A 144,179-nucleotide genomic window follows, 5' to 3' on the forward strand; every position below is an offset into this window, starting at 1 on the left:
CAAGCAGGTTTTAGAAGAGGCAGAGGCACCAGATATCAAATTACCAACATCTGCTGGATCATGGAGAAAGCAAGAGAGTTCCAGAAAAATATCTATTTCTGCTTCATTGACTATGCCAAAGCCTTTGACTGTGGGGATCACAATAAACTGTGGAACATTCTGAAAGAGTTGGGAATACCAGACCACCTGACCTGCCTCTTGAGAAACCTGTATGCAGGTCAGGAAGCAACAGTCAGAATTGGACATGGAACAACAGACTGGTTCCAAATAGGAAAAGGAGTACGTCAAGGCTGTATATTGTCACCTTGCCTATTTAACTTATATGCAGAGTACATCATGAGGAATGCTGGGCTGGAAGAAGCACAAGCTGGAATCAAGATTGCCGGGAGAAATATCAATAACCTCAGATATGCAGATGACACTACCCTCATGGCAGAAAGTGAAGAGGAACTCAAAAGCCTTTTGATGAAAGTGAAAGAGGAGAGTGAAAATGTTGGCTTGAAGCTCAACATTCAGAAAACAAAGATCATGGCATCTGGTCCCATCACTTCATGGGAAATAGATGGAAAGACAGTGGAAACAGTGTCAGACTTTATTTTTTTGGGCTCCAAAATCACTGCAGATGCTGATTGCAGCCAGGAAATTAAAAGACGCTTACTCCTTGGAAGGAAAGTTATGACCAACCTTGATAGTATATTAAAAAGCAGAGACATTACTTTGCCAACAAAGGTCTGTCTAGTCAAGGCTATGGTTTTTCCCGTGGTCATGTATGGATGTGAGAGCTGGACTGTGAAGAAAGCTGATAGCCGAAGAATTGATGCTTTGAACTGTGGTGTTGGCGAAGACTCTTGAGAGTCCCTTGGACTGCAAGGAGATCCAACCAGTCCATTCTAAACGAGATCAATCCTCGGTGTTCATTTGAAGGACTGATGCTAAAGCTGAAACTGCAATACTTTGGCCACCTCATGTGACAAGTTGACTCACTGGAAAAGACTCTGATGCTGTGAAAGGTTGGGGGCGGGAGTAGAAAGGGACGACAGAGAATGAGATGGCTGGATGGCAACACCGACTCTGTGGACATGAGTTTGAGTGAACTCTGTGAGTTGGTGATGGACAAGGAGTCCTGGCGTGCTGTGACTCATGGGGTTGCGGAGAGTTGAACACGACTGAGCGACTGAACTGAACTGAAGGATTTTCCACAGTTTGTTGTGGAAGAAATTTACACAATTATGGTCTTATTTGAAATTTTAGACATTCGATTGATTTTGACGAAGAAACACATAACATCTGACTGAGGTTGAATAGTTTGATGATTTTGTAACAATGTGACATTTCACCAAATGAGTATAACAGCGTCTAGCTTTCATAAGTGCACTTGAGAAAACCAAGGGAAACTCAGTTGAAACAAAGGGTCATTAATAAAATAAGAGTTTGTCATTTTCATGGAGTCAAAAATCTCTTCTTTAGAAAAATTTATTGGAATATAGGTGCCTTTGGAGAAGGAAATGGCAACCCACTTTTGTATTCCTGCCTGGGAAGTCCCATGGAAAGAGGAGCCTGTTGGGCTATAGTCCATAGGGTTGCAAAGAGTGAGACATAACTTAGCTACTAAAACAACAATAACATAGTTGCTTTATAATGTTTTGCTAATCTATGCTGTACAGCAAAGTGAATCAGTCATATGTTTACATCTATGTCCTCTTTTTTGGATTTCCTTCCTGCTCAGATCACCACAGAGCCCTGAGTAGAGTTCCCTGTGCTATACAGTAGGTTCTCATCAACTCTGAATATTCATTAAAAGGACTGATGCTGAAGTTGAAGCTCCAATACTGTGGCCACCTGATGAGAACAGCCGACTCATTGGAAAAGACTCTGATGATGGGAAAGACTGACAGCAAGAATAGAAGGGAGAGACGGAGGGTGAGATGGCTGGATGGCATCACTGACTCAATGGACATGAGTTTGAGCAAGCTTCAGGAGGTAGTCAAGGACAGGGAAACCTGGCATGCTGCAGTCCAAGGGATCACAGTCAGTCAGGACTTAGTGACTCAACAATGAATGAATATATATCAACCCCAACCCTAACCCAAACCCTAACCTCTTATCCAGGAAACACACTATGATTTTGATAAAAAGAACATTTTCAGTTCTAGTGCCTGAGCACCATCAGAAGAAAATTTGTTTTTGTTTACAGGTGGAGAGGACAGACGTTTGGAAGAATAGAAATAAAGAGAAAGAAAAAGGCCATTTCTGAACTGTATAGGTCGGAGCCAAGTTGGAAATACCGACTGGTTTTGCTGCAGCTACTGTACAGAACTCCACCCTGGTCTCACATGGTGACTTTCTTCCTACTCACACACATCGTGTGGGGAGCCTGCAGCCAGGGATCGAGGCCTGGTCTGGGAAACACCATGTTTCCTGGCAAGAAATTGAAGAGGTGGTCAAGTTTGTCAGCTCTGCAAGGCTTTTGTGTTTAAGGCAGAAGTGCTGATATTATCCGGAAATGACTTGTTTCCGTGAGTACATGTGTACACACACATTTATATATACATTTTCTTTTTCTGACACAAAAAAATACATTAGAAAAAAGTCGATTCTGGCTTGTTGATGCTATTAATTTTGGACCGTTTTTCATCCTTTATATCTCACAGCACTGTTGAAACCATTTACCACAGATTGGGACTCAAACCCACATGGCTGGGACTAGAACCCACCCAAAACCCTGCTTGGGACTTGAACCCATGTGGCTGGGACTCAAACCTAGCCAAAACCCCGCGTGGGACTTGAACTCATGTGGCTGGGACTCAAACCCAGCCAAAATTCACAATACCTGATTTTAGGACCTAATGAAGCTCAGGCTCTTGATGTCTCATGGCAGAAAGAACTCCGTGAGAGACAAAATGATAGGGAAGAAGTGAATTTATTCAGAGAGAAGCACACTCCACAGACAGAGTGGGGGCCATCGCAGAGGGTGAAGGCAGCCACAAAATGTGGCCAGGTTAGTTTTTATCGGCTGGGTAATTTCGTATGCTAATGAGTGGGAGGACTATTCCAACTATTCTTGGGAAGGGGTGGAGATTTCCAGGATTTGGGCCACTGCCCACTCCTTGGTCTTTTGACAGTGCCTTGGAACTGTCCGGGCACTTCCGGGTGTGTCATTTCACTTGCTGATTCAGGATCAAGGTCTAGTCTTGTCTGCCCTCTTGGTCCCATTTGATTCTAATCAATTTATGTTGTGTCCTTGGGCTATGCCATTCTTTCAAAATTTGTGCCCTGCCCCCTTCCCTCCTGTTACACTGTGATTAACACAAAAATGTATGTTATTAGTTGCTGAACATTGATGCTGTTGCTGCATTAAATTCACAGGTATTCTAATAAAGAAGTATTAGAAGCCACAAATCACATACATAGAAACTAAAGTGCAAGATCTCCTGGATATGTCCAAGTCATTTACCCATTAGAAGAAAGCAGCTTCAGCTTCTTTAGCGTAACTGGTCGGGGCATAGACTTGGATTACTGTGTACTGAATGGTTTACCTTGGAAACGAACAGAGATCATTTTGTCACTTTTGAGATTGCACTCAAGTACTACATTTAGGACTCTTTTCGGACAATGATGGCTACTCCATTCCTTCTAATGGATTCTTGCCCACAATAGTAGACATAATGGTCATCTGAGTTAAATTCACCCATTCCAGTCCATTTTAGTTAGATGATTTCCTAAAATGTCGATGTTCACTCTTGTGAAGAAGCTGAAGTTGAACGGTTCTATGAAGACCTGCTGCTGCTGCTGCTGCTAAGTCACTTCAGTCGTGTCCGACTCTGTGTGACCCCATAGACGGCAGCCCACCAGTCTCCCCCATCCCTGGGATTCTCCAGGCAAGAACAGTGGAGTGGGTTGCCATTTTCTTCTCCAATGTGTGAAAGTGAAAAGTGAAAGTGAAGTCGCTCAGTCGCGTCCGACTCTTCGCAACCCCATGGACTGCAGCCTACCAGGCTCCTCCGTCCATGGGATTTTCTAGGCAAGAGTACTGTAGTGGCTTTCCATTGCCTTCTCTGTCTATGAAGACCTACAAGACCTTATAGAACTAACACCCAAAAATATATCATTTTCATTATAGGGGACTAGATTGCAAAAGTAGGAAGTCAAGAAATACCTGGAGTAACAGGCAACTTTGGCCTTGGAGTACGGAATGAATCGATGAAGAGGCTAATAGAGTTTTGCCAAGAGAACGCACTGGTCATAGCAAACACCCTCTTCCAACAACACAAGGGAAGACTCTACACATGGACATCACCAGATGGTCAACACCAAAATCAGATTGATTATATTCTTTACAGCCAAAGATGGAGAAACTCTGTACAGTCAGCAAAAACAAGACTGGGCACTGACTGTGGCTCAGATCATGAACTCCTTATTGCCAAATTCAGACTTAAATTGAAGAAAGTAGGAAAAACCACTAGACCATTCAGGTATGACCTTAATTAAATCCCTTACGATTATACAGTGGAAGTGACAAATAGATTCAAGAGATTACATCTGATAGGCAGAGTGCCTGAAGAACTATGGACAGAGGTTCATGACACATTGTATAGGAAGAAGTGATCAAGAACATTCCCAAGAGAAAGAAATGCAAAAAGGCAAAATGGTTGTCTGAGGAGGCCTTAAAAATAGCTGTGAAAAGAAGAGAAGTAAAAGGCAAAGGAGAAAAGGAAAAATACAATCATTTGAATGCAGAGTTCCAAAGAACAGCAAGTAGAGTTAAGAAAGCCTTCCTCAGTGATCAATGCAAAGAAATAGAGGGAAAAAAATAGAATGGGAAAGACTAGAGATCTATTCAAGAAAATTAGAGATACGAAGAGAATATTTTATGCAAAGATGGGAATAATAAAGGACAAAAATCGTACGGACCTAAGAGAAGCAGAAGATATTAAGAAGAGGTGGCAAAAATACACTGAAGAACTATACAAAAAAGATCCTCTTGACCCAGATAAACACAGTGGTGTGATCACTCACCTAGAGCCACACATCCTGGGAATGCAAAGTCAAGTAGGCCTTAGGAAGCATCACTACCATCAAAGCTAGCTGCTGCTGCTGCTGCTGCTGCTGCTGCTCAGTCATTTCAGTCGTGTCCGACTCTGTGTGACCCCATAGACGACAGCCCACCAGGCTTCCCCGCCCCTGGGATTCTCCAGGCAAGAACACTGGAATGGGTTGCCATTTCCTTCTCCAATGTGTGAAAGTAAAAAGTGAAAGTGAAGCCTCTTAGTCATGTCTGACTTGAAGCGGCCCCATGAACTGCAGCCTACCAGGCTCGTCCATCCATGGGACTTTCCAGGCAAGAGTACTGGAGTGGATTGCCATTGCCTTCTCCAAACAAAACTAGCGGAGGTGATGGAATTCCAGTTGAGCTATTTCAAATCCTAAAAGATGATGCTATGAAAGTGCTGCACTCAATATGCCAGCAAATTTGGAAAACTCAGCAGTGATCACATGATTGGAAAAGGTCAGTTTTCATTTCAATCCCAAAGAAAGACAACGCCAAAGAATGCTCAAATGACCGCACAATTGCACACACCTCACATACTAGCAAAGTAATGCTCAAAATTCTCCAGTCAAGGCTGCAACAGTACATGAAACTTGAACTTATAAGTTCAAGCTGAATTTATAAAAGGCAGAGAAAGCAGAAATCAAATTGCCAACATCCATTGGATCATTGAAAAAGCAAGAGAGTTCCAGAAATACATCTACTTCTGCTTTATTGACTACTCCAAAGCCTTTGCCTGTGGGGATTACAACAAACTGTGGAAAGTTCTTCAAGAGATGGGAATACCAGACAACCTGACGACCTTCTGAGAAATCTGTATGCAGGTCAAGGAGCAACAGTTAGAACCGGACATGGTACGACAGACTGGTTTCAGATTGGGAGTACCTCAAGGTCGTATATTCTCACCCTGATTATTTAACTTGCATCCCTGCAGAGTACATCATGAGAAATGCTGGACTGGATGAAGCATAAGCTGGAATCAAGATTGCCAGGAGAAATATAAATAACTTCAGATATGCAGATGACACTGCCCTTAAAGAGTCTCTTGATGAAAGTGAAAGAGAAAAGTGAAAATGTTGGCTTAAAACTCAGCATTCAAAAACTAAGATCCTGGCATCTGGTCCAATCACTTCATGGCACATAAATGGGGAAACAATGGAAACAGTTACAGTCTTTATTTTTGTGGGCTCCAAAATCACTGCAGATGGTGACTGCAGCCATGAAATTAAAAGATGCTTGCTACTTGGGAGAAAAGTTATGACCAATCTAGACAGCATATTAAAAAGCAGAGACATTACTTTGTCAACAAAGGTCTGTCTAGTGAAAGCCATGGTTTTTCCAGTAGTCATGTGTGGACGTGAGAGTTGGACTATAAAGAAATCTGAGTGCCAAAGATTTGGTTCTTTTGGACTGTGGTGTTGGAGAAGACTCTTGAGAATCCCTTGGATTGCAAGGAGATCCAACCAGTCCATCCTAAAGGAAATCAGTCCTGAACATTCATTGGAAGGACTGATGCTGAAGCTGAAACTCCAGTACTTTGGAGTTTTAGCTTCAGCTGAAACTTCACATCACCTGACTTGAAGAACTGACTCACTGGAAAAGACCCTGATGCTGGGAAATACTGAAGGCAGGAGGAGAAGGGGACGACAGAGGATGAGGTGGTTGAGTGGCATCACTGACACAAGGGCATGAGTTTGAGCAAACTCCAGGAGTTGGTGATGGACAGGGAGGTCTTGTGCACTACAGTCCATGGGGTCGCAAAGAGTTGGATGGGACTGAGGGGCTGAACTGAACTTAGAAGAAAACAATTCCCACCCTGACCGCACACTCCCTACCATGAGCTCGGGGAAGATTGTGACTTTTGAGAAAGTCAATCCCTAGGCAGATTGATAAGAAGTCCAGGAGTCCAGGAGGAGAGAGGGGTCTGGAATTCCCAAGGAGGAAGAAAGGATAAACTGTTTTTTTCCTCTACTTTCCTTAGTCTTAGTCACATAAAATGTCTTTTTTTTCTTTAAGCCCAGAACTGATGATTACACAACAAACAACTCAGTTTAAACTCTGTACTAAGGATTATATATCAACAATGTACCCTGCTTGAGGAAAGTTTCTCCTTCCTGAAAACCTTCTGACTAATCCTGATATTTTAGAATATATATTAAGGGAGTGAGTCTAGTAGGATCTTTCTATTGTTAAGTTCTAATCCTGTTATCCTAAAATGTAAAATGTGGAAGTGGATCAAGTAAAATTTTTACAACCTTGAGACATCTTTTGATTTATTGTAATAACTAATTTAAAAAGTATATAATATGTCCGACTCTTTGCGACCCCATGGACTGCAGTCCACCAGGCTCCTCTGTTCATGGGATTCTCTAGGCAACAGTACTGGAGTGGAGTGCCATTGCCTTCTCCAATTAAAAAAGTATATAATTCCTTTACTAAAAGCTAGCAAGGGGGGCACTCTCCGCCCTCCTTCTGATGTTTATGTCAAAAACTTTCCTTGTCCCTTTCACTGTAATAAAACTTCTGCCACACAAGAGCCCTGAGTAGTCAAGCCTGGTCTCTGGCTCCGAAGCTAAATCTTCGGAGATCACGAATCTGACTTCATTCACCATAAACTATCACTATGATTTAGGGACATTGCCCATCTCAGCTCAGCTTACATAGGTCATCCTGACTGGCTCACATAATGAGCCCAATTAACAGAAGTCACGAATACTGGAGATTGCCTTAAAAAATTTAATTTATTTTTATTGAAGTAGTTTCGGGTGGACAGCAAAGTGGTTCAGTTACACATATATATATATATATATATATATATATATATATATATTTCAGATTATTTTCTTTTTTATTTATTTATTTATTTTTGTAGTTAATTTATTTTTTATTGGAGGCAAATTATTTTACAATATTATATTGGTTGGTTTTGCCATACATTGATATGAATTTGCCCCGGGTTTACATAAGTTCCCCCTCCTGAACCCCCCTCCCACCTCCCTCCTCCCTTTATCCTCCCTCTGGGTCATCCCCGCATGCCAGCCCCGAGCATCCTATAACATGCATTGACCCTGAACTAGTGATTCGTTTCACATATGACAACATACGTGTTTCGATGCCATTCTCCCAAATCATCCCACCCTCACCCTCTTCCATAGAGTCCCAAAGACTGTTCTATACATCTGTGTCTCTATTGCTGTCTCGTATACAGGGTTATCATTTGCATCTTTCTAAATTCCATATATATGTGTTAGTATACTGTATTGGTGTTTTTCTTTCTGGCTTACTTCACTCTGTATAATAGGCTCCAGTTTCATCCACCTCATTAGAACTGATTCAAATGTATTCTTTTTAATGGCTGAATAATACTCCATTGTGTATATGTACCAAAGCTTTCTTATCCATTCGTCTGCAGATGGACATCTAGGTTGCTTCCATGTCCTGGCTATTATAAACAGTGCTGCAATGAACATTGGAGTACACGTGTCTCTTTCAATTCTGGTTTCCTCGGTGTGTATGCCCAGGAGTGCGATTGCTGGATCATATGGCAGTTCTATTTCCAATTTTTTGAGGAATCTCCACACTGTTCTCCATAGTGGCTGTACTAGTTTGCATTCCCACCAACAGTGTAAGAGGGTTCCTTTCTCTCCACACCCTCTCCAGCATTTATTGCATGTAGACTTTTGGATAGCAGCCATTCTGACTGGTGTGAAATGGTATCTCATTGTGGTTTTGATTTGCATCTCTCTGATTATGAGGGATGTTGAGCATTTTTTCATGTGTTTGTTAGCCATCTTTATGTCTTCTTTGGAGAAATGTCTGTTTAGTTCTTTGGCCCATTTTTTGATTGGGTCATTTATTTTTCTGGATTTGAGCTGCAGGATAAAGACAGAAATATAGATCAATGGAACAAAATAGAAAGCCCAGAGATAAATCCACGGATCTATGGACACCTCTTCTTTGACAAAGGAGGCAAGAATATAAAATGGAGAAAAGACAGTCTCTTTAACAAGTGGTGCTGGGAAAACTGGTCAGCCACTTGTAAAAGAATGAAACTAGAACACTTCCTAACACCATACACCAGAATAAACTCAAAATGGATTAGAGAGCTAAATGTAAGACCAGAAACTATAAAACTCCTAGAGGAGAACGTAGGCAAAACACTCTCTAACATAAATCACAGCAGGATCCTCCATGACCCACCTCCCAGAATATTGGAAATAAAAGCAAAAATAAACAAATGGGATCTAATTAAAATTAAAAGCTTCTGCACAGCAAAGGAAACTATAAGTAAGGTGAAAAGACAGCCTTCAGAATGGGAGAAAATAATAGCAAATGAAGCAACAGATTATTTTCTTTTATAGATTATTTTGAAACACTGAGTAGAATGCCCTGAATAGGTCTTAATTGGGAGCATGGGATTGGCTGAGTGTACCAGGTAAGAGGCCACGACCTTTACTAATACAGGACTTGCAAAGGCAATGGTCAAAAAGTTTTGCAACACGTAAATCAACACCTGCAGGATCCAAATTTTGGAGAGTTGAAGTGATCAGAAGAGAAGATTTCTTGGAAGAAGGTTTCCAGTGTGTTGGGAACCCTTTGTCCCCATCACCTGCAACTGGAAAGTAGGAAGCACATTGCCAGTGTTTTAAGGCAAGGTTCCACAGCCCCTGGGCAGTGGACTGGGACCAGTTCTACCAGTTCGCAACCTGTTAGGATCTGGGCTGCACAGCAAGCAGTGAGCTGTCTGTGAGCCAAGCTTCTTTTGCTGCTCCCTGTCCTTTTCATTACCGCCTGAACCATCCCCCATCCCTCTCTAGCCCATGGAAAATTGTCTTCCACAAAACCTGTCCCTGGTGCTAAAAAGGATGAGGACTGCTATTTTAGGGGACACCATAACAGGTGTCAGGTTCATGTCTGACAAATATCCTCAGACACAAGGCTGATTGAATGGGCTATGGGAGTTATGTTCTTATCATTAGAGAGGTGCAGGAAAAATCTGAGGACCTATGATTATTTTGCCCACATGACAAGGCTGGCCTGGCCTCAGATTGTGTCTGACTAGTCAGTGGAGAGAAGAGGAAGGTTAACCTGTGATCGTATCTATCAAGTTATTGCTATACTGCCCTAAAGACCAGACACCCTTTTATCTCTCTGGCACTTCATCTTACTTTTCACCAGGTAAGATACAAAATTAAGGATTTAGGATTAAATCTTTTAAATTAAAGGATATCCAGAGAATCTTATCAACGATCTAAGTTCACAGTTCAGTTCAGATCTAAGTTCAGCTCAGTTCAGTTCAGTTCAGTCGCTGAGTCATGTCCGACTCTTTGCAACCCCATGGACTAAAAAGCAGAGACATTACTTTGCCAACAAAGGTCCATCTGGTCAAGGCTATGTTTTTTCCTGTAGTCATGTATGGATGTGAGAGTTGGACTATAAAGAAAGCTGAGTGCTGAAGAATTTTTGGTTTTGAACTGTGGTGTTGGAGAAGACTCTTGAGAGTCTCTTGGACTGCAAGGAGATCCAACCAGTCCATCCTAAAGGAGATCAGTCCTGAATATGCATTGGAAGGAAATTCACAGGTAGATCACAAATAAACCTACACTGGAGCTATTACCCAATTAGTTTCGTTTTGCCCCACATGCAACATGCTGAGACACTGAGTCTCAAAGGGGGTTTATTCACAATGTGGCCAAGGAGGTGAGGGGAAAAGAAATCTCAAATCTGCCTCCCCAAAGGGGTCAGAGTCTTTACAGGATAACGAATAAAGAAGCAGCATGGTCCAAGACAGGGTGCGTGGGGAAAGGTGATTTTAAGAAGATATGGGAAGAGAGTCTGAGTAAGAATGTATGTATGTATGTACCAGTGAATTACTTTGCTGTACACTTGAAAAACTAACAGAACCTTATAAATCAACTATATTTTAATAAAAAATAAATTTTATAAAAAGGTGGGATCTTTCATCCTGAAGGAGGTAGAAGGGGGACAGGATTAGAACTTCGGGGTTTTGGGTTGTTAGCTAGCTATATCTGGATATTCATGTTTCATAGGATCTATCAACTGTGTATCCATTTATTATCTAATTACATTTTCACCTGGTAGTTCAGACGGTAAAGAATCTGCCTGCAATGCGGGAGACCTGGGTCCTAACCCTGGGTCAAGAAGATCCCCTGGAGAAGGAAATGGCAACCTACTTCAGTACTCTCGCCTGGAGAATTCCACGGACAGATGGGCCTGGCATGCTACAGTCCATGGGGTCGCAAAGAATCGGACATGACTGAGTGATTAACATTACCTCTTTACCGTCTTTTACAATGATATATATATATATATATATATATGTATGTATATATATGACCTTGGAAGAAAGAGGTTTGGAAAATTTAGTTCATTTTCAATATTCTATTTCAAAATTCAAAACCTATTATTTCGATTACAGTATCATTTGGTACATATTACATAATTGTGTGTTGTAAAGTGAGTCAAATTCGTGATGGAAAATAAAACTGGGACTACTTGTTACCCAAATAACAGTGCCGCCTTCAGTCAAATATTTCAGAAATAATGGAATACATAGATATAATTGGGGAGTTTAGGGAATAGGCTCAGTAAGACATAAAGGAAGCAGGGGTGAAGATGAGCACCCACATGGTACCCAGGTGGAGAGGTGAAACAAGCTAATGATTGAGAAAGAGGCATCAAGAAAGGGTGATAGTTATGCCAGGTATTTAAGAAAGGAAAAAAGAGACCAATATGCTGTGAAACACCAGGGAAGGAAAGAGGAGACGTGACAGAGAGGTGCCAGGCCTAGACTGTGCACGTCCTTGGAGACCTCTGTACAGCTTGGAAAGAAGAGCTGATGCAAGATGTGAAGGATAGAAATGACTTGATCCAGCTCCTCTGGAGGCGTCACACTGGCTGTGCTGAGGATGGATGGGAGGGGCGGGGGTTGAAACAGGAACTACACACTATTAAGGTCACCTGACTTTAGGATTTGCTGGATCAGGGTGCAAGCTCTGGAGGAGGGCAGAGGTGCTGGGAGTCAGGATGTATTTTGAATATGGAGCCAACACTGTTCCTTAAACCAATGGAGGCAGGAGCAAATGAGAAAGAGAAGAATGAGCGATGACTCCAAGGTTTTTGTCATGATCAGTGGAAGGATGGGGCTGCCACCAAGTCAAATGGGGAAGTCTGAAGGAGAAGCATGTTTGGGAAGAAAAACTGGGATTTCACTTCTGAACAGGCTGTTTTTGGTTTGTCTATTAAATAACAGCTGAAAATAGAAAATATTGGTCTATGAATCCAAGGTAAGAAAAGACACATAGTGGATGCAGTGAATTATCAACATGAGAAGTATTAACCTAATTATAGAAGCAAAGCAAAATTTACAGAAAGGTGGTTAATCATACAGGTATATTCAAATGAGTTTTTGAAACTGACGACATATGCAACTGTCAGAACCCAGATGATCACCTCATGACCTTCTGGGTCTTACCACCCTCAACAGAGGTAACATCCACACTCAGCTTTTAACAACAGAGACAGATTAGCCTGTGTTTGTATACATTCTGTACAGAATAGACTTGTATGTGTCTGGTTGCCTATGCTTAAATTTGTGCTTGTTGTAATTTCCACATTGGAGTTGTAGCTTTTTCATCCTCAATAGTATTCTATTGAAAGAATATAACACAATTTATTTTTTCATTATATGTTTGATGAACATTTTGGTGATTTCTGAATTTAGATTATTATGACGTCTATAAAAGTTGTGTTTATGCTTATTGATGAATCCTCTATGAAGTTGCTCAGTCTTGTCTGACTCTTTGCAATGCCATGAACTGTAGCCCACCAGGCTCCTCCATCCATGGGGTTTTCTAGGCAAGAATACTGCAGTGGGTTGCCATTTGTGAATAGACACTCACAAATATATCTTTTATTAAAAATATAGCTAAGAGTAGAATGATTGGGATCATAGAGTAGGGACATTACTAATTTGAGGAGATACTGACAAAATCTGCATTTATTTTTTTTTTCCTGCCTTTTTTTTTTTTTTTAATTGGAGGCAAATTACTTTACATTAATATATTGGTTGGTTTTGCCATACATTGACGCGAATCTGCCCCGGGTGTACATGTGTTCCCCCTCTTGAACCCCCCCTCCCACCTCCCTCTTCCCCATATCCTCTCTCCAGGTCATCTCCCTGCACCAGCCCCAAGCATCCTGTATCATGCGTGGAACCTGGAAAATTTGCATTTAAATGGACATATTTTCCTTTTCTCCTTTTTCTTTCACTTCTCTTCTTTTCTCAGCTATTTGTAAGGCCTCCTCAGACAACCATTTTGCCTTTTTTGCATTTCTTTCTCTTGGGAATTGTCTTGATCACTGCCTCCTATACAATGTCAGAAACCTCCATCCAAAGTTCTTCAGGCACTCTGTCTATCAGATCTAATCCCTTGAATCTATTTGTCACTTCCACTGCATAATCATAAGGGATTTGATTAAGGTCATACCTGAATGGTCTAGTGGTTTTTCCTACTTTCTTCAACTTAAATCTGAATTTGGCAATAAGGAGTTCATGATCTGAGCCACAGTCAGCTCCCAGTCTTGTTTTTTCTGACTGTACAGAACTTTTCCATCTTTGGCTGCAAAGAACGTAGTCATTCTGATTTCAGTGTTGACCATCTGCTGATGTCCATGTGTTGAGTCTTCTCCTGTGCTGTTGGGAGAGGGTGTTTGCTGTGACCAGTGAAAAGCTCTCTTAGTCATTGCCCCGCTTCATTTTGTACTCCAACCAAATTAGCCTGTTACTCCAGGTATCTCTTGAATTCCTACTTTTGGTTTCCAGTCTCCTATGATGAAAAGGACATCTTTTTTGGGTGTTAGTTCTAGAAAGTCTTGTGGAACCATTAAACTTCAACTTCTTAAGCATTAATGGTTGGGGCATAGACTTGGATTACTGTGATATTGAATGGTTTGCCTTGGAAACAAAGAGAGATCATTCTGTTGTTTTTGAGCTTGCACCCAAGTACTGCATTTTGGACTCTTTTGTTGACTATGATGACTTCTCCATTTCTTCTAAGGGATTCTTGCCCACAGTAGTAGATATAATGGTCATCTGAGTTGAATTCCCCCATTCCAGTCCATTTTAGTTCACTGATTCCTAGAATGTCCATGTTTACTCTTGCCATCACCTGTTTTACCACTTCCAATTTACCTTGATTCATGGACATTTGAATGCAGAGTTCCAAAGATTAGCACATAGAGACAAGAAAGCCTTCTTCAGTGATCATTGTAAAGAAATAGAAGAAAACAAAAGAAAGGGAAAGACTAGAGATCACTTCAAGTAAATTAGAGATACCAATGGAATATTTCATGCAAAGATGGGCACAATAAAGGACAGAAATAGTATGGACCTAACAGAAGCAGAAGATACTAAGAAGGGGAGGAAAGAATACACAGAAGAACTATACAACAAAGATCTTCATGACCCAGATAATCACGATGATGTGATCACTCACCTAGAGCCATAGGCCTTAGAAAGCATCACTATGAACAAAGCTAGCGGAGATGGTGGAATTACAGTTGAGCTATTTCAAATCCTAAAAGATGATACTACTAAAGTGCCACACTCAATATGCCAGCAAATTTGAAATACTCAGCCGTGCCCACAGGACTAGAAATGGTTAGTTTTCATTCCAATCCCTAAGAAAGGCAATGCCAAAGAATGTTCAGACTACTTGCACAATTGCAGTCATCTCACAAGCTAGCAAAGTAATGCTCAACATTCTCCAAGCAAGGCTTTAACACTGTGGGAACCATGAACTTCCAAATGTTCAAGCTGAATTTAGAAAAGGCAGAGGAACCAGAGATCAAATTTCCAACATCCACTGGATCATCAAAAAAGCAAGAGAGTTTCAGAAAAATATCTACTTCTGCTTTTTTGACTATGCCAAAGCCTTAGATTATGTGGATCACAACAAACAGTGGAAAGCTCTTCAAGAGATGAGAATACCAGACCATCTGACCTGCCTCCTGAGAAATCTGTATGTGGGTCAAGAAGGAACAGTTAGAATGGGACATGGAACAACAGACTGGTTCCAAACTGGGGAAGGAGTACATCAAGGCTGTATGTTGTCACCTTGCTTATTTAACTTCATGCAGAGTATATCATGCAAAATGCCAGGCTGGATGAAGCATAAGCTGGAATCAAGATTGATGGAGGAAATATCAATATCATCAGATACACAGATGACAATTGCCAACATCCGCTGGATCATGGAAAAAGCAAGAGAGTTCCAGAAAAACATCTATTTCTGCTTCATTGATTATGCCAAAGCCTTTGACTGTGTTGATCACAATAAAATGTGGAAAATTCTGAAAGAGATGGGAATACCAGACCACCTGACCTGCCTCTTCAGAAACCTGTATGCAGGCAGGTCAGGAAGCAACAGTTAGAACTGGACACAGAACAATGGACTGGTTCCACATAGGAAAAGGAGCACGTCAAGGTTGTATATTGTCACCCTGCTTATTTACTTATATGCAGAGTACATCATGAGGAACGCTGGGCTGGAAGAAGCACAAGCTGGAATCAAGATTTCCGGGAGAAATATCAATAACCTCAGATAAACAGATGACACCACCCTTATGGCAGAAAGTGAAGAGGAACTAAACAGCCTCTTGATGAAAGTGAAAGAGGAGAGTGAAAAAGTTGGCTTAAGCTCAACCTTCAGAAAACTAAGATCATGGAATCTGGTCCCAACATTTCATGGGAAATAGATGGAGAAACAGTGGAAACAGTGTCAGACTTTATTTTTGGGGGCTCCAAAATCACTGCCAGTTGTGACTGCAGCCATTAAATTAAAAGACACTTTTTCCTTGGAAGAAAAGCTATGGCCAACCTAGACAGCATATTAAAAAGCAGAGATGTTACTTTGTCTACAAAGTTCCATATGAGTACTAGCTATAGTTTTTCCAGTAGTCATGTATGGATGTATGAGTTGGACCATAAAGAAAGCTGAGCACTGAAGAATTGATGGTTTTGAACTGTGGTGTTGGAGAAGACTCTTGAGAGTCCCTTGGACTGCAAGGATTTCAAACCAGTCCATCCTAAAGGAGATCAGTCTGAGTATTCAATGCAATAACTGATGCTGAAGCTCTGGTACTTTGGCCACCTGATGTGAAAAGCTGACTCATTAGAAAAGATCTTGATGCTGGGAAAGACTGAGAGAAAAGGAGAAGGGGATTATAGAGGATGAGATGGTTGTATGGCATCACTGACTCGATGGACATGAGTTTGAGTAAGCTTCAGAAGTTGGTGTTGGACAGGGAAGCCTGACGTGGTGTCACAGTCGGGCGTGACTGAGTGACTGAACTGAGCTGACAGTTTTCCAAAGTGTTTTTTTTTTTTTTTTTTACCAATTTATGATTGTTTGCCTTTTGAAACTAGGTTTTCTAGCCATAGCACATATAATAGCATATAATAGTTTACCTTTCTCTGACAACTAGTGACAATGAGCATTCTGTCACCTGTCATGTCCACATAGATATCGTCTGTTTTGAAGTGGATATCCTTATTTTTAAATATGATATTTTCCCCATTTTATCCCACTGTCTGTCACCTTCTGGTTGATTTCTAAGTATTCTCTATATATTTTATGTAAATGCATTTTCAGAGTATTACAGTTATTTTTTCTGTACCATGGTAACATTTTGCTTAATGGTTTTTCAATGAACACAAATCCTGGATTTGAATGTATTCCTGTTTATTTTCTTTTATGTTATGTCTGGTGCTTTATATTTCCTGTATAAGACATTTCCGCCACCTCCTCTTAAATTCATGAAGATTGTCTTCTATCTTTTCCAAAATTATTATCTTTTTACTTTTTATTTTTAGATTCATAAGCCACCTGGTATGCTATTCTGTAAGGAGTCAGGTACAATATCAAAAAGGATTTTCTTTCTTTTTTTTTTGTTAAAAAGCAAAACTCTACACCATTGAGATATATTTTCCTTTCTAAGGACCAGACTGTCACTTTTGTCATAATCAGATATATTCATGGATCTTTCTGTCTATTCTGGCCTCGGTTCATTTTTCCAGCTTTGCACAGGACAGGAGAAGGCAATGGCACCCAACTCCAGTACTCTTGCCTGGAAAAATCCCATGGACAGAGAAGCCTGGTAGGCTGCAGTCCATGGGGTCGCTAAGAGTCGGACACGACTGAGTGACTTCACTTTCACTTTTCACTTTCATGCATTGGAGAAGGAAATGGCAACCCACTCCAGTGTTCTTGCCTGGAGAATCCCAGGGACGGGGGAGCCTGGTGGGCTGCCATCTATGGCATCGCACAGAGTCAGACACGACTGACGTGACTTAGCAGCAGCAGCACCAGGACAAGAGTGTCTCAGTCCTAGCCTTAAAACATGCATTGTATCTGTATCTCAATCCTCAAGTTCAGTTTTGATTCCATGGGATCATTTCTAGTATTCTTGGCTCTTTGCATTTTCATATGGTTATAGGATGATTTTGTGAATACTGATTTTAAAAAACATCTGTCACCTTGATAAAATGTACAGCTCAAGTTGAACTTGGTGATGTCTTTATAATTTTGCTTTTTCCAATCCATCGACATTTCACATTTTAAAATTTACTTAGTAAAACCTAATTAGCCTTTTAATGTTTTAATCTATTTATAAATGTGTGTAATGCTATTAATTACTCTTTTAATCAACTACAGATTACAGTTCAAGTACAGATCAGTTACAGAATTTAGTTACTTTACTAAATTCACTTATTAACCTAATAATTCAGTGGTGCTTTATTTTGGATTTTCTATATATAGTAAGGTCTCCTGCAAATAATTATAGCTTTGTTTTGTATCTTTATACTTTCACCAGTATTTCCTACCTTGATATTGCACCTGATAACATCCAGTAAAATTAATAGTAGAACTAGTTTTCTTTTTCTTCAGTCCAAAAATAAAGCTTTCAAAATTTTGTCTTGAACAAGATGTTGTCCATATTTTTTATTTCTTTGTAACTACTTCTTAACAGATCAGATATGCTTCCATCTATTTCTAATTTTCTGAATTTTATTTCTAGCTCTTTCATTTTACCAAATGTATTATTCTGCAGCAATTAAGATGATCATACTTTTGGATTATTACATTGATTTATTCTTTTAATATTGAACCAACCTTGGAATATAACTGATTAATCATGATCTATTTATAGTTTTACACATGACTGAACTAGACTTGTTAATATTTTTTAACATCATATCTATGATAATGAGAGGCATTTTCCTGATTTTTTTCCCTTTCTTATAATGACTTTATCCAGATTTGATATCAAATTTACACTAGGTATTCCAAACAAATTGGGCTTTTTATAGATTTACATTCTCTTAGAAGAACTCATAGAAATTAAAACACAAAACTGCCTGAGCATGAGATTTTCTTTGTGGAAAGGATTTAAATTAGAGACAACAAATCTTTGGTTGACATAGAACTTTTGAAATTTTCCATCTATCCTGCATCTGATGATTATGTGATTTAAGATGTAAGTATTATTCTAGTAATGCAGTGAGATTTGAGGTTTATTTGTGGTTCTGCCAGAACTTGTAAAACCTGACCTTAACAGGATAGAGAATCACTTGGTGACATTCAATGTTTACTTATAATTAAAAAAAACTAAACAAAAACAAGCAATACCCTGTAGAAACATGGGAATAAGAGACATTTTTGATCCTGATTTAACAATATAAATCTGGAAGAAAATCCCTGCAGTAAATAGCATAATTAATGCTGAATTTTTGAAACATTAAGCTAAATACAAGGTGGCTACTCTCATTCAGTTCAGTTCAGTTCAGTTCAGTCGCTCAGTCGTGTCTGACTCTCTGCGACCCCGTGAATCACAGCACGCCAGGCCTCCCTGTCCATCACCAACTCCCGGAGTTCACTCAAACTCATGTCCACAGAGTCGGCGATGCCATCCAGCCATCTCATTCTCTGTCATCCCCTTCTCCTCCCGCCCCCAACCTTTCCTAGCATCAGAGTCTTTTCCAGTGAGTCAACCCTTCGCATGAGGTGGCCAAAGTATTGGAGTTTCAGCTTTAGCATCAGTCCCTCCAATGAACACCCAGGATCGATCTCCTTTAGAATGGACTGGTTGGATCTCCTTGCAGTCCAAGGGACTCTCAAGAGTCTTCTACTCTTAAGTTTGCTCAATATTCTACTGAAAATCTTGGTGCATTTAGGAAGAAAAAATACATTTATAAGTTTTGAAAAGGTAAAAAAGTCACTGTGTCTATATTATTTAAATTCTGCTTATGACAATAAACATCCCCCAAAGCCTACAGATCATTATTAAGTATAAGAAGTGAGTTTAGGGAAATTAGTGGACAAAGAATTGTTAGATAAAACGGATTTTTATCAATATAGCATAAACTTAAAACACATATAAAATATATATGCTTATAACATTTATAAAGTTTATAAAAGAGAAAAAAATAATTATCTAGCAATAAATTTACCGAAATAACACAACTATTTGGAGAAATTGTAAAATATTATTGAAAGTCATCAGATATTTTAATAAAAGCAGAGATAAACCATGGTCACTCATAAGGAAATCTGGCATTGTAAACATATCTTGCACAAAAATTAATTTATATAGATTGTTTTCAACCTTTTTGATCTGTTCAGTCCTTTCAGTTCAGTTCAGTTCAGTTCAGTCGCTCAGTCGTGTCCAACTCTCCGCAACCCCATGAATCACAGCATGCCAGGCCTCCCTGTCCATCACCAACTCCCGGAGTTCACTCAAACTCATGTCCACAGAGTCGGTGATGCCCTCCAGCCATCTCATTCTCTGTCGTCCCCTTCTCCTCCTGCCCCCAACCTTTCCTAGCATCAGAGTCTTTTCCAGTGAGTCAACCCTTCGCATGAGGTGGCCAAAGTATTGCAGTTTCAGCTTTAGCATCAGTCCTTCCAATAGTCCTTTAGCTTCCCCCAAATTATTAAAGACTACAGAGAGCTTTTGCTTATGTGGACTGCATCTCTCAACATTGATCTTATAAATGAAAGTTCAGAAAAATTTTAAATATGTATTTTTAGTTTATTTAAAATGACAAAATCATTAGACATAAACATAAATAGCACATATTAATATTTTATAAAAGATAACTAGTTTCCGAAACAGATATTATAATGAAGAGGGTGACCTCATTTCTCTATTTGTCAGATATATATAATATCTGACAACAGTTAGCTGGATTATGGTCTTCATTCTGTCACCTGTTGTATTGTGTACATGAGTACGAGGGAGGAAAATCTTGAGGATCTTCTAAAAAGGTCTTGGGATGTCTAGTGTTCTTGGACTCTACGTTAAGAGCTGGTCTATATAATCAGTGCAATCTAAAATCCCAAGAAGTTTTGTTTATCTGTGTGTGTGTTTGTCAGGGGCAGTCGTGGTTATGTATAAGACAAATGATATTTACTATAAATCTGTAATACTAGGGAAGACCTTCCTGAGTAGTATTTTAGTTCCTTCTTGATGCTATAACAAATTACCTTGAACTCAGTGCCTTAAAAGAGTACAGATTAATGATCTTATAACTCAGGGATAGAACACTGAAATGTCCTTGCCTGGCTAACATCCAGGTGTCCACAGGGCTGAGTTCCTTCCTGGAGGTGCTGAGGCAGATGTGTTTCCTTGAATTTCCAACTTCCATAAGCCTTTGGTATTCTTGGCAGGTGCCTCCTTCCAGCCCTCAAAGCCAAGGATGACTAATCAAGTCTCTCTGAATTCCATCACTCCAACTGGTGTCACATTTCCTTTTCTGGCTCTGACTTACCTAGGCAAGCCTTTTGCTGAGCAAAACCCTTGTATTGAGCCCTAGGTTATCCTGGAATCATCCAGGTTAATCTCCCCAAGTCAACTCCTTAATTTAATCATTCCTATAAAGTTCACTTTGTAATATAAAATAGATGATCACATGTTCTGCAGATTAAGATGCAGACATCTTTGGGTACCATTATTCTATCTATCAAAAACGGGCACATAAGTAAAAAAAAGTCACAGTGAAAAATAAACAAGGATCCAGAAACAGATCTGTGCATATAAATGTATTTCATTTCTGATTGATTACATATAACAGGGGGTGTTATGCATAGTTCAGTGAATATTTATATGAAGTTGGTTATTCATATAAAAATTAATTGGATTTGCATCATATCATACAAAACAAATCCTAGTAAGTTTAAAAAATTAAATATAAAAATAAAAATTTGATAAATTCTACTGCATTAAATTAAAAACTACTCTTAAGCAAGTAGAATTACAAAGACAGTAAAAATATAAGTCAAAAGCAGGAGAAGATATTTGTGACGAGTAAATGATTAGTATTGAAAATGCATGAAGAATTCATGATTCGGAAAGAAAAGATAAAACCCAAGGGAGCTGTATGTAAACTATTCCCTCTTACTAGGTTCATGAGTTATAGCACACTGTAACACACAGCATCACTTGTTATAGCATCACCTCTTCACTCCATTTTATGGCAAAAATAGCATTCTATTGTATGGATATTCTGAAATCGGTTTATTCATTCATGCTTTGGGTTTAGGCTGTCTCTACATTGTGCTATTCTGAATAACGCTGCTATGAATATATTCACACATAGATTTGTTTGCATACCCATCTTCAGTTCTTTGGAGTACAGATGCAGGAGTTTAATTTCAGGGCACTATTGTACTTCCCAGGTGGTGCTAGTAAAGATCCCGCCTGCAATGCAGGTCAGACCTAAGAGATGCTGGTTCGATCCCTGCGTGGGGAAGATCCCCTAGAGAAGAAAATGGTAAGGCACTCCAGCATTCTTGCTTGGACAATCCCACAGACAGAGAAGCCTGGTAGACTGCAGTCCATAGGGTCGCAGAGAGTCGGACACAACTGAAGTGACTTAGCAAGCACATGGTCCTCCTAGAGGCTTCCCAGATGGCACTAGTGTTAAAGAATCATGACTCCCAAAGCAGGAGCCTCCAATTGGATCCCTGGGTTGAAAGATCCCTTGAAGAAGGAAATGGCAACCCACTATAGTATACTTACCTGGGAAATTCCATGGACAGAGGGGCCTGGCAGGCTATAGACCATGGGGTTGCAAAGAGTCAGATACTACTGAAGTGACTCAGCACACAGCACGCACACCTTTTTGATAATATAGTTTTCTAATGTGTGAACATGACGTATTTTTGCATTTAATTAGATCTTGTTTAAGTTCTTTGAACAATCTTTGAAAGTTTCAGTGTAGAAGTTGGTGATTAAGAGGTGGTAAGCAGGTAAATTTTGATACTGCAATTCTCTTTTATCAAAATTCATCAGTTTTGTTTTCATTAAGTATTCTTCTGGTTGTTGTACTTTTTGTTATTAGAGTCCAAAGTGCTGAAAAAATTGATTCTAGCATTTTATTTTCTGCTATCTTATCCATTGGTTTTCTGGAGGAACAGTGTTTTGCAGTTTCCTATTCTGCAACTTTTGAATATGTCTTTCTAAAAAAAAATTCTTGTAATTATTACAATTATTTTTAAAGCATACACACTGAGAAAAACCAGAATTGAAAGAGACACATGTACTCCAATGTTCATCGCAGCACTGTTTATAATAGCCAGGACATGGAAGCAACCTAGATGTCTATCTGCAGATGAATGGATAAGAAAGCTTTGGTACATATACACAATGGAGTATTACTCAGCCATTAAAAAGAATACATTTGAACCAGTTCTAATGAGGTGGATGAAACTGGAGCCTATTATACAGAGTGAAGAAAGCCAGAAAGAAAAATACCAATACAGTATACTAAATGCATATATATGGAATTTAGAAAGATGGCAACCTTAACCCTGTATACAAGACAGCAAAAGAGACACAGTGTATAAAACAGTCTTTGGGACTCTATGGGAGAGGGTGAGGGTGGGATGATTTGGGAGAATGGCATTGAAACATGTATATTATCATATGTGAAATGAATCACCAGTCCAGTTTTGATGCATGAGACAGGGTGCTCGGGGCTGGTGCACTGGGATGACCCAGAGGGATGATTATGAGGAGGGAGGTGGGAGGGGGGTTCAAAAAGAGGAACACATGTACACCTGGGGCGGATTCATGTCAATGTATGGCAAAACCAACCAATATAATATTGTAAAGTAATTCAGTTCAGTTCAGTTCAGTTCAGTTGCTCAGTCATGTCCGACTCTTCGCGACCCCATGAATCACAGCTCGCCAGGGCTCCCTGTCCATCACCAACTCCCGGAGTTCACTTAAACTCATGTCCATCAAGTCGGTGATGCCATTCAGCCATCTCATTCTCTGTCGTCCCCATCTCCTCCCACCCCAATCCTTCCTAGCATCAGACTCTTTTCCAGTGAGTCAACTCGATGCATGAGGTGGCCAAAGTATTGCAGTTTCAGCTTTAGCATCAGTCCTTCCAATGAACACCCTGGATTGATCTCCTTTAGAATGGACTGGTTGGATCCCCTTGCAGTCCAAGGGACTCTCAAGAGTCTTCTCCAGCACCACAGTTCAAAAGCATCAATTCTTCAGCGATCAGCTTTCTTCACAGTCCAACTCTCACATCCATACATGACCACGGGAAAAAGCATAGCCTTGACTAGATGGACCTTTGTTGGCAAAGTAATATCTCTGCTTTTTAATATACTATCTAGGTTGGTCATTACTTTCCTTCCAAGGAGTAGTTCAGTTCACTCGCTCAGTCGTGTCCAACTCTCTGCGACCCCATGAATCACAGCACACCAGGCCTCCCTGTCCATCACCAACTCCCGGAGTTCACTCAAACTCATGTCCACAGAGTCGGTGATGCCATCCAGCCATCTCATTCTCTGTCATCCCCTTCTCCTCCCGTCCCCAACATTTCCCAGCATCAGAGTCTTTTCCAGTGAGTCAACTCGTCTCATGAGGTGGCCAAAGTATTGCAGTTTCAGCTTTAGCATCAGTCCTTCCAATGAACACCCAGGATCGATCTCCCTTAGAATGGACTGGTTGGATCTCCTTGCAGTACAAGGGACTCTCAAGAGTCTTCTCCAACACCACAGTTCAAAAGTATCAATTCTTCAGCGATCAGCTTTCTTCACAGTCCAACTCTCACATCCATACATGACCACGGGAAAAACCATAGCCTTGACTAGATGGACCTTTGTAAGCGTCTTTTAATTTCCTGGCTGCAATCAGCATCTGCAGTGATTTTGGAGCCCAAAAAAATAAAGTCTGACACTGTTTCCATTAGCCTCCAATAAAAATAATTTTAAAATTAAGGAAAAAAAAAATTCTTTTTTTCTTTATTTTTTGTTCAGCTTGTAGGATTTTAGTTCCCTGACTAGGAACTGAACCTGGGCCAAAGCAATGAAAACCAAGAATCCTAACACTAGGCCACCAGGGGATTCTCTGCTTTTCTTTCCTATTCCTTCCTTCTTGAATTACCTATTCATGTCCTGTGCTCATTTTCTTTTTTATTTTTTTAAGGTCTTCATTGAATTTATTACAGTGTTGCTTCTGTTTTATGGTTTTCTTTTCTTTTGTTTTTTTTGGCCACATGGCATATGGGATCTTAACTCTGACTGGGGGTCAAACTCGCACCCCCTGTATTGGAAAGCAAAGTCTTAATCACTGGACTGCCAGGGAAGTCATCTGTGCTAATTTTCTATTGAGCTTTTTATAGTTAGCATATAAAGAATTCTTATCACTTAACTATTTTGGAAATGTATTTCAGACTTTTTTGTACATCTTAAAAAGTTTTGCTTATGGTGAACATTTAAAATATAAAATTGCAACTTCAGTTCAGTTCAGTTCAGTTCAGTCGCTCAGTCGTGTCCGACTCTTTGCAACCCCATGAATCACAGCACGCCAGGCCTCCCTGTCTATCACCAACTCCCGGAGTTCACTTAAACTCACCTCCATCGAGTCGGTGATGCCATCCAGCCATCTCATTCTTGGTCGTCCCCTTCTCCTCCCGCCCCCAATCCCTCCCAGCATCAGAGTCTTTTCCAGTGAGTCAACTCGTCGCATGAGGTGGCCAAAGTATTGGAGTTTCAGCTTTAGCATCAGTCCTTCTAATGAACACCCAGGATCGATCTCCCTTAGAATGGACTGGTTGGATCTCCTTGCAGTCCAAGGGACTCTCAAGAGTCTTCTCCAACACCACAGTTCAAAAGCATCAATTATTCGGCAATCAGCTTTCTTCATAGCCCAACATTTAAAATATAAGATTGCAACTTAATACTACTCATTTTTCTTCTGTGGTATTTGTCTCAAGTGTTATGATTCTTAGAAAGTCCTTCTCTCTCCCACCAATTGCATATATTATTCTTCTACTTCCCTATTTTCAGTTATATGAAAAGTGTGAAAGTGAAAGTGTTAGTAGCTAAGTCATATTCAACTCTTTGCGACCCCACGGACTGTAGCTTGAAAGGCTTCTTTGTCCAAGGAATTCTCCAGGCAAGAATATATTGAGGTGGGTAGCCATTCCCTTCTCCAGAATTATATGAAAACTTCAATCCAATTGCAAATTAATTTTCTATATAACATATGATATTAATATAAGTGAATAGTTTTCTTTTAATTAGCTTCTACAAGTCTAATTCCTATGTTCTAAAAGAAAAGAAAAAACAAAAAACAGGGTTGATATGCCATGCAGAATATTAACTTTATTATGTACTAACATTTTAGTTGCATCTTTTCTGAACAATGGATTCCATGATAATAATGTTTAAATTTCACACCATTTATATCTTTATAATGTGTTTAAATATCTCTAATATCTGTTTTACTCCAAACCTTAGTATTCTTTATAAAAATTGTCTTCACCTTAAGATTGGGTTTATTCTCCCATATCCATTTTTTTACACAGCATATATATCTCTCCACTTAGAGACTTTTCATAGTGACTGAAATGGAAATAATTTACAGAGAATTATATATTCATAATTTGTTGTTGTTCAGTCACTCAGTCGTGTTTGATTCTTTGAGGCCCCACGAACTACAGCATACCAGGCTTCCTGTCCTTCACTGTCTCCTGGGGTTGGCTCAAATTCATGTCCGTTGAGTCAGTGATGCTATCTAACAGTCTTATTCTCTGCTGCTCCCTTCTCTTTTTGCCTTCAGTTTTTCCAGCATTAGAATCTTTTCCAATGAGTTGGCTCTTTGCATCAGGTGGCCAAAGTACTGGAGCTTCAACTTCAGCATCAGTCCTTCTAATGAATGTTCAGAGCTGATTTTCTTTAGGTTTGACTGTTTTGATCTCCTTGCTGTCCTTGGGACTCTCGAGTCTTCTCCAGTACCACAATTTGAAAGCATCAATTCTTCAAAGTTTAGCCTTTTTTATGGTCCATTTCTAATATTCATACGTGACTACAGGAAAAATCATATCTTTGACTGTATGGACCTTTGTTGGCAAAGCAGTGTCTTTGTCATAGTTTTCCTTCCAAGGAGCAAGCGTCTTTTAATCTTATGACTGCAGACAACATTCACAGTGATTTTGGAGCCCAAGAAAATAAAACCTGTCACTGTTTCCACTTTTTCTCCTTCTATTTGCCATGAAGTGATGGACTAGATGCCATGATTTTATATTCATAATAGAAAAAACACAATTTGTTTTTGTTTAGAAGTTACGTGCCATTTTAAATTACTTTAACAAGCAAAATCAAGAAAACATGGGAACTTCATATGCCTCACACATTCTTAAAAAATGTGGACGTGAGCACAGGAAGCAGGGAGTCCTGATTTGTAGATGTGAGTTTATGCTCTGCTACTCAGTGCAATCTAATTGTCTAAGTTATGTGGGGCTCAGGATTCTCAAATGCAAATACAATGACTTAACTGGCAAATGTAGGCAGCCATAATTTTTCTTCTCTAATATAGTATATTGCTGCTGCTGCTGCTAAGTCGCTTCAGTCATGTCCGACTCTGCGACCCCATAGACAGAAGCCCACCAGGCTCCCCCGTCCCTGGGATTCTCCAGGCAAGAGTACTGGAGTGGGTTGCCATTTCCTTCTCCAATGCATGAAAGTGAAAAGTGAAAGTGAAGTCGCTCAGTCGTGTCCGACTCTTCGCGACCCCATGGACTGCAGCCCACCAGGCTCCTCCATCCATGGGATTTTCCAGGCAAGAGTACTGGAGTGGGATGCCATCGCCTTCTCCAAATATAGTTTATTACAAGGTGATAAATATAATTCCCTGTTCCATATAATAGGTCCTTGTTTGTCGGGAAGATCCCCTGGAGAAGGACATGGTAACCCACTCCAGTATTCTTGCCTGGAGAATCCCATGGATGGAGAAGCCTGGTAGACTACAGTCCACGGGGTCGCAAAGAGTCCGACACGACTGAGCGACTGAATGGAACGGAACGGAACGGAATGTGTATATGTTAATCCCAAACTCCTAACTTATCTCTTCCCTCACCTCTTTGGTAAACGTAAGTTTGTTTTCTATGTCTGTGAGTCTATTTCTGTTTTATGAATAAGCTCATTTGTGGCATATTTTATTCCACATATTAGTGGTATCATATGGTATATGCTTTTCTCTGCCTGGCTAACTTCACATAGTATGATAATCTCTAGGTTCATCCAGAATATAGCAAATATTTTGGATTTTTATGGCTGAGTAGTATTTCATTGTATATATGAACCACGTCTTCTTTCATTCATCTGTCAGTGGGCATTTAGATTGTTTTCATGTCTTGGCTATTGTGGACGGTGCTGCAACAACAACGGATTGAATGTATCCTTTCAAATAGCGGGGTTTTTTGATATAAACCTAGGAACGAAATTGCTGAGTCATATGGCAGATCTATTTTTAGTTTTTTGAGGAACCTGCATGCTGTTCCCCGTAGTTGGTTGCACCAACTTACATTCCCACAAACAGTGAAGGAGGGCTTCTTTTCCTCCACACCCTCTCTAGCACTTAACCAGACTGATTTAAGAAAATATTGATTCAATTTATGTCAGAGAATGTTTTAGGCAAACATAATTTTAACAAGGAATTTTCATATGGAATGTTGTGTAAAGTTGTTTGGTAAAACAAAATATGCTATGCAAATGTAAGGCAATTCCAAACCTCTGCAAATTAATTTAAGATCCTGACCTGTCACATTTACTTCAGTTAAGCTCAGTCACTCAGTCGTGTCTGACTCTTTGTGACTCCATGGACTGCAGCACGCCAGGCCTCCCTGTCCATCACCAACTCCCAGAGCTTGCTCATACTCATGTCCATCACATTGGTGATGTCATCCAACCATCTCATCCTGTCGTCCCCTTCTCCTCCTGCCTTCAATCTTTCCCAGCATCAGGGTCTCTTCAAATGAGTCAGTTCTTCACATCAGGTGGCCAAAGTATTGGAGTTTCAGCTTCAGCATCAGTCCTTCCAATGAACACCCAGGACTGATTTCCTTTAGGGTGGACTGGTTGGATCTCCTTGCAGTCCGAGGGACTCTCAAGAGTCTTCTTGAGCACCACAATTCAAAAGCATCAATTCTTCGGCACTGAGCTTTCTTTATAGTCCAACTCTCACATCCATACATGACTATTGGAAAAACCATAGCTTTGAATAGACAGACCTTTGTTGGCAAAGTAACATCTCTGCTTTTTAATATGCTGTTGTATTTACTTGGTACAGGCTACATGTGTAAAGATTTACTGCTTTTGAGGGTAAAGGGTATGAGAAATGCCTTCCTTCCCTTCCACAGCCTCCAATGAGGGGATAAATTCTCAGGGCACAGTTAGGAGTTAGCAGATTTTTGCAGGAAAAAAGGCCAAGGAAGGTTTTCTCCTTTTGGTCCTTCAAATACACTGCTGCTACTGCCCGTTGTGCTTTTCGCTTCTGCTCTTCTCTGGAACTGCTCTGTGTGGCCAGATGTATACTTTAACTGAAACTTTTACAATAGGCAAAGACTTAATAGACAAACATTGAAAATGAACATAAACAATTAAAAATTCACTGTGATAGTGTGTAGGTTTGAGTGTGTTTGTTGCTCAGTTGTGTCCCACTCTTTGCGACCCCATGGATTGAGGCCTGCCAGTCTCCTTCATCTATGGGATTTTCCAGGCAAGAATAATGGAGTGGGTTGCCATTCCCTTCTTGAGGGGGGCGTCTTCCCGACCCAGGAATTGAAACTAGATCTCCCACATTGCAGGCAGACTCTTTACCAATAGTGAATAATTATTAAAAATAAATTGATGGTATATTATTCAGGCAAGAAATTCTATTAGAAATACAGTAATCTGTTAGATTTTTTTTACATTAAAATAAAAAATCAGTTTTATTTCTCAACAGAACCACTTGTAGAGGAAGCACTGCTGGTCTTTGACCTGCTTCTCAAATATTCCTTTTCATAGTTATATTTTCATTTTCTTGCTTTGGAAATATAAGTCACAACACTAATCAAGGAACATAGGCAGATTTGTGGTTGCATGAGGATTCAAACATATGTATTTACCAGAAGTAAGAGTTTTTAATAAAGTTGGGCCTTGAAGCTTCAGTTTCTATGGAATCAAAATTTAATGATAGCAAACCAAATACTGAAACATTTACTTGAAAATGTAAAAGTATAGAAGATATACAGTGCTCATTTTACTATGAATTTTATTATTTTGAAATAGATCTAGAAATTGTCATTTATCCTATTGCTTTTACTTATTTCCTAATAACTATAAATGAATAAGAATCAAATGAAAATAGATCTGCATTTTTGATTCAAAAGAAAAGACTGTAATTTTTTCTTGATCTTTCCCTGGAGTAGACTCACACAATTTGAATCAAGATTTACATGAAAATAAAAAAGAGACTGAGAAATAACCCCATGTAGTGAATTCCCTGCCTTCCACAGATTAGGGAACCACAGAGACAGCACCTACTACCTGCCAACTAGCTAAAAGGTCAAAATCCCCATTGTGAGCAGGCAGGTACTGTGCAGATTTTCTCAGGCCAGCATGACTTGCAAATAAGGCTTCCTAGCAGATCAGGCTGAGTTAGTCAACAGCTCTGCTAAGCAGAACTCAGTAAGAACAGGATTGCTCTTAAAGCTGAATCTGGCGTCTGGACCCCTGCACTGAATTCCTTCTTGAAGCCGGAGTTTTGCATGAAATAGAAAAGAACATAAATGTTTTGCCAAGCAAAGGGAGCCACAGTGGATTAATGCCCTCAAAACTGTGTGTCCAGACCTGGAGGGGGTAATGAGGAGTTTTACAGTCTTAATTTAAAGAGGGCCTAATCAGCTAGTGGACACTCTTTTGATTGGTTGGTGGTGAGGTAAGAAGGAATCAGTATCATTAACCCTTTGGTTCCCATAGGTCTTGGGCCTACTTCCCTGTGGGCAACAGTTAACTTCTCCCACTGGTGGGAGCTTCAGCCTCTGCTAAAGAGCTCAGAGACATTGTTAGTGAACCCCTCGAGGGAGGACCGGGACCCTGCCCTAAGGCTGCACTACTGTCTCTTGGCTGTCCCTCCCTTGTCTCAGTATCCCTTCCTTTCCCTGATTAACAACTGTTTAAACCTGCTCACTGAAACTCAAGGAAGTCCCTGGAGCCTGAATAAAGCCTATTCTCTATAATCAAGAAATGGGGACACAGAAAGTCTTGTGCCCGGGAGCCCCACAGGGTTCTGCTCAGTTTCACTTTCCTCTCAAATATCGTCTGTGCTCATTTGAGACTAAAGTGGAAAACAGGTTGAAATGGTCTCCCTAATATCTAACAGTATTACTCTTCTATCACTATTTTTTAAAATACTGGGTCTTTACATTTATATAAAAGCTGTACCACCTTGTAACCCACTCCCCTTGGTCATTTTGGCTTTGTTTTTCTTTCCAAACAGCAAGAGAAGACAGGTGTAAGGGTGATGAGGCCCTGGTGGGACATGCCACACACACTCATATCCACATTTAAGAAAACACTTAACATGGAAATATTCTGAATTTCACTTATTACTATATCTATACTGATCTCTAACAGTATAGACTGTACAGAATTTAAAACTTTCATCTGAAGAAAAATGAAGGTATTTGTAACTGTAGATTACGTGTGTTGAACCTGTGAGGTGCCAGGGTCCTGGGCAGAGGAAATGGTGGCCCTGCCACTTTGGCCCCATGGCCACTTTGCAAGATGATGGGCCGTATGTGACTACCTGGGGCACAGACAGGGCAACGGCCTGTGCCTGACCACATTAACCTGTGCCTGACCAGAGTCCAGTGGGGAACTGAGTTGCATATTGTCTCATTTCAACGTTTAATCTCTATTCATTGTATCACATCCTTCCCTTAAGATTTTCACTACTTTGCTTATTTCTTTAATCTTTAGAAGAGCTAGCATCCTGATTTTTCATATTAGCAAACTGAGTCTCAGAGCATTACGTACAATGTCAAAGACATGTTCTTTTTTTCTATTTTTTTGTTTTTTTTTTTTTTTAATGTGGTCCAGTTTTTAAAATGTTTTATTCATTTTGATACAATATTGCTTCTGCTTTGGCTTTTGGCTACAAGGCATGTGTGATCTTAACTCCCCGACTAGGGATTGAACCCACAACCCCTGAATTAGAAGGTCATGTGTTAACCACTGGACCATCAGCGAAGTCACCAAGACTGGTACTTTTTTAAGTTTGTTGAGTCTAGATCTTTAGGTCTTTATATTACATATATCATACATGTGTATATATATATATATATATATATATATATTTTTTTTTTTTTAATCTGTACTCTTGAAAGATATACTGGGGCACATTAAAAATTTTAAGTGTTTTTGAGCAAAATTCTATTCAAGTTGGGCAGCATCCAAGCTAGCAGAATGGAATACCAAGTTGCTAAACAAAATGAAATGAGACAATTTAGGCAGAAGGGGGCAGAAACAAGGAATCTATACTCAGTAAGAACAGTGTGTTAGTTATGGCAGGGTCACCCTCCTTTAGGGGATAGCAGTGACCTGTGAAGCAGCTGACCTCATTTGTGCTCTTGGGGTGATTGTTGATTGGCTGATCTAAGGTTCCATTTCTGGGAGAGCCAAACTTCAATTCAGTTACGTCTCAGCTTGGTGACTCAGGGCCTAGCATAAACGATTCTACTGCGGGCCCTTTGTCTTGCTTGTTAACAGTCCAGAGATACTGATTAAGATCAAAAGGAAAATAACTAACAGTCTCTCACACAGAAAAGTCACACAAAAATCAGGTTAATAGGAATCCAAAACAGTTGCAAAATTAAAAATCATTGCATCCTTGAATAGTGTTTGTACATAGGAGTTGCTCAAAAAAGTTGATTAAAAAGTGGGAGGATGAAGTTTTGATGTGAATTTTATTAAAAAAACAAATTCTCTAAATATAGCGATACAAGTTACTTTCCATCAATAAGTTAAACTTTTCCAGGTCAAGATCCTATAGGTTATACATAAAGCTACAAAAATGTGGTTAACTCATATGGCATGCCTTTGAACTCTAGTAGAAAAAGCTGTCTGCTATGTTCAAAGTTTGGAAGAGAAGCAGTTTGCCCAGTTAATTTAGGAACATTTCACAAAACATCTCCTTGCTAACATTTTCCAGGGAGTCAGGCTTTGTTTTTCAATATTTGATCTACATAAAATGCACATATTTTACAGTACATCATGATTCAGAAAGTATATTTTGAAAAAAAATATAGTTACTTCTTTATAACTCAACCTGCTTTTATCAAAGCTATGGGGAGGGAAAAATCATCTCACATGCCTTTCCAAATACAGGAATTAATTCATCACAGTCAAGGGTAATGTTCTGAAATTTGTTAACAATGTATATGTCTCCTGAGTGAGCAGCACTGTGACCTGGTGAATCTGAAGAGAAGATTCTTAAGCCTTTTACCTTTTAAACATTATGTTCACATTTATATTCATTTTAACATGATAGCTTGTTTATACAGTACTTTTACTTTTTGTTAGAATACAGGTTGAGGATCATGCAAAACATTAATCTTTTTATAATTAATCAAAAGTGAGCATACAGTTATTGTTTTGTGCTGAATGGCTGATGTTAACAGGAAATGCCTGTATAATGAAAGCAGCTTGAGAAGCTAAAATTAGAAAGGTTGACATGATAAAAACATTGAAAAATTATTCTGCTGGTTTTTCTTTCTGAAGAGCAAGCTCAATTATTGGAAGATGACTGCGACTGCATTCACCACAGTTAAGTAGATGACTTTAAGTCTTTCATTTGTAACTCTGATAATAAAATTGAATGAAATATCAACTACCATATTTAGGATTTAATACGTGAGATAAAATGTGAAAAATAATGCCTCAGCAAGATTCAGAACGATGAGATGCCAGGAATAGTCAAATTCATAGAATAAAAAAGTACATTGGCAGATGCCAGGGGCCAGGGTGTTGGGAGGTGGGGAGTGGGGATGGGAAATCAGTGTTTAATGGGGACAGAGTTTCAGTTTAGGAAGGTGAACAGTTCAGGAGGTGGATGATGTTGACAGTTGCATACAATGTAAGTGTACTTAATGCCACTATGATGCAAATGTAGTTACAATAGTATGTTTCATATTACGTGACTTTTACCACAATAAAAAAAATTAAAATTTAAGGATGATGATAGAAAGAATGAAGAAGTAAACATTTTCAAGTAAGTAAACATTTTCATGCATATAATTGGGTCATAAGAATTATTTTATCATTCACAAATTTAAAAATGAGCTAGAACCAAAAGATGGGCTAAAATTTAGAATGAAGATGCAGCAATTCCCCTGCATATGAACAAGCTCCATTCTGAGAGCGTGTTTTTAAGTCTAGTTTATTTGGAAGTCCAACAAAGTTAGCCCAGGTACCCAACTAACACAACTGGCTATATAGTACTGTAATAAGTTTATAATACTTTCACACAAATAATATGTACATAAAAACGAACACAAAAATAAAAGATTTTTAATCTTACAGTATAGTATCTTGAAAAGTACAGTAGTACGGTACAACAGCTGGTGTACAGGGGCTGGCACCAAGTGAACAGGTAGGAAGCGTTGCTGACTGGAGGAGGGAGAGGAGGTGGGAGGTGGCAGAGCTGAAGGGCTGTCAGTGACAGGAGGTGGAGGGCAAGCTGCTGTCACTCACATCTGATGCTGATGGCACAGGTTCCGGTTCCTTGCTGGATTCAATTTTGTCTACCCTCTTGAAAAAAACATCCAGTGATGTCTGGGTAGTAGCTCTTTTTTTTTTTCTTATTGTATCAATAGATGACACAGTAGCACTGGATTCATCCTGAATGGCTGCAGCCATCATGTATTATTCTATGTTCAGGTCCTGTGCATCAGAAACAAACAGTGCCTCCTCAAATAAGGAAAATCTCCTTGCCATTTCCTGAGTTGTGAATCTCTCTTAGCAGCCTCTTATAGAGGGTGCTTGCATGTGACAACGCATGCCACACACGCGAACTAATAAAAAAAATCCAAAAGAATTGAGTTTGGTTCTCTTTCCTAAAGGATATTCATAGCAAGAAATATGAGAGAAGAAGTTTTGTTTATTGAATTCTTATTAAAACGACTTGAGCCAACACGTTTTCCTTCTCTTTCTCAAGACCTCACTAAATCATAATTAGAAAGTGTCTTGAGGCAGAGAGACTGGGGGGCTGGAGAGGGAGTTACTCAGAAAATAAAAACTGTCAATGTTGATGGGGCAGAAGAAGAGAAAAAGGGAGCAGAAGGAGAACCTTAAAAAAAGTTTCTAGCTCAAAGGAGGCCAGAAAGATCTGACAACCAAGAGCAACATGTGATCTTTGGATTCTGCATTTGGGAGGAAAAAAGCTATACAGCTGCTATTATGACAATGGACAACACCTGAGTATGGCTTATATAGTAAATTAAAATATTGTATGAATCTTGGCAACTATGAGTTAAAAGTGAGATAATTTAATTGAAGTTATATGGGAACACTTCATTTGTCCTAGGAGTTATGTGCTTAAGTAATTAGGGGCAAAGTGATTTCTCAATACACTGTGTCTGTGTGTATGTGTAAAAGGAAGATAGTCAAGGAGACAGAGAGAAAACAAGCTTGATAAAATAAACATTTCTGATTGAGGTGAGAGAATACAAGTTCTCACTGTGTAATGCTTGTATTTTATGAAAGCGTAGTAATTTCCCCAAAAAAATCTTAATAAAAACACAGTGATTAAGCAGCATAAAGAAAAAATGCTCAAAAAAGGAACTCAAAGAAAATAAAATAACCATGCCAGAAAAAAATTACATGAGTGATAAACTATTTGACTCTTTAGTAAATACATTTAAATGGCTGTCATATAAGCACTGTTCACTGATTAAATTTTACTGGAAAGGTGAGTGTGGAATAAGCACTGTAATAAAGTTAAACGTCTTTTAAATCAGGACATCGATAGATAACATTGAAAGCAGAAAAATCAAGTCATCGCATAGACGTGTACTATTTTGATGCTTGGATGCAACAATCTGGGGCTTCCCCAATGGCACAGAGGTTAAAGAATCCACCTGAAATGCAGGAGATTCAGAAGATGCAAATTTGTTCCCCAAGTTGGGAAGATTACCTGGAGGAGGGAATGGCAACCACTCTAGTATTCTTGCCTGGTTAAGCCCATGCATGGACAGAGGAGCCTGGCGGGCTACAGTCCATGGGGTGGAAAAGAGTCAGGCATAACTGAGCACGCGCACACACACACGCACCAATTTAGAAGAAATAGGAGCAGTGATCAGCACTGCCCTTGTGAATGACCCCCCGGTGCAGGGATGTGCAGCACTGCCTGTTTCACCACAAGCCTTTGAGGACAATGATCTTTCCTCTTAATTATGTGCGTGGAGGCCAGAGTTTTAAATAATTGCTGCTAAGTCACTTCAGTCGTGTCCGACTCTGTGTGACCCCATAGACGGAAGCCCACCAGGCTCCCCCGTCCCTGGGATTCTCCAGGCAAGAACACTGGAGTGGGTTGCCATTTCCTTCTCCAATGTGTGAAAGTGGAAAGTGAAAAGTGAAAGTGAAGTCGCTCAGTCGTGTCCGACCCTTAGCGACCCCATGGACTGCAGCCTACCAGGCTCCTCCATCCATGGGATTTTCTAGGCAATAGTACTGGAAACTAAAATAACATAGGTTCTCTAGTACTTGGATTAAGCACGTGTTCATCATTACTGGAAGGATGGGGGACACTCCATGGAACAACCAAGCCACAAGGAGGGCAGGAACCCTGTCTGAATGTGATGTAAATTCACCATCTTCCTTCTCGTTATGAAGGAATTTACTCCACATGCCAGGAAACACAGCCTCTGAAGTTCCTAAATTTACATCTTACAGCTTTAACTCAGGCACAAGTTCAAGAGTGCACAGAAACTATCATCTGACTCAGACCAGGCTTCTACCCCTCCATCAGTTCCCTGGGAGACAGTAGGTGTGTGGAGACAAAGTTGGCTGTTTCTGAGGGAAATATGGTCCAGAAGGGTTAGGGCTCTGAGACTTCACTGCACCGGTTAGGCTGCCATGGCCACCATCTCGCAGGTGCCAGAGAAAGAGAGGAAGGGCCTGAGGGAATTATTACAGCACAACAGCGAGCCCAACTTTCTGTTTTTTGTTTTCTTTTTCTTTTTAATAGCTATATTGAGATGGAGTTAAAAAAATAAAATGCCATATAATTCATTCATTTAACATGTACAGTTCGAGGGTTTTTCATGCATTCACAGACACTTGCAACCAGCATAGTCAATTTTGGAATATTTTCATCCCTTCCAAGTTAAACCCTGAGCCCTCTGCTGTTGTTAGGGACCATGTCTGGGGATAGTCACAAGTGTGGGGTGATGCGGGGAGGAACACGGAACTGGATCCATCAGGCCCAATGTATTGAAGTCGGCTCTCTGAACAGAGATTCTACATCAGTGTTGCAGCTTTGGGAGTTTGATTGATTGGTTGATTTGAACATGGACCCAAAAGTGGTCCATAGTGAGCGAGTTATAACTGCTAGAGTGGCCTTTTCTTAATGTAGAGGAAGGGATTCCAAGTCTCAGAGAGAGCAGGATGTTAGCGAGGATTTGTCATTTAAGACCTGCTCTTCAACCCCGGGAGGGTCCAGGGGACAGTCTTCCACTGACTTTGTGACTTCCCCCACTCTCCATCCTACATTCTCAAAGAGCTCTGTGATAGGTCTTTTCTATAGGAAACAGTTCCAGATCTCGCAGTTGAGAACTGCAAATGCAGTGGAGCAATTGGAACCCAGGTGGCTGGGGCCATGAGGGGGTGGACATACTCAACCACCAAAGGCAGGCATGGTCTCCGTGTGGACACTGGAGTCAAAGCAACAGTCACAGTGATTGATCAGACAGTCTGCCTCCCGCAGTCCGAGGGCACTGCTCTGCTTTGGAGAAACTGGTCCTAGAAGTGAAATAGAAAGCCTACTGAATTGTTATTTGAGTTGTATAAGCAGAAAAGTTCTAGGTCAAGGGACCAAAAGTATAACTTGAATCCTAAGCACAGAGGGTTAAAGTTCTGCAGACCCAGAACTCTTTGAATGAAGGGAGGTCAGGTCTCTCCAAGGAAGGACCCTCATGCACTGCCAAAAATGTTTATTGTTAAGCTTCTGTTCAGCCTTCCCCAAAGGACCCTCCAGCCATTTATGAGGTAACTGTACTTTGGTAAGAAGTGAATAATCACAATTTTCAGTGTCTCCTGAACACTGGCTGGACTGATACGAAATCCAAGAGAGCCAAAATATCTCTGTGGCCCACCAGTTGGAGGAGGGACTTATTGGTGTCAGGTTTAACTCCCAGGGAACCCAGGGAGCCCTACAACCAATCCTGTGGTTATTTTCTCAGTTTCAGGATGCATTATTGGAACAGAAATGCTTAGCTGGTGGCAGCATCTTCACATTTGTTCTTTGACTTTTCAAGTGACAGATATTATGGTACAAAATGCCAAGTGGGAGCCCCGAGAACAGGCTCCACCTAAGAAAATACTGAACCAAAAGCAATATCACATTCCTGGAGGGGTTGCAGAGATAAGTGTCCCCATCAGGAACTTGAAAGATGGAGGGGTGGCGAGTCCCACCACATCCCCTTTGACTCACCTATTTCACCCTTGTGGAAGACAGATGGGTCTTGAGAGTGAATGTTGATTGCTGTTAGTTAATCAGGTGGTGACTTCCATTACAGCTGGTGTAAGGGTTGTGCTTATGTGACGAGTTGACTCGCTGGAAAAGAGTCTGATGCTGGGAGGAATTGGGGGTGGGGGGAGACGGGGACGACAGAGAATGAGATGGCTGGATGGCATCACTGACTCAATGGACATGAGATTGAGGGAATTCCGGGAGTTGGTGATGGACAGGGAGACCTGCCATGCTGTGATTCATGGGGTCGCAAAGAGTCGGACACGACTGAGCGACTGAACTGAACTGAACTGAAGGGTTGTACTTGAACAAATTAACACACCTCCTGGCACCTGGGGTCCAGATATTGACCTGCAAGTGCTTTTTTTCCTCCATACCTGTCAATAGGAAATATCTGAAGTAGTTTGCTTTCTGCTGGCAAGGCCAGCAATATAACCCCCTGTGCTGATCGGACTTAGCTGGTAAGAAGTAGCAAAAAGTGGACCAGAAGGGTAGGAATTAAATCTGACAATAGCTCAAGGCATGCAATAGTGTGGAACATGTAGAGATACTCTTTTTAATGCAGAGGATCAGGGGCTGTCTCCAGCCTTTCCTACAACCAAAACAGAGGCAAAACACGTGGTGGGCCTGTTTGGATGCTGAAGGCAATCTATTCCTCTTTTGGGTGTGCTATTCTGGCCAATTATCATATAACATATAATGTTTTCCTTTGATGAGATAACATAAGATGGCTGAACTTTATATCATAGTATTTCAGGTCAGTTCAGTTCAGTTGCTCAGTCATGTCCGACTCTTAGCGACCCCATGAACCACAGCACGCCAGGCCTCCCTGTCCATCACCAACTCCCGGAGTTCACTCAAACTCATGTCCATCGAGTCAGTGATGCCATCCAGCCACCTAATTCTCTGTCATCCCCGTCTTTTCCTACCCCCAATCGCTCCCAGCATCAGAGTCTTTTCCAGTGAGTCAACTCGTTGCATGAGGTGGCCAAAGTATTGGAGTTTCAGCTTTAGCATAAGTCCTTCCAATGAACACCCAGGATTGATCTCCTCTAGAATGGACTGGTTGGATCTCCTTGCAGTCCAAGGGACTCTCAAGAGTCTTCTCCAGCACCACACTTCAAAAGCATCAATTCTTCGGCGATCAGCTTTCTTCACAGTCCAACTCTCACATCCATACATGACCACAGGAAAAACCATAGCCTTGACTAGATGGACCTTGGTTGGCAAAGTAATGTCTCTGCTTTTGATTATGCCATCTAGGTTGGTCATAACTTTCCTTCCAAGGAGTAAGCGTCTTTTAATTTCATGGCTGCAATCAGCATCCGCAATGATTTTGGAGCCCCAAAAAATAAAGTCTGACATGGTTTCCACTGTTTCCCCATCTATTTCCCAAGAAGTGATGGGACCAGATGCCATGATCTTCGTTTTCTGAATGTTAAGCTTCAAGCCAACATTTTCACTCTCCTCTTTCACTTTCATTAATAGGCCTTTGAGTTCCTCTTCACTTTCTGCCATAAGGGTGGTGTCATCTGCATATCTGAGGTCATTGATATTTCTCCCAGCAATCTTGATTCCAGCTTGTGCTTCTTCCAGCCCAGCGTTCCTCATGATGTACTCTGCATATAAGTTAAATAAGCAGGGTTACAATATACAACCTTAACGTACTCCTTTTCCTATTTGGAACCAGTCTGTTTTTCCATGTCCAGTTCTAACTGTTGCTTCCTGACCTGCATACAGGTTTCTCAAGAGGCAGGTCAGGTGGTCTGGGATTCCCATCTCTTTCAGAATTTTCCACAGTTTATTGTATCCACACAGTCAAAGGCCTTGGCATAGTCAATGAAGCAGAAATAGATGTTTTTCTGGAACTATCACTAAGTGCACATGATTATTTTTTGGGGCTCTAAAATCACTTCAGATGCTGATTTCAGCCATGAAATTAAAAGACGCTTACTCCTTGGAAGGAAAGTTGTGACCAACCTAGATAGCATATTCAAAAGCAGAGACATTACTTTGCCAACCAAGGTCCATCTAGTCAAGGCTATGGTTTTTCCTGTGGTCATGTATGGATGTGAGAGTTAGACTGTGAAGAAAGCTGAGCGCTGAAGAATTGATGCTTTTGAACTGTGGTGCTGGAGAAGACTCTTGAGAGTCCCTTGGACTGCAAGGAGATCCAACCAGTCCATCCTAGAGGAGATCAGTCCTGGGTGTTCATTGGAAGGACTGATGCTACAGCTGAAACTCCAATACTTTGGCCACCTCACGCAAAGAGTTGACTCATTGGTAAAGACCCTGATGCTGGAAGGGATTGGAGGCAGGAGGAGAAGGGGACAACAGAAGATGAGATGTCTAGAGGGCATCACCAATGGATGGACATGGGTTTGGGTAGACTCTGGGAGTTAGTGATGGACAGGGAGGCCTGGAGTGCTGCAATTCATGGGGTCGCAAAGAGTCAGACACAACTGAGCAACTGAACTCAACTGAACTGATATGTCAGTTAGGCATGTCAAAGAGAAAACATCACTCAAAACTGTTGCCTCCTTTGAGGAAGGAATTCGTGTTTTTGAATGTATACAGGATTGTTTTATCAAGTTTGGAAGGACTGTAATCTTGTTATTGTCTCTACTCGAACGTTAAGTTTCGTTTAAGGAGATGTGCATGGATGCCAAGTTGACAGAGTATTCCTGTGATGGTTAGCTTGATGGGTCAGTTTGCCTGAGTCACAAGGCATTTGGTCAAATACTCTAAGTGTGTCTGGGGTGGTGTTTCTGATGATAGTAATATTTGAATCAGTAGTCTGAGTAAAGCAGAATGCACTTCCTAATGTGGATAGGCCTTGTCCAATTAGTTGAAGGGCTGAATAAAACAAAAAGGCTGACCATCCTATAAGTAAGAGGGAACTCCTTCAGCCTGACTGCCTTCAAGCTGAAAGATGAGGTTTTTTGTTTTTTCTTTTTCCTACTTTTGGATTCAAATTGAAATATTGGCTCTTCCTTGGGTCCCTAGCCTGCTGGAATTTGGACTGGCACTTATACTGCTATTTATCCTGAGTCTCCAGTTGTCCCACTGCAGACCTTGGATCGCATGGGCCAGCTCCTTATGATACATTTCACGTTGTCTCTGTCTCTGTATATCAGCATGTATACATATAATAATATACATTCTGCTCGTGCTCAGTCACTAAGTCATGTCCAGCTCTTTGCGACCCCATGTACTGTAGCCCACAAGGCTTCTCTGCCCATGGGGTTTTCCAGGCAAGAATACTGGTTTGGGTTGCCATGACCTCTTCCAGGGGATCTTCCCAACTCAGAAATTGAACCATTATCTCCTGCACTGGCAGGCAGATTACCACTGAGTCACCTGGTAAACCACAATAACCTGCAGGCCGCTGTGCTGTACTTGGTCACTCAATTGTGTCCAATTCTTTGCTATCCCGTGGACTGTACCCCACTACACTTCTCTGTCCATGGGGATTCTTCAGGCAAGAATACTGGAATGGGTTCCCATGCCCGCCTCCAGGGGATTTTCCCAACCCAGGGATCAAATACCGGTCTCCCACATTGCAAGTGGATTCTTTACCATCTGAGCCACCAGGAAGCCTAAGAATACTGGAGTGGGTAGCCTCTCCCTTCTCCAGAGGATCTTCCTGACTCAGGAATCAAAACAGGATCTCCTGCATTGCAGGTGGAATTTTACCAGCTGAGCTACCAGGGAAGCCCAATAACATGCATATATATCCATATATATTCCTCCATTTATTTATTTATTTATGTCTTCTATGTAGAGGCCATGCAAATTTTTATTCGGAATTATTCTTAGGGACTTGATGTTGATTGATGAATTTGTAAATGATTTTCTTCTTCTAATTTCAGATCTAATGCTTTACAAAGCTGGTATAATGTATATATCATTGTACTTGTAATATATATATATATGCATACATTTATACACATAATAAAGAATTGGAATATCAGACCACCTTACCTGTCTCCTGAAAAACCTATATGCACATCAAGAAGCAACAGTTGGAACCTGACATGGAACAATGGAGAAAGGAGATTGGAGAAAGGAGAAATGGAGAAAATTGGGAAAGGAGCAAGTCAAGGCTGTATATTGTAACACTGTTTATTTAACTTCTATGCGGAGTACATCATGTGAAATCCTGGGCTGGATGAATCACAAGCTAGAATCAAGATTGCCAGGAGAAATAACAACCTCAGATATGCAGATGATTCCACCCTAATGATAGAAAGTGAAGAGGAACTAAAGAGCCTCTTGATGAGGTGAAAGAGGAGAGTTAAAAAGTTGGCTTAAAACTCAACATTCAAAAAACTAAGATCATGGCATCTTCTTCCATCACTTCATGGGAAATAGAAGGAGAAAAAGTAGAAACAGTGACAGATTTTCTTGGGTTCCAGTATCACTGTTCACAGTGATTGTAGCCTTGAAACTAAAAGATGCTTGCTCCTTGGAAGAAAATCTATGGTAAACCTAGTTAATAAGTTAATTTATACCATTAAACATTTTCCAAAGAACTTATAGCTTTGTTGACTTTTCAACATTCTCATTTTTCTACTAGTTTTTACTCTTACTTTTATGTTTCCTTTCTTCTACTTTAATTGAATTTAATTTGTTATTTATAAATTAGCTTATTTGATCTATCAGTTTTTTAGAAAATTGTTGTTTAATTTTCATGCTTTTAGAAACATTCTTATTTTCCTTTGATTATGGATTTCTACCTACCTTACTTCCACTGTAGCCAGAAAAAAACTCACTTTATTTCAATCACTTGAAACCTGTTGTAACTTGTTGTAAGGCAAAAAATATGACTAGTTAGTAAATATTTTATTTTTACTTGAAAAGAATGTGCTTTCTGCAGTTATTGGTTGAAGTGTTCTACATATATTGAGTCAATAAAGTTTGCTAAACCTATTCTTTATTGTTTCAAGAATCAATTTGCTTCTTCAGTTCAGTTCAGTTCAGTTCAGTCGCTCAGTCGTGTCCGACTCTCCGCGACCCCATGAATCACAGCACGCCAGGCCTCCCTGTCCATCACCAACTCCCGGAGTACACTCAAACTCATGTCCACAGAGTCAGTGATGCCATCCAGCCATCTCATTCTCCGTCGTCCCCTTCTCCTCCCGCCCCCAACCTTTCCCAGCATCAGAGTCTTTTCCAGTGAGTCAACTCGTCTCATGAGGTGGCCAAAGTATTGGAGTTTCAGCTTTAGCATCAGTCCCTCCAATGAACATCCAGGATTGATCTCCTTTAGAATGGACTGGTTGGATCTCCTTGCAGTATAAGGGACTCTCAAATCAATTTGCTTCTTAGCTTATTGTATTTCTGAGATAGGTGTGTTACATTTTTGAGTGATGATTATGGATTTTCTCATTGTTCAAATTCTGCTTTACATATTTTCAAGCCATGTTAATAATGGTGGGGATTTTAAGATTGCCATATTTTCCTGTTTAATTGATAGGCTTAGTACTATGTCTTAAAATTATTGATATTGACCTAATTATACCAACTCCTTTTGGTAGTTCAGCTGGTAAAAGAATCCTCCTGCAATGCAGGAGACCCCAGTTCCATTACTGGGTTGGGAAGATACCCTGGAAAAGGGAATGGCTACCCATTCCAGTATTCTGGCTTGGGGAATTCCATGGACAGAGGAGCCTGGCAGTCTACAGTCCATGGGGTCACAAAGAGTCAGACATGACTGATTGACTTACACTTTTACCCTTTGACTAATGTTAGTGCAAAGTAACCTTTTTCAAACTTTATTTAAATGTATTTTTTTTGAATATCATATTATCAGGTTTTATTTTTTAATGTAAGTTATTGTCTTTTAACTGGAGTTTTTTTAATATTTATTTATTTATTTGAATTGGAGGCTAATTACTTTACATTATTGTATTGATTTTGCCATACATTGACATGAATCTGCCCCAGGTTCCCCATCTTGAATCCTCCTCGCACCTCCCTCCCCACCCCATCCCTCTGGTTCATCCCAGTACACCACCCCCGAGCATCTTGTATCATGCATCGAACTTGGACTGGCGAATAGTTTCATATATGATAATATACATGTTTCAATGCCATTCTCCCAAATCATCCCACCCTCGTCCTCTCCCACAGAGTCCAAAAGACTTCTATACATCTGTGTCTCTTTTGCTGTCTCGTAAACAGGCTGCAGTCCATGGGGTCACTATGAGTCAGACATGACTGAGCGACTTCACTTTCACTTTCACACATTGGAGGCGGAAATGGCAACCCACTCCAGTGTTCTTGCCTGGAGAATCCCAGGGACGGGAGAGCCTGGTGGGCTGCCGTCTATGGGGTCACACAGAGTCAGACACAACTGAAGTGACTTAGCAGCAGCAGCAGCATACAGGGTTATCGTTATCATCTTTCTGAATTCCATATATGTGCGTTAATATACTGTATTGGTGTTTTCATTTCTGGCTTACTTCACTCTGTATAATAGGCTCCAGTTTCATCCACCTCATTAGAACTGATTCAAATGTATTCTTTTTAATTGTTTTTTATGTTTGAGTTTAATGTAACCACTATTATAATTGAATTTAAGTCTACCATCTCGCTATTTTTATGGTCATATAAGCCATTGTTGCAGAAAGTCTAGATAGCATTCATTTTTAAATAATTTTAAGAGAATATCACCCTGTCCAGTTCAGTTCAGTTCAGTCACTCAGTCGTGTCCGACTCCCTGCGACCCCATGAATCACAGCACGCCAGGCCTCCCTGTCCATCACCAACTCCTGGAGTTCACTCAAACTCACCTCCATTGAGTCGGTGATGCCATCCAGCCATCTCATTCTCTGTCATCTCCTTTTCCTCCCGTCCCCAATCCCTCCCAGCATCAGAGTCTATCGCATGAGGTGGCCGAAGTATTGAGTTTCAGCTTTAGCATCAGTCTTTCCAATGAACACCCAGGATTGATCTCCTTTAGAATGGACTGGTTGGATCTCCTTGCAGTCCAAGGGACTCTCAAGAGTCTTCCCCAGCACCACAGTTCAAAAGCATCAATTCTTCGGTGATCAGCTTTCTTCACAGTCCAACTCTCACATCCATACATGACCACGGGAAAAACCATAGCCTTGACTAGACGGACCTTTGTTGGCAAAGTAATGTCTGCTTTTTAATATATTATCTAGGTTGGTCATAACTTTCCTTCCAAGGAGTAAGCGTCTTTTAATTTCATGGCTGCAATCAGCATCCGCAGTGATTTTGGAGCCCAAAAAAATAAAGTCTGACACTGTCTCCACTGTTTTTCCATCTATTTCCCATGAAGTGATGGGACCAGATGCCATGATCTTTGTTTTCTGAATATTGAGCTTCAAGCCAACCTTTTCACTCTAACTTTCATCAAGAGGCTTATTAGTTCCTCTTCACTTTCTGCCATAAAGGTGGTGTCATCTGCACATCTGAGGTTATTGATATTTCTCCCAGCAATCTTGATTCCAGCTTGTGTGTCTTCCAGCCCAGCGTTCCTCATGATGTACTCTGCATATAAATAAGCAGGTTAAATAAGCAGGGTGACAACATACAACCTTGACGTACTCCTTTTCCTATTTGGAACCAGTCTGTTTTTCCATGTCCAGTTCTAACTGTTGCTTCCTGACCTGTATACAGGTTTCTCAAGAGGCAGGTCAGGTGGTCTGGTATTCCCAGGCATACATAATTCCTTTGCAGTTGACAGAAAGACACAGGTTCTCCTTCATTCCCATCAGGAACCCACTTGTGCTTCGACTGCCATCTTTTTCTACTTTGGTCTGCTCTGGGTTCTGAAAGTAAAAGTGAGAGGCACTCAGTGTGTCTGACTCTTTCCAACTACATGGACTACAGAGTCCATGGACTACAGTTCAGTCAGTTCAGTTCAGTCGCTCAGTCGTGTCCGACTCGTTACGACCCCTTCTCTGAGTTACTCCCATTCTAAAATCTGGTGCTCTCCCAGTATCAACTCAGGGTCTCTGATGTCTTCTCTAGTCCCTCCCCTGGATGGTTCCTAAGTTCTAACTGTTGCTCACCAGAATTGTGAAGACGCAAAGCTTTCTGCTCTGCTGGTTACTCCTTGTCCGGGCATTATTTGTTTCATGACCTGGGTAGACTCAAGGGCAAACACTTCAAGGAGAAAACTGGGGGTCAGTGTTGCTATCACTTCTTTTCCTCCTTCTCCCTGGGTTCCTAGCCCCTCATCAACTATCTGCCTTAAGAGTTCAGTCCTAGCATGTTTTCTTTTCTGCTTTTATGAGATTCCCAAAAGCTTTCAAAGATACTGTGACTTACCTGCCACTTCTGGACTCTCTCCTTACACCAAGAATTGCACATGATCAAAGGAACAAACAGTAGACAAAGTGCTTCCTTTCTGTCCACATCCTTGCTCCTCAGGTCCTGGGGGGTCTGGAAGTACTCCAGTATTTCAAAAAGATGTTTAAAAATCTTATCATGCCCATGTATCATGCTCAACAGGACTACTGGTCACAAAATCAAGTTAGCAGAGAAATCTTCTTATGGTTCAGTGTTCATTTTTCTTAGCGGTCATGAGTTTGAGCACCCTTCACATGTTCATTTGTCATCCATATACCTTCCTTTTTGGTGCACTAGTTCAATATTTCTTCTCTACTTTTCTCTTGGGTTATTGGTTTTTGATGACTAGTTTTATAGAAGTGATACATATGTTCTGGACATAGTCGTTGATGGTTGTGTGACTGGTAAATATAATCTCCCAGTCTTTGGCCTGTCATTTCTCTCTCTAAATGATGTATTTGGAGAAACTAAATTTCTTAATTTTAGTGAAGTCAGTTTATATTTTTCCTCATGATTTCCTCAAAGAAAGGCAACACCAAAGAATGCTCAAACGACCACACAATTGAACTCATCACACACTGTAGTAGTGTAACACTCAAAATTCTCCAAGCCAGGCTTCAACAGTATGTGAACTTCCAGATGTTCAAGCTGGTTTTAGGAAAGGCAGAGGAACCAGAGATCAAATTGCCAAAATCCGCTGGATCATCCAAAAAGCAAAAGAGTTCCAGAAAAATATATATTTCTGCTTTATTGACTGTGTCAAAGCCTGTGACTATGTGGACCACAACAAACTCTGGAAAATTCTTAAAGAGATAGGAATACCAGACCGCCTGACCTGCCTCTTGAGAAATCTGTATGCAGGTCAGGAAGCAACAGTTAGAACTGGACAGGGAACAACAGAATGTTTCCAAATAGGGAAAGGAGTACATCAAGGCTGTATATTGTCACCCTGCTTATTTAACTTATATGCAGAGTACATCATGAGAAATGCTGGACTGGAGGAAGCACAATCTGGAATCGAGATTGCTGGGAGAAATATCAATAACCTCAGATACGCAGATGACACACCCTTATGATAGAAAGTGAAGAACTAAAGAGCCTCTTGATGAAAGTGTAAGAGGAAAGTGAAAAAGTTGGCTTGAAGCTCAACATTCAGAAAACAAAGATCATGGCATCTGGTCCCATCACTTCATGGCAAATAGATGGGGAAACCACAGTTCAAAAGCATCAGTTCTTAGATAGCATATTAAAAAGCAGAAACATTTCTTTGCCCACAAAGCTCTGTCTAGTCAAGGCTATGTTTTTTCCCATGGTCATGTATGGATGTGAGAGTTGGACTATAAAGAAAGCTGAGCACCAAAGAATTGATGCTTTTGAACTGTGGTGTAAGAGAAGACTCTTGAGAGTCCCTGGGACTGCAAGGAGATCCAACCAGTCCATCCTAAAGGAAATCAGTCCTGAATATTCATTGGAAGGACTGATGTTGAAGCTGAAGCTCCAGTACTTTGGCCACCTGATGCGAAGAGCTGACTCCTTGGGAAAGACCCTGATGCTGGGAAAGATTGAAGGTGGGAGAAGGGGATGACAGAAGATGAGATGGTTGGTTGGCATCACTGACTCAATGGACATGAGTTTGGGTAAACTCCTGGAGTTGGTGATGGACAGGGAGACCTGGCATGCTGTGATTCATGGGGTCACAAAGAGTCAGACATGGCTGAGCAACTGAACTGAAGTGAGCATTTCCTCTCCTGGCACCCAGGGAATATTTCCCTATGCCAAGAATTTAGAGATTTAAAAAAAAAATTTCACAGAATTTTAAGTGTTTTGGAATTCACATTTAGATTTAAAATCCACTCATATCCATCTTCTTATAATGTGAACTGTATATCAATTTTCATTAATTTCTATGTCCAATTGACTGTACGACATTAACAAAGAAAATCTTTCCTCAACTTCTCTATTATCTTATTTTGTTTTCTATATCTGCCTTACAATTGCCTTAGAAATTAAAATCATCCTCCTGGTTTATCACCCCGTGCTTCATACACATCCTAGTTGGAATTTTTTGAGATTACACTGAATGTTAGTTTAATTTATAAAATACTGTCACCCTTGTCGGAGAAGGCAATGGCAAGCCACTCCAGTACTGTTGTCTAGAAAATCCCATGGATGGAGGAGCCTGGTAGGCTGCAGTCCGTGGGGTCGCTAAGGGTCGGACACGACTGAGCGACTTCCCTTTCACTTTTCACTTTCACACATTGGAGAAGGAAATGGCAACCCACTCCGGTGTTCTTGCCTGGAGAATCCCAGGGACGGGGGAGCCTGGTGGGCTTTCATCTGTGGGGTCACACAGAGTCGGACACAACTGAAGTGACTTAGCAGTAGCAGCAGTAGCAGCCACCCTTATAACACTGATCTTTCTAATCTGTGAACAGAGTATATGCCTCCATTTCTTAGATCATCGTAAATTTTGCTCAACTCCTTTTATAGGGCATCGTGCAAACAACAGCAAGATTTGGTTAGATTTATTGATGTTTATTTGAGCTTTTCATGCTATTTAAATGTATAATTCTAAAAGGTCTATGCTTGTAATGACAGTTTACCCTTTTCAATATTCATATTAATTTTTCTTGACATTGGGCAAGGGCTTTCAGCATGTATTAAATAGAGTAGTGATGTCAATATTTTTGCCTTATTCCTCCTAATCTCTTAGGAAAAGTTTCAATCATTATTTTACATTTTCAAAGTGGATAAAAATCTGCTAATGTATCAGGTTTAAACTGTATGCTCCCTGTGTCAATAACATGAATCCAACAGAGAAATGTCTGATACAAGGTGACATTACTTCCTTCTCATTTTTATACCTCATCAAATGCCTTTATTGGATTTTTAAGTTATTCTCTAGTCCCAATGTATATTTTGATTCTTTTCCCACAAATCCTATAATTTTACCTTGTTTAGCTTTGGACTGGTTTTCTTCTCCAGTTATAATTCTTTATTTTAGCTTTGCCCTCATGGTTCTACTGTCCGGAATTTCCTTAACCTATGAGTGATTTTTTTGTCGCTTTATTTTCTGCATCATAGCTTCAAGTATCTACCTAAGTAAAGGTGTGAAAAATAGACTTTATCTGTTCTGGCATGTGTAAAAATATCTTTATATTGGCTTCAAAATGTGTTGGTAGTTTGGGTGAAGAATCCTGTTATAAATTATGTTTCCTGAGAATTTACAAAGTCCTCCTATGTGTTCTAACATACAAAGCTGCTGGAAAATAACTGAAGTTAGGCAGCCATTTAGTCCTCTGAGGTGACCCATTTTGTTTCCAGGAAATTTGCAGGATTTTCTCTTTATCTTTTACGGTTTATAATTTCATAATTTTGAGTGTAATTACTGTACTCATTAGGAAATTTCCATCAAAAACTTCTATGTTTCAGCTCTGAAAAATTATCTTCCATAACAACTTTAATAATTTATTCCACCCCATCTGCCATGTTCTCTCCTTTTGGGAATCCTATTTATCAGATGGGAATACCAGATTGATTCTATTTGGGTTATTTTACTTTTAAAAGAAAAATTTTGTCTGATGTTTATATTTACAGCAGTTGTAAAGATAGCACAGAGAGTTCCTGAATATCTTTCACATGGATCCCCCTGTGGTTAACACCATGAGATATTTTTATGGTATATTTATCAGAAGTCATGAGCCAAAATTGATATATTAACTAAATCTATCATTTACATTAGGGTTCACTCTATGTTGTCCCATTCTATGGGTTCTCAAATATGTAATATGTTTTTGTTAATTAAAAAAAAAATATTTTCTTATTTTCTGCTTCTACAAGATCCTCTACGTAATCATCACTGAAAATGGCAGAGTAAGGGGCTGCAAGTCAATCCCTCTACAAAACAGTGAATCAACTGGCAAAATCTATTAGTATAAACTCTCAGATCTTTAGAATTCAATTAAAGTGTTATAGCAATCAGGAGAACACAGTGAAGGAAGAACAGCAGCAAACCAGCTGTGTATAAAGCAGGGAGTTTGCAGTGTTTCAGCTGAGGTGGGGCAGGCCCTCTCTCCAAGGCTCAGCAGTGGCTTTGAAAATAGGCACCCATGTTTTAGTGCATGAAACTGGTATTTAATAGAGCAGAGCAGACCTTCTTCTCAAAATACTGTCATTGTTTATCTTGACCTTAGGGGTCCTTGTAGAACTGTTTCAAGAGACCTGCCTTTATATAGCATAACTCAGAAATTTCCCAGGCTGATTAATCTATCCAGGGATATTTGTTTGAAACTTTTAAAGGAAAATGTATTAGCTGCTGCCACCTGGGGACAGCAATAATTAATTTATAGGGAAAAGGAGCCTACCTGTAAAATCTTGGCAGAAATGCTGGGGATGAGAAGCTTTGGGAAATAAAAGCTTTGAACAGCTCCCACCCTTGCTTTGGAACATAGAGGATGTTCAAGTCTAGGGCTGTGTGTGCACTTGGAGATCTGAGAAGGCCCCGTGTGCTCAGCTTTGGCTCTTTGTGTGCAGAAGGGAGAGCTAAGGCAGGGACACAAACTGCTGACTTGAGTGTTGAAGGCTTCCAGACACACAGAGACATGAAGTTGCTCAGTCGTGTGCTACTTTTTGCGATACCATGGACTGTAGCTTATCAGGCTCCTCTGTCCATGGAATTTTCCAGGTGAGAGTACGGGGGTGGGTTGCCATTTCCTTCTCCAGGGGATCTTCCTGAACCCGGGAACACAGAACCAACCTGTGAAGACTTGGATATTTTTTTTCTGTTAGATTTTTTCATGTGTTTAAGGAAATTCTGTAAAACACCAAGCTGACCTGTAAGCTAATAGAGACCTCAGTGGCCACATGTGACAAAGAATACAGGTTTTACAAAACTAGGTCATAAAAGTTACTAAACAAACAGATAATAAGTCTTGCAACCAACAACATCCTCTGGTGAGAAGGTAGTATTTTATTTCTCAAACTGGCACATTAAGAATATCCAAAATGTCTAGTTTTCAGCAATTCTTTCTCATATAGTGATTTAATTTTCTTTTTAACAAATTTTATTGAAGTATAGTTGATTTGCAATATTGTGTAATTTCTGCTGTGCAGCAAAGTGATTCAGGTCTATATAAATTGTATAATACTTCATACTCTTTTCCACTATGGTTTATCTCAGAATATTTAATACAGTTCTCTGTGCTACACAGTAGGACTAATTGTTTATCCTGTCTATATATAATGGTTAGCATCGGCTAACCCCAAACCAGTCCTTTCCTCTCGCACCCTGCTTCTTGGCAATCACAAATCTGTTTTCTATGTTTGTGAGTCTGTTTCTAATTTTTAACAAAATTTTTGAAACATTCAAAGAAACAAGAAAAACATGGCCCATGCAAAGAAAAAAATTAATAGAAACTGTCCTTGATGAAGCTCAGACATGGATTTACTAGACATGAAATTTGTGAACTGTCTTAAATATTCACAAAAAACTAAAGCAATTATGGATAAAGAGTTTTAAAAAGTTAGGAAAATGCTGTTTTCCCCAAAGAATAATATCAATAAAGAGATAGAAATTACATAAAAGAAACCCAATAACAGTTTTGGAGTTGGAAAGTAGTATAACTTAAATGAAAAATTCACTAGAAGGATTCATAATAGATTGAAGCAAGCAGAAGGAAGAATCAGTGAATCTGAAGAAAGGTCAATAGAGATTAGTAGGCCTGAGAAGCAGAAAGAAAAAGTAATCAGCAAAAGCAAACAGGGCCCATCCCTATGGGATGGTATTAAATACACCAATGTACATAAAATTATAATCTCAAAAGGAGAAGAGAGCAAGAGGCTGAAAGACTATTTAAAAAAAAAAATAGTCAAAACTTCCCAAATTTGCAAGGCTATTGCCCAAGTTAAATCCTGTAGTTATTAACGGAGTCCTTCAGGCCTGCATGATGAAAGCTCAGTACAGTAAGTCCCCTACATACACCCCTTCAAGTTGTGAACTGTCAAAGATGTGAATGTACATCTGGTTCCTGTAAGGAACCAGAGCCTGTGCCATCCATGTCAGGGGTGAGTGAAATTGCAGCTTGTACTCTGTCTCCTCTTAGGAACCATGCTTCAGCTCTACCACCTCCCATGTCCGCTCCATCCTCCAGTCAGCAACACTTCTTGCCTGAAATTCGCTCAATGCCAGCCACTGCATGTCAGCTGTTTATGTACTACACTACTGGACTTTTCAAAATAATTACTATATGATTAAAAATGTTTCCTTTATTGTTGTGTTTGTCTGTTATGTATTATTTATGTGAAAAGTATTATAACCCTATTCTAGTACGGTACTATATAGCCGATTGTGTTAGTTGGGTATCTAGGCTAACTTTGCTGGACTTACAAACGAATTGGACTTACTAATGGGCTCTTGAAATGGAACTCATTCATATGCAGAGGACTTCCTGAACAAGCTCTGGACCCTGAGCCCAGTGGGGCTTCCTGACTGGTGATCACATGGCCATAGCAGGGGGGAAAACACCCCAACCTCACAGGGAGAAAGAGCAGAGATTCTGGGTTCAGTTTGCCCAGAATTCTGGGTTCAGACTCACACTGTGAGTCTCTCATTTGACTGGTCCTGTGTGTGTGTGTGTGAGCTAAGTCGCTTTAGTTGTGTCTGATTCTTCGTGACCCCATGGACTGTAGCCCTCCAGGCTCCTCTGTCCATGGGATTTTCCAGGCAAGAATACTGGATTGGGTTGCCATGCCCTCCTCCAGGGGATCTTCCCAACCCAGGGACTGAACCCATCTCTCTGATGTCTCCTGCATTGGCAGGCAAGTTCTTTAGCACTAGTGCCACCTAGGAAGCCCTGACTTGTATCCTTTATGGCAAAGCTGCAGTCATACATACAGTACTTTCCTGGATTCTGTGAATTGTTCCAGCTGATTGTCAAACCTGAGGGGGTCGTAGAAACTCCGTAGAATTGGTTTCATTGGTCAGAAGTGTGAGTGGCTTCACGATCCCTAAATTTCTGGCCACAGACTGAAGTGAGGTCAATCTTGTGAGGGAGCTGTGGGAAACCCTTGGATCTAGAGCCCCTGGTCAGACTGGGCTGGAGATCACGGAACTTATAGCATGTGAAGTGAAGGCAGTCCTATTGATTAGGTCCATTAAACTGGACTACAAAGAAAGCTGAGTGCAGAAGAATTGATGCTTTTGAACTGTGGTGTTGGAGAACACTCTTGAGAGTCCCTTGAACTGCAAGGAGATCCAACCAGTCCATCCTAAAGGAAATCAGTCCTGGGTGTTCATTGGAAGGACTGATGTTGAAACTGAAATGCCAATATTTTGGCCACCTGATATGAAGAGCTGACTCATTTGAAAAGACTCTGATGTTGGGAAGGATTGAAGGCAGGAGGAGAAGGGGACGACAGAGGATGAGATGGTTAGATGGCATCACCGACTCAATGGACATGAGTTTGGATAAACTCCAGGAGTTGGTAATAGACAGGGAGGCCTGGTGTGCTGAAGTTCATGGGGTCGCAAAGAGTTGTACAGGACTGAGCGACTGAACTGAACTGAACGGAACTGAAACTCTAAGATCTGACACTAATTATAGGGGGGTTAGAATTGAAATTTTATCAAAATAATGCATCATACTAACCACTAGGAGAAAAAATAGTGCAGAAGAGAAATAGAAAAGAATAGAAATAGAATAGAGATACAACTAAAATATAATAGAAATAAATAAAATAGAATAGAATAAATAGAAATAAAAATAAATAGAATAGAAATAGAAAAGAAATAAGGATAGCATCAAAATGGAACACTAGAAAATATCTATTAAGACACAACACACACACAAATCAATTAAAACATACATAATGTAATGGACGGAGAAGGCAATGGCAAGCCACTCCAGTACTCTTGCCTAGAAAATCCCATGGAGGGAGGAGCCTGGTAGGCTGCCGTCTGTGGGGTCGCTAAGGGTCGGACACGACTGAGAGACTTCACTTTCAATTTTCACTTTCACACATTGGAGAAGGAAATGGCAACCCACTCCAGTGTTCTTGCCTGGAGAATCCCAGGGATGGGGAGCCTGGTGGGCTTCCGTCTATGGGGTCGCACAGAGTCGGACACGACTGAAGTGACTTAGCAGCAGCAGCAGCAATGTAATGGAGGAATTAAGGATCTAAGCCTGAGAAAAGAAACAGCTAATTGATAAAAGTAAGCACTTCCTTTTCAGTAATTACATTAAATGAAAAAAATGGATTAGGTATTTCAATTGAAAATGTAGAATGTGTCAGAAGTGATTTTTAAAAAAACATAATACAAATATATGTTATCTAAAAGAGACTCATGTTAGGTCCAAAGACACAAATAGCTTGACAGGACAAAATAGCACTATTTATGTCTGTAAGTAAAATCCTAGATTGTCTGTTTCTCTTTTGAAGTCTACTTTTTCCTTCAGATATCTCAAAGCTCTGATGATAGGCATAGATGCATTTACAGTTGGTCTGTTTTGGGGGGGACTATTTAATTACTACAACAGCCTTCTTTGTCTGTAATAATTTTCTGTTGGTTCCTTCTGGCTTTTTGTCCCAGTCTTTTTCTCTCTGTTCACTGCTAAATTATTTGTATAAATCTGGATTGTCATTTATTTCTTTTCAGCAATTAAAGAATATCCTTTCTCCCCTCTGGTTGCCATCTTTTCTGATGAGAAATATGCAATCATTTGAACTGTTGTTCTCTGCAGGAAATGTACCTTATTTTATTCTGGCTGCTCTCAAAATCTTCCTTTATCTTTAATTTCCAACTAGTTGATTGGTGGGTTCCTTTGTGTGCCTTCGCTTTGAGGCTCTTTGGCTTTGGAAATATAGATATGGCTTATATTGATAGCTACATGTCTCCCATCTCCACCTCCATCTGCTGGATCCTTGTGTCTAAATTTCCTTTTTTTTTTTTTAATGATGTCACTTATCACTGGACATTTTTAGATAAGCTTCAGGTTTACAATGAACTAAGAAGGAGATAGAGACAGTTCCTACATACCCCTGGACCCCCACATGAATAGATTCCTTCATTATCAACATCACTAATTAATCACCATCCTCATGGGTGATTTTTTTTTTTTTTTTACAAAGGATGAATCTACATTAACATCTTAAGCACACAGAGTACATAGTTTACTTTAAGGTTCAGTGTTGGGGGTGTGTATTCTAAAGGTTTGGATGTATAATGACATATATCCATCAGTAAAATATAATAGAGAGTAGTTTCATTGTTCCAAAGATCCTCTGTGCTCTGCCAATTCATCTCTCCTCCACCCCACTGCTGACGACTACTAACCTTTTTTCAATCATCTCCACTGCTTCACCTTTTCCAGAACGTTAGGTAGGGGTAACTGTACATTATGCAGCCTTTTAGTATTGGCTTCCTTCACTTAGTGATATGCATTTAAGTTTCTTCCATGTTTTTCCACGGCTTGATAGATCATTTATTTTGAGCGGTGAATAATATTCCATTGTCTCAATGGGCTGCAATTTATTTATCCATTCACACACCAAAGGAAATGTTGGTTGTTTCCAAGTTTGGACAATTGTGACTAATATGAACATCCATATGCAAATTTTTGTGTGGACATAAGTTTTCAACTCCTTTGAGTAAATATCAATGGGTGAAATTGCTGGATTGTATGATAAGCATATGATAGTTTTATAAGAAATAACTAACTGTCTTTCAAAATAACTTTACCATTTTGTACTCTCCTGAGCAATTTTAAAGATGGCAGAGTAGAAGGATGTGCACTCATCTTCTGTGAGAACTCCAAAATTGCAACTCACTGCTGAACAATCATCGACAGGAGAATTATGAAATCCTCGCACTGTTAAGAAAGTTCTAGGACCCACAACAGATTTCCAAACCTGGGGATCCAGCAAAGAAACTGAGAAAACCCAAGGAATTTGACTTTGGAGGCCAGCAGGATTTGATTACAGAACTTCCACAGGACCGGGGAAACAGACTCTTGGAGGGCACAAAAAGAACCTTGTGTGTATCGGGAGCCAGGAGAAAGAAGCAGTATCCCCACAAAAGAGTGAGCAAGACTTGCCTGTGAGTGTCCAGGAATCTCCAGTGGAGGCGTGGGTTGACAGCGGCCTGCTGCAGGCTCAGTGGCACTGAATACAACAGTGAGTGCACAAGTCCTTTGGAAGAAGGTCTGTTACCTTCATTAACCTTACCATAGTTTGGCCTCAGGCCAAACAACTAGGAGAAAACAGCCCCGCCCATCAAAAGAAATATGGATTAAAGGTTTTCTGAGCATCAGAACAAGACACAGTTTCCCCCACAGTCAGTCTCTCCCATCAGGAGGATCCCATATGCCTTTAATCTTATGCATCAGAGGGCAGACAGAATGAAAACCACAATCACAGAAAACTAACCAAACTGATCACATGGACCACAATCTGGTCTAACTCAGTGAAACTATGAGCCATGCTGTGTAGGGCCACTGAAGATGGACAGGTCATGGTGGAGAGGTCTGACAGAATGTGGTCCACTGGAGAAGGGACTGGCACCACTTCAATCTTCTTGCCTTGAGAACTCCATGAACAGTTTGAAAAGGCAAAAAGATAGGACACTGAAAGATGAAATCCCCAGGTCAATAGGTGCCCAATATACTACTGGAGAAGAGTGGAGAAATAACTCCAGAAAGAATGAAGAGGCAGAGTCAAGCCAAAACTGTCCAGTTGCGGATGTGACTGGTGATGGAAGTAAAGTCCAATGCTGTGCTGAATAATATTGCATAGGAACCAGGAACGTTAGGTTCATGAATCAAGGTAAATTGGAAGTGGTCAAACAGGAGATGGCAAGAGTGAACACTGACATTTTAGTAATCAGTGAACTAAAGTGGCCTGGTCGGAGAAGGCAATGGCACCCTACTCCAGTATTCTTGCCTGGAAAATCCCATGGACGGAGGAGCCTGGTAGGCTGCAGTCCATGGGGTCGCTATGAGTCGTACATGACTGAGTTACTTCACTTTCACTTTTCACTTTCATGCATTGGAGAAGGAAATGGCAGCCCACTCCACTGTTCTTGCCTGGAGAATCCCAGGGATGGGGGAGCCTGGTGGGCTGCCGTCTATGGGGTCGCACAGAGTCAGACATGACTGAAGCGACTTAGCAGCAGCAGTAGCAAAGTGGCCTGGAATGGGTGAATTTAATTCAGATGACCATTATATCTACTACTGTGGGCAAGAATCCCTTAGAAGAAATGGAGTAGCCCTCATAGTCAACAAAAGAATCTGAAATACAGTACTTGGGTTCAATCTCAAAAACAAGAGAATGATCTCTGTTTGCTTCCAAGGCAAGCCATCATATCAGTAATCCAAGTCTATTCCAAAACAGGCAATGCTGAAGAAGCTGGAGTTGAACAGTTCTATGAAGACCTACAAGACCTTCTCAAACTAAGACCAAAAAAAGATGTCCTTAACATCATAGGGGACTGGAATGAAAAGTAGGGAGTCAAGAGATACCTGGAGTAACAGGCAAATTTGGCCTTGGAGTACAAAATGAATCAGGGCAAAGGCAGAGTTTTTCCAAGGGAGTGTGTTGCTCATCGCAAACACCCTCTTCCACAAACACAAGAGACGATTCTACACATGGACATCACTAGATGGTCAATATTGAAATCATTTTGATTATATTCTTTGCAGCCGAAGTTGGAGAAGCTCAGCAAAAACAAGACCAGGAGCTGACTATGGCTCAGATCATGAACCCCTTATTGCAAAATTCAGACTTCAATTGAAGAAAGTAGAGAAAGCCACTAGACCATTTAGGTATGATCTAAATCAAATCCCTTATGGTTATATAGTGGAAGTGGCAAAGAAATTCAAGGAACTAGATCTGATAGACAAGAGTGCCTGAAGAACTGTGCATGGAGGTTCATGATATTGTACGGGAGGCAATGATGAGGACCATCCCCAAGAAAAAGAAATGCAAAAAGGCAAAAGGGTTCTTTGAGGAGGTCTTACAAATAGCTGAGAAAAGAGAAGTGAAAGGCAAAGGAGAAAAGGAAAAATATACCCACTTGAACACAGAGTTCCAAAGAATAGTAAGGGGAGATAAGAAAGCCTTCCTCAGTGATCAGTGCAAAGAAATAGAGGAAAGCAATAGAATGGAAAGACTAGAGAGCTCTTCAAGATAATTAGAGATACCAAGGGAATATTTCATGCAAAGTTGAGCACAATAAAGGTCCCTGCTTCGATAGGGACCTAACAGAAGCAGAAGATATTAAGAAGAGGTGGCAAGAATAGACAGAAGAACTGTACAAAAAATCTTAAAGACCCGGATAACCACGATGGTGTGATCACTCACCTGGAGCCAGAAATCCTGGAATGTGAAGTCAAGTGGGTCTTAGGAAGCATCGCTATTAACAAAGCTAGTGGAGGTGATGGAATTCCAGCTGAGCTATTTCAAATCATAAAATATGATGATGTGAAAGTGTTGCACTCAATATGCCAGAAAATTTGGAAAACTCAGCAGTGGCCACAGGACTGGAAAAGGTCAGTTTTCATTCCAATCCCAAAGAAAGGCAATGCCAAATAATGTTCAAATACTGCACAATTGCACTGATCTCACATGCTAACAAAGTAAAACTCAAAATTTTACAAGTCAGGCTTCAACAGTATGCATCAAGAACTTCCAGATGTTCAAGCTGTATTTAGAAAAGGCAGAGGAACCAGAGACCAAATTACCAACATCCACTGGATCATTAAAAAAGCAAGAGAGTTCCAGAAAAACATCTACTGCTTTATTGACTATGCCAAAGTCTTTGTGTGGATCACAGCAAACTGTGGAAAATTCTGAAAGTGATGGGAATACCAGACCACCTTATCTGCCTCCTGAGAAGTCTGTATGTAGGTCAAGAAGCAACAATTAGAACCGGACATGGAGCAATTGACCAGTTCCAAATTGGAAAAGGAGTATGTCGAGGCTGTGTATCGTCACCCTGCTTATTTAACTTCTATGCAGAGTACATCATGCGAAATGCCTGGCTGGATGAAGCACCAGCTGGAATCAAGATTGCAAGGAGAAATATCAATAACCTCAGATATGCAGAAGACACCATCCTTATGGCAGAAAATGAAGAGGAACTAAGGAGCCTCTTGATGAGAGTGAAGAAGCTGGCTTAAAACTCAACATTCAAAAAACTAAGATCATTGCATCCAATCCCATCACTTCATGGCAAATGGGGGAAAAATGGAAACGGTGACAAACTTTATTTTCTTGGGCTCCAAATTACTGCATATGGTGACTGCAGCCATGAAATTAACAGATGCTTGCTCCTTGGAATAAAAGCTATGAGCAACCTAGACGGTGTATTAAAATTCAGAGACATTACCTTGCCAACAAAGGTCCGTCTAGTGAAACCTATGGTTTTTCCAGTAGTCATGTATGGATGTGAGAGTTGGACTATGAAGAAAGCTGAGCCCTGAAGAATTGATGCTTTTGAACTGTGATGTTGGAGAAGACTCTTGAAAGTCCCTTGGACTGCAAGGAGATCCAACCAGGCCATTGTAAAGGAAATCAGTCATGAATATTCACTGGAAGGATTAATACTGAAGCTGAAGCTCCTATAATTTGGCCACCTGATGCAAAGAACCAACTAACTGGAAAAGACCCTGATGCTGGGAAAGATTGAAGGTGGGAGAAGAAGGGGATGGCAGAGGATGAGATGGTTGGATGGCATCACCGAGTCGATGGACATGAGTTTGAGCAAGCTCTGGGAGTTGGTGAAGGACAGGGAAGCCTGGCGTGCTGCAGTCCATGGGGTCGCAAAGAGTCAGACAAGACTGAGTGACTGGACTGAACTGAACTGAAATGAGCAGTAGACGAGAGCTCTTATTTTCCAGCATTTGGTGTTGTCAGTATTCCAGATATTCCAGATTTTGACTATTCTAAAAAGTGTGTAGTGATAACTCATTGTTTTAAATTGCATTTCTGTGATGACATCATCTGTGGAGCATCTTTCCATGTGCTATCTGCCATTTGAATATCTCCTTTGGTGAGATGTCTGTTAGTTATTTTTGGCCTATTTTAAAAATGTTTTTAAGAGAAGTATAGTTGATGTACAATGTCGTGTTAGTTTCAGTTGTATAGCAGCATGATTCAGCTCTTTTTCAGACTCTTTCCCTTATACATTATTACAAAATATCCAGTATAGTTCCCTGTGCTCTCCAATAGGTCTTTGTTGGTTATCTATTTTACACACAGTATCTGCTAAGTCCATACTCCTAATCTAGTCCTTTTGCCTACCTTTCTCCTTTAGTAACCATAAGTCTGTTTTCTATGTTTGTGGCTGTTTTATAAATAAGTTCAGTTGTATCATTTTTTGATTCCACATACAATTTATATCATGATATTTGCCTTTTTCTCTGACTTACTTCACTTAGGATAGTGATCACTTGATCCATTCAAGTTGCTGCAAATGGCATTATTTCATTCTTTTTTATAGTTGAGCAGGAGGGCCGAGAGGAGCTACTCCGCGTTCAAGGTCAGGAGGGGCGGCCTTGAGGAGATACCCCTCACGCAACGTAAGGTACAGCGGCTGCACTTTGCTGGAGCGGCTGTGAAGAGATTTTCCACGACCAAGGTAAGAGAAACCCAAATAAGACGGTAGGTATTGCTAGGGGGCACCAGAGGGCAGACAAACTGAAATCATAATCACAGGAAACTAGCTGATCTGATCACATGGACCACAGCCGAATGTGGTCCACTGGAGAAGGGAATGGCAAACCACTTCAGTATACTTGCCTTGAGAACCCCATGAACAGTAACAAAGGGCAAAATGATAGGATACTGAATGAGGAATTCCCCAGGTCGGTAGGTGCCCAGTATGCTACTGGAGCTCAGTGGAGAAATAACTCTAGAAGGAATGAAGGGATGGAGCAAAAGCAAAACCAATACCCAGCTGTGGATGTGACCAGTGATAGAAGCAAGGTCCAGTGCTGTAAAGAGCAATATTGCATAGGAACCTGGAATGTTAGGTCCATGAATCAAGGCAAATTGGAAGTGGTCAAACAGGACATGGCAAGAGTGAACATCGACATTCTAGGAATCAGTGAACTAAAATGGACTGGAATGGGTGAATTTAACTCAGATGACCATTATATCTACTACTGTGGGCAGGAATCCCTTAGAAGAAATGGAGTAGCCATCATGGTCAACAAAAGAGTCCGAAATGCAGTACTTGGATGCAATCTTAAAAATGACAGGATGATTTCTGTTCGTTTCCAAGGCAAGCCATTCAATATTACAGTAATCCAGGCCTATGCCCCAACCAGTAACGCTGAAGAAGCCGAAGTTAATCGGTTCTATGAAGACCTACAAGACCTTTTAGAACTAAAACCCAAAAAAGATGTCCTTTTCATTATAGGGGACTGGAATGCAAAAGTAGGAAGTCAAGAAACACCTGGAGTAACTGGCAAATTTGGCCTTGGAGCACGGAATGAAGCAGGTCAAAGGCTAATAGAGTTTTGTCAAGAGAATGCACTGGTCATAGCAAACACCCTCTTCCAACAACACAAGAGAAGACTCTACACATGGACATCACCAGATGGTCAACACCGAAATCAGATTGATTATATTCTTTGCAACCAAAGATGGAGAAGCTGTATACAGTTAGCAAAAACAAGACCAGGAGCTGACTGTGGCTCAGATCATGAACTCCTTACTGCGAAGTTCAGACTTAAATTGAAGAAAGGAGGGAAAACCACTAGACCATTCAGATATGACCTCAATCAAATCCCTTATGATTATAGAGTGGAAGTGAGAAATAGATTTAAGGGACTAGATCTGATTGATAGAGTGCCTGATGAACTCTGGACAGAGGTTCGTGACATTGTATAGGAGACAGGGACCAAGACCATCCCCATGGAAAAGAAATGCAAAAGAGCGAAATGGCTGTCTGAGGAGGCCTTACAAATAGCTGTGAAAAGAAGAGAGGCGAAAAGCAAGGGAGAAAAGGAAAGATATAAGCATCTGAATGCAGAGTTCCAAAGAAGAGCAAGGAGAGATAAGAAAGACTTCCTCAGTGATCAATGCAAAGAAATAGAGGAAAACAACAGAACAGGAAAAAGAAGAGACCTCTTCAAGAAAATTAGAGATTCCAAGGGAATATTTCATGCAAAGATGGGCTCGATAAAGGACAGAAATGGTATGGACCTAACAGAAGCAGAAGATATTAAGAAGAGGTGGCAGGAATACACAGAAGAACTGTACAAAAAAGATCTTCACGACCAAGATAGTCACGATAATGTGATCACTGACCTAGAGCCAGACATCTTGGAATGTGAAGTCAAGTGGGCCTTAGAAAGCATCACTACTAACAAAGCTAGTGGAGGTGATGGAATTCCAGTTGAGCTATTTCAAGTCTTGAAAGATGATGCTGTGAAAGTGCTGCACTCAATATGTCAGCAGATTTGGAAAACTCAGCAGTGGCCACAGGACTGGAAAAGGTCAGTCTTCATTCCAATCCCAAAGAAAGGCAATGCCAAAGAATGCTCAAACTACCACACAATTGCACTCATCTCACACGCTAGTAAAGTCATGCTCAAAATTCTCCAAACCAGGCTTCAGCAGTATGTAAACCGTGAACTCCCAGATGTTCAAGCAGGTTTTAGAAAAGGCAGAGGCACCAGAGATCAAATTGCCAACATCCGCTGGATCATGGAGAAAGCAAGAGAGTTTCAGAAAAACATCTATTTCTGCTTCATTGACTATGCCAAAGCCTTTGACTGTGTGGATCACAATAAACTGTGGAACATTCTGAAAGAGATGGGAATCCCAGACCACCTGACCTGCCTCTTGAGAAACCTGTATGCAGGTCAGGAAGCAACAGTTAGAACTGGACATGGAACAACAGACTGGTTCCAAATAGGAAAAGGTGTACATCAAGGTTGTATATTGTCACCTTGCTTATTTAACTTATATGCAGAGTACATCATGAGGAACGCTGGGCTGGAAGAAGCACAAGCTGGAATCAAGATTGCTGGGAGAAATATCAATAACCTCAGATATGCAGATGACACTACCCTTATGGCAGAAAGTGAAGAGGAATTCAAAAGCCTCTTGATGAAAGTGAAAGAGGAGAGTGAAAAGGTTGGCTTGAAGCTCAACATTCAGAAAACAAAGATCATGGCATCCAATCCCATCACTTCATGGGAAATAGATGGAAAAACAGTGGAAACAGTGTCAGACTTTGTTTTTTTGGGCTCCAAAATCACTGTGGATGCTGATTGCAGCCATGAAATTAAAAGACGCTTACTCCTTGGAAGGAAAGTTATGACCAACCTTGATAGTATATTAAAAAGCAGAGACATTACTTTGCCAACTAAGGTCCGTCTAGTCAAGGCAATGGTTTTTCCCGTGGTCATGTATGGATGTGAGAGCTGGACTGTGAAGAAAGCTGATCGCCGAAGAATCGATGCTTTTGAACTGTGGTGTTGGAGAAGACTCTTGAGAGTCCCTTGTACTGCAAGGAGATCCAACCAGTCCATTCTAAGGGAGATCAATCCTGGATGTTCATTGGAGGGACTGATGCTAAAGCTGAAACTGCAATACTTTGGCCACCTCATGCGACGAGTTGACTCACTGGAAAAGACTCTGATGCTGGGAAAGGTTGGGGGTGGGAGGAGAAGGGGACGACAGAGAATGAGATGGCTGGATGGCATCACCAACTCTGTGGACATGAGTTTGAGTGTACTCCGGGAGTTGGTGATGGACAGGGAGGCCTGGCGTGCTGTGATTCATGGGGTCGCGGAGAGTTGGACACGACTGAGCGACTGAACTGAATATTCCATTGTGTTTATATATACCTCATCTTCTTTATTCATTCCCCTGTCGATGGACATTTAGGTTGCTTCCATGTCTTGCTGTTTTTAGTAGGGTCATTCATTCTCTGATTATTGAGTTTTAAGGGTGTTTTCCATTTTGAATAGCAGTCCTTCACTAGGGATGTCTTTTGTAAATATTTTCTGCTAGCTGATGGCTTGTCTTCTCATTCTCCTGACGCTTTCTTTCACAGAGTAGAAGTCTTTTATTTTAATAGACCCAAGCTTATTATTAGTTTCGTGGATTTTGATTCTGGGATTGTTTCTAAAAGGCATCACCATCTCCAAGGTCATCTATGTTTCTCCCACATTATCTCCAAGGACTTTCGCTAACATACCTTATAATACAAAATTTTTGGTGGTGAGTTGTTTCAGCTACTGCATAATTGAAACTTAGTTAATTTAACTTTGTTTCTGAAAGATATTTTCAGTGAGCAATTCTGAAGTTTTTTTCTGTCTTAAAATTTTGAAGATGTTTCTCTTCTCACTTGCTTTGTTTCTGAAAATCCTGCCTTCCCCAACACCCCACTTGTACCTCTGGCTACTTTACATTTTTCTCTTTATCACTGATTTCAAGCAATTTGATTATGATGCATCTTGGAGTAGTTTCTATATATTTCTTGAGTTTTGTTGATTTTCTTGGAGTTGTGGATATATAACTCTCATCAAATTTAAAATAATTCTGCTCATAGATTTTTCAAATATTTTCTCTACCACCGTTCTTTCTTCTCACACCACACGTGGTCGGCACTGAGGGGAATACTCACAGGTGTGGTTTCTGGAGTTCATTTTTGTGCAGCTCTCTCTTCCATATACTCTCTTAGGAAAGAGAGACCCCAGGAGGTCTCTCCTGAGTCCTGACTCTTCCTTTAACTCAGAAAGTTTGCTGGCCTTTACCTTTCCTCCCAAGATCACTGAGCTACTGTGGTCCTCACATCATTAGTTAAACATCTTTAGGGATCACTGCCCTTTGATGCCTCATGTCTAGGGTCTTGAAACCACTGTTTAATATATTTTGTCCAGGATTTTGCTACTTCAGGAGGGATGTTAAATCCTATCTCTATTATTTCATTTTGGTTGAAAGTGTCTCCCTGATTTGTTTCTTTTTATTAAAATTGTAGTTTTACATTGCTGGTCAGATTTGCTTATCTTACTACAAGACACACACATGGGACAGTAGTTCTACCTATGGAGAGTTGTCAACACCCTTCATGAAGGTTGCTAAAGTGATACCTATCAAGGTTCTTGTCCGTCCCAAATCAATAGAAATTGATTAGAGACCAAACAAGAACAGACAAGAAATTCAAGCAAGGCTTTACTGGGGTCTCTGTTGCAGACAAGTAACAAGTATCCTTGCTTGCTCCCGGAAAGGAGGGTGGTGAGCTGTTCCTTACGTGGGGTGAGGATAGGGGTGTGTCCAGGGGTTGGGGTGAAGGGATGACTTAGGTGGTCTGCCCACCCCTTAGGTGATGGCGCTGTACAAGGAACATGCACAGTACCCTGATCTTGCTCTGGTTCTTCAGAAGCGGCAGTTGGGCTTTTAGTTCTTTTTGTATTTTCTTGTCCGTAATTTGCTCCCACTGCACTTGCACACTGTTATTTTTAGTCTCTCATAGTTTCTTTGTATTTTGTTGCTGGAAGAGATATTTATCCAGGTGCAAGCACTGAAGCAAAAGATCCAGGTCCCAGGTCCCAGCCTGATTCAAAAACACTTTGTGGATTACATACTTATATTCTGAGCATTCATGCATTTTCCTCAGTGCCTACATACCCTTTGAAATGGTGAGTTTATACCTAATTTTAAGTCTCAGTTTAAATAATCTCTTTCTGGAAATCTTCAATGACTGTCAAAATGAATTAGGTGGTCTCCTTTATAAAATTCACAACCTCCTGAGCTTTCTCTGGCATGCCACGAATCACATTGCATTGTCATTGCTTGCTTAATTTTCCATCTAAACATTAAACTGTGATTTTTATCACCAGTGTGGCTGGGAATTATCACTAATGCAATATGCTCACCTAGCATGATTTTTAAAGCATGACAAAAGTTCAGAAATACTTCTTGAATTCGTGGATGTCTAAGAAGTGTTTCTTTCTTCCTTTTTTAAAATCTGAAACATTACAAGTATGTCCCTACCCAAGAAGGAAACTTTGCCACATAGTTTAATGCTTGGAGATGTCAGTAAAAAACTTAATTCACTCAACTGTGTGCTTGAAAAGCCATTTTTGGAATTGAGCAAAATCAACTGATTGAGTCCTTAACATTCACACTCACACTAGTGGACAACATAATTTTTTAGCCTTTTTCCTAATTAACCCTTTCAAAGCTCTGAGGAAACTGACTAAGCATTTAGGAGGCAGAGTTTATTTTTATGTTTTAATCTTCACTGGATGATTCAGCTGGAAATCAACTAATTCAATCACTGTACTTTAAATGAATATAGGCTCTGATTTCTGGATGATGTTATTATAAATACCAACCAAATACAGAGTGAGTCATAATATTTCCAAGGTATTTAAGCAATCAAGTCCCAGAGGCAGCAGGAAGGAAAGTTATGTGATATAACGTATCCAGGACACAGTTGTTACTGGAAATGTGATTTCTGCTTCACTGGTGCATTTTGAGGATGCTAAAAAATTACAGTGAAAGTTTAAGAAAATAATCACATATTCTTAAGGTCAATAATAGATGGGGCATTTTTTAAATAAATGCAAGGATGTAAAATTAATCCTCAGCACAGTGTAAGTGTCATGTCAGTGTGTATGCACTGAAGGCATGCTGGGTGCGTGTGATGTGTCTGCATCTACATGTTGACTGGTGTGAACGGCCGGCTGATAGAAGGCCACTCCCAAGTTCAAAGAGGGGTTGAATAAACACTAAGTTCCTTCAGATAGTCTTGCTTCAGGACTAAAACTGCCCAAAGGTGATACTGCTTTAACTGAGTAATTCTAGCAAGGAATTTAGTATCATATTTAACTTAAAATCGGGAAACATAATATAGAGGCATGACATTCAAAAGCAGATATGCCTGTTTTACAAAATAAGCCTCATCGTTTATTTTGGCCATAACGGATACATTATTTAGTTCACTTTTAAAGGGCAGACATAGGGAAGATGCCTTAAAGCAGAAGTTTAGAGGGTACTGATACTATGGATACTGACCCACTTCCCACCTCCACCCCACTGTAAGCCTGTTGAACGGTTATGGGTGCAGCCGTGGTCTTGGGGCTTTACTTAGAGCTCCTTAGAGCTTCTGCACTGGAAGCTCCTCAGGAAGCTGAGTATGGAAATACTAGAGTACCACTCAGTTAAAGGAAGAAAGGCCTCCAAAGACTGATTTTAAGGATTTCTGACAAGTTTCAGTCATATATGCTTCTTTCCGTTTCTTTGTAATTTGAGTTTTAGTAGTTAAGATTTCACAGTATAATGGAAACAGCAAACTTTCCCAAGCTCCAGCCTCTATCCTATGTATCTCTGATTAAGAGTGATAAGAAAAGGTTGTTCTTAATTTTGTCATTCCCGAGTGACAAATGTAGCAGTTTTCATATCCAATGCATCACCTTGAATTCCCCTTCCTAAACTGCATCCAATCTTCCTGTTACTCATAGCCATAGACTTTCTATAGCAAACCAGCCCACTTGAACAGATACAAGCCTTGTGACTTATGGATAAACCAAGTGAAAGTCATGCCCAATGGGATGGACCAGAAACCTTGAGGGATAAACGAGGAGAATCCTAGGGGTAGAATGTAAGGGAAAATACTAACAGAAAGGTAACTCTGGAGCTACTCAAAGAAAATACGGACAGAGCTCTCAGAAGAAGGAATTAGATGGCATTCATCCCAAATGCCACTGAGGAAATGGCATTGGTCCAATTGCTGAAATCTCAGACATGGTGACTTTGTCTTCCCAATGGCCACTTGTGTGGTGCATTAGAAAGACATGTGAATAAAATGTCATGTTTGTAAAATGAGCTTTGCCCCAAATTCCAGTGGTTTAATCCTAGATGGCATGGAAAACTTGTTTTGCCTAGCTGGTGATCTGATGACTTAAAATACCAAGAATGAGATGAGACTATTTAAGCCTCCTTTTACAAAAATTAAATTTTATGGGAGTATAGTTGTTTTGCAATGTTATGTTAGTCTCTGCTATACAGAAAAGTGAATCAGCTATATGTTTACATATATCCCCTCTGATTTGGATTTCCTTCCCATGTAGGTCACCACAGAATATTGAGTAGAATCCCCTGAGCTATTAAATAGGTTCTGATCAGTTATCTATTTTATACACAATATCAATTTATTCTAGGTCCATATCCCTGTCTTGGTCTGTAGGATCTGAGTATTCTGAGGATAAAGCTAAATGCATCTGTGGAAAAGCATGGCAAACAAAAGGTGAAAGACGAGGTCAGCCTCAGAGCCTTAGAACAGAGCCAATCTGTTCTGCCCATGGAGGGACCCCTTGAAGCAGATGAATGCCACACCTCCTTCTTGGAAATAGGGCAGGAGGTGATGAGGAGACCTCAAGGGTTAGAGTCGTCCTCCATTGCTCAAAATCTTGCACCTCACACCCTAAATGAATAAAGCATTTTCTCTCAACCTGAATTTCCACATGACGTGTAGGACAGAGTCGTCTTTGAATGCTGCTCAAAACCTTCAAATCTGTTTTGTCACTTTGTTATGTTCAAAAAGATGATATGTGACTTTCATGCTAAAGTGAAATAAGCAACTGTCAGAGATTTTGCTCAACTCATGAATTAATGAAGGGAATATGGATGAGGTAAATACCAGTTCAGATAGCATTTGAGGATCAAGATATATAAAGGCAATTTAGTTGATGGCTGGATAAATGCAACACAAGTTAATTTGTGGCTATAAGCCACACTACTTAGGGTCGTACATGTTCCACTGGAGAGAAATTATTTGCAACTGCAGTGGATAAAAACCTACAAGTTATTCTCTGCCCTTGCTTGCATGTGTGCTAAGTTGCCTTAGTCATGTCCAACTCTTTGCTGTAGCCTGCCAGGTTCCTCCATCCATGGGGTTCTGCAGGCAAGAACACTAGTGTGGGTTGCCATGCCCTCCTCCAGGGGATCGTCTTTGACCCAAGGATTAAACCTGTATCTCTTACAACTTCTACATTGACAGGCAGGTTGTTCAGCACCAGCTAAAGTGGGAAGCCCTTACTCAGTCGTGTCCAACTTTGTGATGCCATTAACTGTCCTCTGTCCATGAAATTCTCTAGAAAAACATACAGGAGTGGGTCTCCATTCACTTCTCCAGCTTCTGCCCTTATGAAATCTTAAAGTATCCCATTATTAGAAAGGCAACACCAGCCAAGCGCTGAAGAATATCCAGAATTTCTTTTGCCTATTTTCAAGTGTCTGATGACTTTTTTGATGTCTCAGGTATAACCATTTGTTTTGAAAGCTTGCACATGGTGGAGGCAGCCCCAGGGACCACAAGACAGTACTTTATGGTGCTAACCCTCACAAACTGTTTACTCCTCAACATGTAAGCTAACCTCCATTGGTGAGGGGACTGTGCCTCAGAGAAGTGAGGTAACTTATTCATAGATTCTTTGGGTTGGAAAGACAGAGCTCTAATTGAGGAAAAATCTTTCCAATTCCAGAGTCCTCAGTGTCCTCGACCATAACCTCCTGCTTCTCCTCAGGAGATGTGCTCTTTCATCCTATGTGACATTCACCTAGAGAACTTCCTTTGGATCCTGCATGATTTGGAGCATCCTTACCTTGACTCAGCCTATGTTTCTGTTCAAACTGATGCTGACCTTCTAAACACTCTAGCCCTTAGCTTTTGCTTATCCTGGAGGAGAATTCAAGTGTTCTACCCAAGCTTTCTTCACTCTGCTGCCTCAGGAAAATCTTCTGGGAAGTAAGAGGTGATGGAACTACTCCAGAAGTGAAAGGAAGATGACTTGGGGACACATTCTTATAACTGATATATTGGTGAACGCAGTATAGTGTCTGCTAGGTGGAGGCAGTCTTCATCGATGGGATGTGTTTGGCTGTTTAGCATGGCTCAGGATAAACACACCTGGGACTATGGATGTTTAAGGCATAGCAGCCTGAAAAATGCCATGTAAGCTAGATCAGTTCATTTCAGTCCCTCAGTTGTGTCTGACTCTTTGAGACCCCGTGAATCACAGCACGCCAGGCCTCCCTGTCCATCACCAATTCTGGTTTACCCAAACTCACGTCCATCGAGTCAGTTATGCCATCCAGCCATCTCATCCTCTGTCATCCCCTTCTCCTCCTGCCCCCAATCCCTCCCAGCATCAGGGTCTTTTCCAATGAGTCAACTCTTAGCATCAGGTGGCCAAAGTATTGGAGTTTCAGCTTCAACGTCAGTGCTTCCAATGAACACCCAGGACTGATCTCCTTAGGATGGACTGGTTGGAACTCCTTGCAATCCAAGGGACTCTCAAGAGTCTTCTCCAACACCACAATTCAAAAACATTAATTATTCGGCCCTCAGCTTTCTTCACAGTCCAACTCTCACATCCATACATGACCATCGGAAAAACCATAGCCTTGACTAGACGGACCTTTTTTGGCAAAGTAATGTCTCTACTTTTTAACATGCAATCTAGGTTGGTCGTAACTTTCCTTCCAAGGAGTAAGCATCTTTTAATTTCATGGCTGAAATCAGCATCCGCAGTGACTTTGGGGCCCCCCCAAAATAAAGTCTGACACTGTTTCCACTGTTTCCCCATCTATTTGCCATGAAGTGATGGGACCAGATGCCATGATCTTTGTTTTCTGAATGTTGAGCTTTAAGCCAACTTTTTCCACTCTCCTATTTCACCTTCATTAAGAGGCTTTTTAGTTCCTCTTCACTTTCTGCCATAAGGGTGGTGTCATCTGCATATCTGAGGTTATTCATATTTCTCCCAGTAATCTTGATTCCAGCTTCTGTTTCTTTCAGCCCAGTGTTCCTCATGATGTACTCTGCATATAAGTTAAATAAGCAGGGTGACTATATACAGCCTTGACGTACTCCTTTTCCTATTTGGAACCTATCTGTTATTCAATGTCCAGTTTTAACTGTTGCTTTCTGGCCTGCATATAGGTTTCTCAAGAGGCAGATAAGGTAGATATTTGGCTATAAATAAATTAACTGTAAATTGAAAATGTTTCATGGCTCAGATGTCTCTCTTTGGCCTAAGAATGGAGCCACTTATATTATTTAGAGTCAACATATCCTAAATGGGCCAAGGGTGTCCAACCTGATGAGAAGAGATTTAGAGACTTGTGGTGACAGTCTCAGCCTGATTTCTGCTTCACTTTTCTCCTGGTTACTTGTCTGACCCCTTGAAATTATGAATGACATTGATGCTGGGACAGAAGGAAGTTTGTCTGAGTCTTATTTGGCAATCCTGTCCTCACTGATCTCAATCATTTTCTGAATTTGGCTCAGAGACCTGTGGGTCCACCATGCACAGTTGTGTATATTGGGCACTGCACAACTCTAGACAGGACTCTGCAGCTGTAGTCTGTGCACAGTCCCCTCTGTGCAGCACAGCCTGGGCCATCATGTAGGGTGGATCCCTTGTGGAGTAACTCTGGTTCCAAGGGAAAGGACAAGGTTATAGAAGTCTTCATGTTACTCATTTCCTTTGCCATTTTATAACAATTCAGAAAAAAATGTCACATTAACAAGAAAAGTGTTTAAAATACAAAATCGATTCAGCTGCATGATGTGATATGTGCAACAAGTTATGGTTCTTGTGGGAAACTCTGTAATTGAATTATAAAATGTGTTCTGTTTAATATTTTCACATGAATAATCACTTTTATTAGGGATAATTCCCATTCTGGGGAAACTCGCTAATAGGTTCATTACCTGCCTCCATCAATTTCTGAGAAAAATCATATGCTACTGAAAAAGCATTGATAACAAAGAAGAATGTCATACAAGGAACAATAAATACCAACATTATCTGAAAGGGGACAGCTCCTGATCTGAAGAGTAAGTCGGTACTTTATTTTTTAACGCTGAGGCCAGAGAGCACAAATTTTAGATTTTCAGGTTCACAGTATCTGTCGCAACTACTCACCTCTGCTTGTGTAGTGAAGAAGCAGCCGCAGACAAGACAGACATGAATAGTTATTCCATGAACTCTCTGCTTATCAAAATAGGCAACTTGTTGGTTTTCTGAAAGCTTGTCTAGAGCAAAGTGTGTATCTGCTGATAGAAGAACAAGTCAGAACCTAAGGAGCTGGGGATAGATTTCAACTTAGAGGAGTTACTCCTGGGGGTGCTTCCCAGTCACTTACATGTAGACAAAAGGAAATTTCTAAATGCCATGGGTTCTACACTGTGCCAGGAGGACAGGTCTGAAACAGTCTTGGGCCTCTGAGCAGATCGAGGTTTGCTGGGGCTATATTAGATGTCACCTTGGGACATGTTCCATACTTTCTATGTAAGTCTTACGTGGCATTAGAGAACAGAGCCTGTTTTCTCCTACTTTCCTTAAATCCCTTTGAAAGGTCAGTATTTTATTTTATCTTGTTGATTGTTGAGTGTGTGTGTATGTGTGACTGTGTATATAAAATCCAGTTCATTAAAGTGGTGTTTGTCAGAACTCTTGGGTGAAGAGGAAGATTTGGGGGCTCCTGGGGATATGGCACTATGGTTGTTCCCACCAGGTGGCAGGAGGTAGTGTTCTCATGGGGAGATTCTGGAGATTGATCTGGAAACAAATGATCATCCAGAGTCTTTGGGCCTGAGCTGGAAGTCTAGGTCCCAGAGACAAGCAGGAAGTCTCCTTCAAAGAAAGGAGAAATGTAATTTACAAAATTTACAAAGAAATGTAAATGAAGGTAGAATTAAGATTCAGAAATAGGGAAGAAGTAGATCAAAGGACTCCTTCTTGAAGACAAGGGAAGATGCTCTAGTGTCGATGGCAAACATGTCTTGGTGTTTGTAATTTTTGAAATTCATGTGTGTGCATGGTGAGCATAAAAGTGTAGGAGTGATATCCTTAAAGGTGGGTGCTGTGGCAGTCAAAACATTATAATAATAAGGTTCTTCATTTCCAAGAGTTTTCTGTTTCTTCTCCTTAGTTTTTATTGTCTTGCATTACTGCTGCAGAATGGGTTTTACCCGTGGAGTGAGTCCATGTAGAGCACAGAGCTTATTTACAACTAACAGGACACTCGGCCTCTTCAGTTCTGTTTTTCTTGGCCCCTTTGCCTATCACAGGTCTGGCCTGACGTTCTCTCTACGCAGCTGATTTAAGTGCAGGCGTCTTCATCCCCTCACACATGGACAATGGTAACAGTTACACATGTGTTGCCAGGAAAAGCATATTTTCTCTCCCTTGCATGATCCATGTTACCACATGTTGTCATCAGCTTTCAGGTGTCATAATTCAAATTTTTATGGTCTTTTTGTCTACTTTAGCACAAGTAATAGAGGGAGAACCAACTTTTTTTTTTTTTGAATGGGAAAATTCTACATCATGCTTTGTTATAATGTGATGAGTAGCAATTCAGATCTGTTCCAGAATTTCAGTTGATAAGCATTCTTAGGGGAAAAAAACATAGCTTAAAAATGTGAACTCATCTGGCTTCCCAGAATGACTTTCAAATGTAAAGCACTTCCTCTGAGTAATTGGAGAGCTGTTATGGTCTTCAAGAAGGAGCAGGAGTTGAGGCAAAGAGAGAAAGCCTCAATACTTCCAGGGGAGCTTAGGTCAGAGAACACAGGCTGAGGGTCAAATTGTCGTGCATAACGTGCTTTCTACACAGTTCCTTCCACTAGTATTTGGGTTATGCGAAGAGTACAAGTGTCATCCGAGGAGGCCAGCTGTCTTCCTAGGCTCTGCCATTTATAGCAGCCCCATGATCTGGATTCTGGTTCTGAGCTTTGCAGTTTCAGCAGTTTACATTTTAAAGACACCCAGAGTTGATCACATGCAGGAAGAAAAACAGATGCTGAGCAAGTTTCAAGAGTCTGGTTTATAAACCAGAGGCCCATCTGTTAAATGAGACCAGGAGATGGGAGTTATCCCTTCCCAGGTACAGGGGTCTCCTAATCAGACAGAACCTTCTCTCCTATCTAGAAAGCTGACTTGCTTGTCCTGTGAATGTGGAATCACAGAAATACAAATAGCAGATATTTATATTAATCAAGTAGCTACCATATGTTTGGTGTGGTATAAACATTTTACATTTCAGATATTATTAAAACTCCTAATGACCTATAAGTTAGGTTCTATTACTATCCTTGATTCCCAAAGAGAAAACAGGCTTTCTCAGCCAGAAGTGACCTGGCTAATGAGTGGTGGGCTTGGGTTTCTCCATGTAGTCTGGCTTCAGATGCTCTTAGCCTTTTAAAAAGTTATTTTTGATTGAAGTATAGTTGATTTCCAACTGTTGTGTTAATTTCTGCTGTACAGCAAAATGATTCAGTTATACACAAATATACATTCTTTTTCATATTACTTTTCAATATGGTTTATCAGGGGATGTTGAGTACAGTTCTCTGTGCTATACAGAAGGACTCTGTTGTTTACCCAGTCTATAGATAATAACTTGCCAGACCCTCTCAGCCTTTAGCACCACTGAAGATGAGCACACAGACACCAAACCTCCGGTATGACACTTAACGTGATTCTCTTCTGTATTCATCAGACCAGGTGAGGTGTGGAGTCCTAACTAGGCTTTAAGATGATCTCTGGCACAATCATTTGGAAATCACACGTTTTCCAGTAAAGACAATACCATTTCATACACGTAATTTGTTCAGTTCATTTGATGCAAACGAATTCAGCATTAATTGAATGCATGCTAAGTGTTGAAAATCTGCCATACGTTATTTCATCAGATTTGCACAAAAACCCGATCATTTTCTTTTGACATATTAAGAATTTATGCTCAGATATCTTGGTTAATTTTTTCCAAGTGTCACAAACTGTGTTACAAAATATCAAAAGGAAACCTTTTTAAAACAGAAAAACCTGGTTCCAATCAAGTTGCTGCCTCATTGATGCTGGGTGATTTATAACCATGCAGGTAATATCAAAACCTCACAGAGGTGTCATCGGGACAGAAGGTGATTATTCATATGAAAGTACTTTTTAAACACTAGGCAGTTATTCTCAGAAAAATGGCTGAATAAAAATGGTGCTGCCATTGTGGCCTGTTGAACATCATTCAGAACCAAGAAGGATGAGAATGAGGAATTCAGACTCCATCTTCAACAGCACTAGGAAGCATCCATAATCCGGAAACATCCATAATCCTGAAACACAACCTGTGAGGATAGACTGGCAAGGGGACTGAGGTTCAGACAGGGCAGCGGGAGGTGCCAAACTCAGAGCAGGACAAAGTTCAGAGTCCTGTCCTTCTAGGAAACAAGGTGGCTGGTTACAGAGAGCCTCTCCCCTTAGGCTTGGTGCTGTGGGATGGGAGAAGGACGGGGTTTACACACATACAGCCATCCTTATGGGCTCCCAAGGGTTCCTGCCATGCTGCACCATCTTCCACGCAGACTCTGCAAATGCTGGATCCTGGAAGCCCTCACATTCTCTGTGAATAATGATCAAAAGAGAGTCAAGAGGTGCACCCATGGTGTCATGTGTCAGCACTTTACTCCTTTTTCTGTCTTTACTGGAAAATACGTGGTCCTTTTATATATTAGTCCTTTTATATGTTGATGGGCACTCACTGGGCATGAGGTCTCCTTGGAAGGTGATGAAGATGTTCTGGAATCAGAAAAAGGTGCAGTTGTCCAGCTTTGTGAGTATACTAATACCATGGACTTGTACACCTCAAAATGGTTAATTTTATGTTATATGAATTTCACCTCAAAACAATTGAGGGTATAAGATCAGTATTATGATGATCAAAAGCAACAGACAAGCAAAACGCATGCCAAAACCCCAATACAATGATAACAGAAGTGCAGGACAAACTGTTGACAGAAGGCTATTCACCAGGAACAATGCCTTGAGGAAAAAATAGTGATAACATATTTTGCCATGAATTCGAAGATTTCAACTAATAATTATGACTGAGACTAAAATGTTAATGATGCCTATTATTAAAACCATTCAAAATATTTTGGTTGTCTACAAAATAAAGTGGTGTAATATAATGATGGCCAGAGATGGTCAGAAACCAGTGGGCATACTGATCTGATTTTCCCACTTTCCTCCCTATAAGAGAAATCTTGCCACCAGAAGAGACATTTTTGCTGTGAGTTCAAACTTTTCAGCTAATTAACCCCATTAAAAACAGATTTTGTAAAGACAAAAGGGATGGCAGAGAAGATATTACCTAACAGAATTTAAGAAACAATTAAATTCCCGAGAGTCAAAGTCAACTTGCCAAAAGTCTACCATGTATTGAATAAATATGTTGATCAAGCAAAGTCAGATAGAATATCTGAATCGATATAATTTTACCAGTCAGGGATTCTAGGACTGGTAAAAAGCAACAACAAAAAACCCCCAAACTTAGACTTCCAATGCTGTGAGAGTTCAACAAAAACTCCAGGAAAACAGACTCCTGTAGACTTAATTAAGACAGACCATAAATGAGTCTTACACATCTGGCTAAGAATTTTTAGATACCACTAATCTAGAAAAGTGGATGGTATATTTACCTTAAAAAGTCACTATAAGAGAGTGGATCTATGTATTTAGAGATAATTAGAAGTCAGATTTCAAATATATATTTGTTCATGGTACAAACAAAACTTTGAAACACACAGATCCACCAAAATGTTTTGGACACACATCCAAAAACAACTTGTTGAGATTTTACCTCAAAGTAGGAGAAATTGCACAAGACAACAGATAATTTGCTCCAAACTATTAATGGCACCTATTATCAAGGTCACCCAAAATAATTTGCTTACATACAAAATAAAATGGTGTATAATAGCAATGGCCAGAGATCATCAGAAACCTGTAGGCACACTGCTGCGACTTTCTCATTTTTCTCCCTGCAGGAGTGATCCTGCCACCAGGAAGGAAATTTTCAAATTTGGTCATTGGCCTAAATGTCATATGGAATGATATAAAAACCTTCATAGATACTGCTTGGTCAAATAGTTGGACCTCAGTGATCATATAGCATAAGGATAAGACAGAGGGCTATGTATCACTAATTACAGGGTTCTTTAGGAGGCAGAGAGTCTATAAATAAAAGCTAAAATGTAGGGAGGGTTGTACGAAGTTGGGCAAAGTTAGCAGATTCTTCTCAAATATCAGGTAGCACAAAAACAAATTTTTAAGTGATCTGACTGATTGTGTGAGAACAGAAATAGACCTTGATCCCCTTAAGAAAACCAGTTATTACACTGCAGTGTCAAAAAATGAAAGAAACAAATATTTAACCCAGGAAAGGAGGAAGTGAGTTACAAGTAAAGGCTCGGGCTTCGGTGGGTATGCAATTGAAAGTGAGGATAAAGTTAATTAAATTGTTCAAAGATGTAGAAGGTATTAAAAATCAAACTCCCAGGTTGTTATTAGGACCTTAAAGATATGGACAGCCAGAGGAATACATCATATGAAACAATTCAGTCTTCATTCAAAAGGAATATTTTATAAAGATAGAATGTCATCAAGCAGCTGGTCAAAGAAATTGATTAAAGCTATTGCTGGACAAGGTGAAATAAAATGGAATATATAACCCACATGTAGGGGTTCATAAATGAAGCAGAATAAAAAAAATATAAAAGCAAATCTGTGATACTAAGATAAATTATCAAATAAACCTAGAAGTAACCTCTGGAGGACAGTAAAAACGATCACACATGGCATTCCTATTAGACTATAATGAACTAATTATACCTGGCACAGGACTTCAGATAAGAAGAAGTAACTTCTACTGTAGAAGTAATTGAATTAAACTTGGAGGGAAGGTTTATGGATATACCCAGTAAAGAATGATTTCTGTAAGTGATTTCTTGCCTTAAAATCATCACAAACATGGTCTTAGAAATTGTGAAAGCCTTACTTCCCCAGATGAAAAGCAACCTCCTGGCCTGAATCAACATGAAGTGTTGGAATATATATGAAGTTATGAATATGATTAAAAAGGGGCAAATGATATCCTCCCAACAAACAGACAAAACTAAGAGGAAGTCTGGATTGTCCCCAAGAAATGAGGTGAGTGTAAGAAATAGCCTCCTCCTCATTTATATCAAGTAAGGATAAACACGTATGTAACAAGATCAGCATCTTAGAGGAGGAAAGCCCAGAAAATATTAGGGAATACTGAACATGCAAATGATTAAAGAGTCCTGACAAAGATATAGACTGAGAGTAATGGGTGAAGTTATTTCACCTTGATTTCGATTATTGGAAAGACTGGATAAACTTGAAATCATTTTGATATTGCTGGGTTAATCAAATATATTCTTTTTCTAGGTACAATGACAGTAATGTTGATAATGACAAATAGGAGAGAGAACTTTTAAACTCCATAGATGGAAAGCATGTGCTGTGTGTGGTCCGTTAGCAAATCTCGATGGAAAGAGGAATCGATCTAACAGAGATGATCATGTTCAGTTCAATTCAGTCACTCTGTCGTGTCCAACTCTTTGAGACCCCATGAGCCACAGCACACCAGTCCTCCCTGTCCATCACCAACTGCTGGAGTCCACCCAAACCCATGTCCATTGAGTTGGTGATGCCATCCAACCATTTCATCCTCTGTCGTCCCCTTCTCCTCATGCCTTGAATCTTTCCCAGCATCAGGGTCTTTTCAAATGAGTCAGCTCTTCACATCAGATGGACAAAGTATTGGAGTTTCAGCTTCAAGATCAGTCCTTCCAGTGAACACCCAGGACTGATCTCCTTTAAGATGGACTGGTTGGATCTCCTTGCAGTCCAAGGGACTCTCAAGAGTCTTCTCCAGCACCACAGTTCAAAAGCATCAATTCTTCAGTGTTCAGCTTTCTTTATAGTCCAACTCTCACACCCATACATGACCACTGGAAAAACCATAGCCTTGACTAGATGGACCTTTGTTGGCAAAGTAATGTCTCTGCTTTTGAATATGCTATCTAGGTTGGTCATAACTTTCCTTTCAAGGAGTAAGCATCTTTTAATTTCATGGTTGCAATCACCATCTGCAGTGATTTTGGAGCCCAGAAAAATAGTCAGCCACTGTTTCCACTGTTTTCCCATCGATTTGCCATGAAGTGAAGGGACCGGATACCGTGATCTTAGTTTTCCAAGCTTTAAGCCAACTTTTTCACTCTCCTCTTTCACTTTCATCAAGAGGCTCTTTAGTTCTTCTTCATTTTCTGCCATAAGGGTGGTGTCATCTGCATATCTGAGGTTATTGATATTTCTCCCAGCAAGCTCATGGTTCATCCAGGCCAGCGTTTCTCATGATGTATTCTGCATGTAAGTTAAATAAGCAGGGTAACAATATACAGCCTTGATGTACTCCTTTTCCTATTTGGAAACAGTCTGTTTTTCCATGTCCAGTTCTAACTGTTGCTTCCTGACCTGCATACAGGTTTCTCAAGAGGCAGGTCAGGTGGTCTGGTATTCCCATCTCTTTCAGAATTTTCCAGTTTATTGTGATCCTCACAGTCAAAGGCTTTGGCATAGTCAATAAAGCAATAGTCAATTAAAATAGATGTTTTTCTGGAGCTCTCTTGCTTTTTCAATGATCCAGCGGATGTTGGCAATTTGATCTCTGGTTCCTCTGCCTTTTCTAAAACCAGCTTGAACATCTGGAAGTTCATGGTTCACACTTGGAGAATTTTGAGCATGACTTTACTAGCCCCACTATTAAAGATGTGCTGTCAAGAACTGTATTGCAGTCTAATTTGTATATGCAAAGTTACCCATTTAAAATGCCATTTAGTGGTTTTAGGTATACTTACAGTATGTCAATGCAGGAGATGTAGGAGACAAGGGTTTGATCCCTGCTTTAGAGGATGGTCCCCTGGAGGAGGGTATGGCAACCCACTCCAGCATTCTTGCCTGGAGGAACCCATAGCAGGCTACAGTCCATAGGGTCGCACAGAGTTGGACACGACTGAAGTGACATAGCAGGCAGGCAGACAGTATGCAACCCTTCTCACAATCTAAGTTTAGAATATTCTCATCATCCCTTAAAGAAATTTTACCTGTTAACAGTCACTGCCGGTTCCCTCTTGTTTCCCCTGCATTCCCTCTCTCAGCCCCAGGTTAAACATTACTCTATTTTACTTCTGTGGATTTGCCTACTCTGGATATTTAACATGAATAAAATCATACAGTATGTGATCCTTTGACACTGACTTTTTTCACTTTGAATGTATTCTCAAGAATCATCTATGATGCAGCATGTATCATCTCTCCAATCTTTTTCATTGCTGAAATTATTCTATTCTATGAATATTCCACAATTTGTTTACCCATGCATCAGTTAAATGTGTGTATTCGAGGCTGAACATCTTCCGAAGCTTTAACAGTACAGAAGAGTCTAACGCTTACTCCCCGGATGTGCCAGTAAATGATCATCATTGTATGATAATACAATAGGACACAAGGATGAGATGTGCTGGTGTGAGCTATGTTATGTGGAACTGAGCCTCATAACACTCTCTCACTCTACATGTTAATTTACATATATAACTAGGTATACATATATAATTAAATATGCATTTGTTGTATTTAAAACTGAATTTTTCCACCAAAAAATGTAACATTGTTGACAAACAAGCTTTTCTGTTGTATTTTGTTGTCCAGTCATTAAGTGGTGTCCAACGCTTTGTGACCCCATAGACTGTAGTATACTTGGTTTCTCTGTCCTTTATTATCTCTTGGAGTTTGCTCAGATTCACGTTCATCCAGTTGGTGATGCAATCAAAGCATCCCATCTTCTGCCACCCCCTTCTCCTTTTACCTTCAATCTTTCCCAGCATCAGGGTCTTTTCCATTGAGTTGAATTTTCCTGTCAGGTGGCCCAAGTATTGGAGCTTCAGCTTCAGCATCAGTCCTTCCAATGAATATTCAGAGTTGAATATTCATGTGTTTAGTTTTCTGTTTGAAGCTGTCATCTCAAAGTTGTCATAAATGTGCTCTGGAAAATGCAGACAGTTTCTGGAATGCATTGCTAAATGTTTGTATACCTTTTAAAGAGTCATAAACCCAATTGTGCAGTGAATTATATAGCACTGGACAAGAGCAACTATGTGACTGTTGCAACTGTGGGCCAATGGAATGCACTCAAGGAGCCTGGGACCCATTTAGTGAGTGTGTGAGCGCAGCCTTCCTCACTGTGCTGGAACCTTGGACCCCTGTATCTCCCAGTGTGCTGGGCTGTCTGCAGGGAGCCACATGCTGACCACAAGATGGTTTTAACCCCTCATGATGACCCCATCATGTGGGGTCAAGTAGATGTCTGATAATGAGCAGTGGGAAGTAGACTTTTATAGTGCACATGATTTTGTATATTTTTCACTTTTCTATGAACATGTAGGATATTTTATTTTGAGCATCTATTCCCGGTCATAAAAAGTAACATAAGTTAATTAAATATTCAAGCAAGCCAAATTTCAAGAACATTTCTCATCCTGGTGTTAAGAACTGAATGGGCATTAGCATAATATTTTGTTTTATTTTGTCTTTAACCAGTTTGGGTGGCAATACTTTTATGGGAACAACTTGGACTCTAGTATCAGAGAATCCTAGATGCAGATCTCAAATGTGTTGAATAACCTTGGATAAGTTTTAATATCTCCAAAACTTTTTTTCTTTCTTTCTTTTTTTTTAACCTTGTAAAATGAAGACAGTGATTCCCACTGCAGATGATTGTTGTGAGGCATAAGTTCATGAATCATTACAGTACAATATCTGATACACAACTGATAATCACTAGACTATGGGATTTTCATCTGTTCCGTTTCGTCGCTCAGTCGTGTCCGACTCTATGCGACCCCGCAGACTGTAGCCTCCCAGGCTTCTCCGTCCATGGGATTCTCCAGGCAAGAATACTGGAGTGGGTTACCATTTCCTTCTTCAGGGGATCTTCCCGACCCAGGGATCGAACCCGGATCTCCCGCTTTGGAGGCAGACGCTTTAACCTCTGAGCCACCAGGGGATTTTCATATTCACTGTTAAGAGTTTAAGTTCCACTGATCGGGAGAAAGACTTAAAGTTTGAGGTAACAAGAAAAAGTTATTTGAAGGCAGCAGGTGATAACAGGATAGGTGAAAAAGCTTTTTCAGTCAAGGGGAGAAAACTGTTTAGAGATCAGTATGCATTTGGGATTCCATGGTGGCTCAAATGTTAAAGAATCTGCCTCCAATGCAGGAGACCCAGGTTCAGTTCATGGGTCAGGAAGATCCTCTGGAGGAAGGCATGGCAACTTGCCAGGAGAATCCCATGGACAGAGGAGCCTGGCAGGCTTCAGTCCACGGGGTTGCAAAGAGTTCCCTGTGACTATGTGAATTTCACTTTTTCATGCACTAGGAAGATGAGATGTAAAATGCTCCAGGAAGGTGCATATTTTTCCTCTTAGGAGTTTCGGGTTACATATCTTTGTTAGTTTGTTGGTGTGGTAGCTTCCTGTCCCTGTCCTGATATGATACTTTTAATTGTATCCAAGGCTATCCTGTGACCAAAGGGGAGTGCAGTTCTTTGGATTAATATTTAGTGTTCACTTGGCTAAAATTGCTGCTGATGGATGTTCTTAGATGACCTGAACAAGTATAGAACAGTCTTTTGGACTCTGTGGGAGAGGGCGAGGCTGGAATGATTTGGGAGAATGGCATTGAAACATGTATATTGTCATATGTGAAACGAATCTCCAGTCCAGGTTCGATGCCTGATACAGGATGCTTGGGACTGGTGCACTGGGAGGAACCAGAGGGATGGGATGGGGAGGGAGGTGGGGAGGGGAGGTTCAAGATGGAGAACACATGTACACCCGGGGTGGAGTCATGTCAATGTATGGCAAAACCAATACAATAATGTAAAGTTTAAAAAAAAAAAAAGAGAGAGATCCCAGAGTGACTTTGGGGACATGCAACCAGGATGATGGACCCAGTTGTCATTGTGAACTGTACTGTCCCTTTATGAGATGGAGAAATGAGCTCAAAGGAAAACTGTGATGACTTGTCAGAAGGTTCGGTCCATTATGTGAATGTCGGTAATCTTGATGGGTTCCCACAGATCTCTTGAGAGTTCATTTTTTGTCATCCTTTTTTCTTGGTTCTCCTCAGATTACATGATCTCAGTTTGCCTGTTTCCTGACTCTTCTGCATGTTCAAATTTCCTGTTAAATCTAATTTCAGTTGTTGTACTTTTTAGTTCTACAATTTCCATTTGTTTTTGTTGTTGTTGTAATTTCTATCTCTTTATTGATATTCTGTTTGGTGAGACATCATCCTAGTCTGTTTTAAGTTTTGAGCATATTAAAGACAGTTGCTTCAAAGTTTTTGTCTGGCAATTCCAATATCTGGACTCCCTCATGGACAGTTTCCATCCCTTAAATTTTTTCCTGTGATTGGGTAATACTTTATTGTTTATTTCCATGTTTTGTATTTTTTGTTTGAAAAGTGAATATTTTCAACTTTATGTGGTGACTCTAGCAATCAGCTTTTCCCTATCCTGATGCTGCTTGGTGTGGGTTGTTGTTTGCTTGTTTGGTGGGTTTTCTGAACTACTCTAGTAAAGACTGTATCCTTTGTCTGGTATGGGCACTGAAGTCTCTGTTCCATTAGCTAAGTGGTTGTTGAGTTTTTGACGGAAATGTCTCAAGTCAAAAGTGAAATACAGATCCCAGCCTTGAAAACTGGCTGTTTGTGGACACTCCTTCTGCGTTCGGTCTGACAACTTGCAGCTCAGTTTCAGCCTTCACATATTGCTTGTACAGAGCTCAGTCACTGGCCAGAGGTGAAAGCTTGGTGTCTTTTCTGAGTATGTATCCAGCCTTGGGTTTGCATCTGGTCTTCCAGATTCCCTTGTATATTTGTTGTTGCTGTTCAGTTGCTCAATCATGTGTGACTCTTTGCAACCCCATGGGCTGCAGCACACCAGGCGTTCCTGTCCACCATCTCCCAGAACTTGCTCAAACTCATGTCCTTTAGTCAGTGGTGCCATCCAACCGTCTTATCCCCTTTTGGGAGCTTATCAGAGTCCTTGTCTCTAGTGTTCTAGCCTGCTCCATATGACGTTTTGGTCTGTCTACTGCTTGTCTGTGATCCTTTGCCCTGGTGACTCTCATGTTTACTGTATTCATTTTTAAATATTTCCAACCAGTACCACCTGGGAAGCCATTATAACCTGAGAAAGTTCTGAAGGCAAGTCCTTGCACTGATCCTCCTGGTGGCCTCACACAGGTAAAATCACAAAACGTCAGTTCTTCAAGGCCAAGGACCATCTATCAACCCATGACATCTGAAATCCGCACTAGGAATGCAGTCACCATCTCCATGACCACCACTTCACTGAGGAGTGAGGGATAGTACATGGAAAAGCTAGGATGCCACAGAGCTGTCTTACAGAATTTCAGCAGTTGCTTTTTTGTGTGTCCTCCTGACTGCCACAAATTTATATTAGATTCCTGAGTTTCAAAAAAGTTCACTCTGACAGTTTTGCTAGCTTAATCATTGCTTTAGTGGAGGCAAAGTTTTGGGATTTCCAATTTTGCCATTTTGAGTGATGCTGCTGTCACTAGGTGCCATCTTTTAAAGCCACTCTAAACCTTAAAGACTCCATTGTCCATTTTGGTGCATCCATTTAAAAAATGCTTAATTTCCAACCTTATTTTCCAAACTCTTTGACCCTTAATTTCCCCCCACTCTCCCACCTCATCTCACTTCCTTCTAATATTCCTTCTGTTATTACATTTGAACAAATACACTGTGAATTTCATAGTTTGTAGTTTTTCTCATGTGGGTTTTTTTTTTTTTTTTTTGCACAGAATGCCTTTTCTCACTTAATATTTGTTTAATATGAATTTAATGACCCACATGTTCAAAAGTGACCTTTTCTTAGAAGCATCTCCTGGTAGTAACTGTAGGCATAAAATAATTCCTCCCTCTGTTTTTCTTCTTTTATGCAGGATTCTGTATTTTAGAGAAGCAAATAATCACAATCCAGGGGAAAAGATAACTGTGAAGATTGCTGTTCATTGTCTTTTATTATACTGAGCTCCTTTGCATTTGACCCAAGAATCTTATGTTAAAATATTTTTATCAATCTTCTCAAATACTCTTTGGATTGGTTTTAATCTTTTATATGTCTCCTCGTTAATTAGTGGATTGAATAGAATTTTTATATGTTCCTTTTATAGTTTTATATGATTTTATATTTTATATAAAAATGTAAAATGATATTATATGAGACAATTTTATGTGTGATCATAATTTGACCCCTTAAAATGGTAATTTTATAGTTTTTGAGGTACTATGAAATGTCCAAGAACTTTCACTTGACTGTTGTTGGAGAATTGAACTTCATGGTTAGTAAAAGCTCAAGAATATAATTTTTAGACTCCCTGAGAAAATCCCAAATGGCAATTGAAATTTAACTTTACTGACTACCTAAAACTTTTATCTAAAGCTGAAGCTGCAATACTTTGGCCACCTCATTTGATGAGTTGACTCACTGGAAAAGACTCTGATGCTGGGAAAGGTTGGGGGCGGGAGGAGAAGGGGACGACCGAGAGTGAGATGGCTGAATGGCATCGCCAACTCTGTGGACATGAGTTTGAGTGAACTCCGGGAGTTGGTGATGGACAGGGAGGCCTGGCGTGCTGTGATTCATGGGGTCGCAGAGAGTTGGACATGACTGAGCGACTGAACTGAACTGAAAACTTTTTGCCTTACATGTTTATGTTTTTGTTTTGCTTTTGATTTTACACAGTCCATAAATTATGCCATTAAAAGTGCATTTTGGGAACTTGTGATTATGGACTAATCATTTGGTGATGTCTGTCTGATATGTGATGGGTGGTGGTAGTGGTGGTTATTTGCTAAGTCATGTCTTGCTCTTGTGACCCCCATGGACTCTAGTCCCCAAGACTCCTCTGTCCATGGGATTTCCCAAGCAAGTATACTGGAGTGGGATGCCATTTCCTTCTCCGGGGACTCTTCCTGACCCAGAGACTGAACTCAGATCTTTTGCAGTGCAGTCGATCTTCTGCTTTGCAGGCAGATTACCGACTGAGCCACCAGGGAAGCCCAGGTGATGGATCATTAGTACACATTAAGCATGAGCTGATGGAGAATCTAGTTTGTTTTCTTGCTTAATATCTGTTTATTTACAAGATCAAATCAATTAAGAGTTATACACTCAGTTTAAAGGACTGCATGTTTTGGGGATCTGAGCTGGTGAATTTTTTAATATTCATTGATTGGCTGTACTTGGTCTTTGTTGGAGTGCACAGGCTCTTTGTTGCTGAGCGCAGGCTTTCTCCAGCTGCAGTGAGTGGTGGCTACTCTCTAACTGTAGTGCATGGCTTCTCATTGCAGGGCTTTTCTTTTTGCAGAGAACAGCCCCTGGAGTATAAGCTCAGTGGTTGTGGCCCACAGGCTTAGTTTCCCCGTGACATGCAGGATCTTCCTGGCCCAGGAGTCGAACCCATGTCCCCTGCATTAGTGGGCAGATTCTTAACCTCCGGACCACCAAGGAAGTCCCGTGGCCTGGTGAATTTTTGTCTTTCTATGCCTACATTTGTGCTGTGGCTATGATATGCCACTGAGGCTCTTACTGTATCTGATGTCTTGGTGTATCTGATGTCCATGTGGTTGCAAAAGGAACAGCCTTTGTCTCTCATGGGTGAGTGTGAGATATCTTCTTAACTCTCAGTTCAGTTCAGTTCAGTCGCTCAGTCATGTCCGACTCTTTGCGACCCCATGAATCACAGCATGCCAGGCCTCCCTGTCCATCACCAACTCCCGGAGTTCACTCAAACTCATGTCCATCGGCTTGGTGATGCCATCCAGCCATCTCATTCTCTGTCGTCCCCTTCTCCTCCTGCCCCCAATCCCTCCCATAATCAGAGTCTTTTCCAGTGAGTCAACTTGTCGCATGAGGTGGCCAAAGTATTGGAGTTTCAGCTCATGACATTGTACAGGAGACAGGGACCAAGACCATCCCCATGGAAAACAAATGCAAAAAAGCAAAATGGCTGTCTGAGGAGGCCTTGCAAATAGCTGTGAAAAGAAGAGAGGCGAAAAGCAAAGGAGAAAAGGAAGATATAAACATCTGGATGCAGAGTTCCAAAGAATAGCAAGGAGAGATAAAAAGGCCTTCCTCAGTGATCAATGCAAAGAAATAGAGGAAAACAACAGAATAGGAAAAACAAGAGATCTTTTCAAGAAAATTAGAGATACCAAGGGAACATTTCATGCAAGGATGGGCTCGATAAAGGACAGAAATGGTATGAACCTAACAGAAGCAGAAGATATTAAGAAGAGGTGGCAAGAATACACAGAAGAACTGTACAAAAAAGAGCTTCACGACCAAGATGATCACGATGGTGTGATCACTCAGCCAGAGTCAGACAGCTTGGAATGTGAAGTCAAGTGGGCCTTAGAGAGCATCACTACGAACAAAGCTAGTGGAGGTGATGGAATTCCAATTGAGCTATTTCAAATCCTGAAAGATGATGCTGTTAAAGTGCTGCACTCAATATGCCAGCAAATTTGGAAAACTCAGCAGTGGCCACAGGACTGGAAAAGGTCAGTCTTCATTCCAACCCCAAAGAAACGCAATGCCAAAGAATGTTCAAACTACTGCAGAATTGCACTCATCTCACACACTAGTAAAGTCATGCTCAAAATTCTCCAAGCCAGGTTTCAGCAATGTGTGAACTGTGAACTTCCAGATGTTCAAGCAGGTTTTAGAAAAGGCAGAGGCACCAGAGATCAAATTGCCAACATCCGCTGGATCATGGAGAAAGCAGGAGAGTTCCAGAAAAACATCTATTTCTGCTTCATTGACTATGCCAAAACCTTTGACTGTGTGGATCACAATAAACTGTGGAACATTCTGAAAGAGATGGGAATACCAGACCAGCTGACCTGCTTCTTGAGAAACCTGTATGCAGGTCAGGAAGCAACAGTTAGAACTGGACATGGAACAACAGACTGGTTCCAAATAGGAAAAGGAGTACGTCAAGGTTGTATATTGTCACCCTGCTTATTCTTAACTCTAGAAGCTATTAATAAAGCAGATTTTGTCTATTGAATCACAGGAACTCTGTTCTTATTGGTTTATATAGAAAAGTAGCAGCCTCATTATTTTTTCCATTGTATGCATTGTTCATAGCACAGGGAACTCTACTCAGTGCTCTGTGGTGACCTAAATGGAAGGGAAGTCACAAAGTGGCTGATTCACTTTGCTGTACAGAAGAAACTAGCACCACATTGTAAAGCAATTATGCTCTAAAAATTTCAAAAAAGAAAAAGAAGGACCTATAGAAATCTAATTTTCCCAAATTTCACAGAGTTAGAAAACTGAACTTCTCTCACTTTAAAATTTCTAGCCTTAAAAAAATGTTTCTAGATCAGGAATATTTTAAAAATCTAAATTTACGGGAATTCACAGGTGGTCCAGTGTTTGATAATCTGCCTTCCAAGGCAGGAGACACGGGTTCGATCCCTAGTCAGAGAGCTAAGTTCCCCTTGCACCGCAAGTGCCGAGTCCATGCCCCACTATTAGTGACGCCTGTGTGCCACAACTAAGAACTGAGGCAGCTGGATAAAAAGATAGATATTTTTTAAAAAAAGAAAAAAAAATTCAAATTTACATAGTTAAGTTGAAGCATTCACAAATCAGCTGGTTTAATACTCTAAATTAAAGACAAGAAAAAGAAACAGTTTTTTTTTTGTTCTTTTCCTGTTTTAAAACAGCAAATCCATTTTACTATGTTGAGTTTGCATTCATATAAAGATAATAGTTAAACATTACTTCTTAAATTTCTTATGTTGGTTTACTAATCAAATGAGATAACATTACTGCTCAGTTCAGTTCAGTTCAGGTGCTCAGTCATGTCTGACTCTCTGTGACCCCACGGACTGCAGCACAGCAGGCTTCCCTGTCCATCATCAACTCCAAGAGCTTGCTCAACTCATGTCCATCGAGTCAGTGATGCCATCAAACCACCTCATTCTCTGTTGTCCCCTTCTCCTCCTGCCCTCAATCTTTCCCAACATCAGGGTCTTTTCTTTTCCAATGAGTCAGTCAGTCCAAGGGACTCTCAAGGGTCTTCAGTACCACAGGTCAAAGCATCAGTTCTTCGATGCTCAGCTTTATTTATAGTCCAACTCTCACATTCGTACATGACCACTGGAAAAACCATAGTTTGACTAGACGGACCTTTTGTTCGCAAAGTAATGTCTCCGCTTTTCAATATGCTGTCTAGGTTGGTCATAGCTTTTCTTCCAAGGAGCAAGTATCTTTTAATTTCATGGCTGCAGTCACTATATGCAGTAATTTTGGAGCACTGTTTCCTTTATTTCCCCATCTGTTTGCCATGAAGTGATGGGACTGGATGCCATAATCTTCATTTTTTGAATGTTGAGTTTTAGTCCAGCTTTTTCACTCTCCTCTTAAACTTTCATCAAGAGGCTCTTTAGTTCTTTGCTTTCTGCCATAAGGGTGGTGCCATCTGTGTGTCTGAAGTTATTGATATTTTTTAATTTCTTAATTATAAGAAATTTCTTAATCTTGATTCCAGCTTGTGCTTCATACAGCCCAGCATTTCACATGATGCACTCTGCATAGAAGTTAAATAAGCAAGGTGACAATATTCAGTAACCTTGCCTAGAGAATTCCATGGACAGAGGAGCCTGGCGAGCTATAGTTCATGGGTCACAGAGAGTCAGACATGACTGAGCGACTGTCACTCTCAGGTTTTCATCATAATAAAGTAGTAAGAGCTATGCAGTCTTGTTATCAAACAGATTTCTGCTCTCCTCTCATGCTTGTCTGGGGCTCTTCTGGGTATTATAAGCCAAAACTTTCAAATTTGTGAAACTCCAGCTACCAACTAAAATTTAAAGACAGGATTGCTGGAGCCCTGTGTAAGGGAATTGCCAAGGATTCTGAACTTTTTGATGCAGCTTCAAAAAGTACACAGTAGACTCTATTTATTAACTTAATTTGCTAAATATAATTTACTTAGAGAATTTTCAGAATGAACTAGCCAGGATGTCCCAGTAGCAGCAGAGGTACTTCATGAAAGCAGACTATTGACCTCAAATCAAGAAAAATAATTAATTTCATGGAACTGAGTGAACTGATGAAGGAAATTTAATTATAGTTATTTGCTTGGAGTGTCACTGATGCATTTTAAGAGCTTTATTGAGATGTGGCTTACATACCTGAGCTTGAGCTATCTCTTTAGAGTCGTCTCTTTCTGGACATTTGATATAAATGAAATTGTACAATATGTGGCCTTTTGTGTTTGGTTTTTTTCACTTTGCATGTTTTGAGGCTCATCCATGTTGCATTATGTTATTAGTAGCAAAAGTTTTTCTGTTGTTTGATAATAATCCATTTATGTGGATAGGCCACATTTTTTTTTTTAAATCTATCCTCCAAGTAATGGACATTTGAGTTTTTTTCCACATTTTGACTGTCATAAATACACAAGACTTCATGTAGCTATGTATTTCCATTTTCCTTGGATAAATACCTAGAAATGGAATTACTGGATCGTATTATATACTGAGCTTTTAAAGAAACCTGCAAACAGTTTCCTAAAGTGGAAATAACATTGTGTGTGGCAAAGGGTTTCAGCTTCTCCACACGATCAAGAACACTTGGTGGGTGGGTCTGTTTGAAAACAGTCTTCTGGTTCACGGGCCATGGTGTCTCATTCACTCGGAATTTACATCCCTAATGACTTGTGACACTGAGAACAGAAGACTAAATGACTGAAACAATGAAAACAACCTTGGGATAAAAAAGAAGATAGTTGGAGGAATCACATCACCCAGTTTCAGGACTTAGCTCCATAGCTGCAGGAAGTAAACCAGTGTGACCTGACAGAGGGCAGGACACACAGAACGCAGGAACAGACAGGAAGTCTAGAAAGGGACTTATGTTACACAAGTGGTTTTGAGGAACTTGCACGAGCCACTCACTGGGCCTGGAGCAACTGGACAAAATAGTATAAACACATCTCAGTGCAATTTTCACACTTTCTTAAAATTGAAAATGGATTATAGGTCTAAGTGTGAAACACTACAAAAACTTTACAAGAGAACTGAGGAGAAAATATTTGTGAAAAAGTTTAGACAAAGTGTTCATAGATGCAATTCCCAAAACGTAGCCCCTAAAGGAAAATAAATTATAACCAAGCCTGCGTCAAAATGAAAATCTTTTGCTCTGTGAGACACTGTAAGAAAATGAAAGTCATGGACTAGAAAAAATTATTTGAGAATTATGTCATCAGGCAAGGAATTTTCTCTTAGAATACATAATGACCATGCTAAATTCAACGGTAAGAAAACAAACAATCCAATTACAAAATTGTCCCGACTACACTTAAGTGACACTTGAACAAAGAAGACATATAAACAGTAGCTGAGTACATGAAAACAGGCTCAACATAACAAGCCATGAGGTTAAGTGTAATTTAAAATCATAGTCAGTTAGCGTGCATGAGCACTAGAAGGGCCAAATAAAACAAAGAAGCAAATCAAAAGAGCAGTTACAAAACCTAAGGCAAATGTGGAGAATTGCGTCTTCCATGCCCACCCACCCACCCCACTGTTTTTTCAGAAATGTCAAATTGTACAGTCACTCTGGAAAATGATTTAGAGTTTATTGTAAAGCAAAATTAAACTAAGCTCATCATATGACATAGCAATCACACTACTGGGCATTTATTTTAGAGAAATGAAAACTTAAGTTCCTTTAAAAATCTGTCTGTGAATGTTTATAGCATCTATATATGTAATAATCAAAAACTGGAAATGACCTAAATGTGTTTCAGAGGGTGAATGGATAAAGAACGTGTGGTATCTTCCTGCAATGGAATACCACTCTGCAGTAATAAGAGAACAAGCTATGATACACTTAACAACTTTTATGGATCTCAGAGGCATTATTCTGAGTGAGGGAAACCAATATAAAAGGTTAGATACTATATGATTCAATTGATACAACATTCTCAAAATGACAAAAGTATACCGAGCAGAGCAGTAATTTTTTCAGGAATTGGGGAAAGAAGCAGAAGATGTGGCCATAACAGGTAACACCAGACAATTTCTTTGTGGTGACTGAACAGTTTTGTTTCGGCTGTAATGGTATTTCCATGAATCTATCAATGTAATAAAACTCCATAGAACTATACACAACAGTGACATGAAAGTCACTCTGTCGTGTCCAACTCTTTGTGACCCTATTGCCTATACAGTCCAAGGAATTCTCCAGGCCAGACTGGAGTGGGTAGCCTTTCCCTCCTCCAGGGGATTTTCCCAACCCAGGGTTTGAACCCAGGTCTCCTGAATTGCAGGTGAATTCTTTACCAGCTGAGCCACAAGGGAATACATAACAGAGTTCTATGGGATTTCCAGTCAATCCTAAGGGAAATCAATCCTGAATAGTCATTGGAAGGACTGATGCTGAAGCTGAAGTTCCAGTATTTTGAGCACCTGATGTGAAGAGCCTTCTGATAAGAAAAAGCCCTGATGATGGGAAAGATTGAAGGCAGGAGGAGAAGGGGACAACAGAGGATGAGATGGTTGGATGGCATCACCGACTTGATGGACATGAGTTTGAGCAAGCTCCAGGAGATGGTGATGGACAGGGAAGCATGCCGTGCTGCAGTCCATGGGGTCACAAAGAGTAGGACGTGACTGAGTGACTGAACAGCAAAAACATACACTCAGAGATCTACAAAAGAAAATGACCACATGCAAAAGATGATAAATCTGAATAAAATGTGTCATCTGCTTAATTGTGTCATGCCACTATCAATTTCCTGGTTTTCATAATAGACTAGAGTTATGTAAATTGATGATGCTGTTAAAGTTGCTGCACTCAATGTGCCAGCAAATTTGGAAAACTCAGCAGTGAAAACAGGAAAAGTGTTTTCCTTCCAATTTCCAAGAAAGGCAAAGCCAAGGTATGTTCAAACTACTGCACAATTGCGCTCATTTCACAGGCTAACAAGGAAATTCTCAAAATCCTTCAAGCTAGGCTTCAAAAGTACGTGAACTGAGAACTTCCAGATGTACAACCTGGATTTAGAAAAGTCAGAGGAACCAGAAATCAAATTGCCAACACTCCAGTGTTCTTGCCTGGAGAATCCCAGAGACGGCGGAGCCTGGTGGGCTACCATCTATGGGGTCGCACAGAGTCGGACACGACTGAAGTGACTTAGCAGCAGCAGCAGCAGCAGCAGCAGCAATGGAACATTAAAAAAAAAAAAAAAGGCAGGAGAATTCCATAAAAAAACATCTACTTCTGCTTCATTGACTACAATAAAGCCTTTGACTGTGTGGATCACGACAAACTGCTCTAAGTTCTTAGAGATGGAAATACCAGACCACCTAGAAGGAAATGGCAAGCCACTCTAGTACTGTTGACTGGAAAATCCCATGGATGGAGGAGCCTGGTAGGCTACAGTCCTTGGGGTCTCAAAGAGTCGGACTGAGCGACTTCAGTTTACCTGCCTCATGAGAAACCTGTATGCAGTTCAAGAAGCAACAGTTAGAATCAGACATGGGACAACAAATGGACTAACTCAAAATGGGGAAAGGAGTATGTCAAGTGTGTTTATTGTCACCCTGCTTATTTAACTTACATGCAGAGTAGCTTATGTGAAATGCCATGCTGGATGAATCACAAGGTAGAATCAAGATTGCTGGGAGAAATATCAACAACTTCAGTTATGCAGATGATACCACTCCAATGGAAGAAATTGAAGAGAAAGTAAAGAACCTTTTGATGAGGGTGAAAAAGCAGAGTGAAAAAGCTGGCTTAATAGTCAACATTCATAAAACTAAGATCATGGCATCCAGTCCCATCACTTCATGGCAAATCAGTTCAGTTCAGTTCAGTTCAGTTCAGTCGCTCAGTCGTGTCCGACTCTCCGCGACCCCATGAATCGCAGCACGCCAGGCCTCCCTGTCCATCACCAACTCCCGGAGTACACTCAAACTCATGTCCACAGAGTCGGTGATGCCATCCAGCCATCTCATTCTCCGTCGTCCCCTTCTCCTCCCGCCCCCAACCTTTCCCAGCATCAGAGTCTTTTCCAGTGAGTCAACTCGTCTCATGAGGTGGCCAAAGTATTGGAGTTTCAGCTTTAGCATCAGTCCCTCCAATGAACATCCAGGATTCATCTCCTTTAGAATGGACTGGTTGGATCTCCTTGCAGTATAAGGGACTCTCAAGAGTCTTCTCCACAGTTCAAAAGCATCGATTCTTCAGCGATCAGCTTTCTTCACAGTCCAACTCTCACATCCATACATGACCACGGGAAAAACCATAGCCTTGACTAGATGGACCTTGGTCGGCAAAGTAATGTCTCTGCTTTTTAATATACTATCAAGGTTGGTCATAACTTTCCTTCCAAGGAGCAAGCGTCTTTTAATTTCATGGCTGCAATCAGCATCTGCAGTGATTTTGGAGCCCAAAAAAACAAAGTCTGACACTGTTTCCATTGTTTTTCCATCTATTTCCCATGAAGTGATGGGACCAGATGCCATGATCTTTGTTTTCTGAATGTTGAGCTTCAAGCCAACCTTTTCACTCTCCTCTTTCACTTTCATCAAGAGGCTTTTGAGTTCCTCTTCACTTTCTGCCATAAGGGTAGTGTCATCTGCATATCTGAGGTTATTGATATTTCTCCCAGCAATCTTGATTCCAGCTTGTGCTTCTTCCAGCCCAGCGTTCCTCATGATGTACTCTGCATATAAGTTAAATAAGCAAGGTGACAATATACAACCTTGACATACACCTTTTCCTATTTGGAACCAGTCTGTTGTTCCATGACCGGTTCTAACTGTTGCTTCCTGACCTGCATACAGGTTTCTCAAGAGGCAGGTCAGGTGGTCTGGGATTCCCATCTCTTTCAGAATGTTCCACAGTTTATTGTGATCCACACAGTCAAAGGCTTTGGCATAGTCAATGAAGCAGAAATAGATGTTTTTCTGAAACTCTCTTGCTTTCTCCATGATCCAGCGGATGTTGGCAATTTGATCTCTGGTGCCTCTGCCTTTTCTAAAACCTGCTTGAACATCTGGGAGTTCACGGTTTACATACTGCTGAAGCCTGGCTTGGAGAATTTTGAGCATGACTTTACTAGTGTGTGAGATGAGTGCAATTGTGCGGTAGTTTGAGCATTCTTTGGCATTGCCTTTCTTTGGGATTGGAATGAAGACTGACCTCTTCCAGTCCTGTGGCCACTGCTGAGTTTTCCAAATCTGCTGGCATACTGAGTGCAGCACTTTCACAGCATCATCTTTCAAGACTTGAAATAGCTCAACTGGAATTCCATCACCTCCACTAGCTTTGTTCGTAGTGATGCTTTCTAAGGCCCACTTGACTTCACATTCCAAGATGTCTGGCTCTAGGTCAGTGATCACATTATCGTGACTATCTTGGTCGTGAAGATCTTTTTTGTACAGTTCTTCTGTGTATTCCTGCCACCTCTTCTTAATATCTTCTGCTTCTGTTAGGTCCATACCATTTCTGTCCTTTATCGAGCCCATCTTTGCATGAAATGTTCCCTTGGAATCTCTAATTTTCTTGAAGAGGTCTCTTGTTTTTCCTATTCTGTTGTTTTCCTCTATTTCTTTGCATTGATCACTGAGGAAGGCTTTCTTATCTCTCCTTGCTATTCTTTGGAACTCTGCATTCAGATGCTTATATCTTTCCTTTTCTCCTTTGCTTTTCGCCTCTCTTCTTTTCACAGCTATTTGTAAGGCCTCCTCAGACAGCCATTTCGCTCTTTTGCATTTCTTTTCCATGGAGATGGTCTTTGTCCCTGTCTCCTGTACAATGTCACGAACCTCCGTCCAGAGTTCATCAGGCACTCTATCAATCAGATCTAGTCCCTTAAATCTATTTCTCACTTCCACTGCATAATCATAAGGGATTTGATTGAGGTCATATCTGAATGGTCTAGTGATTTTCCCTACTTTCTTCAATTTAAGTCTGAACTTCGCAATAAGGAGTTCATGATCTGAGCCACAGTCAGCTCCTGGTCTTGTTTTCGCTAACTGTATACAGCTTCTCCATCTTTGGTTGCAAAGAATATAATCAATCTGATTTCGGTGTTGACCATCTGGTGATGTCCATGTGTAGAGTCTTCTCTTGTGTTGTTGGAAGAGGGTGTTTGCTATGACCAGTGCATTCTCTTGACAAAACTCTATTAGCCTTTGCCCTGCTTCATTCCGTGCTCCAAGGCCAAATTTGCCAGTTACTCCAGGTGTTTCTTGACTTCCTACTTTTGCATTCCAGTCCCCTAGAATGAAAAGGACATCTTTTTTGGGTGTTAAGCAAAACCAATACCCAGTTGTGGATGTGACCAATGATAGAAACAAGGTCCAGTGCTGTAAAGAGCAATATTGCATAGGAACCTGGAATGTTAGGTCCATGAATCAAGGCAAATTGGAAGTGGTCAAACAGGAGATGGCAAGAGTGAACGTCGACATTCTAGGAATCAGTGAATTAAAATGGACTGGAATGGGTGAATTTAACTCGGATGACCATTATATCTACTACTGTGGGCAGGAATCCCTTAGAAGAAATGGAGTAGCCATCATGGTCAACAAAAGAGTCCGAAATGCAGTACTTGGATGCAATCTTAAAAATGACAAGATGATTTCTATTCGTTTCCAAGGCAAACCATTCAATATTACAGTAATCCAGGCCTATGCCCCAACCAGTACTGCTGAAGAAGCCGAAGTTAATCGGTTCTATGAAGACCTACAAGACCTTTTAGAACTAACACCCAAAAAAAAGATGTCATGGCAAATAGATGAAGAAAAAGTGGAAACAGTGGCAAATTTTATTTTCTTGGTTTCCAAAATCACTGAAGATGGTGACTGCAGCCATGAAATTAAAGATGCTTGCTCCTTGGAAGAAAAGCTGTGACAGATCTAGACAGCATCTTAAAAAGCAGAGACATCACTTTGCTGACAAAGTCCATACAGTCAAAGCCATCATTTTCCCAGTAGTCATGTATGAATGTGAGAGTTGGACCGTAAAGAAGTCTGAGTCCAAAGAATTAATGCTATCAAATTGTGGTACTGTAGAAGACTCTTGAGAGTCTCTTGGACTGTGAGGAATTCAAACCAGTTAGTTGTAAATGAAATCAACCCTGAATATTCATTGGAAGAACTGATGCTGAAACTGAAGCCCCAATATTTTGGACATCTAATATGAGTAGCTCACTCTTTGGGAAAGACCCTGGTGCTGGGAAAGATTGAAGGCAGGAGGAAAAGGGGACGACAGAGGACGAGATGTTTAGATAGCATCACCAACTCAATAGACATGAATTTGAGCAAACTCCAGGAGATAGTGAAGGACAGGGAAGCTTGAAATGCAGCAGTTCATGGGGTCTCAAAGAGTCAGCCACAACTTAGCTACTGAACAACAACATGTGAAGTACTGTCTTTAGCAATAAGTTTACAGAACTTTTTTCTACTTTTTTTTGTATCTTCTTGTGAATTTACTATTATTTCAAAATAAAAAGTTAAAAGAAAGAAAATTCTTTTAATAAAGATTTCTAGTGTGGTAACTTAATAAATTTTAGTGTGGAGATGTATTTCAATTTTTCTGTATTAGAGAATTTTTTTTTTTTTGCAGTAACCTTGAGTTGGTGAGAAAAATAAAAGAAAGTACCATTTGCCAAAGAAATTAGCAAATTATAACTCTGGTTCATGAATCAGTGTTTTTCAAGATTAATTTCTAGGAATTTATCTTCTGAGTTCAAATTTTCCACAATATGTTAATTACTTGTTGCAGTTTTTTAAGCTCATTTCAGAAAAAATTTATAATTTAGTTTTGAAATATCTTTTTGAGTTAAGTGATCTTCTAGAAGATGCCAAAATTCAGCAAGTTAACAGTATTTCAGTCGAGGAGACATGTGACAAGATATTTTCTCTCTGGAGCCTTGGGAATTTAGCCCATGGATAGTAGACTAAACTTTATTTTCCTTTTTGTTCCATTTTCCCAGACTGAAATCTCCTCAAGAGTGATACTTTCCAGGTTTTCCTAAGTAACCAACTGGAAGAAAAGTGAAGAGGAGTCCATTGTACTGTTTTTTTGAGGGCATGATTACTAATTTATAGTGAGAATTTCTAAGGCTGTGCATGTGTGCAAGTCGCTTCAGCCTTGTCTGACTCTTTTGCAACCCTATGGACTATAGACCGCCAGCCTTCTCTGTCCATGGGAGTCTCAAAGCAAGAATACTGGAGTGGATTGCCATGCCCTTCTCCTTCCCTATGCCTGCTTTATACAAAGCTTATTTTAGTTTGAAAATAATGGAAACATGTTTCTACATATCTAGATCCCTGCACAGAATAGTTTTGAACCAATTGCAAATTAAGGATATTTAAGCCACTTTTTCCTCAGGTCTCCAACAACTCTTTCTGCATGGGGCGGGAGGAGGAGATGCATAGATGGGAGGTTCAGGAGAGGACCCTCAGGGTTAAGAGCAGTCTTAGATCTCTGATGATAGAGGGCGGGGCAAGGCCACTCAGAGAGAAGGCACCTTTGTCCCAGACTGAAGGGCATCCCTTGATGGCCTGTGTCGTCCCCTCCACCCAAGGTCCAGCATGTTTCCTGTATTTTCCTGTCTTGGTGGGTCTGGCCCTTGAGTGGGAGGCTGTCTTGCGTTTTGTGGGGCTTTCTAAAAAATTAATTAGTTAATTATTAATTTGGTTACACTGAGTATGATTTGTGACATGGGGATCTTCAGTGTATCCTGCAGGATCTGTCATTCCAGCTGAGGGACTCTAGTTGTGACACACAGGCTTCAGCAGTTGTTACTTAGTTGATCCACAGCATGTGGAACCTTAGTTCCCTGACCAGGGATTGAACCCATAGCCACTGAATTGCAAGGCAGATTTGTATCCACTAGACCCCTAGGTCAGTCCCCTTCATAGAGTTTTAAAACCATCATTTCAAAGAGGGATGAGGAAGTGAAGTCTCCAAAAACCTGCTGTTCCCTACAAAACACTGTTGTCCATCATAGGGCATTGCCAGCAAGAAGCACAGCTCTGTCTGCATCGCGAGCTCAAGACTTCCTGCTGAGGGTCCAAAGGCCTAGGTCTATCCACCAAGGCCTGGTTTTATACACTAGATTTGTTCCAGTGGAATAGCGTCGTTCTTCACTAAGGTCTTTTCCATGAGAACAGTATCCCTGAAACTTGAGGTTTGTTAGCAAAATAATTCTAAAACTCAAATTCCGTGCATGAATTTTGTACATGAAACAAGCTAACGGTTGGTTACGTGTGTGGTGAAGAAACAAGGCCATGGCTAAGATGCTGTGGCTGCAGATGCCCACTTCTGTCCTGGTCTCAGGACAGGGTGTGGAGCCACCGGGCAGTTTAACCACCCTGTAAATGTTTCCACACTTCAGCCCAGAAGGATTGACCACCATCAGCAAAAGGAGTCCTTTTGCTGAATGGAGGCTGACCTCACCTTTAATCTCAGAAGAGGCCTGGTTTTTCTCTTGAGTCATTTGCCCTGTGACCACACCTTAATATTAGCTGGGAAAGGACGCTGGAGTAAAAACTTCCCAAACAATAAAAGTGGCATTTCCTGTTAATATCTCAAACAAAATTTATTCACTTTCCTTTACTTAATAACCTGACAGTCATAAGGTAGACCAAAAAACCAGCATAATTCGTGTTCAATAAAAATAAAAGATAGAGACTGAGTGGGGGTGTTAAGGCTGTAACAGTTGGACCTGTTTTTTAATTGCTTTTATTTCTATGCAATCTTTAAAGGTGACTTTCCATTTATGTTTATTGAAAAATACTGGCTGATTTCCCAGTGTTGTATACATCTTTGAGTTACTCTCACACCCAATAGCTCTTACCTCCGCCACCTCTATACTGTGCCCGCCGCCCACTGGTAATCACTACTTTGTTCTCTGTATCTGTGAGTCTGCTTCTTTTATATTATATTCACTACTTTTCTGTATTTTTTAGATTCTGTATATGTGATGGCATACAATATTTGTCTTTCTTTGTCTGATTTATTTCACTAAAGCATAATGCCTTCAGGTCTATCCATGTTGCTGAAATATTCCATGGTATATATAAACCATATCTTTATCCATTTATCTGTTGATGGACAATCAGTTTGCTTCCATATCTTGACAATTGTAAGTAATACTTCTATGAAATTGGGGTGCACGTATCTTTTCAAATTACTGGACTTTTTTTCAGATATATACCCAGCAGTGGAACTTCTGAGTCATAAGGTAACTCTGTTTTTAATTTCTTGAGACACTTCCATACTGTTTTCCAAGTGACTGTGCTAAATTAACTTTCCCACCAACAGTGTAGGAGTGTTCCCTTTTCTCCATATCCTAGCCAACATTTGTTATTTGTAGACTTTTTGATGCTAGGCATTCTGACTGATGTGAGGTGATAACTCATTGTTGTGTTGAGTTGCATTTCTCTGATGATTAGTAATGTTGAGCGTCTTTTCACATGTTGGCCATCTGCATTTCCTCTTTGGAAAAAATGTCTATTCAGTTCTCTTGTCCATTTCAGAGATGGTTCTGAGGGTGGGGAAGCTGAGGATGAATGAAACCTCTGTAGATGGCCTATAAAAGTGAATTGAGGAAACTCTCTACACCAACAAGCTGTATCTAGTTTGGAAAATCAACTTGGACTTTGCTGGGTATCTTTCAACCTTCTTCGATATGGAAGCTGGGATGGAAGATGTAAATGATAGTCATGGCATGTGTTAAGAAGCAAGAAATCAGGTTGTCAGTATGAGAAAGTTGGGGAGATAAAGATGGGTGACAATCAGTTCTATAGCTCATTATACTGTTCAGCTGGAAAGAGATAAATATTACATCTCAACCTGAATGACTTAATGAGCCTTGCTGGTGGCCATACATGGGCTTCACTGGCCTAGAACAAACACATAACTGGGATCAGTGAGAAAGGTTTAGAGAAGAAATCTAAGATGTCTATGAATAAATGTACTTTCCTATTTGTGCCTTAGATTATACTTTAAAAAAATAGCTACCCAAGAAAGAGTAATATTCATCCAAATCAGTAACCAGTGTGGGATCTATGTGAAGAACATATTTAAGCAAGTTGAATTGTGAATAAGAAGCACTGTGGTTTCCTCCAGTACACAAGCTGACCAGAACTCTCCCCACAGAGAATCCAGTAAATTCCAGATACTCAAACATCAGGTACATTTATAGAAATGGACCCTAATAAAGAGGAGATGCCTTTATGCCAGAAAGGCATGGCGTCCCAGAGAGAATAACCCCAAAGTCTAGCAAAGTGTTTAATACTGTGATGGATCAGAAAATTAGATACGGAAACTTCCAAAGACGTGTCATGTAATGAAATTGTCAAATATACATAAAACAGAAGTTCTAGGGGAAGAGAAAGTGGAAAAAGGGACATACACTCTAGAAAGTGGTTGATTTTACATCAGTCCTGAATATTTATTGGAAGGATTGATGCTGAAGCTGAAACTCCAATGCTTTGGCCACCTGATGTGAAGAACTGACTCATTTGAAAAGACTCTGATGGTCGGAAAGATTGAGGGCAGGAGGAGAAGGGGATGACAGAGATGAGATGGTTGGATGGCATCACCGACTAGAAGGACATGAGTTTGAGCAAGCTCCGGGAGTTGGTGATGGACAGGGAGTCCTGGCATGCTGCAGTCCATGGGGTTGCACAGAGTCGGACATAACTGAGCCACAGAACTGATACAAAATAGATAACCAACAGGGTTATAGCATAGCTGTATAGCATAGGAAACTATACTCAATATTCTGTAATAACCGATATGGGAAAAGATTCTGTAAAAGAATACATACATATACATATATATATATACATAACTGAACCACTTTGCTGAATCCCTGAAAGTAGCACAATATTGTATATCTACTATACTTCAATAAAAAGTTTAAAAAGATAGGATATAATTTAGCGTGTATATACACCAGGGTATGTCCCCAAGCTTGTGCCATATACTGATATACATGAACTCAAGGTATCTTCTGAAATTAAATTCTATGATTTCAATGGCTCTGATGTATCATTTTGTGAAACTGCTTTACCAATGTTCTTATTTTACTCCTCTACTGCCAAAACAATTTTTTATTTCTTCTGCTGAAACTGATAATTGGAAGGATGTCTTTCTTTTGAACTTCTGAGACATAAACTGTATTTCTTAAGTCACTTGCGGATGCTTTTGAAAGGTAACATCATCACATTATAAACTGAGTAGGAATCACATAAAAATAAAAACAGCAGTGTTCCTCCTTTATCATTTCACTCAAAAGAGGAATAAAGCCTTTTGGAATGAAATGGCAAACTGCATCTCTTTTCACTGCAAAATTCTATGCTATCATTTCTTCTCAGGATTATTATCATTTCTTTTTATTGGAATGGGTCCCACTGACTTTCAACAGTCATGGGTGTTCATAATCTCCTTGGAGGGAAGATTCACTTCTGAAAAATCACTATCATTATTCCAGAATCAAATCATGTCAGGCTCAGAATTACCAACTAGCACATTTTTTTCCAGGTTCATTCTTTGCTCTTCTCCACAGTCCCATCTCCAAATTACCTGTACTTTTAACCTGGGATGTGGTGAAACCATCAGGAAACAATTTACCATTTGCTTCTTTCATGAGATCTGGAAGAAACCATTGCAGGAGAAGAGAGGTATCAGAGTTGAAGCTTTTTCTTGTGTGCAGTTGCCTTGTTTCAGCTGAGTTAATATGAGGAGCTGAGAGCTGGATCTGAGGGCTTTTCCTTGGGAGACAGTGCCTGCCCTGGGAAACTGGTGTTTGGGGACAAATAGATCAAGGCATGGGAATAGACAGAGGTTTACCGAGAGATCTGTTACCAAATCATCGTGTGACAGTAATTCGTTATTGATATATGTAAATCTAGATAGCATATTAAAAAGCAGAGACATTACTTTGCCAACAAAGGTCCATCTAGTCAAGCCTATGGTTTTTCCCGTGGTCATGTATGGATGTGAGAGTTGGACTGTGAAGAAAGCTGATCGCCGAAGAATTGATGCTTTTGAACTGTGGTGCTGGAGAAGACTCTTGAGAGTCCCTTGGACTGCAAGGAGATCCAACCAGTCCATTCTAAAGGAGATCAATCCTGGGTGTTCATTGGAAGGACTGATGCTAAAGCTGAAACTCCAATACTTTGGCCACCTCATGCGACGAGTTGACTCACTGGAAAAGACTCTGATGCTGGGAGGGATTGGGGGCGGGAGGAGAAGGGGGGTGACAGAGAATGAGATGGCTGGATGGCATCACCAACTCAATGGACATGAGTTTGAGTGAACTCCAGGAGTTGGTGATGGACAGGGAGGCTTGGCGTGCTATGATTCATGGAGTCACAAAGAGTCGGACACGACTGAGCGACTGAACCGAACTGATATGTAAATCTATAGTTTCCCTGGAGGCTCGGCAGTAAAGAACCTGACAACAGTGCAGGAGATGCAGGAGACAGAAGTTTGATCCCTGGGTTGGGAAGATCCCCTGGAGAAGGGCATGGCCTGCGGTCAGGGTGACAAAGAGTTGGACATGATTGAAATAACTGACTGTACACACACACACACACAAAGTATTTGATTGAGTCACAGCATAGTCATTTTCAATGGACATTGTCCAAATTTTATACTTGGAAAAGTTTGAAAGAAGTTTATGAACTTGCCAGGTAAACTGTGGGCCTGGCATTTTAGCCTAGGTTTGCGGTGCTCGTTCTGTATTGATAGGAATGGAATCCCCAGTATATAGACCCAGCGTTTGACAAATCCTGTGGAAGATGCGCCCTGTGGGTTGTCTCTGGAAGCCATCCGTATCCAAAACTAAAAGCAAGAAGTGAAAACTTAAACAACCACAGCAATGAAGACATCTACTAGACAGTACAGAATTAAGCTGGACGTAAGCTGTGCCTGTGTTGTGAAAAAAGCAGCTTTTCTCTGAGAAACCTTTGTGCTCAGCTCCTGCGGGGTGGTCTCCCAGCCCTGTGATATCCTGCCTAGTTTTATGTCCTGTTCCCTTGGGGTCTCTGGTCCCTAGACAGTGTAACAATGATTTATAATGCAGGTTTGGACCCTCTTCATTTTAGGCATCGTTTCTTTCTTTCTGGCTACTACTCCAATTTGTTTTCTTTGTCTACAACAAAACTGTGACCATAAGTACACCACTTTTCCGAGTTCTTTGTTTTCTAGCAAATGTCAAATTTAAAGGAGATAGTGAGACATCCCCCTGAAGTTTACCCAGTTGGTCTGAAATGAAGTGGTCCTTGGGCCCCCCACCCCAACCTCAGTCCCTCGCTGGCTGTATTGTGAGAACTAGTCCTTCATGTGTTGTTTCATTTCACCGCTGCTGCTGAGGCTCATTGTGGCTCTTTTGTTTTTTATTGTTTTTGTATTCTTGAAACTGGAAGAAAATTGCCCCAGTGGTTCTGAGGTTAAATGTACCCATAACATGTGGGTTGAGCCTGTATCTTGTCTTTTTACAGCTTTATTCTTCGGAGCCCCAGGAGAGAAGTGGGAAAAGTGAATCGAAATACACTAAATGAAATACTTTTGACCAAAGAACCAACGAAAGTACTTTAAGCCATGTGGAGTCCAGTTCTTAGCATTGTGGCAGCTCACATCATGGCTACAGTCTGGTCATCATGTAGTTAACTTCTTCTACCTGGTGGAGGTTTTAGTATCTGTAAGACAGCTCAAAGGACATAGCTCAGAATATTATCTACAACTCTTGAGGAGGAACTAAAGGTCCTTGACTTTGCTTAATGACTAAACAACAATCATTATTTTGTCCTGCCTGCTTGCCTTTGCTTCTGCCTTTTCACACTCCTCTGATTAAACTCATTCTTTGGCTAAACTTTTTCTACAGACAAAAGGCAGGCTGAGGACATGGGCAGGAAGGACCATAGGCTCCTGCTCCATTTCAATGTCATTGAGCTTTGGGGGCTAGCTTGTAACAGGGCTTCACATCCCCTAAAAGAAAGGCTGATATTACCAACTTGAACATGTCTTGGTACAGTCTAAAATTTCAGTGTTGTCATTGTCAGTGATAGCTCTCTTCAGACTTTACGTGTTCATTGAAAAAACCTAATCAAGAATAATGGGTATCAGTACTTATAACAATTCTAGTTATAAAAGTACTACCCACTCAATACTGGTCAAATGCGGCTTAGCCTACATGCAGCGTAAGCCAATAATAAGCCAAAGGTGACTTTGATAGACACAGTCATCATGGTGGCTGATCAGAATAAAATGTGCCAAGTGAATCAGTATTTCCAGCAAGGAACACACATTTCTCATCTGTACAAATATATATGTGAAATTCAGGAAGGAATAGTTATGAATGTTTCATCACAGAGTTCAAGAAATGGTTAAGAGGACTAAAAATTCAATTACATCAGATATTTTGAAAAGAGGACCTCATATGTTATAGAAGACACATTTTTGAATTAAAATGTAAGTTTAGAATGATCCTCTCTTTAAAATATCATTGCTGTTGGGCCATTCAGTTTTAGCTCTTAGCAGACAATTTTTTTCCTTTAATAACACAGCAGGGGAAGGAGATGGTGGGCTGAACTGAAGGAGTAGCTTTGACATATATACACTATCATGTGTGAAACAGTTAGCTAGTGGGAAATTGCTGTATAACACAGGGAGCTCGCCCCAGTGCTCTGTGATGAGTCAGAGTGGTGGGGTGGGGAAGGGATGTATGAATACTTATGACTGGTTCACATTGTTGTACAGCAGAAATCAAGGTCACATTGTAAAGCAATTATCCTCCTTTAAAAATTAATAGTTTCTCACTTAGTAAGATAATCAAATACTGAGGACCTTTCAGTTCCCAAGGGTCTTCATCCCATGGACTTTCCAGGAGGTGGGTAATGCAGAATCTACCTGGCGTATCCCAGAGGTCACCTCTCAATCTCCCAAAGCCAACATTCAACACACGCGCCAATTCCTATTTCCAAGTTAGAAATCTGATGTCCAAGCTTAATAGGCTCAGGGAAAAAATTATTCACACCTACACTTTAAATTCAGTTCAGTCGCTCAGTGGTGAACAACTCTTTGCGACCACATGAATCACAGCACGCCAGGCGTCCATGTCCATTACCAACTCCCAGAGTTCACTTAAACTCACGTCCATCGAGTAGATGATGCCATCCAGCCATCTCACTTTCTGTCGTCCCCTTCTCCTCCAGCCCCCAATTCTTCCCAACATCAGAGTCTTTTCCAGTGAGTCAAGTCGTCACATGAGGTGGCCAAAGTATTAGAGCTTCAGCTTTAGCATCAGTCCTTCCAATGAGCACCCTGGATCGATCTTCTTCAGAATGGACTGGCTGGATCTCCTTGCAGTCCAAGGGACTCTCAAGAGTCTTCTCCAGCACCACAGTTCAAAAGCATCAATTCTTCAGCAATCAGCTTTCTTCACAGTCCAACTCTGACATCCATACATGACCACAGGAAAAACTATAGCCTTGACTAGACAGACCTTTGCTGGCAAAGTAATGTCTCTGCTTTTTAATATACTATCTAGGTTGGTCATAACTTTCCTTCCAAGGAGTAAGCGTCTTTTAATTTCATGGCTGCAATCACCATCTGCAGTGATTTTGGAGCCCCCCAAAATAAAGTCTGACACTGTTTCCACTGTTTCCCCATGTATTTCCCATGAAGTGATGGGACCAGATGCCATGATCTTTGTTTTCTGAATGTTGAGCTTCAAGCCAACCTTTTCACTCTCCTCTTTCACTTTCATCAAGAGGCTCTTTAGTTCCTCTTCACTTTCTGCCATAAGGGTGGTGTCATCTGCATATCTGAGGTCATTGATATTTCTCCCAGCAATCTTGATTCCAGCTTGTGCTTCTTCCAGCCCAGCGTTCCTCATGATGTACTCTGCATATAAGTTAAATAAGCAAGGTGACAATATACAGCCTTGACGTACTCCTTTTCCTATTTGGAACCAGTCTGTTGTTCCATGTCCAGTTCTAACTGTTGCTTCCTGACCTGCACACAAGTTTCTCAAGAAGCAGGTCAGGTGGTCTGGTATTCCCATCTCTTTCAGAATGTTCCACAGTTTATTGTGATCCACACAGTCAAAGGCTTTGGCATAGTCAATGAAGCAGAAATGGATGATTTTCTGGAACTCTCTTGCTTTCTCCATGATCCAGTGGATGTTGGCAATTTGATCTCTGATGCCTCTGCCTTTTCTAAAACCTGCTTGAACATCTGGAAGTTCACAGTTCACATATTGCTGAAGCCTGGCTTGGAGAATTTTGAGCATGGCTTTACTAGTGTGTGAGATGAGTGCAATTGTGCGGTAGTTTGAGTATTCTTTGGCATTGCATTTTTTGGGGATTGGAATGAAGATTGACCTTTTCCAGTCCTATGGCCACTGCTGAGTTTTCCAAATTTGCTGGCATATTGAGTGCAGCACTTTCACAGCATCATCTTTCAGGATTTGAAATAGCTCAACTGGAATCCCATTACCTCCACTAGCTTTGTTCATAATGATGCTTTCTAAGGCCCACTTGACTTCACATTCCAAGATGTCTGGCTCTAGGTGAGTGATCACGTTATCGTGACTATCTTGGTCGTGAAGCTCTTTTTTGTACAGTTCTTCTGTGTATTCTTACCACCTCTTCTTAATATCTTCTGCTTCTGTTTGGTCCACACCATTTCTGTCCTTTTTTGAGCCCATCTTTGCATGAAATGTTCCCTTGGTATCTCTAATCTTCTTGAAGAGATCTCTTGTTTTTCCCGTTCTGCTGTTTTCCTCTAATTTTTTGCACTGATCGCCGAGGAAGGTTTTCTTATCTCTCCTTGCTATTCTTTGGATCTCTGCATTCAGATGTTTATATCTTTCCTTATATACCTACACTTTACATAACTGATTCTTAGGTAATTTCATAAAACAATGGAGGACTGGGAGATGTAGAACAGCCTGAATTCCTAATACTAAAACTTGGCCTTTGCTTTCCATTTCCCCAGAAAACAGACCAGTTATCTTCAGTGTGGCATCTTACTGTTCCTCAAGCTATTCAAGAATGTCCAGGGACCACAGCCACTAGATAGCAGTAAAGGAATCTGTTTCCACTACCCTACCACCAATGTCACCACACTGGCTTTCAAGAGCACGTTTTATAGTCATGTCAGACTTCCTAGCTTTCAGGAGAGATGAAGCAGTTGTCAAGGGAGCACAAATGAACAGGAAAACAAAACCAGCCTTTTTCTGAAACAAAGGTAACTCTGATCTGATCTAATTGTTTAAACTTTGGAGATTACATTTTATTATCCCTAATGGCTCAGACAGTAAAGAATCTGTCTGCAATGAAGGAGACCTGGGTTTGATCCTTCGATTGGGAAAATCCCCTGGAGAAATGAATGTCTACCCACTTCAGTATTCCTGCCTGGAAAATTCCATGGACAGAAGAGCCTGGAGGGCTACAGTCCATGGGGTACAAAGAGTCAGACACGACTGAGTGACTAATACTTTTGTTACAGACATTTTCAATACTTCAAATAAGCTGAGCTCACAGGTCCACAGATTTAGCAGAAAGGAAAGACTTCCTGGGCATCCAAAAGCTGACAGTGCTCCCACGTGGGCTCTGTCTCAGGCTAGAAGCAGCCTTCACAGGCCACTTTGAGACTAGGACCAAATCAAGACCTCCCAATTTTCAGATCACCTGCACACGAACATAAACCCTACTGTCACACAAAAATGGCCAAACTTCTGCTTTCTAGGTAACGTGAACAACTGTTGTTTATTTATCCATCACAACTTTAACTTTCGGTTCATTCCAATAAATTTGTGGACAGGAATTATTAAAACGTTCAGTCACAGACCAGTCTGTTTCCTGGCTCTTCTGTATGTCTCTGTGTCCAGCCTGGTCAGTGTCATGTGTCCATTAGAGGAAACCAGAGCAGGGGAGAGCCGCCCCAGTCTGCTGTGCTTTGCATCCAGCTGGCCTGTCTGTTCATGTGTCCCTGACACCTGCCCTGGGCTCTGTCTGTGCTTGAGGTTGGTCAGGTCCTTTGTCTTGGATGATGGAAGTTCAGCCAACCTGTAGAGATGCAGAGTCACTGGAGCTCTGTTTGCAAGTGGCCCAGCTCCCCTGGAACACCTCAGAGCTAAGCACATACCTTCTTCAGTTTTGAGATGATGCTGGCTCGGATACCTCTCTCACCGGTACAGTCTCACCAGGCCACTTCAGATAGCAGAGCGGCTTCGGGCATGAACAAGAAGGTTCCTTTAAGAAGCACCTTAGAGCAAAACTAAAAGAGCCTCACGAGATGATCATCTTGTTTATCTAAAAGGGCCATCCGTTTCTGTACTTGGAGGAGATAATAGAGCTTTTTAGTGGTATAGAAAGATCAAATAGCCAAAAGCCCAAGTTATGCCGAAACCAGCTGCATATTACCCACTCTTCTTGTGTGTTTGTATCACCATTTCTTTTTTCCTACATCTAAACATTCTTCCTAGGAACACAATTAGCCCTTTAGCAATGATAATTGAACACTTGTCACCTTTTCATCTTATTTTCTATTATTCTTTCTTTTTTTCTTCTCTTGAGAAAATTTTCCACATGGGAAAGATTGATCAAAAATAAATCATTCACTCTTTCATGTATATCATTTATGGCCAGTAGTTAAAAATATCTAAAAGAAAGAAAAAGTTATTAAGCTATATTTCTTTTTGTGAGCCCTTAAAAGTTCTTTTACAAAATAGCCTTTGTTGCTAAAGTCATGAGCTTAAAAAATAGCCTCATTTCTAAGATAAAAGATAAGTTTAGGATGCAATTAGTCTTTAAAAATTAGTTTTCCATATAAAAATAATGTGCATATAATATTTTGGTTTATATAAGACCACCATTAAGCATTTTCCTGATTCAAACTTAAACATTTTTTCCATAATTTCTTTAGAATTGAATATTTTATGTACAAAATTGGATTTTGCTACATGCAATGATAATAGATGCATTTTTACAGAGTTTAATTTTATAGTATTCTCACAATGCAAAAAGATCATAACAAGGGACTTCCCTGATGGTCCAGTGGTTAAGACTCTGAGCTTTCAATGCAGGGGCCACAGGTTCAATCTCTGGTCCGGGAACTAAGATCCCACATGTCACAGAGTGAAAGTCAAAAAAATAAATAAAGGTTACTCAAGAAATATTTTTTTAAATCCATAACAATTTAGTGTATTAACTAAACTTTAATTTCCAGAGGCTTAGTTAATTTTCGGGCTTCCCTGGTAGCTCAGCTGGTAAAGAATCCACTTGTAATGCAGGAGACCCCAGTTCAATTCCTGGGTCAGGAAGATCCCCTGGAGAAGGGATAGGCTACCCACTCCAGTATTCTTGCTTGGAGAAAAACCAAGGACAGGGGAGCCTGGAGGGTTACAGTCTGTAGGGTCGCAAAGAGTCGGACATGACTGAGCAACTAAGCACACAGCACAAATAACTTTCAGAACTTAGACAAATTATTAAGTTAATTAAATAATCTCCAAACAAATAGACATTTTCTAAACAAGAAATAAGTACAGAACATTAATTTTTAAATATAATTTTAATTCATTTTATTTCTTAAGATGGCAATAGATTAAACATATACCAAATGCCTCCCTGCTGGCTGGGGATTGAGGTTCCCTTTTGGTCCTTGGTAGTTTCTTTCAGGTTCTTGCACCAAGGAATCTACTTATCAACCCCAATCCTCTCATTTCTTCTATATCTGCCATGGTCTGTATGTGTGCCTCCAAAAATTCATAAGTTGAAGCCTAACCCACAAGGTAATGGTATTAGGAGGCAAGATGATAGGATGGTGCTTAGGTCGTGAGAATGGAGCCCTCACAATTGGGGTTAGTGCCCTAATAAAAAAGACATCTCGGAGTTTCTTCACCCCTTCTTCTGTGTGAGGACACAACGAGGAGTCAGCCATCTGCAACCTGGAAAAGTGCCCTCACTTGATCACAGGATCATTGACTTACAGACTCCAGAAATGTGAGGAACAGCTTTCTGTTGGCAATAAGCCACCAGGTATGTTGTCTTCCATTACAGTAGCCTGAATAGGGGAAGACACTGACCTCTGTATCCTCTTCAGAGGACTTGACTGATTAGGTCAGGCCCATCCACACTGAAGGGCAGGCTACCACACAGGTGTGCAGCCCAGGGCAGCAGAGGTGATGAGGGCCACTTTGGAAGGTTACTGATGACCAGAGCATAAGCAGGAATATTAACTATCTACGAAACCTTTGTTTCCAGGATTCCAGATCCACAAGTTTTCTTCTTCTGTTCTCGAAAGTTCTAGACACGGATGTTGTCAGGGAACTTTTCTTACTCCAGTCTTCTCCAAGATGGAGTAGCAAGACATACCCACCTCATTTCAAAACTATAGCATCAAGAGAAGAATGTGTGTAAATCTCTGGTTTCAGTTGGGGATTTCCCACTAAGCTTGAGTTTTCTCTGCAGGTGGGACCTGTGAAGAAGACATCTATGGACAGAACACTTTCAACATCATTTTCCTTTTTTACATTGTAAATATCTGTAGCCTTCTTTTTTCTTTTTGAGCTATCACCTAACCTCCACTCACTTTGCTTATTTTTCTTTAAAAGTAGTCATCATCTCTTTTTTACCTAAAAAAAAGAGAATTGCATGATTACTTAACCTCTATCAGGGAACTATTCATGTCCCACAGATGCAGATTCTTTTGGATAATCCTGATTTCTACATATAGAAAGTTTACACTTATAGAGAAAAACTAAAATATGCTAAAGATGTTATACTACCACACGCAGACCTAAATTTGTCCTTGAAACAAAAGTATTTCACAAAAGTAGATCAGTTTAGACAGTTAAATTAATTGACATTGCCCAGATCTCCTATATGACAAAAGATAAAAGTGCAAATTTTATACTCATGGGAGGTAATATGATAGTGTATTATTCCATGAATTTGAATTTCTTTAGAAACAAACATTTCCTGATCACTGTTGGCACCCATATCAAAGAATCGTGTGTGCCTGCTGTCACTTCAGTTGTGTCCAACTCTTTGTGACCCCATGAACTGTGGCCCACCAGGCTCCTCTGTCCACGGGATTCTCCAGGCAAGAATACTGGAGTGAGTTGCCATGACCTCCTCCAGGGGACCACCCTGACGCAGGGATCAAACCTGTGTCTCTCAGTCTAACTGTATTGGCAGGTGGGGTCTTTACCCCTAGCACTACCTGAGAAGCTCTGAAATGAATCATAAGTTACAACATCTTGAGAGGCTTTGCTATTAATTAAGGAGATAACCATAATAAAGGGAGAGGTTAGCAAATATGCCTTATGGTCTTACCTGCAGTAGCAGAAAAAATGTGAACTTGACATTTTTATCAATGTGAAATTGATCCAATATTGATCAGCGAATTTTAGGAAGTATGAATGGAGATGGTTTTCAGTACAGGCCCATCTGCCAATGGTGCAGTCCTGTCAACTGTACCTACTGGACAAAGGCTGAAATTAATGCATGGGGGCCACTTTTATCACTTCCAAATGGGCTATGACTCCATTTTGACTCTTGTTGTTTAGACTTTAAGTGAGTTGCTTCTTTTGCTAGAAAACGCTATCATAGTTATAAACATTAAAAAAAAAATTAGAACTCGCTCTTCTTTTTCCAATTGTGGATTCCAAATTTTTCTCTCCAAGGGCATACATTTTACTGGCACTGAATCCAGCTGCCCTGAGAAGCTGACTTTCATGCTCAGATTTCTCCTTTCAGTCCACAAGCTCAGGTGGGAAAGAGAGAGAGAGAGAAACTAGGGGAATTCAGTTCAGTTTAGTCGCTCAGTCGTGTCCGACTCTCTGTGACCCCATGAATCACAGCACGCCAGGCCTCCCTGTCCATCACCAACTCCCGGAGTTCACTCAAACTCATGTCCACAGAGTCGGTGATGCCATCCAGCCATCTCATTCTCGGTCGTCCCCTTCTTCTCCCGCCCCCAACCTTTCCCAGCATCAGAGTATAAAACCAAAATTATTAAAGCTCGAAATCTTTCAAAATTTCAAAAGCCCTCAAATCCTAGGTTCCACCTGATAGCAAGCTTTGGAGTCATGCAATATTCCAGGTTTAATACCAATAGGTACATTCTGAATTTCCAGAACACTCCACCACATAGTTTCCTTATAAACTAAAGTCTGAGCTTTGGTTTTCTGTAAAGGACAAAGTGAAGTGAAAGTGAAGTCTCTCAGTCGTGTCCGACTCTTTGCAACCCCATGGACTGTAGCCCACCAGGCTCCTCCATCCATGGGATTCTGCAGGCAAGAATACTGGAGTGGGTTGCCATTTCCTTCTCCAGGGGATCTTCCCGACCCAGGGATTGAACCCGGGTCTCCCACATTGTAGGCAGACGCTTTACCATCTGAGCCAAGAGAAACCCAATCTTGAGCTAAGTGGAAAGGCCTTAGCCCACATTTTAAACAACTGACAGAGTAGCAGATCTCCAAGGCACTGATCCTTGAACTCATATTTCTTAACTTAAAAGGGCCAATACCAAGGCCTCTTGACCATCTGCTACCATTTCATCTGGATGTCCTAAATTGAGGGCTTTTAGGAATCATCCCAACTATGCTGATATATACAGGTGCCACCCAAATGCTGCAACAAAGCATTCATTAACACGTAGATTATCTATATATCAAATGATAGAACAGGATTAGTTAATTTTTTTATTCTTTAGGCTCTCTCCTCTGATGTTGATCTCACCTTTTATTACAATTCAGTACTCTCTGGAATCACAGCTCTCCACTGGGGACAGGTTTTTTTTGTCATAGGGGGCATTTGGCAAAGTCTGGAGATATTTGTGATGTCATAACCAGAGGGAGGGGAGCTGCTAGTAATGTCTAGTGGGGAATGACCAGGGATGCAACTAAACGTGCTACAATGCAGAAGGTGGCCCAAAGACAAAGAATGTCTGGTCTGAAATACCAGCAGTGCTGAGGCTGAGAAACCTGCTCTAGAACACTGACATCACGCTTGTCTTTGCCTTACTATATTTAAGTTATTGTTTAAATTCTTATATGATTTTAGATTTAGAGTATTGAATTCTGGTACAGAGAATTCTTGTAGATCATTCCCATACTTCTTCTTTGCTAACATGATTATAGAACACTTATCAAACCAGAAGCTGATTTCGGTTGATATTATGATACAGAATCTACATGGATTTCACCATTTCCCTGCTGCTGCTAATGCTGCTAAGTCACTTCAGTCGTGTCCGACTCTGTGTGACCCCATAGACGGAAGCCTACCAGGCTCCCCCATCCCTGGGATTCTCCAGGCAAGAACACTGGAGTGGGTTGCCATTTCCTTCTCCAGTGTGTGAAAGTGAAAAGTGAAAGTGAAGTCGCTCAGTCGTGTCCGACCCTTAGCGACCCCACGGACTGCAGCCTACCAGTCTCCTCCATCCATGGGATTTTCTAGGCAAGAGTACTGGAGTGGCTTGCCATTGCCTTCTCCGACCATTTCCCTACTAATACCCTTTTTCCTTCTCCATAATCCCATCCAGGACATCTTTTGCCTTTACTAGTCAATCTCTTTATCCTCTTCTAATCTCTGTCAGCACCTCAGTCTTTTCTTTTACTTCATGACCTGGACATGTTTGAATAGGACCTTTATCTTATTTTGGTGGATGTTCTCAATTTGAATCTCTCTGATGTGTTCTCATTATTAGATGGAAGGTTATGCATTACCAGGAAGGATCCCATGGCACTCTTCCCAGTCCATGCTTCTGGGGTACATGTTCTTAGTTTATATTTCTGTTCAGGTTAATCTTTATCACTTGGCTGTGCTGTGTTATTTATAAGTAAAACTATTATGTCAGTGAGGAATTGTAGATATTTATATTATTTCTTTTTTTATAATGCAATATTTATTTAATCTTTTGCTCAAGTCATTCCAATTTGAGCCAATGGAATTTCTTTCAGATTGGCTTTTCAGCCTGTCTCTTTATTGTTCCTGTACTTTCTTTCTTTATGGCATGTAAGATATTTCAAGCTCATCTTGTTTCTCCCTATCTCAATTCTGGAATCCTTTCTACCTGAAGCCCCAATTCTCTTTAAAAAATGTTATTTAAAACCAGTGTCAGGACATGAGATATGCTAGTAGTCACTGTAGGATCATAGCCCTTTTTATCAGATGGAAGTAAGAAACATATGTAAATATACTAATTTAATACACAAATACACACACATTTATATTTATTTTTAAGTCTTTACCAATATCTTAATTCTTGCATAGGTTTAAAGTACAAGCTGAAAGTTTTGCTTTTTTGTTTCTTACATACGGAAGTCCAGTTATCCAAGTACCAATTTAGTGGAAAGAGTCCATTTTCTCTCCTTTGAACTTCTGTTTGCACTTGTGCAAGAAACCTGTGGCATAGGTTTACTTCTGAGCTATTCCTATGCTTTCACCAGCACTGCACTCATTTCAGACACTCTACTTTTGTAATGAGATTAGCAGTCAGGGAAGGTGGCTCTTCAAGTTTTCCCCTTTCCAAGACTGTTGTGGCTCTTCTAGGCCCTTTGAAACTCAATACAGACTCTAAAATCAACATATTACTAGCCACGAAAATCCTGCTTGAATTTGATTGGAATTACACTGGACCTTAAAACTCAACATTCAGAAAACTAAGATCGTGGCATATGGTCCCAGCACTTCATGGCAAATAAATGGGGAAACAATGGAAACAGTGACAGACTTTGTTTTTGGATCTCCAGAATCACTGTGGATGCTGATTGCAGCCATGAAATTAAAAGACGCTTGCTCCTTGGAAGAAAAGCTATGACCAACCTAGATAGCAAGGTGACAATATACAGCCTTGACGTACTCCTTTTCCTATTTGGAACCAGTCAGTTGTCCCATGTACAGTTTTGACTGTTGCTTCCTGACCTGCATACAGGTTTCTCAAGAGGCAGGTCAGGTGGTCTGGGATTCCCATCTCTTTCAGAATGTTCCACAGTTTATTGTGATCCACACAGTCAAAGGCTTTGGCATAGTCAATGAAGCAGAAATAGATGTATTTCTGGAACTTTCTTGCTTTCTCCATGATCCAGCGGATGTTGGCAATTTGATCTCTGGTGCCTCTGCCTTTTCTAAAACCTGCTTGAACATCTGGGAGTTCACGATTTACATATTGCTGAAGCCTGGCTTCGAGAATCTTGATCATGACTTTACTAGCGTGTGAGATGAGTGCAATTGTGCGGTAGTTTGAGCATTCTTTGGCATTGCCTTTCTTTGGGATGGGAATGAAGACTGACCTCTTCCAGTCCTGTGGCCACTGCTGAGTTTTCCAAATTTGCTGGCATATTGAGTGCAGCACTTTCACAGCATCATCTTTCAGGATTTGAAATAGCTCAACTGGAATTCCATCACCACCACTAGCTTTATTCGTAGTGATGCTTTCTAGGGCCCACTTGACTTCACATTCCAAGATGTCTGGCTCTAGGTGAGTGATCACATTATCGTGACTATCTTGGTCGTGAAGATCTTTTTTGTACAGTTCTTCTGTGTATTCTTGCCACCTCTTCTTAATAACTTCTGCTTCTGTTAGGTCCCTACCATCTCTGTCCTTTATCGAGACCATCTTTGCATGAAATGTTCCCTTGGAATCTCTAATTTTCTTGAAGAGATCTCTTGGTTTTCCTATTCTGTTCTTTTCCTCTATTTCTTTGCATTGATCGCTGAGGAAGGCTTTCTTATCTCTCCTTGCTATTCTTTGGAACTCTGCATTCGGATGCTTATATCTTTCCTTTTCTCCTTTGCTTTTCGCCTCTCTTCTTTTAACAGCTATTTGTAAGGCCTCCTCAGACAGCCATTTTGCTTTTTTGCATTTCTTTTCCACGGGGATGGTCTTGGTCCCTGTCTCCTGTACAATGTCACGAACCTCCGTCCAGAGTTCATCAGGCATTCTATCTATCAGATCTAGTCCCTTAAATCTATTCCTCACTTCCACTATATAATCATAAGGGATTTGATATAGGAAAAGGAGTACATCAAGGCTGTATATTGTCACCTTGCTTATTTAACTTATATGCAGAGTACATCATGAGGAACGCTGGGCTGGAAGAAGCACAAGCTGCAATCAAGATTGCTGGGAGAAATATCAATAATCTCAGATATGCAGATGACACTACCCTTATGGCAGAAAGTGAAGAGGAACTCAAAAGCCTCTTGATGAAAATGAAAGAGGAGAGTGAAAAGGTTGGCTTGAAGCTCAACATTCAGAAAACAAAGATCATAGCATCTGGTCCCATCACTTTATGGGAAATAGATGGAAAAACAGTGGAAACAGTGTCAGACTTTATTTTTTGGGGCTCCAAAATCACTGCAGATGCTGATTGCAGCCATGAAATTAAAAGACGCTTACTCCTTGGAAGGAAAGTTATGACCAACCTTGATAATATATTAAAAAGCAGAGACATTACTTTGCCAACAAAGGTCCATCTAGTCAAGGCTATGGTTTTTCCCGTGGTCATGTATGGATGTGAGAGTTGGACTATGAAGAAAGCTGATCGCCGAAGAATTGATGCTTTTGAACTGTGGTGTTGGAGAAGACTCTTGAGAGTCCCTTGGACTGCAAGGAGATCCAATTAGTCCATTCTGAGGGAGATTGATCCTGGGTGTTCATTGGAAGGACTGATGCTAAAGCTGAAACTCCAATACTTTGGACATCTCATGCGTCAAGTTGACTCACTGGAAAAGACTCTGATCCTGGGAAAGGTTGGGGGTGGGAGGAGAATGGGACGACCGAGAATGAGATGGCTGGATGGCATCACCGACTCTCTGGACATGAATTTGAGTGAACTCCGGGAGTTGGTGATGGACAGGGAGGCCTGGCGTGCTGTGATTCATGGGGTCGCGGAGAGTCAGACACGACTGAGCGACTGAACTGAACTGAACTGAACTGAATCTAGGTAGCATATTAAAAATCAGAGACATTACTTTGCCAACCAAGGTCCGTCTAGTCAAGGCTATGGTTTTTCCTGTGGTCATGTATGGGTGTGAGAGTTGGACTGTGAAGAAAGCTGATCGCCGAAGAACTGATGCTTTTGAATGGTGGTGCTGGAGAAGACTCTTGAGAGTCCCTTGGACTGCAAGGAGGTCCAACCAGTCCATTCTAAAGGAAATCAATCCTGAATATTCATTGGAAGCACCGATGCTGAAACACCAATACTTTGGTCACCTGATTCTTTGGCCTCCAGTTCTTTGGCAAAGATCTGACTCACTGGAAAAGCCCTTGATGCTGGGAAAGATTGAAGGCAGTAGGACAAGGGGATGACAGAGGATGAGATGGCTGGATGGCATCACTGACTCGATGGACATGAGTTTTTGCAAACTCTGGGAGTTGGTGATGGACAGGGAAGCCTGGTGTGCTGCCGTCCATGGGGTCGCAAAGAGTTGGACACAACTAAGTGACTAAACTGAACTGACATTGGGCCTTTATAACAAATTAGAGGGAGGAACTGGCATCTTAGAAATTTTGAGTACCCATGAATATTGTATGCAAGTGAAAATGAAAGATGCTCTGTCGTGTCTGATTCTTTGCAACCCCACAGACTACACAATCCATGGCATTCTCCCAGCCAGAATACTGGAGTGGGTAGCCTTTCACTTCTCCAGGGGATCTTCCCAACCAAGGGATCAAACCCAGGTCTCCTACATTGCAGGTGGATTCTTTACAAGATGAGCCACAAGGGAAGACCAAGAATACTGAAGTGGGTAGCTTATCCCTTCTCCAGAGGATCTTCTCAACCCAGGAATCGAACCAGTGTCTCCTGCATTGCAGGTGGATTCTTTACCAACTGAGCTATCAGGAAAGCCCCAGTAACTTACCCTTTATTTACATGTAGAATACATACATGCAACTTTTGTATTACAGCCATTTTCTTCTCAAACATTAATATTGGACTTGATTAAACTGAACTAATAACTTAATCTATAATCATAGGCAAATAAAAATAAAAGAAATCTTTGGAATAAAGCATTAGATTTCTATTTATTATTGGCAGGCAAATTGGGAAAAGAGGGAAATTGATTTCAGTCTCAGGAACTGGAATTAGTTTTCTTTGCAAATTTTTTTAATCCGTGGATATAAATCTTTTTTTCTTGCTTCAGTTGTCCACCTTAGTCAGGGCAGATGTAGAAAGGGAAACCAAGTGGAAGGGAAGAGAGACATTTGTGTCATCAGCCTTAAAGTACTGGTTTCCTTTACCTTGTTCCTGTAACAAAGGTCTTCTTAAAAGATAGGTTATATCTGTTCTTACTTCCTTTCTTTGGTATATATTGAAAAGTACAGATGTTTTTTACTTATTAGAAAATCTGAATCATTTGTGTAATCTAGAGCTTGGCCTTTGTGTACCTGTTGGTAATTGGTAGTGACTGTGCAAAAACAGCTCCTCGTGTCCATAACAACATCTGTTTGTTACCTCATCACAATAGATGTGTTATCAGTAGAATGAATTCATGCATGGCGACTGCAAGTGGACAGAGCCATGCGCTACCCAAAATTCAGTGACATATCGCACAGCCCCGAAGGACACTAGGTTCCATTACACCCAAAAAGTCCTTAGGCCAAGAGTGAAAGACATCTTTACCCCTTGGAGCTTAATCAATGTGAAATTCAACTAGTGATAACCTGAGTGTACTCTCTGCAGGGAGCTGACTTGAACACGGGGCTTTGCGACCCTCCTAAGTCGCTGACATAGCAGTGTCACAGGGATTCAGTGTGTCCATCTGAGCTACCTGAGATCATCTAGGCAGGATCCTTTGGTGTTTAGCAAACTCAGTTAACTGGATTTGGGCTGTTTTCTTTAATACTACTCTCTCCTCAATAGAAGCATAAATTAAGAGCAGGAGGAGTTAAAAATTCAAAGCCAGTTAAATTTTTTTTAATTAGAAAAATTCATTCATAGTTGGCATTTTATATACCTTTGATGTGGTGATATTCAAAAGAATTTGGACACCCTTGTATCTACAATTTTCAATGCATATTGACTAAATTTTATCTATGAATTTTTAATTATATAATTATTAAAATATGCATGTTATTGGATTATCTAAGAAAATTTTAAGCATAAAGTAGATTTAAAAAGATACAAATGATAAAGCTATACATGTGTTAAATTTAGAAAGCTTATTTAAGCTCTTGAGAATAAATTGTTTCTTGACTATGAAATTAAAATATTTGAGTTGGAAATTAAATATATCATCACAGATAAGTAGATTTTAAAGGTGACTATTTAACAAACTTGTAAATGGGACCAAGTATTATTCAAATGCTCATTTGAAGTGATTGCTAAAATGTGCAGGAGTATAAATAGAATATTTTGTAAGTTGAAAACAAAATATTAATGAAGATCTAGTGTTTTGTAGCTTTAATAGTTGGCATACTAATTGTTTAAAATGCAAATACAGCTCTGATTAGACTTCTATGTATTAAATTATTAAAAATAATTCTCAAGGGCATACAGATCCTACAACATGAGTAAAAAAACTAAAGAACTAAAATGCATGATCTGCTTCCCAACGTCTGGGAACATGGTCAGAAATTTTCACATTTGAAAATGGTCTAATTAATTACACAAAAACATTGTTTTGGCGAAAGATACTTATGTGAATAAAGGATTTAGATAATCCTAGTAGAGAATGTTTAGTAAATATTTTGAGTCAAACATTACATTAAGAGCAGGCATCTATGTTTGCAAAGCTTCAGGACAACTGTATGGATGTGGATATTATTATTTTTCCCATATTTCAGATGACAGACAGAAGTCTAGTAGGGTTAAGTGATTTTCCCAAAGACCTACAATTCGTGGAAAACAGAGGGAGCTTGCAAAGTGATGAAGGCACAGCAGGTCACATCATCCCATCAAGAGCAAGGAGGCTCCTCTCATAGATGAAGAGGACCAGACTTCCCCTCTACTTAAAGCTGGAACCATTGCATTCCTTGGATACTAGCACTCTCATTGCTGAATGACAGTCTGTAAACTAGCATGCTGAAGGAGCGGGATATGCACTGAGGAGAGCTTTGTGCTCATCTGTTCTGAGTCCCTGGTCTAAAATCCCCCACTCTTCCAGGTAGAGATGGCTGATGGGACTCCTCAGAAGGAGTCCTAAGACACCAAGGCCATCAGGGGGAGCATCCCTTAGTCTTGGCTGCAAGAGTGTGGTCTGAGGATGAATGCCCACATGCATTTGTCTGAAAGAAGGTTTGAGATGAGAGCGCAACTCGCCCACAAGAGACCCAGAAGCCTGAGGCCCAGTAAGTGAGCCTTGGAGTCATAGGCTGGAGCCTAGAGGTCTGAGAATCCAGAGAAGATGGGTAACTGGGAAAGGAAGCAGAATGGGATACACTGGAACAGCAACTGATGCCTGCTTTTAGGAATTTCAGAAAGCACACTTTCTTGGTGGATTAGATTCACTAAAGTGGTGGGAAGTGAGTGGATGAGTTTCCCCATTGCTCCCAACGTCTGCCACAAGTCGGAGAATTTCCCCAGAATCTTTCCCCAGAAGGCTCCCCGTATCTTCCTCTGGACTGTGAGATTCAGATCTGGCAGTGGATATTTCTTGATGAGACACGCAGACAGCCTAAGGCCTTGTGCATGAGAAGACCAAGGGCTATTCGAAGCAGGGACTAGTGAAGGGAAAAGTCATCGAGAAACGCACTGAGGTCAGCTGGCCAGGTACTGTTTGGGGGCAAAGCAAGATGGAGTCTTGTAATGAGATAACTTTCCTTGAAATTAAGGGTTGGTTGTCACCTCTTATTCATCCACTCAACCGTTCATAGAGCCTCACTCATGCCCACATCCAGGTGCAGGCAAGCTGAACAATGGTTGGTGTGAGCCTTGTCCTTTAGGAAGAGTCTTAACAAACCTCTCAAAAGTACTGAAAAACCCACATGACCCCTGTCTGCCGGGCCTGTAAATTACTCATCATGGGCCTCTAAACTACTCAACACGACAGGATACATGACAATAGTTTCCTTTATAGGAGGGAAGCAAAGCCTTGAATCATGTGTCCAGACAGCTTACTTGGCCTGTCCTGGCAGGCAGGCAGTGGGAGTTGGCAGGGGGCACTGGCTCCACAGTTGCATTTTGCAGGGATAGAGTGGTGTCTTCTGCAAGGAGTAGATTCCATGTCCTCCCTCCACCACCACAATGTGAGTACCTCTCACTGAACCCGCCGGGATCATATATGACTCACTCACAGTAGTGACAGCGAGTGCCTGGGGCTGGGTTTCCTCCTTCCGAGGTGGGGATGCAGGCCCTCCCTGTGAGTCCCACAGTGCAGCCAAGCAAGTGTGTGTGTGTGTGTGTGTGTGTGTGTGTGTGTGTGTGGAGTGGTGAGGTCATTGGCAAATGTGTCAGGGGCTTATTGCGGGGTCTGAGACCAGATTAGAGACAAGTGTTAATGATATTTGGAAAGGGGAAAGCAAGAATCCATGCTTAATCCCAAATTCGTAAATTACCCCTCCCACCTTTTCCCTTTAATAACCATATGCTTGTTTTCCATGTCTGTGAGCTTATTTATGTTTTGTAAATAAGTTCATTAGTATCACTTTTTAGATTCCGCATATAAGCAATATCATATACACCCTACTATATAAAATAGATAACCCACCAGGGCCTACTGTATAGCACAAGAACTGTACTCCATATCTTATAGTAACCTATAAAAGAATATATATACACATATAGATAGATAAAGAACATATATACTTATAATATATGTGTAACTAAATCACTTTGCTGTACCCCCAAAACTACAACATTGTACATCAGTTATACTTCAATAAAGAAATACAGTCTTAAAATGTAATGATGAAAAACAATTGGGATCCTAGCATGATTACTGCAGTCCCAGCCAGGGGCTACCAGGGACAAGGGAATGGTAAGTGGATTCCATGTGTTCCTAGGATGTACTGTGTGCACAGTCAGACCATGTAGGAATCTCAGGAGAGGAGAGGAGAGGTGTGGATGTGGTGAAGGAATTTTGTGGAAAACTTTGGCCACCTGATGCGAAGAGCTGACTCACTGGAGAAGACCCTGATGCTGGGAGGGATTGGGGGCAGGAGGAGAAGGGGACGACAGAGGATGAGATGGTTGGATGGCATCACCTACTCGACGCACATGGGTTTGGGTGGATTCTGGGAGTTGGTGATGGACAGGGAGGCCTGGCGTGTCACGGTTCATGGGGTCACAAAGACTCGGACATGACTGAGCAACTGAACTGAACTTAGCTTAGTTTGCTGTGTGAGCAGAAGGACATCTGGGGGGTTGGAAATGGGTGGTGGTGCTGACCACTGCTTCTGAGAGAGGAAGGAAGAATTTGACCTTACTTTGGGGCCAGTTTGCTGCTCAGAGATGCTCTTCCTTCAAAACCTTGGCAAAGGGCTCTGTTACCAGTCTCGTCTCCCAAGTAGAGTGGCAGGCATCACTCCACCTGATGCAGGCAGGCAAGGTGCTGTGTGGGAGCCAGCGGGACCACTGAGAGGGATGCCAGCCGGCCTGTTTCACCAGCTCCCAGGCATTGGAGGCCTCACCCCTGCATCCTGTCCTGCTTGGCGGGATGTTCATGCCTCTTGGAGTGATGTTCATGCCTCTTGGAGAGGATATTTGTTCTCCTGACCATCTTCCTTTTAGGAAGAAGAAATGAGGGTGATTCTCATTTGACTCATGCAAGGTCTTCATTCTCATCTCTGCACTTACCGAAATTCTATGGACTCATTTTTAGCTAGGGCTTCCCTGATATTTCAGTTGGTAAAGAATCTGCCTGCGATGCAGAAGACCCAGGTTCAATCCCTGGGTTGGGAAGATCCCCTGGAGAACGGAAAGGCTACCCACTTCACTATTCTGGCCTGGAGAATTCAAAGGACTGTATAGTCCATGGGGTGGCAAAGGTTTGGACACAACTGAGGGATTTTATTTCACTTCATCTTAGATCACAAAGATCATCATTGGCGATACTTGTCACAGAGCCTGGGATTGCAAAGATGGCCTTGCTCTGTGTTTTTGCTTTGTCCAGAGCACCTTTTCCTCATTACCAGTCACTGGGAACAGGAGTCTTAGTATAGGTGAATTGTCCCAGGAATCCTTTTGAGACGGAGTCCACCAGACTCTGTTGCACATCTACTCGGTAATATTACACTCAGCAAATAGAGAGGGGATGCTAGGTGTCCAGCTTGTGAGTGAGACCTAGAGCTGCCTGGTCCTCCAGGACAATCCCCCCAACTTCTGGTTGCAGGTCACAGAGTGTCCGCTTCAGGCGATCATACCAGAAGGAATAGTGTGATCCTCCATTTAGTAACATATGTTACTGAAGCCAATCACATGTTGGGTTCTATATCCATTTTTTAAAAAATTTTATTGGTGTGTAGTAGATTTACACTGTTATGCTAGTTTCTGCTGTATAGCAAGGTGAATAGTTACACATAAGATAAGTGACAACTGTCAAGACTCATATATTCTGCTAATGGAAATGATATGGAAATGACACCATTTCAAAGACCAACATTTTCATATGCAAAATAGATCCATGTCAGTGTAAGTGAACTTTAATTATTATTCTTTTTTCTCCTCCATACATATTTATCCTTGCCATTTAGTGATGTCATGTTCTTTAGCTATGTGTAAAGTCTGACTCCTTTCTCCCTGGCACCATATTAACTGCCAACGCTGTTCCAGCTATACAATATCTATGCAGGTTTTGGTGTGCTTCTTATTGAAAATGGCTCTCTTTTCCAGATCCTGAAATTTTTAGAATGAGAAGTTGCTCTCACATCCTTTTATTTGACATTTTAGACCTACCATGTATGCATATTAGTCACAAAAAGTCTTGCCCCTTAGAAGACAAGGTGCTTGAAAGCCAAAGGAAACAAGGGCAGAAGCAAATTTTCTCTAGACACACTCAGAGAGAAGATGGTTTTAATGTAATGTCTTTTGATATATCAGAGTAATATGTAGGTTCTCTTCTTGGGAAAAAAAAACACAGTAAAAAGCTTTGGAGCAAAGGAAAAAGTCATCTTGCTTATGAAAACCTTTAGTTTTAACCTTAAAATCTTTTTTGCTTTCCATTCACATGACCTTAAGAGCTAGATGGGACCCCAAAGTCCACCTAAACAGTTTCCGCAGAAGCAGAGTTCTCTTTTATAACAGTTGTGGAAGATCACTATTTATCCTCAATTTAGCACTGGAAATAAGGAGTTCAGCAATCTAGGAGCTGGCACATACTACTCCTGGACAATGCTTATTATTTAAAATGTTTTTCTTATCTGAAGATCAAATCCTTTCTTTGAAATTCCCACCACTTGTCCCAATCCTACTACAGAATGGAAGAATCTCTTATTTCCCCCAAATAAGTCCTTCGTACATTTGAAGACAAGCATCATAAATTCCTAAATTATCTTTCCTGTGATACACATTCTAAATGTATTCTTTCGTTTAACGTTTATCCAGTACCTATCTTATCTTTCAGAATCTCATGCTTGTTGCTGGAGACAAAGGTGAAGGGAAAGACCTCTGCATTTGATCTATCAAGAAAGATGCTCAAAGAGAAGTGAAGCATTGAATATATGTGTGTGTGTATATATATATATATATATATACTGACTCTTTGTGACCCTATGAACTGTAGCCCATCTAGCTCTTCTGTCCATGGGATTTTCCAGGCAAGATTACTGGAGTGGGTAGCCATTCCATTTTCCAGGGGATCTTCCAAACCAAGGGATTGAACCCATATCTCCTGCATTGGCAGTTGGGTTCTTTACCACAACCACAACCTGGGCAGCATACACACACACACATATATATATATGTGTGTGTGTGTGTCATGTACATGCATGTAATTCTGTCAGGGAGACAGAGAAGAGAGCAAATATCTAACTTGTATTGTGGAGAAGGTCAGGAACAAATAAACAGAAGTCCTGCAAGATAAATCCTGATGTACGTGTAAGAGTTTCCCAAGTATGGAAGGGAAAGTATTGCCTTCCTTCTATCAGAGGTACAAATCAAATGCAAAGGCAAGAGTAAATGAGAGCATGTGTCAGCCTGTCCACAGACTGGCTGACACTAAGGCACTCAGGAAGCTGTGGCCAGTGTTGATGAAGGACACAAAGCTGGGATTGAAAGTGGGGGCTCGGATCACAAGGCACCTTGATTAACTCCACTGTATACATTATGAGGACTGCTGAATAGTTCTGGAAGGCACATGAGTGATGAGGCTTATATTTAAAAGCTAATTCTCCTTGTGTGGTAGATAAATTGGGACACACAAGTGTAAGGCCAGGCTGCTACATAAATCAAGGAAAAATTCATGATGACCCAATGATGCTAGTGACTCTGAGAATACTGAGAATACGGATTGCTCTGAGAGTAAGTCTATAGAATTCAGTAGTGTAAATAAGCAATCAGGAAAAGAGCAAGAAAAGATTCAGAAAAAATAAGCCAAAAGAAAAACCAATCGATTAAATAAATCATCATGATAAAACAACTATGTTAACAGTGTTTGAATAAATAAAAGAGAAGTTTATCATGTCTACAGGAAACCTGAAACTATAAGGATCACCTAACATTTTAAAAATAATTATATAGTACATCAATAAGTTAAAAAATTCAATAATTAAAATTCAAAAGTTGATATTTGGGTACCCTTGCAGATTTTACACAGTAGCAGAGAGAATTCATGAACTGGATGATAGATGAGGAGAAACAACCCCTATCAGTTCAGTTCAGTTCAGTTCAGTCGCTCAGTCGTGTCCGACTCTCCGCGACCCCATGAATCACAGCACGCCAGGCCTCCCTGTCCATCACCAACTCCCGGAGTTCACTCAAACTCATGTCCACAGAGTCGGTGATGCCATCCAGCTATCTCATTCTCTGTTGTGCCCTTCTCCTCCCGCCTCCAACCTTTCCCAGCATCAGAGTCTTTTCCAGTGAGTCAACTCGTCGCATGAGGTAGCCAAAGTATTGGAGTTTCAGCTTTAGCATCAGTCCTTCCAATGAACACCCAGGACTGATCTCCTTTAGAATGGACTGGTTGAATCTCCTTGCAGTACAAGCCCTATAGAGATAAATAAATAGAAAATATGAGAGAAATATTAAGAGACCTGGAAGATAAAGTAAAAAGCTTGAGTATGCCTCAGAAATGAATTCTGGAAGAAAAGAGGAGAAAGTAAATGGAATTTATATATAGAAATACTATCTTTAGAAGTAAGAAAAAGACAGTAGCTTACAAGTAGAGAGAGAAGCATAATCAGGAATAATTTTCTTCTATATTCTTCATAATTCTTGGTCATATTTATAGGCAGAAAAGACATTGATTCAATGTATAATTTGACACGTTAAGCATGCATGCTGTAATTTCTAACTGAGCAATCAGAAATATATGCAGAATCAGAAGAAGAAAAAGTAGCATAATCAATCTTGTATCACACAGCTTATATGATCAACTGAACAGGACAGGAAATGTAGTTTTTGAGTGATAGGAAGTAATTTCTATGCTAGTGGTGATTGTATTAAATCTAGGGGAGAAATTTTCATAACGTATTCAAAGGGAGCGAGCCCCACTGATATGAACTCTTCAAAACTGGAGAGTACTTACTTATCCAGATGAGAGGTAGAATCTCACAGTTTAGAAAGACAAGAAACTAATGTTAGGAGTTGAATGTTTCATCCAGTAATAACTGTGACCAAGGAAGGTAAAATAGTTCAGACATAAAAATAACCCAAGGATATCAGAAAGAATTCAGTGTTTCTCCCAAACAGATATTTTTGTTTGTTTAAAACAAATAGATTAAATTTTATATAGATTCCCACCTCATTCAACTTCGTACCACGGTGAGAAATGACAGGAGACAAACATCTTCTGTTTGTCACAGAGATTAATTATGGAACTTGTATTTCCTAGTGTTTCCTTCTGGAAGTGCCCTCCTCAGCCGTATGGCACTCTTTAGTGTTGTGTTTGCATCTTTACGCCTCCTCCGCTCTCGTGGGTTAACAGTTCTTAAGGTTCAACTTCTGTTGTGTGCTCCGTCACTGTGAGCCCTGTGTTGAAGCGTTTCTCAGCCACAGTGCCTTCAGACTGGACACATCCTTGCCTCCCAAGCTGTGTAACATGAGACTCAACACATTCAGCTCCTTCTGTGGGTCCCCTCCCTGACATGTTGGCTTTCTGTCTTCACAGATTTCCTTCAGTGTCACCAAGTAGCCATTCTAGAAGGTGAAGACCTTTAGCAAAAAAAACCAAAAGAACGAGACAGGACATGAACCATGGGGCTGGGAGAGCAAATAAGTAACAATCTTTGGGTTCCAAGGGATGGATGACTTGACTGAGGATGGCAAAGGGGATGAAACAGCTTATTTAAGGCTCTGCTGGTAGTCCCAGCAAGGTTGGAGGTGAGCCATCAGTGGAAAATAAGATGATCAGAGCAAATGTATGTGAATTCTCCAAAAGGCCACATTGAAACTATTGCCCAATGTTGTAGGTAGCTATTCAAAAGAACAAATGTGGACTAATTAAACAGTATTTTATCCATTTTTTAGAATAAGCCATGCTTAGCACAGTGGTATACTCCCATGATTATGATTCCATTCTTAAAGTTCAATTATATCACACAGTAGCCTGAAGGTGGTTCAGTTAAGTTCAGTTCAGTTCAGTCGCTCAGTCGTGTCCGACTCTCTGCGACCCCATGAATCACAGCACGCCAGGCCTCCCTGTCCATCACCAACTCCCGGAGCTCACTCCAACTCATGTCCACAGAGTCGGTGATGCCATCCAGCCATCTCATTCTCTGTCGTCCCCTTCTCCTCCCGCCCCCAACCTTTCCCAGCATCAGAGTCTTTTCCAGTGAGTCAACTCGGCGCATGAGGTAGCCAAATTATTGCAGTTTCAGCTTTAGCATCAGTCTTTCCAATGAACACCCAGGACTGATCTCCTTTAGAATGGACTGGTTGGATCTCCTTGCAGTATAAGGGACTCTCAAGAGTCTTCTCCAACACCACAGTTCAAAAGCATCGATTCTTCGGTGATCAGCCTTCTTCACAGTCCAACTCTCACATCCATACATAACCAAGGGAAAAACCATTGCCTTGACTAGACGGACCTTGGTTGGCAAAGTAATGTCTCTGCTTTTACAAGTGAACTAAATAGCAACATACTCAACAAGTATTTGAAAGTGATTTTACTATTTGATCCAGTGGGTGACACTGATCAACTATTGCTCCAAAGTTAAAAAATTGTTTAGCAAAATTTATCACATAGGTAATAAAGCAAATATTAACTTTAAGTATATTAGTTTAAGATTTCATATTTTGAATTTTAGAAAGACAATTGTCTTTTTAAAACAGTATATAAAAATAACAATAATGCTAAGCTTTTGAAAAAATTGTCAGTTCTGCAATGTATTTACCTATGGCCTGACTAGTAAATATTGGCAACGTAATCAATTCACACATCAGCCTAAGAGGAAACATGTCATTTGGCTAAATGTATTGCCTGATTCATCAAAATGAAAGACCAATTTACTCTCAACAGTTAATCCATAATATGACATAGGTATTTCCACATTAATAGCCAGAGGACATAAAAAGATCTTATTAGAGAAAGCAAAACACAGCTAGTTTAAATCAGCTTAACGTTTTAACACTGGCTATCAGCTGAAGATTTCACTAAAGTTACTTTAACAACAACGGTGGATAACTCTATGTGAATGTATTCAAAATAGGATAATTTGGGAGATTATAAAGAGAAATCCTATGAATTTTTATACAATCTTATACTATAATTTAATAATATGCTAAAAAAATGCAAAGTATAATACAGGATATAATACATAAAACATACTACTATGTATTATAATTGCAGTATGATATACTTGCATGTTAATAAAATATGTGCCAGCACAAAGGATATAAATATATTATACATTGACATTTATATCTCAATTCTATTCATCCCACAATGTATTCAACAACAAACTTAACAGGCATAAAGATTTGGTTTTGTTTTATTAACAAGAGACCTAGAAGCAGAAAAATGATTTTATATTTTAAAGGGACTTTGTTTAAAGAGCAACACCATGAATTTATGGTAAAATAAAAGATATCACAGCCTTCCAAATCAGAATGCCTTAGATTATATTCCTCACAAGAAAATTGTGAGTTGTGTATTGTTATTTCCACTTAACAAGGACATTTGGAAGAGTTAGGTAACCTATTTGAGGTCGCATGGTGCCACTTAAACAAGGAGTACATTGACAGCCTGATGACTGCGAGAAACCAAGAGACAGGGCATCTGTCCATAGCCTCAATTTTTTTTTTTTTTAAATCAGGCCAAAACCTTAACTTTCTTTATTGTATTGTTGCTCTTTGTCACCATGTGCTTGGAAATGTGACTTTTTAAAACAAAATTTAATTGGAGGCTAATTAATTTAAAATATTGTATTGGTTTTGCCATACATTGACATGAATAATTTCACAATTTGTATGGAAATACAAAAAACCTCAAATAGCCAAAGCGATCTTGAGAAAGAAGAATGGAACTGGAGGAATCAACATGCCAGACTTCAGGCTCTACTACAAAGTCACAGTCATCAAGACAGTATGGGACTGGCACAAACACAGAAATATAGATCAATGGAACAAAATAGAAAGCCCAGAGATAAATCCACACACCTATGGACACCTTATCTTTGACAAAGGAGGCAAGAAAATTCAACGGAGAAAAGACAATCTCTTTAACAAGCGGTGCTGGGAAAAATGGTCAACCACTTGTAAAAGAATGAAACTAGAAAACTTTCCAACACCATACACAAAAATAAACTCAAAATAGATTAAAGGTTTAAACATAAGACCAGAAACTGTAAAACTCAAAAAGGAGAACTAGGCAAAACACTCTCCGACATAAATCACAGCAGGATCCTCCATGACCCACCTCCCAGAATATTGGAAATAAAAGCAAAAATAAACAAATGGGACCTAATTGAAATTGAAAGTTTCTGCACAACAAAGGAAACTATAAGCAAGGTGAAAAGACTGCCTTCAGAATGGGAGAAAATAATAACAAATGAAGTAACTGACAAAGGATTAATCTCAAAAATATACAAGCAACCCCTGCAGTGCAATTCCAGAAAAATAAACGACCCAATAAAAAAATGGACCAAAGAATTAAATGGACATCTCGCCAAAGAAGACACACAGATGACTAACAAACACATGAAAAGATGCTCAACATCCCTCATAATCAGAGAAATGCAAATCAAAACCACAATGAGGTACCATTTCACGCCAGTCAGAATGGCTTCTATCCAAAAGTCTACAAGTGATAAATGCTGGAGAGGGTGTGGAGAGAAGAGAACCCTCTTACACGGTTGGTGGGAATGCAAACTAGTACAGCCACTATGGAGAACAGTGTGGACATTCCTTTAAAAACTGGAAATAGAACTGCCATACGACCCAGCAATCACACTTTTGGGAATACACACCAAGGAAACCAGAATTGAAAGAGACACATGTACTCCAATGTTCATTGCAGCACTGTTTATAATAGCCAGGACATGGAAGCAACCTAGATGTCCATCTGCAGACGAATGGATAAGAAAGCTGTGGTACATATACACAATGGAATATTACTCAGCCATTAAAAAGAATGCATTTGAACCAGTTCTAATGAGGTGGATGAAACTAGAGCCTATTATACAGAGTGAAGTAAGCCAGAAAGAAAAACACCAGTACAATATACTAACGCATATATATGGAATTTAGAAAGATGGTAACGATAACCCTGTATGTGAGACAGCAAAAGAGACACAGATGTATAGAACAGTCTTTTGGACTCAGTGGGAGAGAGTGAGGGTGGGATCATTTGGGAGAATGACACAGCCTCGATTTTTAATGTTGAAGACACTAAGAGAGAGACTCCCAAGAACATCAGTGATGAGCAGAAAAGGGAGATCCTCAAAAAGTGCAGCAGAGTCATCTAGTCTCTGGCAGGAACTCAGATGTCACTGAATCAATTGTCTTTGGAGAAAAACCTGGAGAATGGTGGCAACCTCAACAACCCCAGGAGGTGTCTGAGAGTTGGGGCAAGTCTCAGGGCTCTTTGCACCCTGGAGTGTTCCGTCTGCAGCTGCTCCCTGAAAACCTGCTCTTGGAAGTTATCCCAGAAGGCAAAGGAGTATGTTCCACTCAACTGGCCACAGTCTCTTGGACAGACTTAAATTTTAAAGCCACAAGTTGAGAGAAGTTTAAACTATATTTAAGCTAGAATATGAATTTCTAGACCCTTTGAATACTTGAATAGGTGCTAAATGAAATAAGAATCCCGTAGCATGTATCGGAATTGAAACCATTGGAAAACACAATTTATATCCTCTACTGAAAACTGGAATCACAAATAAATAAATGCAGGTGAAAATTTTGAACAAAAGAAATATGTGTAACAAAGAAAATAAATTTCCCCATAATTAGGGTTAGGATTAAGAACTGGATAAATATCCAGCAGCATCTTTTGCAAATGGTAACTTTGTAACAGAACAAAAAAATAATTTTATGTAAGACAGGTCCATTTGTCAGGACACGGTAAAAAATAAATTATTAAACAGAAAGTGTTATAATATCCCTTTGACTCACAGTTTGGAACTTGATGGAGGTGAAACAAGAATGGGAGAATATTGATCATTGGGATGTTAAAATCCTCTTGCAACCTTGAGGACATTACACTAAATGAAACAAGCTGGTCAGGAAAGGATGAAAACTGTATGATTCCACTAAGAGGAAGTCCCTGAAGAAGTCAGATTCACAGAGACAGGAAATAGAATGGTGGTTGCAGGGGCTGGGAGGAGTGGGGATGTGGGCAAAGTTTTAGTTCGACAAGATGAAAAGTTCTAGAGATGGATGGTGGTGATGGTCATGCAACAACGTGAATGTATATACTTAATGCCAAAGAACTGTACACTTAAAAATAGTCAAATTAACATATACATGTAGAATCTAGAAAAGTGGTATTTATTGTTATTCAGTCGCTAAGTCATTTCCTATTCTTTGTGACCCCACGGGCTGCAGCATGCCAGCCTTCCTTGTCCTTCACGGTCTCTTGGAGCTTGTTCAAACTCATGTCCATTGAGTCAGTGATGCCATCCAACCATCCCATCCTCTGTTGCCCGCTTCTTCCCCTGCCTTTAAACTTTCCCAGCATCAGGGTCTTTTCCAATGAGTCAACTCTACACATCAAGTAGCCAAAAAAAAAAAAAAAAAAAAGGGATCCTATCTGGAAAGCAGAAACAGGGACTGAGATGTAGAGAACAAATGTACTGAATCAATACCAAGGGGCAAGGGTAGAATGAATTGGGAGATGGGGAGTCATATATGTACATTACTGATAACACGTATACAATAGACAACTAATGAGAACGTATTGTATAGCACTGGGAACTCTTTAATGCACTGTGGTGACCTGAATGGAAAGAAGTCCAGAGGGGAATGGACATATGGATAAGTATGGCTTATTCATTTCTCTATACAGTAGAAACTGACTCAATACTGTAAAGCAACTCTCCTCCAAGAAAAATTAATTTAATAAAGTGAAAATGGTAAATTTTATAATAGGTATAATTTTTACCAACATAACCACCACAGCAGAACCCAACAACCCTAATGCTGGATCAGATTTACAGACTCAAAATGATGGCAGAGTCAGAAAAATCTGTTTGATGTTATTACTTCCTGTAAAGCACATATATTCACCCTGAAGGGAAGCTTCCATTCAGTTTTCACAAAACCTAACAAGAATCATAACAGGCAAATCTGGCCTTGGAACAGGAAATGAAGCAGGGCAAAGCCTAATAAAGTTTTGCCAAGAGAACGCACTGGTCATAGCAAACACCCTCTTCCAACAACACAAGGGAAGACCCTACACATGGACATCACCAGATGGTCAACACCGAAATCAGATTGATTATATTCTTTGCAGCCAAAGATGGAGAAGTTCTATACAGTCAGCAAAAACAAGACCAGGAGCTGACTGTGGCTCAGATCATGAACTCCTTACTGCCAAATTCAGACTTAAATTGAAGAAAGTAGGGAAAAACCACTAGACCATTCAGATATGACCTAATCAAATCACTTATGATTATACAGTGGAAGTGAGAAATAGATTTAAGGGAGTAAATCTGATAGATAGAGTGCCTGATGAACTCTGGATGGAGGTTCGTGACATTGTACAGGAGACAGGGACCAGGACCATCCCCCTGGAAAAGAAATGCAGAAAAGCAAAATGGCTGTCTGAGGAGGCCTTACAAATAGCTGTGAAAAGAAGAGAAGTGAAAAGCAAATGAGAAAAGGAAATATATAAGCATATGAATGCAGAGTTCCAAAGAATAGCAAGGAGAGATAAGAAAGCCTTCCTCAGCGATCAGTGCAAAGAAATAGAGGAAAACAACAGAATAGGAAAAACAAGAGACCTCTTCAAGAAAATTAGAGCTACCAAGGGAACAATTCATGCAAAATGGTCTCGATAAAGGACAGAAATGGTATGGACCTAACAGAAGCAGAAGATATTAAGAAGAGGTGGCAAGAATACACAGAAGAACTGTACAAAAAAGATCTTCACGACCAAGATAGTCACGATGGCGTGATCACTCACCTGGAGCCAGACATCTTGGAATGTGAAGTCAAGTGGGCCTTAGAGAGCATCACTACGAAAAAGCTAGTGGAGGTGATGGAATTCCAATTGAGCTGTTTCAAATGCTGAAAGATGATGCTGTGAAAGTGCTGCACTCAATATGCCAGCAAATTTGGAAAACTCAGCAGTGGCCACAGGACTGGAAAAGGTCAGTCTTCATTCCAATCCCAAAGAAAGGCAATGCCAAAGAATGCTCAAACTACCACACAATTGCACTCATCTCACACACTAGTGAAGTCATGCTCAAAATTCTCCAAGCCCGGCCTCAGCAATATGTGAACCATGAACTCCCAGATGTTCCAGCAGGTTTTAGAAAAGGCAGAGGCACCAGATATCAAATTACCAACATCCGCTGGACCATGGAGAAAGCAAGAGAGTTCCAGAAAAACATCTATTTCTGCTTCACTGACTATGCCAAAGCCTTTGACTGTGTGGATCACAATAAACTGTGGAAAATACTAAAAGAGATAGGAATACCAGACCACCTGACCTGCCTCTTGAGAAACCTGTATGCAGGTCAGGAAGCAACAGTCAGAACTGGACATGGAACAACAGACTGGTTCCAAATAGGAAAAGGTGTACATCAAGGTTGTATCTTGTCACGCTGCTTATTTAACTTATATGCAGAATACATCATGAGGAACACTGGGCTGGAAGAAGCACAAGCTGGAATCAAGATTGCTGGGAGAAATATCAATAACCTCAGATATGCAGATGACACCACCCTTATGGCAAAAAGTGAAGAGGAACTCAAAAGCCTCTTGAAGAAACTGAAATAGGAGAGTGAAAAGGTTGGCTTGAAGCTCAACTTTCAGAAAACAAAGATCATGGCCTCTGTTCCCATCACTTCATGGGAAATAGATGGGGAAACAGTGGAAACAGTGTCAGACTTTATTTCTATGGGCTCCAAAATCACTGCGGATGCTGATTGCAGCCATGAAATTAAAAGACGCTTACTGCTTGGAAGGAAAGTTATGACCACCCTAGATAGCATATTAAAAAGCAGAGACATTACTTTGTCAACAAAGGTCCATCTAGTCAAGGCTATGTTTTTTCCCATGGTCATGTATGGATGTGAGAGTTGGACTTGAAGAAAGCTGATCACCGAAGAATTGATGCTTTGGAACTGTGGTATTGGAGAAGACTCTTGAGAGTCCCTTGGACTGCAAGGAGATCCAACCAGTCCATTCTAAAGGACACTAGTCCTGGGTGTTCATTGGATGGACTGATGCTAAAGCTGAAACTCCAATACTTTGGCCACCTCATGAGACGAGTTGACTCACTGGAAAAAGACTCTGATGCTGGGAGGGATTGGGGGCAGGAGGAGAAGGGGACGACAGAAAATGAGATGGCTGGATGGCATCACCGACTCGATGGACATGAGTTTGAGTGAACTCTGGGTGTTGGTGATGGACAGGGAGGCCTGGCGTGCTGTGATTCACGGGGTCGCAAAGAGTCGGACACGACTGAGCGACTGAACTGAACTGAACAAGAATCCTTCTTCCGAAAGTAGCAGCTCATTACATGGTTTTGGTTTATTTGTTGATTTTGTGATTGAAATAATCTTGTGAGAGGAAAAGCTATTAAAATATTTACACCAAACATTGTTTAATTTTCTCTCTTCACAAATCGAAGTGATGACTAATACTCTCTTGCTAATGTGTCTCACTAAGTGTCAAATACTTTTTTACTTTTAGAAAAGTAGGGTCATGCACTTATGATCTGGAAGTTTGGGAAAGAGGATTCGTATAAAATAATAGAAATTGAATAACAAATATAAAAATGTTTTTAGTTTTGGGGACCACATCATTAGCTAAATAATTAGAACTGATAACTTTAAAGTAGCAATTACTATACTACCTATCTTCAAGTGGTTGATGGAATTTATTATCGGTGACGTGGAGGAAAATCATCAGGTCTCTTCCCTTAGCTGTTTCCCTTCCATCTACCAAATACCCAATTGGTAAGCCACTTGAAATAGAGAAAATGCTGCAGACATAGCCACCTGCCTGCTGCACACATGCTTCATCATTTGCTAACAGAAGAAATGGGAAACCATACATTCTGTCCCCAGAAATAATTTAAAACTCAGCTTCTTTTGCTTTCTGTGTCTTTGATATATCCACTCTAAAGGGATAAGCACGGATTTTTTAACCTGTCAAAGAAATGAAGGATGACCTGACTACTGGTTAGAAATCCCTTTTATCTTTAAAGTTTATTTCAGAGTCTTAGAGCAAGTTTTGAACATTACTTGGAAGAGGGGACAATCAGGCAGTGATCTGTCCTGGTACTAAATAAAAATGATGGCAGCAGAAATGCTCCTAAGCCCCTGCAGAGCCGCAGCTGCTCTGAGCTCGGTGAGACTGAGCCGGAGGCTTGAAAGCACATGCACACCCAGGGAGCAGCGGGCCTCACACACAGTGTTCCAAAAGAGAACTTTACTAAGCTTGCTTTGTTCACCTCAGGGACAGAAATCTCCACTGAGACATTCTGTCCTAATATATCAGTATAACCCTACCTACAGGGATTCTGTATCTTAGGATCGGATGGAGACCTCAGGTGTGTGAAGAATGACTCAGCTCACACAGTGAGGAGAGATGATGAGAGATGATGAGCTGTACCAGCATCCAGAGGCTGAGTCATGCACAGTGCATTCTGGGAATCTCCAACTTTCCCTTTAATGATGATGATAATAGAACCATATAACACTTAATGAATTTTCTAAGGCACTGAACAAAGAAAGTGGTGCCTGAGATAATATTGTTGCCTGTTACTCAGGATACCACTTTGAAAACAAATCATAGATGAAGGCATCTGAGGACTGACCAAATTGAGTGGAGTGAGAATGGTGTGGAGAGGAAAGGGTCCAGGCTGGACCAACACAAAGCTCTGCCATACTGGGGCATCATCAGTCCTCAGGAGACACTTAAATAGCAAAGCTAATGAAATTTCTTTGGAAGGCAGATGTATAGGACCAGTCCCAGAACAGTTATGCAGTGAACTCAGATGTTCCCAGCTTTGAATCTGAGTTCCTTATGTGACAGAGGGAAGGTGCTGAGTACAGAAATTTTGTAAATGTGTTCATTGAGGTGACATATTCAAAGGGCTTAACAGACACAGTGATTCTCCATGGAGGTTTAACTCAAATGATAATAGCAAAAATACTAATATTTTACAATATCCCAGTCATAGCCTCACATAAAATGGGACTTTCCATCAGCACACTCAGAGAATTTCAAACCTTCAAAATTCAATTCACATTCATACGTACCTAGTAATGCTACTGCTTCTCTGCTAGCTTAGATGGTAAAGAACCCACCTGCCAATGCAGGAGACCCAGGTTTCAGCACTGGCTCAGGATGATCCCCTGGTGGAGGAAATGACAACCCACTCCAGTATACATGCCTGGAAAATCCCATGGACAGAGGAGCCTGGCAGGCTACAGTTCTTGGGGTCACAAAAGAGTTGGACACAACTGAGCAATTAAATCACCACCACAACCAAATGGCATTATGTTACATAAATATTATAACTGACATTGCACTGTATATTTTGGAAAAGGGATAACCCTTTCTGAACAGTATGAAAAGGCAAAGAGATATGACACTGAAAGATGAACTCCCCAGGTCAATAGGTGCCAGTATGATACTGGAGGTCAGTGGAGAAATAACTCCAGAAAGAATGAAGAGACGGAGCCAAAGCAAAAACAACACCCAGCTGTGGATGCAACTGGTGATAGAAGCAAGTTCCGATGCTGTAAAGAGCAATATTGCATAGGAACCTGGAATGTTAGGTCAATGAATCAAGGCAAATTGGAAGTGATCAAACAGGAGATGCCAAGAGTGAACGTAGACATTCTAGTAATCAGTGAATTAAAATGGACTGGAATGGATGAATTTAACTCAGATAAAGTCCATTCTAAAGGAGATTAATCCTGGGTGTTCATTGGAAGGACTGATGCTAAAGCTGAAACTCCAATACTTTGGCCACCTCATGCGACGAGTTGACTCATTGGAAAAGACTCTGATGCTGGGGAAGGTTGGGGGCGGGAGGAGAAGGGGACGACAGAGAATGATATGGCTGGATGGCATCACCGACTCTGTGGACATGAGTTTGGGTGAACTCCAGGAGTTGGTGATGGACAGGGAGGCCTGGCGTGCTGTGATTCATGGGGTGGCAGAGAGTCTGACTGAGCGACTGAACTGAACTGAACTGAACTGAACCATCATATCTACTACTTTGGACAGGAATCCCTTAGAAGGAGTGGAGTAGCCATCAGAGTCAACAAAAGAGTCTGAAATGCAGTACTTGGATGCAATCATAAAAACGACAGAATGATTTCTGTTTGATCCCAAGGCAAACCATTCAATATCACGGTAATCCAAGTCTATGCCCCAACAAGTAACACTAAAGAAGCTGTAATTGAACAGTTCTATGAAGACCTACAAAACCTTCTAGAACTAACACCCATAAAAGATGTCCTTTTCAATATAGGAGAATGGAATGCAAAAGTAGGAAGTCAAGACACAACTGAAGTCACAGGCAAATTTGGCCTTGGAGTACAGAATGAAGCAGGGCAAAGGCTAACAGAGTTTTGCCAAGAGAATGCACTGGTCATAGCAAACACCCTCTTCCAACAACACAAGAAAAGACTCTACACATGGACATCACCAGATGATCAACAGTGAAATCAGATTGATTATATTCTTTGCAGCCAAAGTTGGAGCTCTATACAGTCAGCAAAAATAAGACCGGGAGCAGACTGTGGCTCAGATCATGAACTCCTTATTGTCAAATTCAGGTTTAAATATAAGAAAGTAGGGAAAACCACTAGGCCATTCAGGTATGACCTAAATCAAATCCCTAATGATTATACAGTGGAAGTAAGAAATAGATTTAAGGAACTAGATCTGATAGACAGAGTGCCTCGTGAACTATGGATGGAAGTTCATGACAACGTATGTGAGACAGAGAGCAAGACCATCCCCAAGAAAAAGAAATGCAAAAAAGCAAAATGGCTGCCCGAGGAGGGCTTAAAAATAGCTGTGAAAAGAAGAGAAGCAAAAAACAAAGGAGAAAAGAAAACATTTGCCCGTTTGAATGCAGAGTTCCAAAGAATAGCAAGGAGAGATGAGAAAGCCTTCCTCAGTGATCAGTGCAAAGAAATCGAGGAAAACAATAGAATGGGAAAGACTAGAGAGCTCTTCAAGAAAATTAGAGCTACTAAGGGAACATTTCATGCAAAGATGGGCTCAATAAAGGACAGAAATGGTATGGACCTTACAGAAGCAGAAGATATTAAGAAGAGGTGGCAAGAATACACAGAAGAACTGTACAAAAAAAGATCTTCATGATGCATATAACCATGATGGTGTGATCACTCACCTAGAGACAGACACCCTGGAATGTGAAGTCAAGTGGGTCTTAGGAAGCATCACTACCAACAAAGCTAGTGGAGGTATGGAATTCCAATTGAGCTATTTCAAATCTTAAAAGATGATGCTGTGAAAATGCTGTACTAAGTATACCAGCAAATTTGGAAAACTCAGCAGTGGCCACAGGACTGGAAAAGGTCAGTTTTCATTCCAATCCCAAAGAAAGCCAATGCTGAAGAATGCTCAAACTACTGCACAATTGCACTCATCTCACACATTAGTAAAGTAATGCTCAAAATTCTCCAAGCCAGTCTTCAACCATACGTGACTTGAGAACTTCCAGATGTTAAAACTGGATTTAGAAAAGGCAGAGGAACCAGAGACCAAATTGCCAACATCTGCTGGATCATTGAAAAAACAAGAACTCTTTTAGAAAAACATAGATATCATAGAAAAAATAGAAAAAAATCTATTTCTGCTTTATTGACTATGCCAAAGCCTTTGACTGTGTGGATCACAATAAACTGTGGAAAATTCTGAGAAAGATGGGAATACCAGACCACCTGACCTGCCTCTTTAAAAATCTGTATATAGGTCAGGAAGCAACAGTTAGAACTAGACATGGAATGACAGACTGGTTCTAAATAGGAAAAGTAGTACGTCAAGGCTGTATATTGTCACCCTGCTTATTTAACTTATATGCAGAGTTCACCATGAGAAACGCTGGGCTGGAGGAAGCACAAGCTGGAATCAAGATTGCCAGGAGAAATATCAATAACCTCTGATATGCAGATGACACCCCACTTAAGGCAGAAAGTGAGGAAGAATTAAAGAGCCTCTTGATGAAAGTGAAAGAAGAGAATGAAATACTTGGCTTAAGTCTCAGTATTCAGAAAACTAAGATCATGGCATCTGGTCCCATCACTTCATGGCAAATAGATGTGGAAACAGTGGAAACAGTGTTAGACTTTATTTTTGGGGGCTCGAAAATCACTGCAGATGCTGATCGCAGCCAGGAAATTAAAAGACGCTTACTCCTTGGAAGGAAAGTTTTGACCATCCTAGATAGCATATTAAAAAGCAGAGATAGCATATTACTTTGCCAACAAAGGTCCATCTAGTCAAGGCTATGGTTTTTCCCGTGGTCATGTATGGATGTGAACGTTGGACTATAAAGACAGTTCAGCACTGAAGAATTGATGCTTTTGAACTTTGTTGGAGAAGACTCTTGAGAGTTCCTTGGACTGCAAGGAGATCCAACCAGTCCATCCTAAATGAGATCAGTCCTGGGTGTTCACTGGAAGGACTGATGTTGAATCTAAAACTCTAATACTTTGGCCACCTGATGGGAAGATATGACTCATTTTAAAAGACCCTGATGCTGGGAAAGATTTGAGGGCAGGAGGAGAAGAGGACGACAGAGGATGAGGTGGTTGGATGGCATCACTGACTCAATGAACACGAGTTTGGGTAGACTCCGTGAGTTTGTGATGGACAGGGAGGCTTGGTGTGCTGCGGTTCATGCTGTCGCAAAGAGTCAGACACAGACATGACTGAACAACTGAACTGAACTGAAACAAATCATAAATATAGAAGTGATTACAAAGGTGGTGGTGGGGTGCCTGGAAGGGGAGCTGGTGTTGGTGTAGGTCCTATTCAGGAGGATAAATCTGCTCATAAAGTCCTCCTGGAATTTCAGATAGAATATCCAGTTACCACCATGGGCTGGAGTTTTAGCACTCAGTTGGAGCAATACCAGGAAGCTTGGAAATTTCACCATCCCTCCCAAACACAATTCATGGGTTTTATGTTTTTATGTTCCATCTGTTTTGTGTTTGAAAATAGCAATAAAAAAGGTGATTTTATCTGGGGAGAGTAGACTGATCTCCAAGGATCCAGGAAAGAAACTTGGGGAAGGATATGTAGACTTACATGCTGGGCTTCACAGTGGTCTGGATGGAACACAGACTCTCTCTACACTCATTCACTATTTCTATATTTGCTTACTGTTTCCATGTGGTTATTAGAATCTTCCAAGATTATTGCTATTATTTATTTGGTGTCAAGACATTGCAGATTTATAATGAGAAGGAGAATGTGGCATTTTTGTCATGAGAAACACACAGACTAACAGAATAGAATAGAGGAAGGATTCAGAAGCAAACTCACATGTAAGGATAATTGAGTTTTGATAAAGCTCCAAAGCAAATTCAGTGAAGAAAATATGGTATTTACAACAAATGTTGCTGGAAAAACTGGATTTTCATAAGCAAAGAAACAATGAAGAAGGAGGAGGGGGAAGGGAGAAGAAAAAGACATACACACACATAAGTAGGTATTTTTGTTGGTCCCATGGTCATTCACAAAACTGGTAAAAACAACCCTCCTTAATTGTTGATCACGATGAAATCTCCCCTCAGGTCCAATGTCTAAGATTCTAAGCTCACCTGCAGTTCATAGTTCAAAGTTTAGAAATCAGGACACCAGAATTATGAGCATGTCCCTAAATCTTCCTCTCTACTGCTTCTTGCTGCCAAGCTAATTAAACTTTTCATGGTGTCTGTTTATGTATGTTATGAAGAAATAACACAGGTTAAAATTTAAAAACAAATCAGTCATTTATGGGAACTACCCCTCATAGAAGGAAGGGAATGCAAAGATCTCTTTGTGGGGACAAAGGAGACTTGCTCTGGGGGCAAAGGGTCCAGTGAAGAGGGTAGGGCTGGGGACAATGACACTGGACAAGCAGGGAAGCAAGACATGAAACCGCAAAGCTGCAAACATAAAAAAAAAACTGACATTTGGAAGGCGTACTGATAAGCCCTGGACATGGAGAGACTGAACTCAGAGTCAGGCCAAGGGCCACCGATGCATGCATCTTTCCATGTGTTTCCCCATGAGCTTGAGTCAAGGGCTAACATCGCTGTCAGAGTCTGTAAGGATTCTCTGGGATTTCACCCACCCTTTCAATCAATCAGTTGGTCAATAAATATGTATGATGCTACCACTCAGAGCATTACCTGATTGAGGTGCTGAGATTTTCAAGGGTTTCAAAACACTGTTCTGGTTCTTAAGAATATTAAAATCCAAGAAAACTAAAAGTTATAAATAAACATACTGCATTTTTAGCAACAGTCATTTGCAATCTCAGATACAGAAACCACCCTCATGGTCATATAATCCAAAGTAATTTTTAAAACGTGTGGCTGGTGAGGCATCCACCCAGGGGGTGAGAAAAGAGACTACCTGGTTCTGGTGCTTTTTTTGATATGGTCCTCTAGTTGTGTATTTGCGCAGTTAGGAATCATTATAATATTTTATTGCAGAGACACACACACAAGATAGGTGTTTGAATCTGTGGAAAAGGGTGCTTCGTTTCTTTAATTTTTTATTGTGGTAAAAGTTACATAATATAAAACATATTGTTTTAATCATGTTCACCTGTACGGTTCAGTGACACTAAATATATTCACATTGTTGAGCAGCCCTCACCATCGTCCATCTCCCGAATTTTTCACCTTCCTAAACTGAAACTCTGTCCCAATTAAACACTAACTCCCCATTC

General features: G+C 40.5%; 1 non-coding gene across 1 annotated transcript; it reads left to right on the plus strand.

The window, feature by feature from the left end:
• The first annotated feature begins 124,306 nt into the window (after window positions 1-124,306).
• TRNAR-GCG (transfer RNA arginine (anticodon GCG)) lies at window positions 124,307-124,378 on the plus strand. Its single transcript has one exon. It is a non-coding gene; the product is annotated as a tRNA-Arg (tRNA).
• The last annotated feature ends 19,801 nt before the right edge of the window (window positions 124,379-144,179 follow it).

This window comes from Moschus berezovskii, chromosome 3 (assembly GCF_049115385.1).
Source record: "Moschus berezovskii isolate FMDL1 chromosome 3, NW_MosBer_1.0, whole genome shotgun sequence".
In the NCBI taxonomy this organism is placed as follows: Eukaryota; Metazoa; Chordata; class Mammalia; order Artiodactyla; family Moschidae; genus Moschus; species Moschus berezovskii.